This window comes from Lepidochelys olivacea (genome assembly GCF_965140295.1).
Source record: "Lepidochelys olivacea isolate rLepOli2 genome assembly, chromosome: 13".
In the NCBI taxonomy this organism is placed as follows: Eukaryota; Metazoa; Chordata; order Testudines; family Cheloniidae; genus Lepidochelys; species Lepidochelys olivacea.
The window spans coordinates 12,172,802-12,294,687 of record NC_140423.1 but is presented as its reverse complement, the minus strand read 5'-3'; the positions used below and the strand labels follow the sequence as shown (position 1 = coordinate 12,294,687).

The following is a 121,886-nucleotide window of genomic DNA, read 5'->3' as shown; positions in this document are numbered from 1 at the left end:
CACATAGTTACTTAGTGGTTCATTCTTGGTTAAGGAAGTTCGGTCTCCCGTTAGCCCTGTCCAGCTTTTTTTGTAGGGGTAGGTCCACACTTCTCTGGCAAAATTAAGGAGCCTATCCCTTCCCACACAGATCTAAAAACAAGTCGAATTAGCATCAGCTGACCTCCTTGAACATGTTAAATATGCGCAGACAATCAGGGATCATTAGGAAATAACATGGGGCTTCAGCTATCTGACTAAACGCAACCAACCAACTCAACACTCAAAAAGGCAACCCCAGAAAAGCTACTCAGATTTTTTTTGATGGCGGTGGGATAGCAGAGGAAAAATGTGACCCAACTTGGTGGGGGTGAGGGCTAGAGGAAGCTCTCATGATGAAAATATCCCCCACACCCTTTGGTTTCATAGTAGTGCTCGGGATTTGAAAAGGGCTACATTTCAGCTGTTTTCACATTTCGCTACAGCTGTTTTGCATGGGCCGGTTGGCAGTGCTGGGTCAGTTTAGACTCTTTGAAGGGTATTGCAGTCTGACAGTTCTCAGACTTAACTGGGCAGGTTAATTGCTTGCAAGAGTCAAGAGATTTGTCATTTCTCTGACAGAGTGTGTGGTTTTTTAACTTGCAGGTTGGGTGGCTCTTCTAAAAGGAGGTCAAGAGTTACACGTATCCCAATGGCTTTGGAGCTGCAATCCATGGTCTTGCAGTAACACACCAAAGGGAAATAAAGCACTGTAATCATGTAAACATGGGAGGGGAAGATGCTGCCTGGCAATGGAGCACCTGTCAGAGTAAGGAAGCAGATAATAGCACCAACTCCTAGCGTATGTTCTACCCTGTCATGCCCAAGGGGCATTTGGCTGGGAGGGAACTCTAGTTATCCTTGCTTTGACCCGATAAAATTGTGGCTTTGGATCTGGTCTTACATCCTACCCCTTTAGGATTCCCATCATTACACCTGAAGGCACCAGGCAATTGCATTTTAGCTGTGGAACTCATTCACTCCTGAAACCTCTACTTTATTCCCTCACTCTTTTAAAATATTATTGTTTATGTTAAAGTTGATCCTAGATGCTAAGTGAAGCTTCTTTTCCAACCTCCTCCTCAAAGGTGCCTAGTACCTGGCTATTACCAGGTTGCTAACACCTTCCTTTCCAGTTGCTTATATTAAAATTGTCCTCGCCCATTCGTTATCTGCCAGTACTCTAGGCAGGCAGTACTTTACCATGTGCCCTCCATACTCTGTTTTTTTACCTGGACTCCTTGGCAGTGGATGATGTGTAAATAAAATTATTGGTTTTGATCTGAGAAATAATTTGTAAACAATTCTTTGATAAGCATACACAACTCCACAGTTGTGGCTAAGAAGAAACATTGCAAAGGGGATGTGCAACAAGAGACATATGCCATAGTAAGTGCACAGTTGATATCCGTATATTCACGTTATTGTAGTGCATGAACCAGGACCCCATTACACTAGGTACTGTACGAACACACAAACAAGAAATTCCTCCACACAGCACTGTAAACATTAGTAGCAGCTCAGGAATAGTGACCCCCATTTGTAGCACTGCTTAGGTACATTACTGGATTCTGGCTTTTGCTGAAGCTTCTGATAACCTTATTTCAGCATTGGCTAGTACCTGAGTTAATGATCAATACTCGGGCGTTCTGCAAAAGCTACCATACTCCATTCTTGCACCATTATAGCTGAGCAACTAATTCAATCAGTGCTTTTTCAGCCTTGTTGGTTTTTTTTTTTTTTTTAAAACTAGGGCCCTGATCCTGCAGAAACTTACTCACAGGCTTAACTTTACACACTGTGTTTAATCCAGCTGACATTGTCTGTGAGCGCACAATAGCGGAGATATGAACGGGGTTGGTTAATTTCACAGAAGGTGATGTGGTGATGTTTTCATTTCCTGTTTGCAAATGCGTAAATCTCAGACCCACTGGTGTTTTAAATGCGCTTCCTAAGATTATCCCCTAACATACACTTAAAATTTCCTGTTTCCACAATTTGCCTACTAGTAAAATGGGTTAGCTAGACTACTTGGCATAAGCAAAGAGGGGAAAAAACCCAAGACTGCCCAGTTTCTGAAAGTGATTACTTTGTTCCAGTAAGAAGCCACCAATCTGATTTAAAAAAAAGTGTTAAAGTCTGCTAAATCAAGTTCTGCAAGGAGTGCCTGACCAACAGCTGCTCTAAATACGTGATAGACACAAAGACTTTGTGCCTGTTTGATGGCTGAGTAAAATATTGGGCACATTCACACACCAATGTTCCATGATCCTCAGGGGTTTAGTATTGTTTGAATAAAGAAAGGATTTCACATTCTTGAGGACCATGCTTTCAAAACTTTGCACATACACACCCAGCTCTGAGCTCACACTCCCCAGGGTAGTGTTTTGTACACCCAAAAACTGAAAGGAAAACAATTTAATAGACACAGTACTTACAAGTGCTGTCTACACAACAGCTCTGGCTCCCACAGGTATTTAACTCTTTAAAACATCAACTCTTTACCTGATCTGCCTGTGATGGGATGTAAGATGGGATGGGTCTGAGTTACTACAGAGAATTCTTTCCGGGGTGTCTGGCTGGTGAGTCTTGCCCACATGCTCAGGGTTCAGCTGATCGCCATATTTGGGGCCGGGAAGGAATTTTCCTCCAGGGCAGATTGGAAGAGGCCCTGGGGGATTTTCACCTTCCTGTGCAGCGTGGGGCACGGGTCACTTGCTGGAGGATTCTCTGCACCTTGAAGTCTTTAAACCATGATTTGAGGACTTCAATAGCTCAGACATAGGTGAGAGGTTTATCGCAGGAGTGGGTGGGTGAGATTCTGTGGCCTGCGTTGTGCAAGAGGTCAGACTAGATGATCATGATGGTCCCTTCTGACCTTAATATCTATGAATAAGAATGCATCAGGTGGAAATGACTGGTCAGGTCTCAACTTTCAAACACACATTTTCAGACACTTTATGATGGGCTGGATGCATTTGCTGAAATGTAGTTTTATTCTAGAGTTAGGCCAATTTATGGCATCTGGTATTCAGGTATTTTGAATGGAGGTCTATAGGAGGTTCAAATAGCTCAAAGGGATAGCAGTGTAATACCTCAATCCACCAGATCCTACTATTAGATCCTTGGAAGGGGTGGCGTGGCAGGAGGTTTACTAGCATAGCAACTTCCCTCCATGTTTATATTCCCCAGCAGGAAAGACTACTGAATGATAAAAACACTAAGCGGATGATAAACAATGTAGTTGAGGGGGTTGGAGTTGGGAATCTTGGGTTCTCTTCCCAGTCCTGCCATGAATCTGTTTCAAGCCATCTACGCTAATGTCTTCAAAAGCGGTCAGTGATTTTGTGTGCCCACCTTCGACAATTTGATTTGAAGTGTGCAACAACCAGAACTTCCGTTGAAGTTCTGCAAGTTCTCAGCACCTCTGAAGAGTAGAGTCACGTTGCCCCAAGTTGGGCACCCAAAAACCTGAGGTGCTTGTGACCAGTGGCCACTTTTGAAATGCTGCTCTTACCGTCTGTGGTGCAGCTTAGCCATCTAGAACACCATGTCAATATCACCACCAACAGAGCAGGGCTGATGGGAGGCTTAATTAAATATTTGTAAAGCCCTTGAGGCACTCAGAGGAGTGGTGCTATGGAAGTGCAGTGTTACTAAAGGCTTCACACTTTTAAGAGGAAAAACAGACTCAGACTTTAAGACTAGTAGACTTTCAGGTCAGAAGGGAGCATTATGATCGTCTAGTCTGATCTCCTGCACAACGCAGGCACCTCCTGCAAAGCTGAACCCAGCTGTTAGAACACCCTTAAGAAAGTGAAAGTGGAAACCCTGCAAACAGTTAGGTTTTTAATCTGTGATTGCTGCAAGCTGACCACAGCCTCCAAGGAAACAAGTCACAGGAGTTATCTGCGCTTAAGACTTAAGCTAATCTAGACAGTTCTCTGCTGATTGATGGTTACTCAAGTTAAGAACTTCTCACCATCAACCATGCTCTTGTTGCAAAGGCAGGATCACAAGGGTGGTATATATTGGTGTCATGATGCAAAACTGGAATGCTTCTTCTGCAATAAAGGTGCACATTCGAAAAAGTGAACAGTATCAAGCTGTGCACACAGACACACACATGCACACGCAAACACACAAAACAAAAATATTTAGCATGCAAATACACTAGGAGCAAACTACAGCTTTATTTGAAAACCACAGTGTCTACACATACGCTGGCTTGTCATTTTAGCCCGTTAAGAATGTTAGTGATTAACTCCCCTACACGCAAACGCAGAACTGAGGATATAGTTTTTCCAGTGTTTTCAAAAATTAGGGAAGTGCATTTAAAAATACGTTGTGTTGGCAAACTCTGAATTTGGCTAAGAAAGCAAAAGGAGAAAACAAACATTCCAAAGTATTGTAAAATTTATTGTATAAGTATTGCAGCTTTTAGAATGACATATAATTGCCACTATCGGTTACTGTTACACAATAAGCGTTTACAACAGATTCTTGTAACTTGGCATCAGAGTACATATTCATACTAAACCAGCAAAATATAGATAAGTACTGCATTGCATGTGCTGTCAATAGTTTACATAAGTTTAAACTTGAACAGAATTCAGGATACAGGACTGCCTATAACAAACTTCAAAGCCAAAGCAATGCAACTGGAAGTTTAAGAAAATATCAATACAATGAAATGTGACTATAAGGCAGGCAAATTAGGACTTTAATGTCGTCCTTCATGAGCTTCTATAGTACAGCAAAAATTTGAAGCACAGTTTCTGGAAAACTCTCTCTTTTTTTTTTTTTGTAGCTTTGTGTTGTACATAGAAAATCGGAGCGGACAGAAGAGAATAAAAATTCATTCTGTTCTTGACTAACATTGTTTATGCCACACATCTGGATTCAGTCGTTTTTCAACCCTTAATAAAAACGTTGGGCTTTTATTTTTTTTCAGTATAGCAGTTAGTGCAATTTTATTGATTCATATGCATACAAAAGGGGTCATTTCCCAAGAAAGCAATCAGTTCTCCTTACTCCCCCACTTAAGATAGAATGAATTTTAAAATACTTAAGGAAACAATGCACTAGATTAGTAAAGCTGATATTCCAACTGTTGAAATCAAGGGTTGTGAAGGGAACTTAGTTTTACCAGTGTTAGAACCAAATAAAACCCATTCTTCCTTGCCATCCTTATTTAAAAATCCTTGTTCACATTGCAGTTCACTAAGTTTTGGTGGCACTTTATTGAAGAATGCTGTTTGCCCTACTAGAAGATACAAAGAAAAAAAAGTAACATGACTTTAAAGCTAACATGTCAAACTTCTAGCAAACAGGCAGATTGGGACAAGAGGTTGCGAAGCATAAGCAATGTCTTGTTTCTTCTGCTTTTGTTAAATTAAAAAACAAGTGAAAGGGTGCTCCTTAAAGGGCTTCAAACTCTTCCCCCTCCCATCCCCCGTAACACCAACAGCAAATCTCCCATTATGGTCCTACACTACAGGAGTCAATCAAGTTCAAGTACAGTTCTCTCATCTGCAGAAAGGCAGGGAGAAACCAAGGGCAAAGATACATCAGCTGTTGTGCGGCACAGCTGGTTTTCAGTAACTTGGTGGTAATATGGGATATCAGTGTTCAGTAGAAATGGACCCTGAGCCAAAAAAAGTTAGACCATGATTCCTAAAACCCTGTTAGGATCTTGGGGTTGGTTTGGGCCCCATCTTGAGTATTTGGGTAACAAATACATGGATTACACAAAGCAGAAAGAGGATTTAGGGGGAAAAATGACTGGGGGTAAATCCTGGCTCCAGTGAAGTCACCCAAAATTTTGTCATTGACTTCGGAAGAGCTCAGAATTCACCTGAAAGGGTTAAGTGCTGTTGGAAAACTAGATTGGTTGGGATCTGTGGTTTCCCTTTCCATATATGCCCATATCTAAATCCCTGTTGATGGACGTTAAGGACACCTTGTTGGAAGAAAGGATAGATCCTTTTTGTCTTTGTGCAATAGATGAGTTGAAAGAGGAATTCCTTTTCATTGAAAATTCAATGTTTTGAGCCTTCCTGCTTATACAGACATATCTTCTGCATACAAGAAAAACAAATGAAAATACTCTTCCTGGGAAATAGTTGGGATGGGGGAGGGGAAAAAAAGTGAAAAGTGAAAATTAGACTCTGTATGTTGATCAGCTCTATTTTCACTATTCTTTTTAGAATCCTCTCCTGCCAACCCCCATTAGACAGTGCTTTCAGGAGAGCCAGATATCTTTCTGATTGATTTTACAGGTTTTTGGGGCGTGTTAATCCCCTCTTTCCCCCTCCCAATGACAAGACAGTTCAGTTACTTAACAACCTCCAGTCCGGATAACGCTTCCATATTTACTATACAGTTTTAGATGTGATGCACACTCCACCCAAAACCTGCTGAGGTAACCATTTTTGTAGCAAACAAACTAGTCAGACTACAGAACAAACAAACAAACAAAAAAGAAAACCCAACACTATTCACGCATTTTGGCTCAAGAGGGCAGTAGATATTATGTTTCAGTTTGTCTTTTGGTTGGTATCTCATTTACAATATCCACCACAGTTTCCTACCCCTAAAGTAGGATATGTGCATAAATGTATTCAAGTTACCTTACAAACAGTCCATGAAAACAAATGGCAGAAAGGGAGCACCTTACATGGCTAGGCACATCAAACTGGGTCTAGTGGGTCAAAGGGAGCATTTAAAGAAGCAGTACCCCTTTTAAATACATAATGGGAAAATTTAATGCAAGGATCTAAAGGTCAGGAGACCAGACCCTGGTAACTCACAACACTAGCAAAGATTTGTTTCTCCCTCTTTAAGGGGAGGGTTACTGTTTCTTTAATAAGGCACTAATTAGACATGTTACATAAAGGAAAGATAAATTTTAAAAACTTGTATAAATTCATCAGTTTTGTACCTTTCATGACAAACTAGATTTATTCCTTTGCATGACTTTTTTTTGTTTTGTTTTTTTGTTTTCTTGTTTTGAAGGCCAACAAAATTTAGGTGACATGACTTGTACAGTTTATGAAGATTTCAAGAAGCTGTGGAAAAGCAGGCAGTGATACTGTGAAGGTACTGGACTACTACCAGGCAAAAACAAACAAACAAAAAACCAAAACAAAAAAAACCCAAACAAAACAAAAAGCCCACAAGCAAAAACAAAGTAATGATCAAACTTCAAGTTAATCTATTCATTATCTCCTTTAAAATATATATAAATATTGTTCAAATGGTCAAAACTTCAAAACTGTTCTCATGGTTTGTTTGTTTTCAAGTAATAGGAAAAGTTGCTTAACAACAATAGTTTATAGTTATTGCCTTTATATCTTTCATTTATGTTACTCTACTAGTTAGCATCCTGCAGAAAAAGAAGTTACACCTCCTTGTAAAATCTTCACTCTTTGTGGTTCCCCCATCTGACCCTTCCTCACATTTGTAGATATCCTCTCCCAGCAAATGGAGAGGTGTAGCTCAGCTAATAACATCTGCACACAAGGTAGCGAGAACAATTATTCCCTTATGTGTGTTCTCTCTCTCTCTCATATTTCACACTATCACATACAAATTCACCACAAGGGTAAAACGTCTATCTGATATCCACACAATAGAAAAAATGTAAACAATAGCATAGTAAGACAAAATGCTTATGAAACAAAGATAAATTAAAAACACATCCAATGATTTTGAGGAGGTGCTTGGAGGGGGGGAGGTGGAACCTTGACATTGAGGGACAAGGGATGGTGCTTGTTTCGAATGAAGAAATATTCAGAAGAGGTAAAGGGTTTTGCTTCTAAAGCATTAAGCATGGTTTCGTTAGCCTTTATTTAATACATCACAGGAGCAGATTCATTTCCATCTATTGTTTTTTATGCCTCTTTCTCTAAAGTAATAAAAAAAACAGTTAAAAGCCAGAGGCGGCGTACAAGGATTGCAGACATTTATGCAAGACAATTGCACTGTTTTATTCCAAATAAAAGTTTTGCAGTTTGACATCGTATGAAAATGACATGAACAAACTGCAGACTGTTCAGCTTGTTTCCATGTCCCATTTAAAAACCTATCCAAAAAGCCAGACTTCCGTTACGTTCCCGTTTACTCACAGTCACCTCAGTAACCACCGCTTTCTCTCAAACCAGGGCCCTTCAGTTTAATATTTAAAGAAAAGCAAAAAAAAAAAAAAAAAATTCATTGTTTTCCTTCAGACCGAAGCTTATTCCCTCCCCCCACCCCGCCCCTCAAAAAAAAAATAGAAGTTGTCCCCCCCACCTCAAAAGTAATTTTTTTTTGCTTCTGTTGTTTTTAATTCACAGAAGTGTTGAGAGCTTTTTTTGTTTAACTCCAATAATCCTAACTGGCAACATACATGCAAACAAACAAACTCCTCTTGTTCTATAGGGAATGTATAAAGCAGTGACTATCATTAAACAACCCAGTAGCAGACTGTCCTGTATGGGTAACACTCGGGTGACTATGGAAATTGAAGATTTGCATAAGATGCCGTCTCTCTTGCAATGGTACTTCCAGGGTTGCCACTTCAACTTTAGGATTTTCCACCCCCTTCCAGCTAGTTTGTTCTTCACTTTGAAATGTATCCCTTAACAGTTTTGTGGTAGACATGATAGAGGCTTTGACCAACACAAGCACTGACATATTTATATTAAAAAATAGTGCAAAATTTCAACATTTATATAAATAACTCTAAACCCCTGCTTTTGATTTTTTCTGTTTTTTTTCTGCTTTTTTGTTTTGTTTTTTTTTGTTTTGTTTTTTTTTTACAATGTAATACATACTTTTTGAGTTGGCACTCAAAAAATTGCCATTTTTTTCCTCCTAGTTCAGAAAACAACAAAACATTTTTTTTTAACTAGGCCTCTTCTAATACAAAAATACTCCTGCTCCTCACACATACAGTTTCTCTTATTTTTTAATATATATTTATATATATATTGCAGATCTTTAAACAAAATGTTTTTGTGCAAATATTTTTTTTTAAAGTTAAGTGAAATAAAAAAAAGCATCCACACACACAGCTCAACTAGAAACAACACCAACCAACAACAACAACAAAAAATGAAGGACTACGGTTGATTCTTTTTTTTTTTTTTTCCTTTTTAAACTTCTAGATGCAGCTCAATAAAGAAACGGTTTTGCAAGCTTTCTTGGCTTGTGCATTCAGACCAGACATAACAAGTAAATATTATACACAGAGTGGTAGGGGAGGGCTTCTTATTTTTTGCTCGTCTTCCCCAACTCTCTCTTTTTTCTTTTAATGAGAAGTGCAGAGTGTTCTTACTTTCGTGTTGGATTTTATTTTATTTTAAAAGGGGTGCCCTTTTTGCTTCTCTTTATCTTTGTTCCATGCGGTTGTGCTCTCGAGGCCATTGATTTGTGAATGGTGGAGTCTATTGCCCTCCAGTATCGAGGGCATGCCATTGTTGTTCTGCTGGTGCTGGAAAAACGTAGATCCCGGATAGTGACCTATCACCTCACTGTAGGTCGGCGGCGGTCCTTCCATTCTACCATTGCTTCCATAGCAGGTCGCGCTGATGCCAGAGTTACTGCTGGGTGGGCAAGGCCCTCCAAACACTGAATTATCTATCAAGTCACTGTCGAAGATGGTTCTATTGGGAGGGGCCCGGACCGATTCTCTGTTTAGTTCCATTTGCTGCTCTGGATCTCGGAGTTGTAGTGTGCAGGGTCCCTGGTAAGGGGGCGGCTCCTCTCCATCTGATAGGGAGATGGTGGGTGGGAGATCAATCTCGTGTTGCATGTAGGGGTACGTTGGCTGGAATCTATTAAAACGGTCCCTCTGCAAAAAGGATGGAACTGATAGTCTGTCTGTGGGTCTTGGAGTGTAAATTTGCTGCTGAAGACAAAGGAGAGAGAGTGAGTTTTGGAACATTTCAGCCTGTATCATAGCCTGCATGCAAACAGATGAGGTTATTATGCAATACCAGCCTTGTCCTTACCTCTGTTACTCCATTTCCTGACACTGTGCTTTCTGAAGGCCACAGACTTCCTTCCTACATTGGAAAGAATAGGAGGAAAATTGAGAATCATTCCTGTCCGGCCAGAGTCTAAACTGCCAAATATTTTCTAAGGAATTCTACCAAGTTACATTCTGGACCAGAACATCAGCTGGTGTAAATCAATGTAGCTCCAGTCAGTGGAGCCACATAATTTAGAACAGTGAAGTATATAGTCTTAGGTCTTAAAAACAGTCACTATTCTTACCTGCATTATTAAGAGCGTTAGATTAACAACACTGAAAGAATTCTCAAAATCTAATTTTCAACATTTATGCTTTCTATTTTTTTATTTCACTTACAGCTTGAATTGGACGGTGAAAACACTACCAGTGTTACTCTCTCTTTCATTAGAGTTGTTTTTTTTGGTCAGTTTCACTTTTTGGTGCTCAGGCACGAGAAACCTTGTCTGCGTTCAAGCATTGGCCCCAGTCCTGCAATTAGATCCCACTGTCACCAACCGTAGGCATTCAAAAATCAGGAGCCAAGCCCCAAAACACCCAGTTTAGGGAGTCTCTCCTTGAAATGCTAAAGGTTAAGTATTAGGACAACCACATACTTTGGAGTTAAAGAAAAATGGATCTATAATTTTAGTTTCATACCACATATCTATGCAGCTGAAATGTCTGATAGTTGTGAACAAAGCCATTTTTTATAGGGAGTTTTGAGACTTTAATATTGCAACTGTCGACACGGGCACTGATTGTTTAGTCTATTTAATTGCATATGGCTTCCTTTGCCTACAGGAAGTGATGTTCTGTAAAGCTATTCTATGGTAAAATTCCCTCAACATCCAAAGTCACAAAGAGCACTTGCACCCATCACAGACTGAAATCCTGTCTGGAAACAAAACAAAACACAATTCCCCCATCCCCCCACAAAAGGGACTCAAAACAATTAATACCAAAGAACTTTTGAATCACTGGGAACATCTAATGTAAATCAATGGAATCAATGAAATCGAGGGAGCTATGCCAATTTACATCAGTTAAGACTCTGGCTCTTTGTAACCAAATGCATATCTCTCTAAAGGAGGCATGGGATTATGTTGTATGGCTAGGCAAGGAATGCAACAGAAGAGATACTACGAATATGAAGATGGCTGATGATGCACTCAGAAGTGAATACAGAGCCAACATATGGCTTTAAGACATTCACTGTGGCTGTACGCACGGATTAAAACTTTGCTGGCTTGGAGGTATATTTGATTACTGTTTGTTACTTCAATTAAAAGGAATCTGAACCAAAGGGCAGCAGAGGGAATCACTTTGAAACATTTAAGTGTTTACTTTGCAATGTCCTCATGGCAAACTTCCTGAGCAGCTAGTGCCTCACTGCCTTCTGCTAGATGTTTTATATTTAACTTAGCAGTGGGCAGTGCCATTACAATATCCCATCTGCTTTTCCATTTCCCCTGCAGTGATGTCAACCTGTTTCCACATGGGCAGCTGCTATGCAGCAGGAAGGACAGTGCTTTCCCCAAGGCAGAGGGAATAATGCCATGCCACTATATATGATTTTGGGTTTTGCACTGTATAAGGCAGCTCTCAAAAGGGGAGGTGAAATATTGTTAAGTGAATTAAGTTACTTTCAAAGCTCCCCTCCCCCTGGAATCCTCACCTCCCAACCCGCCTGCAGTATCCAGCAGTGAGCTCTTTGGGGCAGGGACTATCTTTTTGTTTGATGTTCTGTAGTAGTCACCATACAATGGGGTCCATGACCAGGGCTCCCAGGTGCTACCAAGATACAAAAAATAATAAATCACAAGTGGATGGTGCCCAAGAGGAACTAGAACAGCATTAAAATGGAACAACCAGAAACTTAAGCAGTGAATGAGCGGGAGGCTGTGAAGTTCAGATCTAGATCCAAAGTCTGAAGTGGTTTGATCTGGGATTTTCTATTTAGGCTTTTTTGGGGCCTGATCCTGCAAACAACTGAGTTACCCCAATTAAATTAAGGGTGTGCTACAGTGTTGCAGGACTGGGGCCTTTTACAGTACCCATCATTATGGTGCCTGAGAACAGCTTATGTCTTATCTCTAAATATAGAAAGGAAAATAAAAAACAGGCCAGAAAAGCAGCAGCCAGAGGTGTGCAAAGTTTGTAGGCTGAAATATTTAATCATGATTTTCTTTTCTTTTTTTTTTTAAAAAAAAGACCTCCATCTCCTGGCCATGGGAGCACTATAATGCCAATCCTAAACATTCCAAAATCACGAGGAAGGCCATCCCTCCACCCTCCCACCAAAATCAAAACCGAAACCACACCAACCATGAGATAACCAGATTTTCAAAGTATTACATTGGGAGTTATTATTATTTGGCTTTCTAACTTTTGAGCACTCAGGGTCATGAGTTTTCAAGCTTACCTCTGCATGTATGATGGCTAGAAACCTACTTTTTATTTCTTAAAAAGCTGAGATGGCAGTGTTTGTACATGACTCCATGGTCTAGGGCTTAAAGAAAAAAACTGCAAGACTCTCCATACAATTGTGTGAGATTATAACAATCTGAAATTTATTTATTTAAGAATTCTAACCATCTATTTACATGGCTGCCCATCACTGTAGTAGTATATGAGTACCTTCCATGTAAAATCAAATGGTAATAGCAACAGTGAAGCTTTTTGGGAGTTAACACTGTGCTTGGAGAAGGGTTTCTGATTTTGATTTCCTTTTCCAGGGAGTCAGTAGGGCTTTAGTAGTAGAAGGGGGTGTCAGTATCATTCTCAGGGTGGAAAAGACTGTGTCGAAAGGAAGGTTTTTCAGTGTTTCCTAGAGACAGTCAGACTCTGGAGAAATGAAGGTATCTGTGACAGGCAGAGAAGGCAACAGAGAAATATGGTGCCAACAGTGGTCACATTAAAAACATTTGGGGGGAATTGTAAGGCTCTCTTCTTTTAATTGCAAATGTTCAGAAGCAAAACCATGTGTGCTCTAATGCAGATCTAAAATAAAAGAAAAAATGTAACCCAAGCAATAGGCCACATGAGTACTTCAGTAGATGGAAAGTGCATGGCTCCAGTGGGCTTCTCTGGGCATGAAAAAGTTTGCCTTTAAAAAAAGAACTTCTCAGTGTGCTCTGTGGATTGGCAAACCACTATCTAGTTCAATATAGAGAATGCGCAGGGATGACAGGCAGCAATTGATGTTGGAACATTGTTTTCTAGAGGGAAAAAAAAATCATACTGGGCTGAATTTTAAATAGGCCACTTTTAAAATCTTTATTATGATTGATCCTTGTGTAATGAGTTTCCTGTTTAGCACACTAGGGGGCTTTTCTGTCCTTCCAGGAGTGCTCGCAGCATGCCAGTAACGAAAGTAATGTGTGGCTGTGAGTTAATTACACTGGATGGGGTGGGGATGAAGCTCTCCTCGGGGGGCTGGAGGTGGGGAGGAAGGAAACTAAGACATGATTCATAACTAAAAATAAAAGATAATGTGGCTTTTGATCTATGGAGCTAATCTGTGTTACAAAAGTATTCCTTCGGTGGTAAATTCAAACAGGCTCTGAAAGTATTGTACACAATGCAAGCGGCATTGAACTGGCATAATGTAAACCTGCCAGGAGATTATCTTGGTTTTGCACTGCTTCCCTCCTTCCCCAAGCCCATGAGGTTCCACTTCCAAAGAGCTCTCAAAGACCATAGAGAACTGCACCAACTTTCTGTCCTGTGGGAGGTTTTAGCAGCTTGCTTTAAGCATAACACAAGAATGAATCAGAACCTTGCACATATCAGCACATAAGCCTCTAAATGCAGGCTGGTCCATCAAGAGCAGGCACCTTAGATCAGAGACCAAATCTGAGGGCTCGCCACACCTATGGAGGTCTAGTTTATAATAAAGTGCATTGCAGGTGAGCTTTTTTTGCATAGATCTCTTAATTCCTGACATGTGAACATCAACCAACCCCTCACTGGGAGCAGAAAGATGCTTTCCTCATGCCAAGGTTATTTCCCAAGTGTCCATGATGGGGTGTCTTGCACACCTGAAGCATTTGGGGTGAGCCATTGTCAGAGAGCCATGATACCAGACCAGATGGAACGATGGTCTGATTTATTAATGAAATCTTTATGTAGCTTGCTGTGGGCTAGGAATCTTGCAAGAACAGATTCTCTCCTGAACTTTCAGCTCCTGTCGACTCTTGGCTGGATTGGAAGCATGACAAAAACAGCCTCTCTTCTGATATTTTGTTACTGGCAGAAACCAGGTGCATGAGAATTTAGGAAGAACGGCACCAAAGGTTTTTGACACTACCCACTGGGATCTGGATTCAGGTTAGAATTTCAGCTCTGATCCCCTCGCTTATTCACTCCAAACAGGGCAGATGCTTTTGTAAAATGCCTCATCTGCAAGTCACCGTAGTTAAAGAGAGTTCACATACACCCCCCCCCCCCACCCCTTGCAGTTCACTCCTCTTGCCTGGTTTAAACAACTTGTTCATTCCCTCACTCCTTAGAGACATATTCCACATCAGACTAAATGAAGGGTCCTTTAACTGAATTGAATGATTTCACAGTTGAGGCTGTCTCTCACTTTGGCAAGAAGCCCTTGTCCAAAGGCCTCCGCTACCTTGGATTATTTCATGCGAAAGTGAGAGGGCATCTGTGGGATGAGGATGGTTTGTGTTCTTTGGGACATTAAACGAATACTGGAAAGTGTAGGCAGGTTCCATGTTACTACATGCTTTGGGCACTTCAATAGGTGTCACAAGGAGGACTTACCAGAACTCACTCTTTTGAATGTCAAGTTTCCTGTTTTCAAAGGAATAGCTTCATTTGATTCTAGATTGTAGGAAACATTGGATACATGGGAATGGTGCACCATACATGACAAACTAAACATCTGTTGGTGCTTTAGATTTATAGTGGAAACCTGTGAATTGGGAAAAAGTAACTTTCATTTTGCATGGATTTGGGGACATTCATTTTTATTTTCTGCCTATGGAAACTCCTGAACAGTTTCAAACGGATGAAGTATTCTTCCTCACTTCCTGTCCCAAACCGCTGAGCAGGGCTGCTATGTACTGCCTTCTACATCAGTGGTAGTTTGAAAGATTCTTATTGTTAAAGAGCTTTGGTATCCTTCGGCATGCAATGCAATATATGAATGCAAGTTATTGCTGTACTAAATGGTAGATCAAACAAAGAGTAGTGGAAAATCACATGTGCAGCCGCCAAGAAAAATAAAGATTCTATTTCTTTTCTATGTAGGTTTTTATAATGTTCTCATCACCATAGTGTTTGAACATCTTCCAGTTGTGCATTAAGCAATGTGACTAATATCTGTCATGATATTGGAATGGATTTTGACTGAATTTGTGTCAACACTACAATTAAAATAATCTTATTTCCTCTTTGTTCGGAAGAAGCAGTAAGCTTAAATTGCACCATGAACTTTTCAGGCATTATTATTTCAGGAAGAATTCACTTTGTTAGACTGACCATGTTTTCTGTGTTCTGCACTACAATAATGGGACAAGAAAACCTCGACAACATTGCTCTTCTAGCGGTAATAATGCAGCTTTTGGACCACTTCTACAGAACACCCTAGTAAATTCTGTATGATATTTGCACCCTCATCTCTAATCAAGAGTATAGTTTAGGGACTCCCTGGCCAATGCAATACCCATAGGACTGCTGTATTTTGGGGTTATGTGAGTCAATAATGTGAATCCCATCCAGGTGTTTATAACTGGTGTTTTCAGATTCAGGGGGATACAGGAATAGCCCCCTCATGCCATGCTGTGGTACCCCCTTTGAGTTAACTTCAGGCCAGTTAGTTGGCATTGGCATATGCATTCACAGCTGCAGGTCTGGAGGTTGCAGAGCATAAAAAGGCTGCTGTCCTTGCCCTCATGCAAAGTGTCCCACTGTAGACATGTGGTGGTTTTGTTCTCAAGGCACAGAACGCTAACTTGAAGTTTCTACTCAAAATCCTGCATGACCCCAACCACCTGAAAGATTCAGCTGCTTGGAAGGTGCCTGTTCGTAGGGTTCTAAATGGCACAAGCACTTTACTATATGGGCAAAGGCAATCAAACTGGACTCCTTTCACCTTTAACATTTCACAAGCTTCTGATCATCTGGACAGCAATGCACACAGAGATGGGGGAGTTACTTACTGAAGATAGGTTCTCATCTCTCCGTCTTCCTTGACTGTGCCGGTTGATGAAGGATCGTGCAGAGAGTTTGTAGTGGTTCAGCAGACATGTGATAACGACCACCATCACCATCATCACCACCACGATTATGATTATCTGTACAAACTCCAACTCCGCTGCAAGAAACACAGACATGCATTTTGAGCCACCTTAGAAAGCAGCATGAAATACAGCACAAGAAATCCTAGACTGAGTTCCACCACACAGCTAGAGGAGTTGCACAGCTGAATTGCTTCCATGGATGTTTCAAGCTCTCAGACACAAAAGTTCTCTGCAAGCTTCCACTCAAGCAACACAGAAAAGGGAAATGACTAGCACCAAGGAATAACAGCCCTCATACATAATAGATGAGGGTCTGTCTTTAAACGTGATCTGCAAAGACAAAATTATTCTAAATCATACCTAGATGTTGGCTTTATCGGCTTGAGTTGCGAGGCTAGAGTCCAGAGACCAAGTTTCTCAAAATCTCCCAGGGGTTTGGGTTCAGGCCCATCTCTACCAGAAATGTTTGCTAGATGCCTCCACTAACCAGGCTGTCCAAGTTTTACTTCTGTGCTGAATGCCTCGTCACCCTATTTAATGAAGGCACGCCTCAAATACTTCCGGTCTTAATTAAACAATTTTAAAAAATGTTTGGTTTTGCAGTACACTTAACATTTACATGGCCTTATTCAGATGAGGATCTGTATTAAATTTAGGCCTTAACAGCCTTGTGAGTTGGGTGAGTATTATCCCTGTTTTACACGTTTATAAATAGAGACCTGCTCAAGGGGTCACAGCAAGCCTGCAACACTTTGGAATCGATTCCCAGTCCCATCCACACTACAAGTCTCTCTCTCTAGGTCCAGTTAATCTGCCAAAAAACACACACAGTGGATCAGACTTTGTGCTTTTCATGAGAGGACAGACATTGAATCTACACTGACTGCACCCCTCCCCACCACATCAATATACCAGATCTCCAGATGTCATTCAGTTCAGTGCTCAGCACAGCTAGCTGACAGTGGGGGCTTGAATGGTGTGAACTGGCACAAAGAGCCTCAACAGGTTACCAGTTAACTTCAGTGTGTCTACAAGAGACGGACACTAGACAGCAACTGGTGTGGAATGACTCCTAAAGTCAAAGGAAATTGTTCCTCACTTGGACTGTAGCATGCATTGGCTGGAACTAGAAGATATCGGAGATAGCATGTAACAGTTTGACCGATATGTCCATGCAATCCTAGTTCCGAGAAGATGTATTCAGCATCCAGGGAGAGCCTGGAAGCCACCCTGAGCAACTCAGCTCCCTGACAGCTGGCCAAGAAGTTACTCTAACTGTCAGCCGAACACAGATGCTCACCTGTTCTCTGGTGCTTTTCTATCTGGGCTACATTAGCAGAAGGAATCTCAGGAAAGTTGTTTTCCCCCCAGCAATATTTGTAAAGACTGGGGCCATTTCAAGGGAAAGAAGGGAGGAAAAGCAAAGCCAACAGTGCAGACAACTTAGATAGAACCTGTTCCTCCACAAGAAAAGCCAAAGAAACCACTTTTTCAAAAGCTGTGCCCTCCGCTATCACAGATACTGTAATTTGCATTAAAATGTAAGAGCGCCTAAACAGAACAGCATCACAGTAACATCTGTATCTGATGGGATGGCTTCTGCTGACTCAGGCAGATATTTTTAATGGAGCATTTTCCTTCTGGCAGCAGTGAAGTAAAAGCAAATAAAATGTCAAGCAAAACAGTCCAGGTGGCAATTCTGGCCAGTTACCTTGGAATTAACTCTGCTTAGCAGCAGCAGGGGTATCTGCCACCAAACCAGTCTTAATATTACATTTCCCATAGCACCTTTCATCCCAAAGCACCCCAAAACACTACTGACTGTGCTTACAACCTTCAAAGACTTTGGTATGTCTTGTGGTCATTGGGAATACTTGGGTGCTTAAATTTAAGCGTGAGAGCAGGTCTTTTCAGGATTGGAGCCCAGCTACCTACAGCACCACTGAAAGTACAACTGCCTCTGGGGTGGAAGGAGGCAACTGAGTGGAAAAATCAGTTCACAGTACCCTGCACAAACAGTGATGAATGGGAGTTTTAGCTAAGGCCCAGGGACAAACCCCACTCTCTTAAAAAGGGAGCCATGGGATCTTCAACAGTAAAGCAGACCAGGTGCCCACATGTCATCGTGAGGGGCACAGCATGCCAACTACCAAGAACCACTCTCTTTTAAGGTTTAATCTGAAAACCACACAGGCAGCATACTCTGTGGGAGAAGGAAGGGCTATTTGACCCCGCTGGGATTGAGATGTGTGGTTCTAGAGAGAGAAGGATGTTTAAAGCGAGTTAATCATCTCTTCCAGGCACAACCCCCACATGATTAATTCTAATAGATTTCCCGCCTCAAAAAAACTATTAAGAATTCTTATAAATCTTCTTATTTTTTGTAATGCAACTGCATAGGGAAAACTTCAGGTAAGGCTTCCCTGGAGAAAAATGTGTGCATTATATTGCTAGATTCCCCCCACCCCCAACACTCCCTTCTCAAACTTTTACAAAGCTATAACTTCCAAGCATGAGCTTCTTGGATATGGAAAAGGGCTGGAAAGGAGATGGCGGGAGAAATTTACCCAGCGACAGCAAAGAGTTCTCTCTCCCCTCCAGAGCCTTTCAAAGTCTCAAGAATCTAGATGTAATGCTCTCCACTGAATGGATAACATACAGTGCACATATTGTCCCCCAACACCCACGTTCACAGCTGCAGCCTGTCGCTGGGGCTTCTTTTGGGGCCCGTAATAAACAGAGGTCTTTAAATCCACTCCAGAGAAAAGGCAGCTCTGCACTTTCTACCTCAATGAGATACATGTCAAAAAGCCACACAATGCCATGAAGGGAAACAGTCACACAGGCCCTCCGCCTCATTTAAATATCTGCCATTAACATTCAAGGGCCCTTTGTAGAAAGTCTCCCTGCATGACCAAAAGGATGAGAGGCTTTAAACCAATACCCGGAGTCCTTTTGTTTCCTTCCAACCATGAGAGGTTAAAGGTAACAGGAACCCTGACAGGGAGACAATCCCCTTGTCCTTGTGTTAACTGCTATCGCCCTGGGCATGCTTGGTTGCTTCCTAGACAGCTCTAAGCACTTGGCAGACAGGCAGGCTGCCTTGAGGGTGGAGTTAGGGCAGACTGCATTTGGCAGTCCTATCACGCACTGCACAGGCCTCAGCCTCGCCTGACAAGGAGGAGGTTCATATAGGAGCAAGGGTTTTTTTTGTTTTGTTTTACTAACCAGATTTATGGCTGCCTGTCTGCAGGATAGAGGGGGTTGCCATCTATGTCTTCCGGGCAGCAGGAGACCTGCATTTTTGGGCTAGTCTGTGTTTCTTTAGAGAGACGAGAGTACCAGAATTGCAGAAGGCCAGACTGAACTGGGAGGAGAGATTCTGTTTCCTAATGGGGCTATTGTGGTCCTCTGCCCACTGGGAAACACCAAATGCCCTTTAAAAAAAGAAGGTTCCCTGGAGATGTTTATTCAGATCCAAAGGCCTGTTGTAAATGGCTGCTGTTTGGAGAGACAGACCTAACTGGGGAGGTGTCCCAGTTCACTTTCCTTTGGGTGGCCAGACTACAAGAGATGGCAGCATATTGCAACAACCCCTTTCAAACTCAGGTGCCTTTCTAAACTCCCATATTCCATCAGTTCTAATTAGAAACTCTCAACATCCAGCTACCGTGTAATATACTTTCCAGCAAATATCCTCATCACCCCCCCTACTTTCCCTATAAGATGACACCAATCATGTGAAATCTGGAGAAGGAACCTCATTCAATTATTCAGGACGAAAAATGGAGATCACATAAGATGACTGGGTACTGTAGCAATATGGTATTCAGAATGCACCTGTACCATGCTAGGGATTATACATGCACTTGGATTCACAAGAGTTTGCCATACACTCATTTCAAAAAATCTGCCAAAGTACAGATAGCAACTAAAACTGCAGTAGACACAAAGACTGTCTGCTACTCAGGCTGCAGTTCTGGTCTGCCTCTCCAATCTGAACTCTTTATGCTCTCTCTGAGCTATCCCAGCAAAAGTCCTGTGTGTTTTCTGTAACTAAGGCTTGGCACAAAGTCTAGACAGTGCACTTCTGAAGAACATTCCATTTCTAATGACCCTGCCCTTGTCAAAATGCCCAAGTTACTCAGTGACTCCATTTCAGCAGATGTATGACAGCTCTTTAAAGCAGAAGGGCACAGACAACAGCACACCTTTATAATGATGAGCCCTCTTTTTTCTCCTACATATTTGTAACAGAGAATATCAGCTCGATAAACCACCGTCCCACATTATGGAATGCTTTGCTTGCCGCATAATTTACACAAAGCTGGATTTTAAAGAGGCAAGTCAACTTTGCCAGTGATGAAGTGTGACACATGTTTTGGTGACTAGAAAGAAAGAGAAAGGAATGATATCAGTGACCAAATGGCTCATAAAACCTAAGAAAGGGATATGGTTCTACTCCAAAAGATTCTGAAGACTGTCTAAAGAAAAACAAGACTAGCTGGTTATAAAGAAAAAGTTCTCACACGATGGGTGCGAGACTCATCAATTAGCCAAGTCTTGCTAAACTGCTTAAGGAATTTTGTTGGTATAAGTAAAGCTAAAGCCATCTGGGAGTGTTTTTCATATCCCTCCCACCTGTAAAACTCTTAGTTACCATGAGTCCAACCTCAAGTTTTATAGTCCTCTAAAAGCTGCATAAAATAGCGTTTGCATACACAAAAGTATCGTGACTGGAGAGTCTGGAATTGAACAAAGGATGTTTTCCCCGTGGGGAAGGTTGGTGTAAGGGTCAGGAACATAGGTTGTTACTCTATCCCTGGTCCAGTTCCAAACGTTGCCTCGTCTGCCACTAATTTAATTGGCTGATTACAACGTAGGTGCCAAAAGCTATTATTCGAACATGGTATGATTATTAGATAAGAGGAAATATTTCTTTCTGGGAAGGTTTTTTCTTTTTCTTTTAAAGGCAGCTGTTCGGAATATTAGAAGTGAATACTCAAATGAGGTAGATTAGTGGGCAGAGTGCAGGTGACATGATGAAATGGATTGGTTCTACAGTGTATCGCATAGCACTCACTACTTTTGATTATGAATTAGGCTGTTTAAATTTATAATTTAGTTTAACAATATGTGCTGTGTGGGAAAGCTAACATTAGAAAAAAAATTAGAACTTTAAATTTCTTAATTGGGAGGGAAATTACTTTTGTAATCTCAACATCCTACAAGCAGATTTTTTGCAGTATCATAGGTCTCATTTCAGCTATTGTTTCTTCATATCCCATCGGTGCTCACTCTGTGGGTGTCCCGGGGCTGGAGCACCCACAGGAAAACACAAAGAAACAAAAAAAGCCCAAAACAAACAGTGGGTGCTCAGCCTCCCCCTCCTCCCCAGCACCTCCCGCCTGCTGTGGATCAGCTGTCCTGCGCCTATGTCTATGCCCATGTCCTTGATCATTTCTCTTCGCCTGCATGGGGGAGCAAATGGCTCCTAAGCACCTAAAAATCACTAAGAGTGACTCTAGATTTTTACTGGACTAGCAATCAGAATCTGAATTTAGAGACTTTTGTGCATCTCAGCCAGGTGCTATCTATGAGGGATCTGCTAAGTTTTATAAATAAAGATTTCTCACCGTTGCATTGCCATCAATGTGCCTCTCATGCGGGCAATGCATCAGCAACTTTCAGCGCAGGTCTAGATGACAGGGTGATAGAGACACCACCAGCCACAAGTGTCTGGACATTATTGCGCCCATCACAGCTGCTACCTATGGGGATTGCATCAGTGAGATGCCTGCAAGTCTCATTCTGCCCCCAAACTCTAGCCTGCAGTGAGCAGCACAGCATCTGAGCCTGTGGCTAAGTCAGATATTTTGAGATGTGCTGTATCACAATAGGAAGAACATTCATGCGCCCTTTTGAAAAACAAAACAAAACAAAAATATCCCACACAATTTGCTCTTTTCAAGCGTCAAAAGGGCCAGATCTACTTGAAGCATCGAAGTTTATACCAACCCCTTTTTCTGTTTTAACTTGTATTCATGTGCTTCATTTTCAAAACTAGTGAAAACTCCCTGGAAAGCAGGATCTATATAGTAAAATTTCATTCAAATAGCTAGAGTCAAACTAATTAATAAACCCTAAAATATCTAATAACCATGCAATTCAGCCACTGTGCAAATAAAAAGGGATGGGGTGGGGGGGAAGGTGACAGGACTGCAAAGAATATCATTTATAATTCTGCTGGTGTCCTAAAAAAAAAAAAAAAAAAAAAAAACCAAGAAAAAAACCCCACTCGTTTTGTATTTGGCTTCCTAATCATTGTCATTTTTCAATTAGAAGAGACCTCATTCCATTTCTGTCTGTAATTTCCCCCCAGGGAGGTGTTATGAATGCACCAGGCTTTATGAGATGGACAAATTTGGCTTCCAAATAGAAAGTAAGGTCACTTTAATTTAATTTAGCATAATTTTCACTCCTGAATACATTTCAAACTAACAGGTTCAGACACCACATTTAAGTGACAACCTGTTTCTCTATATTTTCTGTCTAGACAGACATTGCCGGTTTTGGGATCAGTGTGTGATCACTCTGCAACTATATAGATATATATTTACAGATTAACAAATTTCTGGAAATGGATTTTAGGGTCAAATGAAATCACTTATCAAGTAGTGCATTCAAGTTTCTATCACTAGTCTGCCCTCTTAAACCAGTTCTCTCCTTGAACAACAGTTTCATAATGGATCATAGTGTTACATTAAATCAAACACAGGAGCCCAAAGTGCCTCCCAAAGCTTGTGGACTACAAAAAAACACAGCCTATACAGTGTACCCCAGATGACAGAAGTGCACAGAGTTATAGCTTCACACACAGCTATTTTGACTTTTTGTCTAAATTTGTGAACAAATTTGGTGTAATACTTTGACAGTGTGCCAAGAGCGAATGGGACCCTTAGCATTGCCAAGTGTGGGTGCCACTATTGTAAAGAAATTGCCTACTTGCTAAGAGGAACAACTACTCCCTTCCTGGTTAAAAACAACCACGTGCAAATTTGGTCATGCCTGCAATTCTGTCTGCCCACGAAGGTGTTAGGAAGTGAAAGTGTCTGAAATGTATGAAAATCTAATCTGGTTAGTAACTGTTCCCTATGTGACAAGGCAGAAGATAGATAACTCATTGTCATTCTGACCAGCAGCTCCCCATTTGAGTGACTTTCAACTGGCAAGCCATTTCATTTATCTAGGCTCCAGGAGCACCAGAGCCAAGATTTAGTCCTCATTTGAATGAAGACCTGGTTCTTTAGAATTTAAAATCAAATTGAACCAGACATTGAAAGGAACAAACTTTCTGAAAGCTGCTAGGAGCATTTCAAATACTATGTCCATTGAGCATTTCATCCACAAAAGGTTTACATTTTGTTTAAAAAGAAGACAGTGATTTGGGTTAATATTCATACCGTTACCAATGATCATTACTCTTTCCAAGTATCAGGTGGCGCAAGTATTCAGCTTTTAAGCAGAACCAGCTTTGCCACATGATATTTGCGATGCATTTGAAATGTGACGATTTAAAATGCATTTCCTTATTTTACAATTATTGTTCCCATATACAGAATAGATACCAATAACTGTTCTTTTCTGCTATACCATTTATTTCTGATCGCCAATACTCCACCGCTGTAGGGAAACAAGGTAAGTATGGAAAATATACCTCTATTTTGCTGAACTAATTAAAAAAAACCCTAAATCTATAAGGTACAAAGGTACAGGGTGGTTTTCAGAAGAGTATTTTCCAGTAAGACCTTTGCTTTCAGTTGGATACAATCTGCAAGTCAGAACAATTCTATTACTATCCATAAGCTTTAGTCATTATGTGTATTACATACCATACAATAAAAGGGAGTGAGGGTGGGAGGGCTAAATTATTTAGAAGATAGTAATCCAACTACACTTTCTTGTTTTACAAATTGGTAAAGAATACACAGATCATACATGCTATGGTAAACTGGGCTGAAACTAAAAACGTTTTTAGTGAGACTTAAAGTTAAGCATATTAATTCAGAGTCAAAGGAAGTCTTGGTGAAATGGATTCCTCTAATGCTTTGTTTCTTTTACTTTGACTACCATTTCATCCAAATTCTCTTGATATTGTCATTTGAATTCCTTGTTTAAATCAGTTTCTGGGGCAGTTCAGATGATACAAAGAACTGATCTAGACCACAATCTAGATTCTGAACCATATCCCAAATGTGTGTTCTTGCTGAGTTTTAAAAACTTTTCTTCATAAATTTCATGCACTCTTAGGTATTTGCCAGGATTGGAGGTGGCTCAATCACAGTATCAGAAGAAAGGTGGTCCAAGCACCAGATCCAATCCAGAAATACAAGGCACCTTGTAAGAAAACCTCACTTTTTAAAGGTTCACAGCTCATTTTCCAACCCAGAAGGTTTGGGATGTGCACCTGAACTTTTGGATGTTACCTAGACTGGCATCAAAACCAGTGGAGGATCACTCATCACCTCTGGTTTTAATGAAACACTCTTTGAAGAGAGCATCTGAAACGATATTTTATGATTGCTCCGGAAGCAGCGAGATAATGAGGCAGCTGGCATCAGAGGCAGGCAAGCCCTTATGAACAGGATACATTGATTTAGGGCCAAGCTTTCAACCAGGCTCAGGTCAGCCTCCGATTGTGCAAGACCACTTTTATGTAAACAACTATGTGTGTCATTCTATACATACAAAATTCACATGTATGCAAAAGCTCTGGGTGAAATCCTGACCCCACTGAAGTCAATGAGAATTTTGTTATTGACTTAAATAAGGCCATACTTTCACCCTCATAAACATTTAAAATAGCTCCTTCCAAGGACAGCAGAGAGATTTAAAACTTTAATACATAGGCCTTATTTTCCTTCTAAGGCGGGTTAGTATTCTTATCCCCACTTTACAGACAGGGAAAGCAGAGGTGCAGAGAGGTTCAAGGGCTTGGACAAGACCATGCAGTGAGTCAGAAAGAAGATTCTTCTGTCCTTTGCTCTGACTTATCACTGTCATTTTCAAGACAAATATTTACACATTAGAGCAGCAGTAAAGATTATATAGAGATGTTACTCTTCAGAGAAGTTAATTCCTTGTGTTAATAAATTAAAGAAAAAAAGGGAGTAACGGTTTGATGAGTTTTGTTACTGAAAGAAAGAAAACGTCCATCCTATTTCCTGCTAAAACCACGTGGCTAATTCTCTCTCTTGGATCCGGTCACGGATGACGGAACAGGTTTCCATTTATAATAATCGTTTCAGGCAGTATTTGCCCACATACTCCACAGGTCTGCACTTCTTTTTCTCTGAACCCTAACAAATGCCAAAATAATAGCAGCTGCCTCACATCCTCTGTGCCCATGCACTGCGAGTTTGGCTGGACACTAGAGACCTCTGTGAAAGGAAGCATCAAAGCAGTGGCGTTCTGAATTATTTTAGCAAGTCACTGTCCATACATGATAAGTGCTGAACCAGGACTAAGAGAAGATTAGGGTGTGTATCTGTGTGTAATCCATTCCCTACCTACCTGTGCACCAGATTTAATGTAGGAGGGTCCAAGATGCTGCTTTGGGGAATAAATCTCCATTAGGCTCAACCCATATCATCCCATTGGGAAGGTTTTCCGTAGAGTTTGGGAGGGGTCGGAGTGGAAGGAGTGTCAAATATGTTTCAGCCTACTCCCAATCCCCCTCTCAGGAATCAGGGTGGACCCCTTTACAGCTGCACCCCCTTCCCCAGCACCTCCATGGTCTCCTGGTAGCACGGCTCCAGTGGTGCTGTCCTAACTGTTGAACCTCCTGGCCTGTGGAAGGTCCAAGGAGGGGGCTATGCAGAAGAGGGTCATTCTATTTTCCGCAGGTAAGTTCTATCAGGCTAGTATAGTATGAATCCCTCCCCACATTCTCCCCAGGCTCTCCACTCCTTACTTTCCTCTAGCACAGATCTCAGAAAAGGGGGCACCATCGGGGGGGGGGGCGCAGGGGGGGGAAGAAAGAGAGCCCTAGAGGGAACTGTACCCCTTGTCCAGGTGGAAATGGGGTGATCCACATACAGTGAGTCCCTCTAGGTACAGAGAGGGGGGCACAACCCGACCACTAAAAGGCTGGCTTGTTTCTATACAAAGTCAACTCTTTTCAACGTCTTTCTTTCACTGCGCCCTCAGTCAAGTTCCCGCCCTCTCTGACCCTCAGACACGTCCAGGCGACCAACATAAAAAGTGGTTGTTGAGTAATATGCAAAGGGGGTCGAAAGTCCTGGGTGATGAGGCGAATACAGGAAGAAGGTATAACAAGAAAAGCCCTGTCTATACCAGGGAAAGTTCTAAAAAATCCCCAGTGTTATTAACACCAGGTTATAGAGAGGTGGCCAAAGCTGCGTTTATAATGGAAACTCAGTCGCAGCTTTCATTCACTAGCATCTACTGCTAATCTATATCGCAAGGCTAATTAAATTAGTAGAAAAAAAGAAACAGGAAGTGAGTAAGAATTTCTGAAACTGTAAAGAAGAAAATAGACTGAAAGGAACACAGATTTTATTATATTACAAGTTTTAGAGTCCAGTGGAAACAACGTTTTTCTCTGAATCACAGCCACCCTCTTGCACTGCCAATGTCATTATCAGCACTGCTCAGGAGAAGTATTGAGTAGGTTTTCTTTCACTTAGCTTGGTTTTGCTTAAGGGGGAATTTGGTTTTATCTTGATTTGGTCATGTTCTACATAAGTGATAAGGGACTCTCCTGTTGAGTACTAAGGGGAAGAAAGAGTGTACAGACATGGAACTCGACTTAGAGTTACAGGAGGGATAAATTGGTAGGTGTTCCTGGACCGGTTTCTTTTCCAGTAAGATTGATAAAATGGCTGTTTGCAAATCAACACATGAAAGCTTTCACCTCTCAAAGAGGCCAGTTTCCTCTGAAAATAGGGTATTATTTTTTAATTAAGAAGTTCAAGAAATGGGACAAAATGTTCAGAGAAATGGGCCCCAAGAAATTAGTGGAATGGCTAAAGAACTATTTCCGGCATTGTACATTTATTTGCCTTGGATTCTGAATTTGTCTAAGGTATTTCAAATAACTGTTGTAGCTAGCTACACTGGGATACTGAAGCTACACTGGGATACTGAACAGGATATCTTTTGTGCAAAAAGATTCCTGTTGCCTGACTACCAGTGCTCAGTAAATGCTATAGGAAGATTAACAGATTTAAAATGTGCCTCTTGAAAATGAACTAAGGGGCAATTTGAGTAACATCCTCCTGAGCATCAGAATAGTTTTCAGAAGACAGGGGACTGAGGACTTTTTTTCACAGTGGGTAGTTTGAGGATGTTCATATTTAAAGATGTTGATAGAATTTAATTCCAGTCAGTTTCAACATCCTTTTCCCTTAGCCACAGCACTGCTGGAGATAATGCAGGCGGACGGCTGTGACTGCAGACGGTCATTGTAAACAAACTGCCTCGCGGCCTGTCCCGCCAGCGGATTACCCTGGCGGGCCTCGTGTGGTCTGTGGGCCACAAGTTGCCCACCACTGGTCTAAGAGGTATAAGAAGGGTTATGTGAATTCATGAAACAGACATGGTTGACAGTGGGAGGGGAGAGAGGAGCTAACAATCTTTTAGGGACTTAATTGACTCTAAACTAGGTTAGCAGCTAGAGTGTAACCTGTCATGGGAGACACCGCTGTCAGCCACACTGGAATGACTCCCTGTGATTGAGGTGAGAAGCCTTTGGAGCCCTCTTAAAAATCTCACCCAGTGGCTCAAAAAAACAGAATCCTGCTCAAAGATGCAAGCATACCGCAGAAATACTGAATGGAGAAGTTTTACTTCTGTGCACTGAAGACCTTTATGCAACGTTTTTCCCTTGCATAGTGCATTGCATACAAGGGTCTTGTTGCACTTTGAATACCAATCCAACTTTGTAGACACTTTTTGGCAGAACTGGGAAAATGAGGCACAGAGAAGTTAAGGGACTTGCCCATGGTCACATAATGAGACAGTAGCAGATCTGGGAATAGAATCTAGGTGTCCTGTGTTACTCCTTCATAAACCATTTGCAACTATTTGTGAAGTCTCACTTTATGAATGTGACTTTGCTCAGTGAAGTAAGAGAATAGGGTAGGACTTCTAGCAGAATTTAGGCAAGTTGGTGTGAAATGCCATCTCACATCAGGAGGAGAATTCACTTAAAACAATAATACTCTGATTGTGTAATATCTTTTCAATTCAACAAAAATACACTGTCCTCTCCTACATCTAAAATAGGTTTGAGGAAACACAATGAGGTTGAGGAGTGTGTTCTGAAGCTTATACAATCTGAAGTGAATTGCTGACTACAATAAAGCTGCAATCTACCATTATTTTCTAAAAGTGGCGGCACTGTGATACATTTGGCCACACACTTCAACTTCCTCTACAATCTCTGGAAACTAAACGTCAACTTATATGGGTTTAAAGGTCCCACTCTCCCAAATGGAGTTTTAAAAATATTTTCTTGGTCTCGGAACAGGGAGTGTGTGTGCACGCACGCACACACACACACACTTTCCAAGCAAGACAGAAGTAGCTGGAAGAATTAATAAAAAGAGGTTCAGTAATCCATGGTGGGTACTTTTGATCATGTGTTGTTTTCCGATTTTCCATTAACACCTCCAACAGCCAAACGGCTGCCCGAACAATGTGACTCACAAAGAAAATGTAACGGTTATGTGCACAATCCTAATTTCTATTTTCATCCTGGTTTTCTAATCCTTTCATGCTTCCCCCCGCCCGGGGCATCTTTTGCTTGAACAGATTCCTTGTAGTCCCTGATGGCAGTGCCAGTTTGTAGAACCAGCTGTAAAGGAAATACAAAGACAATGCAAGGTTTTGACTTTACGACAGGTTCGGGTGTTAACGATATAAGAAAAGTAGTGGGAAGGAGAGAGAGAAGATGCCTACATTAGATGGTGTTCACCATATAGCGTTGTGCACCCCCATTTTGGATTTTGCGCCAATAGGTCTCCATGCACTCCTCCCCCATTTCTAGCTTCCATAATTCTGTACCTGATAGGCTTGATGGGGAAAGGGAAGGAGACACAGTAGGATGCTGGACATACAGAACACTGGGCCGCCATCAATAACAGGAGAGTCAACTCAAGCCTGTGTGGTGACTTGCAGGACTTTTGAACAAGATGCCCCACAGAACCTGCGAGAGAAAATGAAAAGCAGCTCTTGGAAAGAGGGAAGAGCACGAGCCCTGTGTATCCCGGTTTCAGTAGGAAATGCTTTTCACTATTCAAGCCTTTGGATTGCTTTAATAATATTGTAGCTTTCTGTAACGTAGCCTACTTTTGGGCCAGCTGCCTGGAGGACCCACCCATCTCCTGCACTTGAAGGGAGACACTGCTGCATGTGCAGTTTCCCAAAGAACAAGCCAATTAAAGGTTTGGCATTGAAGCCTCAGGCCCACAATCTATCGCTGCAGGGCAGCCAGAGATGCTGCCTTTCACCAGAACTTACGGACCTGATCTTCAGCAGGGCTCAGCACCCAAACTCCAGTGGGAGCCAGAAGGAGATATGGGTGCTCAGAAGCCATGAAAATCAAGTGCTGGTTATTGAAAAGGAGAACGGGAAGGGGAGAAAGAAGATACCCCATCATGTCTGTCTGTCAGCTGTTGACGCGCATGGCCAGATACAGTCAGACAACTTCCTTCCTCTGTCATTGAGTTTCAAAGCATGCCTGTTATTTGTACTGAAGTAGTGCCCAGAGGCCTCAGTTTGGACCACAGCACCGTTTTGCTAGGTGTTGTACAAAGATAAACAGGAGTTCAGTTCTTGCCACGAAGAGCTGACAGCCTCCCAGCACTTGGCATGCCCTGAAAAATCAGGATCTGCCCAAATAGAGACTTAATCACTTCAGTAGAAAACAATCAAACAAAATAAAGCCTGCCCTCCCTGTACCTCATGCTCTAAAGCCAGACACACACGGGGTGAGTGAACAGTAAGGTTTATGTTGGCCAAAGTCTTGTTGGCAACATCAGAAGATGCCCTATTGCTGTTTGAGGCAGCAGTGCCTAAATCATGGAAAGACTAGAGCTCCTGGGAGATTTAGGAACAAGCAGCACCTCTTTGAAGGCAAGACTCAAACAGACAATCTTCTTGAGTAAGAAGAGCTGAGACAAGCTGCAGGGCCACAGATACATGAGTATCTGGCGTAATGCTGTAGTGTTACACGAGTCAAGCAACATGGCCAGACCTTGGACACCTGTTTTTCCAGACAGAGCAGAGAGTTTGAATACACGTCCCTAGGAGTTTTGTTGGTGATCCAAAAAAAGATTTACAAAAAAGTCTAATATTAACAGTTAGGAATACAGCTTTTAACTTGTGTGTAACAACTGCCTTTTGGACTACCTGCGATGCCTTGATTATCCAAAGGAGAACGTAGGGGCCAATTCCTGCTCCTCCACCCACATAGGAACACAAGAAGAGGGGAGAATTCCCCTGGCAGAGGGGCAGCATTGGGTTGACATGAACAGCCTTGCACTTTCCCCAGTGTAAGAGGCCTGCTGTCCTTGAAGCTGCTCTAACTTATGCTGGGAGCTGTTTCAGCCCTTACAAGAGCCAGAACTCAGCGGTTGCCCAAAGGTGGCACAGCACAGAATCCAGCTCCTGGTTTATAGATACTGCACTCACCAGATCCCAAACACCACATTTTAGGGAGACTCTAATGTTCTTGCTACCAAAGCTGGAGAGGATGGGAAGAAAGGGCAAACACTAAGATGGTACATTTCTCTAGTTTATCACTTGCACATCAGGAGGATGGTCATTGTGAGAAAATATGGACCGTCAAACATGGCATCTGGTTGTTACTGCACAGATTTGTCTGTTTACCTTCCAAATAACATCAGCTCAGTACATCTGTCAACAATGCATGATAGAAAATAGTGAAAAAAAGAATAAAGGACCCCATCCTGCTCTCACATACATTGCAGGAGTTACTATCTCAATTTCAACAGAGTTATACTGGCAAAAAACATGGACATAAATGAGACTGAAATCACGCCCATAATAGCCAGCACTGTAGAACTAGGTACATAACTATGGAAGAGTGAGTTTGATTCAGTTCTGCTTCATGCATCCCCAGCACACTTAATAGCTACATTATATTTCCCAGGTCAACATGGTCAACTGTGTTGTACAAAGCGGAAATAACGCCGCACGACATACTGATTCCAGCTTGAGAACTGTAGCACTGGGGGTAAGGAGTAACAAATCACACTGACTCAGAAAGGGAGCTAGCTTGCAACAGAAATCGTTGCTCAAGAAAGATGAAGCACCAAGATGTCACCCTCCGCGTCAATTCTCAGACCATAACTGCACTTTAATACAGCTCAGTTTTTCATTTATCAGACTGGATAAGGAAGCGTCATCGGTTACCTGAGTCACAGACAAAGTATGGCCGTGAGTTCTTAGGACCTAGCCTTTTTGGAGAAAATCACCCTCATTTCATGATTGCCAGTGACAGCAACAGTGGCAACATCAGTGTAGATGGGCCTTAGGCATTTTTGCCACAGCATCATCTAGACCTGCTCTGACTATTGCCCTAATACACAACTGTGTCGCACTTCTGCTAGTTATAGTGCTAAGATGGGAGTTTACCCAAGCTAGCACAGACACAGCCTTAAGGAATAAGAGTCCGTCAAGTTCAAAGCCAAAGCTCCCAGGAACTGAGAAGGATTGATTTGACAATCCTTACCACTTACTTGAAGCTTTATGATCATTAATGTTAAAAAATCAGCAAATTTTTCAGTTGGGTCACCTTTTGTTTTAAAGTAATTGTAAAAAAAGAAAAAAAGAAAGAAAGAAAGTTGGCAACAAGTAATTCCAGCACTGTGTTGGGAGAGGTTCATTACATGGGGTTGGGGGGACGGGGGGAAGGAGGAAGCAATGGAGACAGGGAAGAGACTAACCAGTGTTATAGGAGTTGTGGAGAGAGTATATGAACTAAATGGCAATCCCTTAGGACAGTGAGACACTTTTAAAGATTAACTCCCTTTTTTGCCCAGTTTCCCCCCATGAAGTCTTTTGAACCAACATATTTTATGCACAGAGAGACTCCTCCAAAGCCCATTGGAGTTTATGGAAGAACCAGAGTTTGTGTACCACATTTTGGAAGCTATTTCCAAGAGCAGAGATGGTCATTTTACTTTTTAAATTCAGAATCTGATTTTATACTTATAGACCGACTACACTTTATCCAAACTTTCAACCCCCTCCTCTAGCCATTACTGGCCAAAGAGTAAGCAAAAACCATCCCTTGTCAACTCTACAAGCTACCACAGCTAGATGGCTGCTCAAGTACCAGAAACAAAGCCCACTGAGTTGCTGAATTCCCCCTTTTATTCTCCTTAGCAACAGCAATAATTAACAGCTGAAGCTTTATGGCATGATCTCTCAGCACCCACCCACCTCTCCTGTCCAAAGAGAGAAAAGTCAGACCCCAACTCCACCCTTGACCAAAAGACAACAATAACCCCCAGGCTTCCAGTTTTGCATGAGGCCCTGTACAGAGGGTCAAGAAAGTCAGAGAGACTGTGCCAATCACACTGGCATCAATCAGGAGCAACTCCACACAAACCAATGGCTTTACATTGGTGTAAATATCAGAAATCAAGCCCTGTATATATACACTCTGAAAGACAAAAAAGATGCTTTGGTTAGCCAGGAGTGCTTTAAACTTCTATTAAAACAAGACAGAATAGTCCCATGTACACTGGAAACACTCTGGATCAATATGTGGTTTGTTGCTGGACAGGTTTTTCCCCCCAGCCATCAGAAACTCATGACAAAAGAGCACATCTCATTTACGAACTTAGCTATAAATATTTTTGCTAACTGCCGTTTAGGAATTTCATTTCCTGCTTGAGCAAGTCCTGTTGAAAGAGGCAATTACCAAATTTGTTTCTAGTTATAGAAATAGATGTTTGTTGCTGCCCACATCTGTTTCACCAAATTGTCAGCTAGGGACTCTCTGAGGAGAGTGAACCTCTTCCAGAGAGAGCTTTGCCACCTCCCCAGAAAACTAACAGCAATTAGATGGAATAGGTTTCCACTCCCATCTTCTTTTAAGCTCTGTCTGTCACCGTACTGGAGAGCTGGCTGGTGTTCACAGGACTTTTCGCATGCAGTTCCACACTTACTTGTGAAAGTCTACATCCCCTCTGGTAGGGGCACTATAGATTGTTTTCTGTAGGATAGTAACTGGCTCTGTTTCCTGCTGCTATTGAAAAGCTACTGCAGAATATACATTTGAGCCATTGTCAGAAATATCACACCAAAGCAGGTTAAGTTATGTATGTTCTGAAGTTTTGAATATGGAGAAGGAATAATGAAATAAAGGGAAAATTACGTGTGTATTCTATATACCTACATACACCCCCCTACCCCAAGGAATGAGTGTCTTGTGGGTCAGGCTGTGACCTGGGCATCCGAAGAACTGGGTTCAGTTTCTGGCTTTCTGTGTGACCCCTGACAAATCAATTAATCCTTTTTTGCCTCAGCTTCTCCATAATATTGCCTCTCCCCCAGCACTTTGTTTGACTTGTCTACTTAGGATTTGTGGACTATTCAGGATCTTACCTGTACTAGTCAGTAGTTACTGTACATGGGGCACAGTGAGACTACTTGCATGAGTAACTTCACCAATATGCATAGGAGAGTCACAATCTGTCTCAGGCCTTGTCTACACTACACAGGTGTTTTCGACAAAAGTCAGCTTTTGTCAATAAAACAGTAGAGGTGTACACACTGAAATGCTCCTTCGCCGATGTAACCTCCCTGCTATGCCGACATAATAAAACCACCTCAATGAGAGGTGGAGGGCTTATGTCAGTGTAGTTAAGGCAACACAGTGTCTGCATAGACATTGCATTCCTTACTTGTTGGCTGTCATTCTTGTCAATTTCACAGTTTGGCTGCAGCCGTGAAATTGACAAGAAAGCTGGCTCCCCCTTCGGGAGCCAGGCTGCTGCCCGTTCTCTGCTCCAAGTAGGCCTGCCACCCAGGCTCCCATCTTGGGCTCCCTCTGCTGCCTCCCGGGGAGGCCACTGGGAGCATGGCAACAACTGTACTCTGGATGCGGATCTCCCTGTCGGAGGCGAGAAGCCCCAGGTGACTGCCCTCTCTGCTCCCAGCTGGGAGCAGGGAAGCGAGAAGCCCCAGGGGGGCAGCTGAGTGGAGCTGTGAGCCCTGGCTCTCAGTCCCCCACACTGCCCTCCTCAGTCAGTGAAAGCACTCCTTGTGAGGACACATATCACCGACAGAAAGAGGGTAGTGTGGACATCAGCCACCCCAGTACTTAATGCAGTGGCTGTACATCAACCTAACATAGGTCGATTTATCCCACCTTAATTATGCACATTGTAGGGAGAATGGTCACTTTGGATGAGCTATTACCAGCAGGATAGTGAGTTTGTGTGTGTGGTTTTTGGGAGGGGGGTGAGAGAACCTGGATTTGTGCAGGAAATGGCCCAACTTTATTATCATGCACATTGTGTAAAGAGTTGTCACTTTGGATGGGCTATCACCAGCAGGAGAGTGAATTTGTGTGGGGGGGTGGAGGGTGAGAAAACCTGGATTTGTGCTGGAAATGGCCCACCTGATGATCACTTTAGATAAGCTATTACCAGCAGGACAGTGGGGTGGGAGGAGGTATTTTTTCATATTCTCTGTGTATAAATAAAGTCTGCTGCAGTTTCCACGGCATGCATCCGATGAAGTGAGCTGTAGCTCACGAAAGCTCATGCTCAAATAAATTGGTTAGTCTCTAAGGTGCCACAAGTACTCCTTTTCTTTTTGCGAATACAGACTAACACGGCTGTTACTCTGAAACTTATCTTTGTAGGGTAGACATAGTGTTAGGTTACAAACTCTTTGGGGCAGGGATGATCTCTCACTATGTGCAGGTACACCACTAAGCACAATGGGACCCTAGTCTCAGCTGGGCTCTGTGATACAAATAAATAATGATCCCTGTACATATACACACAGTTACACTGCTAGCCTAAGACAATAATATTTGATAACATCTCACTCTCACTGGTGCTTTGCTTCATTACCTGACAGCTCAGAACTTGGCACGGGATGCACTACAAAGCCAGTTTTGCAACATTGTATCTGCTGTGACCAAGGAAGAGGTTCTTCATGCGACAGTCTGCTGATCATGCCTTTCCCTATCCCATTTTCATTATTTAGACAACAGTCCCATTACAGCCCAGGGTTATATTATTATTGTATTACAGAAGCCCTGACTGAAATCTGAGTCCCAATTATGCTAGGTATCGCAAACACACCAAAAATACAGTCCCTGCCTTGAAGATATTACAGGTGAACGTCCCAGTCCTGCAAACACTTAGGCACATGTGTAACCTTTTTTTACACATGTTAATTTGTTAGTCTCTAAGGTGCCAAAAGGATTCCTCGTTTTTTTTGTGCTACCACTGAAACCTTACTCAGGCTGGTCATCTTACTGATTCTAATAGTTCATTAGGTTCTATGGACTCTAATGGGACTCCTTGGGAAGCAAAGTATTTGCAGGACAGGGAACTATGTAGGCAAGTCAAAGCATGAGAGAGAGGAAATGCTATTACTCCATTTTACACATGGGGAAGCAAGGCACAGAGAGACAAAGTGACTTGCCCAAAGTCATGCATAGGGACGTGGTTGGATTTGAAGCCAGATCTCCTCCTAGTCCAATGCAGTAACCAAAAGAACATCTTTACATTTTCTTATTTCCTCTACTTTTGTGCCCCTTGCCTGGTTTGGTCACTTTTGTTTATAAGCCAGAGACACATCACAAGGCAGTTGCTTCTGTCAAGTAAGGCAAATGTCAACTGAAGCCATAAAATTTACTAGAAAAAAAATCCCAAACACACACAAAAATCTGAAATTGATCTGAATTTCGCCATTTCAGTATTATAGTTCTAGTCTCAAATTGGCTTGAGTGCCTGAGGCGGGGGAGTAGACGAGGAGGAATATCATGGGCCTGGTAAAATTAGGGAGGAGAGGGTAATAAACTTATTTCCATTACAATTATGGCCACTGCCTGAGGGCTAACTAACTTCTGGAGCAAGCGCTGGTGTTTATGTATTTTTTTTAAAAAGAAGAAATCTGTTTTTCACTAATCCAAAGACCATTCCCCTGTTCCTTTTCCAGCCACAAAGATGATTTGAAACAATCAGAAATCTATTTCTATTTAGTATATGCTTTGGTCACTACAGCAGAAGCGGGATTAGTTTGAAATCCTCATGAGACATCTGCTCCCCGCCCCCTTCCAGCGGAGACCTCTCCCACCCTGCACGTAGGAACCAGAAGGTAGATGGACGACGGGGTTGCAGTGGAAAATTTACAGCTATTCAGTGAGGTCAACACCAACAATAGGTTTTCACAAGGACAAGGGGATGGGGAAAGAGACCCTCTTTCATTCTCTGCTCTTGCCTATCCCCCCACCCCCCTTCCCACTCTTCCCAGATGTGATTTTAGCTTGGCTTCTAATCAGCTTTGTAGGGACCTAAATATCCTGATGTGCTTTTGGCTCTCGTGGTTTTTTAAGTCTGGTTGCAGCAGTGGATGGCTAGCTCTGCTCCCTCCCCTTCCACAGTGGGCATGCCTGTGGTATAGGTAAACACAGTGACCCTGAGAATTTCAGGGGAGTGCAGGGAATAGCAGTTTACATTGCAGTTTGGCTCTGGTGTAAGAGTTTGATGGGGGTGGGCAGAGGGGAGGATTATCCATGGACACAGCTTGTCCCTTTTCCACTGTTTAACAATAAAGTAGTAGCTATAGCAACGGGTTAATTAATGCACCTAATTTGCATAACTAAAACCACAAACCCATTCAAACTGTGCTGATATTTTCATTCTTAAACCTGGCCTACCGAGCTGTATTCTTCTTACCGCAATGTGAACGCACACAAATAATATATATCAAATATAATCATGGCTTTTGTAATGTGATCTGCCTATGCAACTCCGAGAGATACTCGTCCTACCTACCTGTATTCTCCCAGAAAAATGTTAGCACTTGCAAGAAAACATATAATAAAGGCAGAAAACAAAAAGGAGAGTGAAGTGCCCCTTAAAAAAGAAAAAAAGAAAGTAAAATAATTTGTGGGAAAACCATACATTCCAGGATTGGGGAGTAAAAAGATAGCGAATGTAAAGGTTTCAGACTATCATATAACCAGAGGGGGAAATGTCTTCTCACCACAAACATGCATCTGCATGATGTCTAGACAGTCATAAAAAGGGCAATTAAAGTACTGCATGCTGCAGTAAGCTAACGTCTCCTCTCTGAGTCTAAGCAGTTTAACGTACTGCACTAACTTCTCAAAAAAAAAAAAAAATAAAACGAAAAAAAGACGACTGTTTGCAGGGGGAAATATTTTGAAATTCAGTTTTAAATAAGCTGGTAAATTAGTTCAACCTTGTCAAATCTTTGCCTTATAAGTTATAACATATCAAATATTCTGCCTGCATCCTGTCTAGACTGTGACAACAAAGGGCATTTAAAGTCCTGTGAGATGCACAGACAGAGTAGCCATTTAAAGATGCAGTATTGCTTTCTGCATCTGAAACCATTTATCAGATGGAATTAAAATGAAAATAGTTAGTAATCACTTGAGTTCATAACCAACATTTAAAAAGCAAAAAAAACCCCCAAACAAACAAAAAAACCCCACCTACAGCTCTTCGATCTATAGCCCATCAAAACCATTCCAATAGATCTTTCCAATGGAATTTGGCTGGCATTTGTTTTTATTAACTAGAGATGTATACATCTTTGTTTGGCAAAAGAATCTTTAATACGGATGTTAATGTACTTAAAGCCCAGCTCCAAGTGTTAGGTGATCCACAAGAACATGAAAGAGTGATTTAGAATGGGAAGTCTTTCTATATAAAGGGTTAACTACGAAATGCATCAACATATATAAATAAAAAAGAAAACCTGAACGTTGCCTTGAAAGCTGCAGGCTTAAAAATACATAAATTACACTTCATGTAATAGCAACTGGTCTACCTTCCCTGAGATGCAACATGAATGGACATCATCCTCTCCTCTTAAGGGCAAAAGGCAACTTAATGCAAATCGAATGGGTGTCTAAACCATTTTTACTGACAAAGGACAATTTTCTGGGAGAAGCACAGAAAGTTAAAAGCTCAGCCAATACAAGAACCATCTCCCCCTTCCACCCCAGTTTTATCATCTGTTTGAGAGCCGAAATATTTATAAAGAATATGCAAAATATCTGATCTGGCTTAACTGAATTAGATTTACAACGCCTATGATGCAGTAGAGATTAATGAATGTTCTTGACAGATAATGCTACTGGGCAACAATTTCAGCAAAACCCAAGTGTAAGGCTATGACTTTTAAAGATCTGATTTTATTATAAGATAGGGTAAAACTGGCCAGACATTACAAAGGGCATCAAAAACATGTTTTGAAGAGGAGGCAGTTATGCACACACAGTTTCTATTCTAGCTGCTTCATATGGCAGTTATGAGTGGAGTGTAGGATTGAAGGGGGCGGGGGTTGTCTTTTAAGTTCAAAATCGGATTATCTGTTTATTGCACCATAACATTCCCCTCTACCCCCATTTGTGTCCCCCCCACTACTCATTGCTTAATTATTATTTTAATAAGACTGTTCCCAACTTCACAGCTTATTCTGCAATAGCCCAAGGGCTACAACTGTTCATTAGACAGAATTTCTGTTTTAATTGCACTGACACAGATGTGTTGGTTATCTGGAAGAAATTACTAAACTGAGCAGTAAAGAATGGAGCTGGATGCTTTTCTTCCCTTATGAAAAGTTTAATATTTTCCCCTATAAGAATAGCAGTGTTAAATGCATTGCAGGTTTTGCTGTCCAAAGATGCAATTAGCCCGTAATTGCTTCCTGTGCCCTATTTGGTCAGGTGTTACAGAATCCTTACCAGACAAAAGTATCGCATTTATTGTAGCGTATGCACCTTAGAAGCCATTTATAAGGATGTTTTAGCACTGGTCAACATGCATCTCAAAAATTATCCATCTATATCTGTGCTAAGCTTTCGCTGGTTGGAATTGAACCCACGGCCAAAAGGGTGTTTTATTTTACTCAAAATGAGATGATTTCTACAAGGGTTAAAGTGCCATTTTTAACTTGAAGCAGTTTTAAATTTGGTGTGTGTGCTTAGAAATCACCTCTATCTTCAGCGGAGCTACTCTTTTAAAGTGAAAAGTCACAAAGATTTTTGGTGCCGCTCTGATGATGAGCCAATATATATTTGCAGGGGGCCCAATCAGACTCACATTACACTCAGTTACCTCTTTCCATTGACGTTAATGGGACTGGGCCCAGTGTATGTATGCATGACGTGTGTGCTCTAGCCAGCAGGAACTGTAGAGAGTATCAAGATGCCAAATCCTGCTTGCATTCCAAAGTCAATTGGTTAATTTTTAGTGCAAGGTAAGCCAGACTGGGGTTATGGGGTACAGCTTTTGGGAAGGATCGCAAGTCGCTTCACTAAGCTAATGCAATCACTGGCTGGGGTTGCTAACTTTCTAATGGCACAAAACCAAACACCCTTGCCCTGCCCTGCCTCTTCCTCAAGGCCCTGACCCTTCTCCGAGGCCCAGTTCCTCACTCACTCCATCCCTTCTTCCCCTCCCCCACCCTCACTCACTTTCACTGGACTGGGTGAGGGGGTTGGGGTGTGGGAGGGGGTGAGGGCTCTGGCTCGGGGTGTGGGTTCTGGGGTGGGGCCAGAAATGAGGGGTTCAGGGTGCGTGAGGGGGCTCCAGGCTGGAGATGAGGGGTTTGGAGTGCAGGAGTGGGCTCAGGGCTGGGGCAGTGGGTTGGGGTGCGGGAGGGTCAGCGGGGTGCAGGTTTCAGAAGGAAGTTTGGGTTCAGGAGGGGGTGTGTGCGTGGGCTCCAGGATGGAGTTTGGTTGTGGGAGGGAGCTCAGGGCTGGGGGTTAGGATGTGGGAGGGGGGTGCGGGCTCCAGAAGGGGGCTCAGGGCTGAGGCAGGGGATTGGGATGTCGGCTCTGGGAGGGAGTTAGGGTGCGGGAGGGGGTTCCAACCTGGGGCCGGGGGTTGAGGTGCAGGAGGGGGTTTGGGGTGCTGGGGTTCAGGGTGCAGGGTCCAGCCAGGTGGAGCTTATCTCAGGCGGCTCTCGGTTGGCAGCACAGCGGGGCTAAGGCAGGCTCCCTGCCTGCCCTGGCTCCGCAAGGCTCCCAGAAGAGGCCGGCATGTCCGGCTCTTAGGTGCAGGGGCAGCCAGGTGGCACTGTGCCTGCAGGCACCGGCTTCGCAGCTCCCACTGGCCACAGTTCCCGGCCAACAGGAGCTGTGGAGCCGGTGCTCAGGGCAGGAGCAGTGTGCGGAGCTTCCCTAATTGCCCTTGCACCTAAGGGCCGCAGGGACATGCCAGCCACTTCTGGGAGCCGCAGGGAGCCTGCTTTAGCCCCACTGCACCGCCGACCGGACTTTTAATGCCACAGTCAGCAGTGCTGACCAGACCTGTCAGGTTCCCTTTTCGACCAGGTGTTCTGGTCAAAAACCGGATGCCTGGCAACCCTACCACTGGCTCAAGATATCTGACCTAATCATAAAAGACTTCCTCTGGCAAAAGCTCCATTTTGAATGATTATGTGTGTTTGTGTCTTTGTGGGTAATTGGTGGCACATGGGCTCAAACAGTTGCCAAACTGGAATGGAGAAATTCAGAGAGTCACTCTTTGGCAAGACATTGAAAAAACAAATGTTTGAAGGGAACCCCCCAATACCTCTGTTTTTTTAAAATGGCTCTCCCCAATTCCAAAACCAGCTTTGCAGAACCGAGGCTTCTAATTCCAGCCTAGTTAAAGTACCTGGGTTTTAGGGCTAGGGTGGGGAGTAGGTTTATTGGATTTTGTTCCCCCTCTAACCTCTCCCAAGATGTAAATTACCAGACAGATGTGCTCTGTAAAAATTACATCTCTTCTGCTTAACAATCAGGCTTCAAACCTGCCACAATTCTGCAGCTGTCAAATCAACCATGGAGTTTATATAGAATTCTTCCTAGACTCATTTCGGCAAAAGACGGAGATAATAGCCTTAGATATCTGGAGAAATAGCTATCGGTTGTATTCTTTTTAAAACCACCATATTTGACATGACAAACTCCATGAGAGGGAAAAAAAACCCCAACCCTCCCACCCAAAATGTTCATAATTTCATTGTCCCCAGAATCCTGAAGAAGTTTCTTGTATATATTATCCTACATATGCGCACTCTACACATCTGATATGCACACACACATATAAACACAAAAGTGGGGCAAATCTTGAATCATTTTACTTCACGTAGACTTTTGCCTGAATAAGCACTTCAGGATTTGAAAGCCCACTGTTACTATTAAATGGTTTTTAATTAAATGAAAAGAAGCACTAACCTGCCAGGTTTTTTTGTCCTCTTTCCACGGGACTGTGATAAATGTGCTTCCAACATATTTATCTAACAATTTCAGTTATCAGGCAAATGGGCCAAACACAGACTTTAGTAGCAGGGGCACAACTGGACCCAAACTGTCCAATGAAAGGTAAAGCTAGGGATGATCTAAGTTTAGGGGAAGCTGGATGGTAGGGGGCAGGGGAGGAGAGACACAGGAAAGACATGCACTGAATAAAGCTAAAATTGCAGATTAACAATTCTCCTTCAAACAAAAACCATCTGTGATTTAAAGAAATAAAAATTAACAAATATTTCATCACAAATCTGCATAAAAGAATCCACGACTTTGTTGCTGGGAGTTTATTTGCTTTGTATCTGCTGAAAACCTTTGCAATTCCACTATCACATTCAATAAAGCCCTAAAGACTGAACCATCTTGTATGCGGTCTTCAAGAGACAGAGGCAGGTCAGCTGCATCCTTTATATATAAAGTCCTCTGCCGAGACCTGACTTTGTTTTGTATCTTGGTCCTAGATGCTTTTTGGCAGTTTGCTCTAGACTTATTGGCATAGGCTAAAAGGTTTTTATTTAGACGGTGTCAGCTGAGCATCTGTGCATGTAAGAACTGGAGTGGGAGTAATCTTGACTGTATTTCAAAAGCACATTTCTCTCTGGGAGCTGCCTTGATAATTATAAATCTGAGCATGTTTAAATAGCGGGGTTACTCCCACTGGCGGAGTCCCCGTTTCCTTTCCCAAGCATAGCTCCGTATTCTGGGATGCATTCCCTGATCAGTCGAGAGAAGACTGGCTGGGAACACTCCCTAACCTCTGACCCCCACTAACAAAAGGTAGAGAAAGCGTCTAGACCTTCAGTCTGAATGTGAGAGAAGGCAAGTATTGTATTGCGGAGATACAGGCTTTGCCTTAGAGAACAGAGGCTGCTATAGACATTGAAGGAGCCGGACTAGACAGGAAGGGAAGGAGAAAGCCAAAAGTAATGGAAGCTCCAGCCCTAATATTTGGTAAATAAAACCCAGAACTACATCCCACCACAGTGAAAGAGCCAAACTACATTTGTCCCTTTTTAGCCAATCGATGCTTTGGGATAGGCTTCCACAACACAGGGTCCCTCTGGTCAGTGTTGCTACTCTCTAGGGAGTCTAGGCAAACAGCATCGTATCAAGTCTGCTAAACCCCTGGGGGCTGGAATTTGCTTATCTGACTTAATATGTTCAGTTTAAATGGGCTTGGAGTCCCCTTAGCATCTTTGTATTCTGCAGAACTCTGACAGCTCCACTAATGCAACGAATTCATGTTCAATTCAGTGCAGACTGTTACAGGAGCGAGAGCATACACCATGATCTCTTTCACCGAGTCTCTACTTTTGTCTTGCTGTTAGTCTAAAATAAAACAATTTGGGGAAATCCATTCTGATCCTGTGATTAGAATGCTGGCTTAGGAGTCAGGACACCTGTGTTCAAGTCCAAGCTCTACCCTAGATTTCTTGTGTAACCTTGCATAAGTCACTAAGTCTGTGCCTCCATTCCCCATCTGTAAACAAAGATAATAGTACTTTTCTACCTCACAGGGGTGTTGTGAAACACTCAGATACTACAATAATGGGAAATGTACAAGTACTGTACAAGTAGAAACAGAGACCCACCAAACACCCCCAAAAGTTCTTCCCCCAGTCTTAAGGAAATTGGGTTGTTACTAAATACCTAGAGTGTATTTTAGTATTCTTTTTAAAAGTATTTGAAAATATTACAGATGAGCAACATTTGGAATTTCCATCTTGTGGGAAGTTCTGACATTTCAACAGTTTTTTGACCTGAATAGGGAAGATAGGTTGAAATTTCAAAATTTTTCATGGAATGGACATTCCAAAACATTTTGATTCAGATATGTCAAACCAAACCATTTCATTTCACCACTTTTGATCAATACAAAACGTTTTGACATTCCCAAACTGAAATGTTTTATTTCAGTTTCTTGAAAGAACCTGAAATGCTTTGTTTTAAATCAAAAAGGAGTACTTGTGGCACCTTAGAGACTAACCAATTTATTTGAGCATAAGTACTCCTTTTCTTTTTGCGAATACAGACTAACACGGCTGTTACTCTGAAACCTGTTTCAAACAAGAAATTGCAAGCCCATTAGCAAGAATTTTTAATGAATCTGTAAACTCAGGGGTTGTACCGTATGATTGGAGAATTGCTAACATAGTTCCTATTTTTAAGAAAGGGAAAAAAAGTGATCCAAGTAATTATAGGCCTGTTAGTTTGACATCTGTAGTATGCAAGGTCTTGGAAAAAATTTTGAAGGAGAAGGTAGTTAAGGACATTGAAGTCAATGGTAAATGGGACAAAATACAACATGGTTTTACAAAAGGTAGATTGTGCCAAACCAACCTGATCTCCTTCTTTGAGAGAGTAACAGATTTTTTAGATAAAGGAAACGCAGTGGATCTAATTTACTTAGATTTTAGTAAGGCGTTTGATACTGTGCCACATGGGGAATTATTAGTTAAATTGGATAAGATGGGCATCAATAGGAAAATTGAAAGGTGGATAGGGAATTGGTTAAAGGGGAGACTACAACGGGTCCTACTGAAAGGTGAACTGTCAAGTTGGAGGGAGGTTACCAGTGGAGTTCCTCAAGGATCAGTTTTGGGACCAATCTTATTTAATCTTTTTATTACTGACCTGGGCACAAAAAGTGGGAGTGTGCTAATAAAGTTTGCAGATGATACAAAGCTGGGAGGTATTGCTAATTTAGAGAAGGACAGGGATACCCTACAGGAGGATCTGGATGACCTTGTAAACTGGAGTAATAGGAATAGGATGAAATTTAATAGTGAGAAGTGTAAGGTCATGCATTTAGGGATTAATAACAAGAATTTTAGTTATAAGCTAGGGACGCATCAACTAGAAGTAACGGAGGAGGAAAAGGACCTTGGAGTATTGGTTGATCATAGGATGACTATGAGCTGCCAATGTGATATGGCTGTGAAAAAAGCTAATGTCGTCTTGGGATGCATCAGGAGAGGTATTTCCAGTAGGGATAAGGAGGTTTTAGTACCGTTATATAAGGCACTGGTGAGACCTCACCTGGAATACTGTGTGCAGTTCTGGTCTCCCATGTTTAAGAAGGATGAATTCAAACTGGAACAGGTACAGAGAAGGGCTACTAGGATGATCCAAGGAATGGAAAACTTGTCTTATGAAAGGAGACTCAGGGAGCTTGGCTTGTTTAGCCTAACTAAAAGAAGGTTGAGGGGAGATATGATTGCTCTCTATAAATATATCAGAGGGATAAATACCAGAGAGGGAGAGGAATTATTTAAACTCAGTACCAATGTGGACACAAGAACAAATGGATATAAACTGGCCACTAGGAAATTTAGATTAGAAATTAGACGAAGGTTTCTAACCATCAGAGGAGTGAAGTTTTGGAATAGCCTTCCGAGGGAAGTAGTGGGGGGAAAAGATCTATCTTGCTTTAAGATTAAACTCGATAAGTTTATGGAGGAGATGGTATGATGGGATAACATGGTTTTGGTAATTAAATATTCATGGTAAATAGGCCCAATGGCCTGTGATGGGTTTTTAGATGGGGTAAGATCCAAGTTACCCGGGAAAGAATTTTCTGTAGTATCTGGCTGATGAATCTTGCCCATATGCTCAGGGTTTAGCTGATCGCCATATTTGGGGTCGGGAAGGAATTTTCCTCCAGGGCAGATTGGAAGGCCCTGGAGGTTTTTCGCCTTCCTCTGTAGCATGGGGCACGGGTCACTTGCTGGAGGATTCTCTGCTCCTTGAGGTCTTCAAACTACAATTTGAGGACTTCAATAGCACAGATATAGGTGTGAGGTCTTTTTTAGGAGTGGTGGGTGAAATTCTGTGGCCTGCATTGTGCAGGAGGTCAGACTAGATGATCATAATGGTCCCTTCTGGCCTAAATATCTATGAATCTATGAATCTATGAAATCAGTTTAACATTAAAACTGCATTTTCCATCTGGGATATGTTGCCTCTTGGGAACTATAGTATGGAAGCCTGATGTCCCTATTCTCCCCTATGGGCCAGGCTTCCTGGTCAGACTACATTTCCCATGACATACTTTGGGTCATGTGCCTCCCATGATGCACCACAAAAAGCTTTTTCAGAAAGAAATCTGCACAGCATTATAGAAGCTCGTCCCATAGGAGAGAATGGAGGCCGAAACGTCAACTCCTCTAAGGCAATGTGCCATAGGGAAATGCAGATTAATGTTTCATTTCAAATCAGTCCAGTAAAACTTTCTGGGTCAGTTCAACGAAATGAAATAGTCTGATTCAGCCCAAACCAGCATGAAACAAAAATATTTTATTTAGATTTTCCTGATGAAAAATTAATACTTTGTGAAAACTGCATTTTCCGTCTGAAAATCATTCTGATGGAAGATTCCCAATTGCCTCAAATAAATAAATAAATAAATAAAAACAATTTATGCATGGGGAGCCAGTGCTGTTTTCTGTGATATCACCTGGGGAAATTACTGCTGTATCCAAATGTAAGTGGTATTTTCTGGATCACGAAAGTCAGTCAGCATGGCAGTGAAAGAAGAAGAGGATTTACACCAACTTATCCAAAAGTTTCCTTTCTTTCAGCACAGTGAAATCCACAGAATTTATAACGGGTCTTCGGAGCCCACTTGCAGCCCAGTCACTAAACTCACAGATATGCCTAACAAAGACAAATAAGCCAGCTTCCACAGCTGCAACAGAAATAGAGCCCTTGTAACCGAATATATTCGGATAAATAAAACATTAATTACTGACTATGCATATGTTTAGTGCAGCGCATAAGAGCTTTGTTATTCACTTAGCTACCAAATGGTCAACCTTTATCTATAAGTCCTACTATGTGAAGAAAAGAAATTTTGGGGTAATTGCATGTACATTTTTCTGTACTTCAGCACAGACAAATCCATAGATCCTACAAAGAGGTTTTAGCCATAGTGTGTAGCTATGGAGAGGAAAAAGTGTAGACTAATATAACCAAATATTGAAAGAACAGAGTGAAATAAAGAAATATGGACATAGGCCATTTACCAACTGACTGAGGCATTACAGGATTCAATTCCAGTCTTTTGAGAACAGTGACAGATGAGGCTTGGATTTCAAGCATTTTGATCCAAAGCCCAAAGAAGTCAATGGAAAGCGCATTTTTGCCTCGATTTATATTTAGCATTGTGCAAACACCAATGTGGTTTCTAGCTTTTACGAGAGATGGTAGAGACTAGGAGGAGGAAAACTGTAATTCTGTCTCATTTGATGAACGGGATATGGACTTGACTGTGGAGCAGAATGAACCACTTTGTCAGAATGAGCAATGCAGTTCCAGTGTCCACTTGGACAAAGCTTCCAATTAAGATACTCGTCTGGTGGGTAGTTTTGTTGTAATGTTTACTAAGTCCAGTAATCACCAACTCTATGCACCATATGGAGCCACCAGAATCATAACCCATGTCTGACACATCCATTAATGCCAGCCAGACCACTCTTGAAATATTACCAGGAAATTGCAGGTGAAATATGCAAATACCTAAACTGAGTAACCAAGCAATCTTACCGCTCTAAGGTTTGTCCCCTCACCCCACTCCTTTCCCTTCCATTTTATTGTGTATACTGACTGTACCTCAACCAAAATAGCTCTTTGGGGAAGGAATCATCTGAAGTTCTCATGTTATAAAATAAACATTTTGTGGGAGGCCACTGTGAAGACAGTAAGAGCTGCTTAGTTTTTCGTTGCCATATATTTTGATGGAAGGAATTCCCAAGTGCCTCAGTTTAGCATTCAGCTTCCTGGTTCTCTTTTGGAAGCAGAAGTTCTTTAGCTCTATATCCATTGTCCCACATCCTTTAAAAGGATAAAAAGTCAGAGATTCAAACATCAACTGAATTTTTGAGAAAGAGCCCTGCAACCAAACTAGAAGATTGTACTAGATATTCAGGAGTCTGCAGGCAAAAGTGGGAAAGGGGAAAAAAAAGCAGTTAACTATAAAATCTCTCAGATCAGTCTTACTTGAAATAGTATTCCCTGCCTGGTGCTTGTGTTTTGACCCCTTGCATGAAGAGTTTTAAGAGATTTATCTCAACATCCAAAGAGAGATGTAGTTAGGGATTATCCAGCGAAGCCAGCACAGATCTTGGCTAATGCTGCCACTGATGCTATTGTGGTTGTGCAAACTAACAAGTGTTTTAATGCCAGGTTGTCACAGCTAAAGGGCAAGTCATTAAATGCAAAGAAGGTTCCATTAAAAAAAATTCCCCTTTATTTGAGTGCAACACGGGGCTTGCATAGAAGAGAGAGACGCTTCTCCCTCTTACCCCCGCTCAGTCAAGTGTAGTTTTTAGTGCATCCTCCCTTAGAAGTGAAAGCTTGTCATTCCCTAAAAATGCAGCTCCAGATGCCCAAGAATGCCAAAAGAGGCTTGCATCTCTGTGTGGATTCTCAGGGGAGGTTTTTCTGTGCAAGCTACAGAATAAATCATTTTTTGGATTTGCAGGTTTTTGCAATATAGGCACAATCTGTAGCTGCAGTCAGGGTCCCAGACAAAGCCTCTGAGAATAACCATCTGACAGAGGGATTTTGTGTTGCAGACTGGAGCTTTTAAGTGCCTTACAAGTCTTCTCTTGTTTTTTTCCTGTGTTCTGCAGTCTCCCCTTTTTGTGTAACATTTAAGTAAAAGGTTCTTGGATGGGGTTTAAAAAAACGAAACAAAAACCCTGGGCAGCCATTGGTTTGAATTTGAGTGAAATTAGGTTCATGGTAAGATTATTAGAATGCCTTATGTTGTATTCCAAACAACCTTTTTTTGGATAACTCAAGGAAATGTTAGGCAAAGGAGCCAAGACGTAGTGAATCCAGAAAATAATTAATTTTCATTAGAAAGATTCAGATTTAATCCTCTTCTACCCCACTACAGAAAGACAAATTCTCAGCAGAATCTTTTCTCAAACAAACGAACAAACAAAAAACGGGGAGTTGGGGGGGAGTGATGCCAATAATGAAAATTAAAAAACCACAAAAAAACAACTTGAACTAGAACAAGGCTTTGCTCACATGCTACAGGAGCAAGATAACTGGTGCAAGTTTGACAAAATTAAAACCACAGTTGAACACTTGGGCTTTCTGGGCTGGTCCAACATATTTACAGAAAGCTTCTAAACAGCAGACAATTTGGAAGTATTTGGTGCTACATTAAAAAAAAATTTTTTTTAAACAAAACAAATCCCTATCAGATTTTAGTAAGTCTTTTCCTCACCTGACACATTGGCTACATCTGTTCTTGACACTGCTCCACACACCAGCTATTCCCAACCTGGGGCTCCATTCTCTGTAGCCCTGCTCCTTGAGTCATTATTTCCACCAATGCAAAGTGAGTGCAAAGCCTTATTAAGAATGGTGGCATTTCACAGCCACTTGGCACTGGTGAAAGTGATTACTTTGCCCTGAACCTTGTAGAATCTGGACTTCTTTTAAATAGAATCATGCATAAAGCTTTTTGGTCACAGCTTTTGATTGAGGATTCATTTTAAATGGTTTATAAAGGGCTAACAAGAGATTTATAGGGTTTAAAAGCATGTTACAAACATGAGTAGAGTGTGTTATAGACGTTTGATAATAAGCCAAGGTTATAAACAACCTACTGACTTGTCAGGCTCTACACCAATTGATTCATAGATGTTTTAATAAATAAATTTCCTAACACTCTGTAAACTCTTTATAAATGGAACCTCAATAGAAAGGATTAACTTTTAAATATACGGATTTCTGCAAGTTATGTTTTAATCAAAGAAAAAAAGATGTTTTATATTTAGGGTGAATTAAGGTAAAACCAATGCCCAAATTTAGTCCGTGAACCCCATAAATGTAATTACAACATATTCTTAAGAAAGCAAAGAGCATTTTGCAAGCAGCTTCAGATCGTATCAGAAAGTCTGGTCTACTAGCTATTTGGGACCAAATTTTCATGGGTGCTAAATAAATACTTACAGCTCCTACCAACTTCAACTGGAGTTGTGGCTTCCCAGTACTTATGAAAAATCAGGTCACTGAAGTGCACACACGTCTGCCTTCACAGAATGCACAGAAGTGTTTCCTCATTAACCAAAGTCTAAGTTTAGAACAGGAGCAACAAATAGAAGAGTGATCAAGACTTTAAGGAGAACAGGAAAATTAGCACTTTAACAGCTGTTTCCATACTAGACAACAGTGGAAGTTGCAGGTTACACATGACAGCTCCTAGGTCTGTCAAACAATGGAAGGAAAAAACCCCCAAACTATGCAGATTTGTAGAATTAAATAGATCAGCTGGTACAGATGGTTCCTCATAATATTGCAGCCCTCTTGCCACACCCAATATGTCAAATATCTACTGTCATACGCATACTATTTCATTAATAGCATGACAATGGGATTTACACCCCATTTCCATTGAGTGAACTATGAAAGCTGTTTGTAATCCAGCAACATACAGATAAGCTTCATAATTAGATCTTGTCGCTCTTGAAATATTTAACTTGCCCAGTTTACCTGGAAAGGTGAGACCAGGATTTGGTGCCAGGATACATTTGAAAGAAAAACAGAACACAAAGCACCATAGAAACGTAGGGCTGGAATGGACCTTGAGAAGTCATCAGGTCCATCCCCCTGCACTGAGGCAGGACCAAATAAACGTAGACCGGGGGTCGGCAACCTTTCAGAAGTGGTGTGCCGAGTCTTCATTTATTCACTCTAATTTAAGGTTTCACATGCCAGTAATACATTTTAATGTTTTTAAAAGGTCTCTTTCTATAAGTCTATAATATACAACTAAACTATTGTTGTATGTAAAGTAAATAAGGTTTTTAAAATGTTTAAGAAGCTTCATTTAAAATTAAATTAAAACTCAGAGCCCTCCGGACCAGTGGCCAGGACCCGGGCAGTGTGAGTGCCACTGAAAATCTGCTCATGTGCCGCCTTTGGCTTGCGTACCATAGGTTGCCTACCCCTGACCGAGACCATCCCTGACAAGTGTTTATCCAACCTGTTCTTAAATATCTCCATCTTCCACAACCTCCCTTTGAAGCCTAGTTCAGAGCTTAACAACCCTTATAGTTAGAGAGCTTTTCCTAACATCTAAACTAAATTTCCCTTGCTGCAGATCAAGCCCATTTCTTCTTATCCCACCTTTAGTGGACTCTGCATACAAGGTGTCAACATATTTAAAGACCATTACTAGGGCACACTTCAGCCATCTTCTCGCAAGATTAAACATGCCCAGCTTTTTTAACATTTCCTGAAAGGTCAGGTTTTCTAAACCTTATATCATTTTTGTTGCTCTCCTGTGGACTCACAAATTTCCTAAAGTGCGGCACCCAAAACTGGACACAATACTCCAGTTGAGTCCACACTAGTGCTGAGTAGAGCAGGACAATTGCCTCCCATGTATATATATAAATGTATATGTATATATATAAATAAATAAAATACACCTGTAAATACACCCCAGAATATTAGCCTTTTTTGCAACTACACCATACTGTTGACTCATTCAATTTATGATCCACAATAATGTCCAGATCCTTTTAAGCAGTTCTACCACCTACCCCATTTACTCACCATTTTGTAGTTGTGCTTTTGCACTTTAATCTTGCCGATTTCAGACCAATTCTCCAATTTGTCAAGGTTGTTGTGAATTCTAATCCTGTCCTCCAAAGCACTTGCAAAAACACTAGTGCCATCTGCAAATTTTACATACTCACCACTCCATTATTCAGGAATGAAATATTGATTAGTACCGGATTCAGGATGGACCCCTGTGGAAAACCACTAGATATGCCCTCCCAGTTTGACAGTGAACCACTGATAACTACTCTAGAAGTCTGGTCTTTTAACCAGTTGTGCACCCACCTTATAATAACGTATCTGTACTCCTACCACCTTAGCAGCCTCACCTTTGTAACTCCCATACAAGTAGCTATTTGCTACGTTTTGAGGCTTGATTTTCAAAAGACCTCAGGACATTTGAGAACTTGAAATATCTCTGACCCTTAGTGCCATTACCCCTGCAAACTTCAGTGATACTAATTTTTTTTTACAAGTTAGTTTGTTCCATTCCTGTTAAAAAAAAAAGTACTGAAAAAACCCTCTTTCCAAATGAGCTGAAGTTATAATGAATGAATTCCCCTTTTAATTCACTGTTATACCAGTACAACTGCTTACCCAGTAGCACTTACATCCAACACCAAGTCAGGACTTAACCTTGGAAGGCCTAGATAAAAATATACCAACTTTTCGGGCCTTATCTAACACCTTGGCGGTCACAGTCACCCTTCTTCTTCGCTCCCAGCCTATCAGAGCCTTCCCTGTCATCTCCAGGAACAGCAACCCTCTTTTACCTTTTACATTGTGTCATACAACATTGGTGGCCTCAGGTGGGAGACTCTCATGGGCTGTCTGCCTATCTTGGAGTATCATGTTTTCTGTACAAAGGCCTACACGGCACCTGTTCTAACCCTGGGAGAAACCCCAGGAATCTTCACATACTAGATTTTGAGACAGCTAGCATTTCAGAAAAGGCAAAGGCCTCCTAAGATACTCAAGTAGTGGTGGATACTTACAACGATCTGAAGAAGACTTTAGTGTTGGGCGGAACACAAAAATTTGCACTAATGATTTGTAATAACAATAACTGAATGTTGTAACTGAAAACACGTGACCTTTAGCTGGGCCAAGAATAATCTAGGCACTAGATCAAAGACCAAAACTTCAGCAGGTCACGCAATCCTGTCATGAATTCAACTGAAGGTAATGCTACAAATATCCATTTCTAGGCTGACCAATTGATTAAACAGCTAAATGGTCTCAGATACCTGATCTAGAGCTCAGGTGAGGTGCATCATTTAGATGATCATCCTTGGACGCAGGCTTACTTTGATCAAGGCCATGATACAGCACTTGGATATAATGGGTAGGGAGCTGCTATATAATGTCCTCTTAAATATAATGTAGCATATTATGTGAGATAGAGTTGTGGAGTTCTCCTATATACGATGCTGCAGATTCGTAAATCTGTGTTTGACACAGCCTAGAACACTACTTGGACTTCCATTAGAAATTAGCACTTTGTTAAACCCTGCCTCACACCAAGCAGGAAGAAATCTTAGAACACCAATAAATACAAAATACAAGTTTTTTGTATACAAGCTTTTTGAAACGAAAAACAAAACTTGTATTTGTATAGCACTCACCAATGACTCAAATGGAGGTTTCCCTAGAAAGGTGTTTAATAGTGATCAATACAAACCTGCTAGATTATAGATAAAAGGCTTTGAATTGCTTATTTTCTTTATATATTTTAATGCAGTATTATTTAGTCTCAACTCTTAATTAATGTAACCATAACCAGTTTGAGCATCTGCTTCCAATTAGTAGCACAGGTAAACAATTTAGGCACCATTGTGATATACATTGAGCTCTTTCACTCACGTAGCCACAATTCACAGAGAGGGGAAAGAAAAGAGTAGTAATGTCCCGCTAGTGAGTTTTATTTGGCATCTACAGATAAAGACTACCAGCCTTGCATAGTAGGAGATTTTCTGTATTAGTCAAAATTTGACACATAAACAGGAGGGCAACATGTGCCATAGACATCAAACACACTAAGGCAAGGAGAGTCAACACCAAAACTAGCGAATCAAAGGCTGCATTGCACCTCTCTCTCCTCCCAGCCTTCCCATTGCAAGATGGCAAGTGAGAACTGCAGGAAAGCAGTCTAGGAAGCAATTTAAAAGGTTATGTTAACACAGCCTTTCTCCGAAAGAGACCTTTAAAATTACTTCCAATGTTCCTGAGAGGACAGAGATAGGCAACTTTTTCACCCTAGAAAGAGATTAAGGGTCAGAGTGTCAGTGTAAATTACCACAGTAGCTAAACAACTTGGGATTTCTAGCTTCAGAGTCTATTCACTGCTTTTAAGTCGCTCTGTTTTACAGGAGCAAGTTCAGATACACTGCAAATCAATTCCTTGTTCACAGAAGGAATTAGGAAGTTATCTTGTAAAATGTAAACTGTACCCTCCATTTCCTTTGGGCAGATGGGACTTCACTGGGCAGTGTGCAATAGTGGCACATGTGTATGCAATAAAGTTTTGATTGGAAGCAGCATCTCATAAATATATCATGAACGGAGAGAAAAAGAAAAGAAATCTACCAAGCTCAACACCCACTTGTGGTGACAAGTTCTATCTGCCTCCTTGATCTTTCTCAGCCTTTTTGGTAAAGTGAAGATACCCAACTGCTTTCAATTTCTAAAATCTACAAAAATAGCTACATATAGGATGAGTCCCACTTGGGATAGGTGATATGGGGTCAGAAAGCAGTCACTGGTCACTTCCCTCCCACACCACTTCAAATTCAGCTACAGGTGCATATGTAGCCCACTGCTGAGTGTGTTACCAGTCCCCTACCCGCTCCATGCCCATCCACAGAGGATGAGTTATTACAACTGGTAGCTACAGAGGCTGGTTCTTTAGCTCAAGCTGTAGCAGCTCATGCTTTTAGCTCTTGAGGTTCCTGGTTCAATCGCTGATGTGTCAGCCAAGAGGGAGGCCATCACTCATATGCCACACAGTGTACACACACATTATCTGCCCATATGACTTATCCACGATGTTTTGGGACTGGCCGTGGTTGTGTGGGAGATGTTAGTCTGGAGTTTGTGTCATCATGCGGGGTTTTAGGAAGTTACGTCCTGCCTTTCTCCCTGGCCTTGTCTGGCTATACTATGTTCATATTTGTCCATTAATTTGTATAACCCATTTTACATAGTGTTAAATATAAGTGGGGCTATCAAGCAACAATGTTCAAAGTGAATTCTTGCAAACGACTTAAGCCACCACCCCTTTCCTCTCCTTTCATCCCTTCTAGACTACTCCTCATTGTTAGAGGAAAGACCTGAGCACTGCAGAACATTCAGTGAATTGTCACCATGGACCAGTGCCCAATCACTTCTGTGGCTGCACTACTACTGAACGACCCTCTAGACCAGTGGCCCAATCAGTACCCAGCCCATGTGACATCCTCAGGGCCATACAGGTAGTATGTATATTGGATGGCTGCAACCCACATAACACACAGACAGCTGCATATGCAGCCCACAATGGTAATTAGGTTGAGAACCACTGTCCTAAATGATGGCCCACAAACTCCATCTATAAGCAGGAACAAAGAACAGGTAGTTCTACTGGCTTGGCCAACACCTGCTGCTGCTAGTGATTTCATCTTATACGGTTTGTACAACTAAGCGGACTGCCAACAAAACAGAGGTGTGCACATCTTAGGTGGATCTAAAAAAAAAGAAGTCTATGTAGGGGGCAGCCATGTTTCAAGGTCCAAAATACATTTGGCACAAGATACATCCGTTTAACCTCTGCCTGGATAAGCTCTTTTGTTTTAGTCAATAAGCAAAACAAGCAAACCCTTGATATTCAAAGGGCTATGAAGTGACAACCTCAGCAGTGAGACTGTGGTGGGGAGGGGTCTCTCCTCTTACACTTCCACTGGAGCCCAACTCCAGGAACTGGCACCGTTGAAAGCAGTTTCCCAATAGTTTCTTATAGAGGGCAGGGAAATGCAGTGAATAAACCTCGACTCAGATTTAGTTTGGAACAGCCCTTCCCCATTCTCCCTGCAAGGGCTACCAGAAGGCTCTAAGCAGCACAATCTCATATCCCTGTGGCTAGCGAGGAACTCCGGGTCAATCATCACCTGGTTCTTATGCCCTAGAAGCAGCAGCCTTCTTCCTTCTAGAGGGCTGGCTCACTTCTTCCCTGCTTTGTAAAGGCACAGTCACCTATTGATGTAGAGAAGTTCCTTACAGAGAAGCTCGTTGGTTTAACAGCAATGAGTATTCTCACATCTCAAGATTAAGAGCCTTTAAGAAATCTCTCTCTTTCTCATAAGGTAGAGTGTAGATTTAATGCAGGATAGCTATTCCAGAATAACTCCATGCATAGACATGCCCTAAGATGGATAATGATTAGATGAGAAAAGAATTGCCAATAAGCACATAGCAGGTCATTGGCCAAGCTGGGAACCAGGGCTTCATGCTGTCTTCAAGGTGGATGGCCATCCTAAAAACTGTATTAGATTTCAAGAAGAGCGCTTTTCAGAAATAAGCTAAAATCCAGAGATTTCAGTGACAAGGTTGGGGGGAGACTATGCTATCTATGGATTGCTCATACGAGCATCAGTCTTTAGCTTTCATCAGTGTTTGTAACCAGCACAGCCTTTGGCAGGCAAAGCCAATATGCACTGATCTACTGCAATAGATTCCCTGCCTTGCCATATCTCCTCATGATAGCCAACAGAAGCTGGGTCAGCAAATGACTTATAATATCACTGGAAATGCAAGGGCAGCTTCTAAATTGTACAAACCAACACCCCAAGTGTGCTCATTCATTTGCAGTTGGAACTTTTAATTTATTTTTAAATGAATCTTCATGTACTAAAGCAACGCCAGCCATACCTTTTGCAGCATATTCCACTGAAGCAACTGAATGTTAGGTGGAGGGTTTTCTCCAGTAATATGATGAACCCATCCTTCCTCTCCTAAATAATCATATCCTTCCTTCATAAGTAAGTATAAGTGATTGAAGAATATATATACATATATATTCCTCTCCTGTTGGGAGTGGGAGAACACTTTGAAACCCTGTTTGAGAGATTAAATGGACAAATGCTGAATAGTGATCAAGTCTCCTCTTATACCTCAACTTCCTTTTTTCCCCTTCCTAGAAGTCACTATTGCTGCATTTCTTGTATTGGTTAAGATGCTGCTCAGAAAAGAAACATGGTTTTCCCCCTTCAGAGGCCTGTGCATCTGAGGAAGATGATCGGTCATTGTCTCACCCAGCTACTCCTTAGCCAAAGTTGAAGACAGGCCAAACAGACTCCCAGGACAGAGAAAAACTGTTAAACAATGGGTTGAATAAAGGGAAGGAGTGCTCATCCCACATAACATCATAGTTATGTGCTCATCATAACAGCTGTGCGGATGTAGGTTTTGCCCTGAAGGCCTAGTGCCTAGTTTCATGGGCAACACCTGGTAAGCAAGCCCAGTTAAAGAAAAAGAAAAAAAAAGAGGATACTTTGCATGAAGGGCCAATGTTATGCCCCTCCAGAAAGGAGAGTGAAAGGCTTTATATGGCAACAGGAAAGAGTGTCTAGCTGAATGTGAGGCTGCAAGGTCAAAGCATCATATCCACAGTTTCCTTTGTCCCTCAATTCCAAAAGGGTTGGGTACCGGTCACAGAAAGTGTCAACTGACAGTTATTTGAGGCAGGGGAAACCTTGTATTCAAAGGGAAGTCCCCTCCTCTCCTTCCCAAGATGGGCAAACAAAGCAATCCAGGCTCACGCTAGTCAGACAAGAGTGCCTACAGCTACTAAATTATCCAACTACTTAAACTAACAACATTGATCAAGCTAGAAGACTGAGCTTCAGCTCTTGGCATCAGTACAATTAGAGAGTACAGCTGCAAGAGAGTTTGCATTTTTCACCTTCCAGTAGTTACAACAATTAACAAAAAAAGTCTTTACACTCCGCCTACTGCCAAATACTGAGAGAATGAACATTACAGATATAGTCTGGCTTGCAAATACAGCGAAGAGTAATGTCATCTCCCAGCCTTCTTGAAAAACAAAAAAGCTAAACAAAATATAACAGATGTGTTTAGTTTGGAAAACAACAGGAAATGTTTTTCCGAGAACTTTATTCTTATTATCTTAGGTTTTTTGTCCCCCCTGCCCCCTTATGATGCTCCTCATATTTTCAGTTCAACTAGAGTGATCAGGATACAGGATATTATGCCATTAACATTAGAAGCCATAAAAACCATTGTGCAACAGACCTACTTACCTATTTTTGTAACAGCTAATTTCAAATTTTGCTTAGATTTGTTGTTGGTTTTTTTTTTTTTTTTTTTTTTTTAATTTAAGTGGGCCTGTGCCTTGCACCTGAGATCTTTTTTTGGAAGAGACTGTGGCTTGGTTTAATGTAAAATTAAAACAAAGCTGCAGTAAAAAAATTCCTTGACATGAAGTCAGGGAAGACTCACACACAGAGCACATTCTGATCCTACCTATGCCAAGTGAAAAAAAAAAAAAAAAGAATATAGGATGACGCAAGATTTCTTCAAAGCCATAGGCTCTTTGAGACTGAAGTGCACTTGTCATCTGGAGTGCAACAAAGCTCGATGGTCAAGTGAATAAAGAAGTTCCTTAATGTTCGGGTACAACTGCTACTCTTATTCAAGAGCAGCTAGTTCTTTACTCATTACTCCTACTTCGGGGCCCATTCCCCTCTCGCTCCATAACTGAATAAATTAGACCCATTCAAGCAGGTTTCCTTCAAATTTGAAATACCTTCTTTCAAAACTTACATATCAATGAATGCAGCTTCTATTAAAAAAATACTAATAAAAGGACATAGTGAATTTATCCAACTCATTTTGTCCATTATGTTCATTTTTCCTCACAACTCAGTCCTGTGGCAATGACCGACACGTCCAATGAGAACCGTATTTTCAGTGACACTGCCCTAGAATTCTGCATGATTAAAGTCCTGGGCAAGATATGATGGCAAAAGCTGCGGCAAGAGCAATCTGTATACACTGCAAAGGATCAGTCATTCCAGGGTTGGAGAATGAGTCTTCACCACTTCATACAACCAACTAAAATCATTAAAAATATTAAACTACTTGTGAGGGTGGGGCACGAGGGGGAGACAAAACAAGAATATTTTAGTCTTTGAAATTACTATATACCAACAAGGTATATAGTACCACATAGGAAAGGTATTTTCCCTTAAAAAGTCTCCACTATAGGCCTAAGACAAGAACAAAGGAGATACTGTATCCTAAATTAGAAACAATTAAAACCTAAGCTAATTTTCATTCAGGTACGAGTAAAACAGAACAATGTGACGTATGGTTAAGTATTCTACAGTATAACTTTACTGGACAATGCTGAGCTCAGTTTTGAAGGGACCAATGTTATACATGCTGGGGTCTGTTATTGGAGCCAGTGGAGCACACAGGCCAATTGAGACACTAAGTAGCGGTGGAGGGAGGCTGTTCGCTTCCTCTCAGATGTGGGGAGGAGGCAAGGGGGAACCGCAGCACTTCCTACACCTGTACAAAAGGTTTAGGATTTGGTTTTCAGAGGGGCCGAGCCCGTGCAGCTCCCACTGACTTCCCTGGAGTGGCAGGTTGTTGGTACCTCTGAAAATTGGGCCTATAATGCACGTTTCACATCACTGCCTTCTCAAAGTACGAGCAGGTGTAAAGTGGCATCAAGCCTGCCATGCGCCAACAGACCAGAGCAAGCACAGAGACATCAGAAAACTTGGACCTACTGAAGCCAATGGCAAAACTCCCAGTTACTTAAGAGGGCCAGGATTTCACTCCAAGTGCTTTACCGAGAACTAGAAAACATTCTCCTGCTCAGAAATCCTTCCTCCCACAATGTGGAAACTGCAGGGCCAAGACCTCGCTGAATTCATCTCAGCTCCACAAGGCCCTTGATCAAACCCCTTCCCACCCAGCCACCCCCTTTGTGCATGTGATTAAGAGAGAGCACAGCTGCTGTATTGTGGGTGCTTCTGCACACATGTGATGGCAGCAAGGGCCTTTGTATTTTAAACCACTAACTCCATTCAGGGGACCCCACCCTTGGCCACACACACCAAAGGAATGTTCAGATTAGCCAAGTCTGTGTGAGTAACTCCACTAGACATTAGTGTGTGTCTAGGATCAGCAACAGCAGCATGTGGAATGCAGAACAGGTGAGGTGTGTGGAGAGCAGGAGAGGTTTGGGACATGACTTCACTATGTTTTCCATTTGAAGGTTTAAAACCAAACAAAAAAAACCCCAGCCCAATACATTAAAGGTTGGATTTTCAAACTTTCTCAACACACAGTTAGGCCAAAGCTGAGCATTTAGAAAAAATATCTCACTTTAAGAACATTATCCCTAGCCCTGGGATTGAGAACAGTCAAGTATTTTCAGAGCTTCCAAGAACCCGCAGCTCCCACTCAAGTCAGTGGAAGCCACAGGTGTTCAGCACATCCGAGAATCGGGCTACACTTACTTAGGATCCTAATTATGGATTTAGAAGCCTTAATTTAGGTATTCAGGTTTGAAAATTTGGCCCCAATGTTCAATGGCTAGACGTCTCATGGGACTTGATCCAAATGGCATTGTTCCCTCCCTCCCTCCCCACACCCTGCAGGTAAATCTAGCACGTGACTTACCCAGTCTGTTAGTTTAAATAAAGTGGGAGAAGAATGCAATTCAGACATCAGAAGAGATTCACCAGTGTTTGAGCAAAAGTCCAGGTCAGTTCTCCTCCTGGAGTATATTTCCTGTTTGGGCCCTTTGTGGGTGCACACACAGCAAGTATACAAAAGAGCCAAGATGGTCAGGGACACAACCCTATGCTCTGCGTGGCCCTAAACCTCTGACTGCCAGAAGCTGGGACTGGATGAGAGGGGATGCATCACTCGATAATTGCCCTGTTCTGTTCATTCCCTCTGAAGCATCTGGCACTGGCCACTGCTGGAAGACAGGCTACTGGGCTAGATGGACCATTGGTCTGACCCAGTAAGACTGTTCTTATGTCCAGCTAGTCAAAGTGTTTAAAATTTTCAATTTCAAAAATTGATGAAATTTGTGCCACATTATTCCCACTTCTCTGCCAGCCCTAGTGTACATGTTCAACTTACTGAGTAATCAAGCCACTGATCTCTGGGCTTCAATGTACTCTTCTGTAAGCTAGGTGCACCACAGATGTGACCAAACCAACCCCTCCTGGAAAGGGGTACCCTTGAACTTGGGCATGTTGCAAATTTCATGAACTACATTCAATGTTGCCAATCAAGCCCATCTCCAATGTAATGCTTATCCATGTCCCTGTGAAAGGTATTTATAAAGCACTTTGAGATCTGTACACTGCAGTGACGTCTTGTATAACAATACACTTACTTCATGCATGAAGCATTTCAGTTTAAGACAAAAGAGCTATATACGACCCTACACCTGCAGCAGAACTCATTGGCTTCATGGGTGCATGAAGATTAAAGAGGATTCTGTGGCCCAAAACCTGCCTCTTAGTCCTTTCTACATTGCGAAGCTGGTCGTAGTCGATAGACAGCAAGAGGAAGGATGGTCCAGTGGCTAGGGCACTAGTTTAGGATTTAGAAGATCTGGGCTCAATTCCCTGCTCCACTCTGCGTGACCTGGGCAAGTCACTTAGCCTCTCTGTGCCTCAGTTTCCCAATCAGTAAAAGTGGTAATGATACTAGAACCTCACAGGGCTCTTGTGAGAGTAAATACATTTAAGCTTGTGAAAAGCACTTTGAGATCTACTGAAGGGAAGCACTATAAGAGCTAGGTATTATTATTACTACAGCATCTGTCCCTTGATACTCTTATTAGGACTTTCCCGTCTCTCCCACTTGCCGCAAACCCCCTTCTTCCTTCTGGCAGCACAGACAACAAGTGCCATGGCAGTGCCTATGTCTGGCTTTACTACATGTCTAAGCAATGCTGAAGCAACTCTGAATCCCCCAAACAGAAGACGAATGAAGGAGTTTCTATCTGAGCACAGCACAGTTTGAATATTTGGTGCACTTAGCACTGATGCATTCATTCGAGCGCAGAGTGAAATCAATTCTCACCACTAGTCAAATGCAAAGGAGAAAAAGTCACTCCAGAATAGATGTCCTGACTAGAACCAGCTCTCCACTCAAACAGGAGAACACCAAGGAAGCCAATGGAGCTGCATCCGAGAGGAGAACCAACCCACTTGCCCAATGTGTTTACTTTTCTAAGCTGTTCCATGGAAGTTTTGCTAGATATGTAAAAATGGAATGCTATCCCTGCTCATGAACAGGCAAGTATTGGCCCAAATTCTGAGTACAATGGAATAATGGCATATACCAGTGGAACCCTGGACAACAGAAAGCAAGGGTTAAGCCATTATCTACAAAGACAATTAACGTCAGCCTCTAGATTTTGAGGTAGGTTGAAGGGAATTATCACTATAGTTATGTTTGTTTAAAAAAAAATCACGATCTCAGTGCACTTAGGTCAGATACACTAAGTGGAAATGATAGCATTTAAATGCAATCTATTGTAATTAGCCCTAGCAACAAGCAGAAAGTGGTTTTTAAGTAATGGTTAGTGTTGTTTAACTGGTTACATTCACCAGTGTAATTGACACCTATTCCATCATCCTTAATACACCCACTTCTTTCTCCGATACCATAAATAGATTAGAAAAGTTTCTGCAGATGGCCATGACCCCATTTGTTTGTGCACTTAGCCATGTATGAATCACTCTTGGCTTCTAGCACTACTCTGGAATTACTGAAAGATAACTAGTCAGCATAGACACCAATAAATGAATCATGCTTTCCACAAGACCAAACCTTTGGGCTTTTACAGACACCAATTACAAAGTAAAAAGAAAAGAACAAAGAAATTACTCAGTCTGTTTGCACAGTGTCATGCAAAGCTGATTAATAGTTTTACAGAATTATTACTGACAATGTTTGCAGGAGCTTACAATAACAAACTGTCTACTTGACATTTTGGACAGAATGTGAATAAAAGTGATACAAGACCAAAAAAACCCCCCAAAACAAACAATTCCTGCATATATCCTTACAAATTTATATAAATTTTTGTAATTAAATATTTTCACTTTTAGTAACTTTAAAACTGTTGGTTAATAAACAGCTTGCATGTGCGTATTTAATCATCAAGCTAAATTCTACTTGTTGGATTGCATGAGTCAAGTTTGCAAATGTGGGCAATTAAGTTGCACCTGCTGAAGGGCAATTCCATATTACATGCCCAAATTTTCAAGCTGCAGATGCAAACAAACAGTACTAATAGCCTGGCATCAGCAAATATGTTTGCACATGTAAATGCTTTTGTGCATGTATTTTAAGTGCTAAATTACCCATATATAATTGAGAATCATGGTCAATTTTGTTAAGTGATTTGTGTAGTATTGTACGTATATTGTGCATGCATGCACACACACACACACAATTTGAAGGCATTACAGAAATACACCAATACACACAGAATAACTTCAACAAGCATCTTGAGAAGTTAAAAATTCTGTGCTAGATCTCAGTGTTAAAATCTATAGTCCAACTGTCATTACAATTCATCTCAAAAAAGAAAACTAACTCTTCTAAATACAGCATAAATGCACCCCCTTATCAGATACAAATTCTAAAGTTCCAGGGTACTGTTCTACTGTTTAAATTATACATGACTCTCTCAAAAATTTTTCTACACATACTGCAAAATTACTATCAGGTCATAAAACAGAAATAAGGTTTAGGAGGACTCAGTGCTAATATCAGGCATGTGAGCACGCATCACTTGTAAATTCAGCTATCATGCTTGCAGGTTTTACAAGATACATGGCCATGTGCGACCATAAGTCCAATATCAGTGTCCAGTCTCAAGTACACGCACAACATAATAAAGTCAAATTGAAGGAAGACATTTTAGTTCTAGAGAAGGGTGCAGAAAGATACAAGTTAAATAGACACAAGACCTTGTTTGTCCTAAGGCATTCCTATGGGACTAAGTATTACATGGTTCTGGTGAGCTGGGTTCACATGCTAGTTTAGATTACAAATGGAATGGAGCCGGTCTCTTCCGAAAATGACCTGACCAGTGCCCACAAGCAGAAAGCTACCAGTCTGGGGCAGTAGTACATCTCTGCCCTAGAAAGTCCTGTGACTGGCGCAGTAGAAAAGCAACCAGTCAATACTAGAAGGCACTGGTGAAGCTATTTGCAAAACCCTGCTTTCTAGGCCCTCATCCTTAAGGACATCAGCTTCCCAACCAAAAAATAAATCTTGCACAGATCAGCTTCAAGAAGTAAATTAAATTAAACTTTTTTAAATGTCTTCTGTGTTTCTATCCATCTTTCTTCTAGATGGACCTAGATCCACATTACATCCATCAAACACAACAGCCACCATTTCTCATGTGTGAGAGATTATGTGTGTAACAAGCACCCTAGACTTTTTCTGTGGACCAATTGTTAATTTGGTCAGGAAGATGAGGTGGAGGACGTAGAAAAGATTCTGAACAGCTAGACAAAACCAAGCAAATTATTTGCACAAAGTGCCTTACATGTACATTTAAGTCACTATCTTCTAATATGTAAGATACAAGACTAAGCAGATTTAAGTGTCCTATTTAGGGAGAAAAATCTAAATCAGAGACCCCCAGCATTAGGTAGAAGGGAGACAGTCAAGATAAGTCCTGTATAATATACAGTGTTCAAAATGCTAGTGCCAGTTTAGGTTTCTCACTGGAGAAAGTTAGTGTATTCAAAAGAAACTCAAAGCTTTGATAATAGATTAACAGCTCTACTAATTTCCTGTTTGCCGTAATCATGCCGTTAGGAGGTATACCACTACATGTGAAGAGCTAGAATTTTTAGCTGGCTCCAAGGTAGATAATAAATAATAATTCCTAGCACTTATATAGCACTTTTCATCAGGAGATCTCGAAATCCTGTATTTTACAGATAACGAACTAATAATAAATGTCTGGTAATATGTTTTTGCTATTCCTTTTAATAAAAAACAAACCTCAGCATTACAGACTTAGAAAGAAAATTATGAAAAATTTTCATTACAAAGAAACATTTAAAATGCAGATCAAAGTGCTGCCTTCCAAGCTATATTCCTTGGCAAACCATCAAACCCCTGTTTATCTGGAATAGTTACCCAAATCCTCTGAATACAGATGACAAACTGATACAGCTGAAATTTATCTGAAAAGAGATACTGCCTCCTCAAATTATCCAATAGCCTTCAGAAAGTCCATTGAGTTTATTTTAAGTCATTTTTGGCAGTGTTAAGCAAATTACCCTTTACCAAAAAAATAAAAATAAAATCAATCCATAGTCCTTGGGAATTGTTGAAAACACTTAAGAAATAACAGGTATACAAATTATCTCTGTCCCACCCTGTAAATGACTATGCTAGCCTTTCAAATACTAACAATATTTGTCCAAACACACATACAACACCGTACAATGTAATATTCTGCACTTATACCTTGACCACTCTTCAAGGAATTCAATCAAAGACCACTAACTGTTGCGACAGTGAAGTAGGGAAGAAGCTACAGATGGAAACGTAGGCACAGTGAGATGAAGGATCAAATCCTGGTCTCACTGAAGTTCAATGGAGTCTTGAGATGAAATCCTGGCTCCACTCAACTCAGTGGCAAGACTCCCATTGACTTCAGTTGAGCCAGGATTTCACCTTTCATTGACATCAATGAGACAGAGATTTGATTCTAAGGAACAGATCCTCGGCTGGTGTAAACGATCATAGCTCCATTCATCTCAGTGGAGCTATCACCATTTACACCAGAGGAGGATCTGCCCCAAATGACTCGACCAAGATCACCCAGCAATTTAGTCACAGAGCCATTCCCCCTAACCCCTGACTCTAATGGACAAACTGGCACATTCCCTCTCTGGATCTTGGTCTTAGTGCTTGCATACAACTCCCATTAACATCAATGGCCCCTGTCCTGCATGTTTGTTTAGGAATATACCCATGTGAACAGAGAATATACATAATGCATCAGAGGGCCCCTTGTATCTCTCTACTTGTATGCCTTCCATGCCAGGAGTTGCTAGTAACAAGGCAAAATAAATACTGCTGATAACAGACATATTGTAACCATCTAAACCAAAGAACTTAAAGTACTGGATTAGAAATGGCCACACATGCCATTTCTTTATAAAAAGCAAATGTTCTTCATTGAACGATGGTTTTTATTTAAAGACCATTACAAGTAAATAGCCCATTAGCTGATTAGAGTTACTAAATTATAACTGGTAATATTAAACTGAAACAAGACCAACACCTGCGACTGTACAACTGTTTACCGCACAGGAAAAAATCTAGATCATCACAGTTACTGTGAGAGTCACTATATATTTACGTGGTTCCCTGGGAAAGGCCTTTTCTATCCATTTATAATTTGGGTTTTCAAATTCATTCAGGGATTCCATTGAGCCTGCCAGCTCTCTGACCAAGAGATTTTTGAATTTTAGCATGTTTGGAGAGCAACAGCAAAAGAAAAACAATAATAATTTAAAAGGAGAACTTTCTTCTTTAAGGCACCTACTCCTTACATTTTCAAAGAAATCAGGAGAGTCAGGCTAAATTCTTTTTTACAATATTGAAAAATGTGGAGAAAACCTCAGTCCCTACTTAATCTAGCTATTTATCAAATGCATGTCTACAACATCCATCAGGCACCCCAATTATTTGTATTCGAGAACCTGATATAATTTCAGTACCCCTAAAAACAATTTTAAAAAGTCTTATTCGGTGAGTAACACACACCTCCATGACACAGAGTAACAAAACTTATCATGTCAAATATTCTCCTAAGTCTACCACGATATCGACCAAAAAGAAGAGTTAGCTGTATCATGTCAGTGCTTTGCATTATACATGAATTCAGGTGCCCCCCTTTCAATGCATGCCACCTGACTTTGACCCACCTTGTGGTATCAGGACATGGAGTACAGCACAGAAGAAAAAAGTCTGACTCTCTTTCTTTTAAATGTACTTGATACTTGTTCTTCCTCCATTTCTTTTATAATCAACACTGAATGAAGGGAATAAAGCACAAAGATTGAAGTCATTGTCCTGGGGCACATAATAAATCATCATTTTAAGACCCCTGTGATATCTAGGCACAGTAGGGAGAGAAAAGTAAATTATATTTATATCTTCACTGAAAAAAAAAGAAGTTTTAACACAGAGCTAGCTCGAAACACCTATGTAAAATCCCAGTGGAGACAAAGCACTGGTAGTTCTTTCCTTAAAGTAGCTACAACCTGTTCCTTGCCGGCTCTTGGATTTTACAGGAGATGGCTATCTTTGTAAAAACACCCTTCCCCCCACCCCCTAATGAAGACACAACCAAAGAGAGGCAGAACTCTCCTGACTTGGGTTTGTACATATCAAATTGAGATTTCAGCGACAAAGTAGGCTTTGTGTAAAGAGACAACAGCTTTTTAAAAAGCTGGTAGTGGACCTGTGCTGTTTATGGGTCATTCGCTGACATGTACTGGTCTTGTTTATGAAAACTTTAGTCAAAAACTATATTGTGTGACAGAAAAAGTCAATATTTTAGTAACTCAGATTCTTTCAGTCAACAGAGGGCAACGGGTCAAGTGCTGCCATTGACATGGGATGTCAATGATGACACACACTTGAAAAGAAATAGTTTGGGGGCGGAAAGGAGACATGATACTAGGGTGAGCCATCTGTATTTGGTTATTGAACTCAAGAATGCAAAGATTTAAAAGTTCTACCTTCAGAAAGAAATCCACTCAGATGGTCAACTCAGAATGGTTTAAAACCAGCAATCTAAGCCGCTTTTAAATTTGTGTATAATGTCTACTTTCCAGCTGTAAGGATGTCAGGAGAATGTTCTCATTTCCTTAAAAAATATTTTAACTACTTTAATAAATAATAATAATAATAAATCTCCAGAATATTTTGGTTAACATCAGTAAAAGAAAACCGACCAGCTCCTTACTCACTGTGAATAATAATAGCACCTTACCCCTTAAGCATTCCCTCTGAAGTCATTAGTGTTTTTCACCTGCATCACATTAACATGTTGAAGTTCTAGGAAAGCGCAGAAGCATTCTTTGGTCATGGCCGCCTAACTTCCTCAGGCCGCCTTTTTGGTCTAAAATAATCCTGCAGAATTCATCTTGGCATCCACAAGGAACCCATTACCAGTGCAAATGACTCTAGTGCTGAACAGGGCAGTCACGAGACTCGTCCATGGAGAACACTGAACTGAATAAAAACAGTTTTGCTGTTTTTAGCAAGCAGGAAAGCAAGCTATTCAATGAAGGGCGCAGCACTGATTTGTTTAGTCAGCTGAATAATTAGTTATTTACAGACTCAGCCAACACTTAAATCACCCCTGACCTCCTTCACCCAGCCTGATTGATCAGGGCCATAGAGAAGACGTCTGTCTGGTTTAACGTGGCACAGAGGACTGGCACTACAGCAAGTCAGGTTGTGTCTACACTGCTACTTTCAACGTCTGCCCTTCAGGGGTATGAAAAAAGCACACCCCTGAGCGACAAGCGTTTTAGTGCTGAAAAGCAGCACTATAGACATGGCTTCCATCAATAAAGCTACCACCACTTGTTCAGGATGGGATTTTTTTTTTTTTTAATCGCCAGGAGAGCTCTCCCCTGGCGATAAAGCGTGTCTACACTGCCCATGTCACAGCACTGCCGCAGCTGAGCTGTAACTGGGTTGTGTAGACATACCCTCAGAGGACTCTCTTTAGTCACTACAGTAGTCAAGACTTTGAACTTGGCATTAAAAAAAAAAAAAAAAAGGCAAAAGAAAACCAAAAAAACCCCTTTGCAATCCTAATCCCAGAGTGCCACCAACAGATGCCACCTGCTTTAATCTGTCTAAATACTCATGCTTGTCATATGGACTAAAGACTGCACCGAAACATTGTTGAGTCAATTTCACAGCTTACCTACTTATAGGGAGAGGGTTAAATTAAAAAGAGTTTGCAGTTATGCTACTTTCCTGCTGCATTCCTACACTATATTTACAGCTACAAAGTTGACTGCTTTTAGGGCCAATTAAAATAGTTATTTTAAAAAGATAAGTCAAATAGCCAGTGAAAAACTTTGCTAATAATCAGTCCGGTGGAGGCACAACTCTGTCTTTTCTATTAAATTCAGACCAGGAGCAGCGTTCGTGTGGCTAGTTCCGTTTTACACGGCAAGGTAACAACTCTGGCCTCACAGAAATTAGCTATTCGCCAGTAATTTAAAGTAACCTACTGCAAAATAAACTTTTATGGGTCTGATCCAAAGCCCAGTGAAGTCGGTGAAAAGGCTTCCATCCACTTCAGTGGATTCTGGATCAGGATCACAGTGCTGATTGACTGACAGCACAGGAAAAGGGTGCAGTGTTAGAAAGACACTGTTTGGTAAAGGAGCTAAGCAGTGTAACAGTCTGACATACAAGCTTCTAGCAAAACTGGTTCCATCTTAATGAAAGCGATTGTGCAAAAAACAGTTACATTTTCTTAATTCTTCCTGGGGTTGCGCACAGGCAGTAGCAACATCAGTGACTGGCATCTGTCATGTTGCTGAGTCTTTCAGAACCTGGAAAAAAATCTGAAAATGGACAGTATCTCTAAAAAAAATAATAATCAAGGAATAAGGTTCAAAAACAGCCCAAATGGTTCCAAAAAGAAACTCATGCCATGAGTCAGACTGTAGGAAAGACTTTTTCTTCAAAAGACAAACCGTGCAGATGCTATTCCTTTTAATATGCTACTTTTTACATCACCACTGCCTTGACCTGACCTAGTTTTAAAAAAAAAATAAAAAGTTCCTCAGATTCATTATGCTGTGGGATAGAGAAATAATTTACATTCATTCACTGGTTGGCATAAAAGAGAGCCATATCTTTATTATGTATTTATATAGTATCATTGGTATGCATACCTAACATGGTCTGTTAAAGTCAAAAAAGAATAATGGTCTATTCAGTACTGGTAGTGTTAATAAAATCAGGCAAATCCAGCTTAGTTTTGTCTGAACACGAATGAGATTAAATCAAGATTAAAGGTGCATACCGTACAAAGGGCATGGTTTATTTTAAAATTCAAGATGAACACGTTTTAGTGCCCAGCATATGAATGCCAATAGATTTTTTCAAAATTCAAACAACCCGAGTCAGCCCAAGATGTGCAGGGAATGCAGGAATCTGACCATCCAAAAGCCTAAGGGCCCAATGCTGTCCTGTCTGATGCTCAGTCTTTCAGAAACTGGAGAAAAATCTGAAAATGGACAGTACCACAACCCCAATGAAGACAATGGGCAAAATTCCCTGCTGGCATCGATGGGCACAGCTCAATTTACTTTCACCTCCTTACACCAGGAACTAGTTTGGCTCAATAGGGTTGCCTGAGCGTAAGTGAGGGCAAGTCTGTGCCCCAAATTTCTATTTTTCACTCAATGCAGCAACACACCCAGGTTCAGATTCTGCCCTAACTCGAATAGCGTTGCACAGGGTGTAAATCAGATCAGAATCTGGCCTTCTAGATGTAGAAAAACCACACAGGCTGAGATACTGTGACAAGATTCAGTTTCCAGACAATACATTTAAAAATAATAGCTAGAAAAGCCAATCAACTTCTCAAACAACAAAAAACTACAAAAACACCCCCGTCCCCGAAACTAAAACCCCTCACACCAAAACATAGCTCGCTTTCTATCTCAGCTCCATACGCTCTATTTTCAAAAGGCAGATTGGCAAACACAAAACTGGAGATATTTGGTCCGACAAAACTCTCACTGCTACTCCATTTTTATGGATTTAAAAACAAAAAACTAGTTTTCCAAATATTTGCTCCATTTCTGTGTGTAGCCCTTTAACCTTCAAATAACTACATGCATACATATAATTTTAATGTAGTGGCTAATTAAGACACCTAAAAGCAAGATTTATCTGTTAAAGTGTTGACAACACTAACCTTATGGGTCAAAATCTCCTGAGCATCACTTCATCAGAAGGGAGAGAAATGTTGTCTATTTGGAAGAGCAGACAACTAAATTATCCAAACCTCCTCAGTGTCAGCCAAAATATCATTACATTTATGTTTATATTCTCAGCTGAGGGGAAGGACCTAAATAAAAAATGATGAATTTGAAAAGAATTTATTTCATATATATATGCTGAGTGGGGGAAGATGGATGATCATAATTGTCCATTGTACAAACTACTCAAAATTATATATGGAGGTAGCATTAAATGCAGTTTTGTCCTCCTAATCAAGTAAATTCTTTGCATAGCTTTATAACAAAACCGCATTAATATGGCTAGGTTTTATTAATGTGAGGATGCTTTGTCTCATAAATATTCTAAATCCTAAACAGCAACAGATGAAAGATCAGGGCTCGCATGGAAAAGCCATTAAAATATCAACAATTATTTTTAAATGAAGGAGCTATTCTATCATTTCAATGGACTTACTTATCTTTAATTAGGAAAGGTTTTGACAGGCAGAACCTGACATTGCTCTCCCAGCAAAAACTTTACATCATGCGGGGGGGGAGGGCGGGAGAGGAGAGGAGTGCTGTGTCTAGGAGGTTTGTATTCTGCTCACCAAAGCCAAGACACCAAGACTGCTTGACAGCACCCAGAATGGAGAAGGCCATGGTCTTTTGTTATTTTTACCTTTTGTATAGTACTTGTGATGTTTAAATACCAGACAGAGTCTTCCTGGAGAAAGCACTCAGCCCAATGTGTGGCAACAGCATATGTTAAACTGGCTAATGAGTCAAGTGTGATCATGATCATACATGGGTGTCTACACATCAACGCATTCATGTTAAATAGTTTATTTAGGATGTGACACATATTTAGAAATGTCTGCAGATCAAAAAAAAAAAATTGGAGCAGAAAGACCAAGAAAAGGGTTGAATTCTATCGCCTGATGGTTTTTACTTCACTCTGTCCCTTCAGTAATATCTCTACAAGTTGTTTAGCCCCTGCAGTTACCCCTTGGGTATTCAGACCTTTGTGAACAGATCCAAGCTTTTTTGTATTTGGTTTCACAGTCTGTCTAACAATACAGCTTATTAGCCAGGCCCTCTTCCCCTTCAGACAGGCAGGAAAACTTTGACTTATTTAACCACCCTGCAGGCTAGACACTGTCTTAATCTACTTCTCAGACCTAGCGATTACTATTTATAGTCACAAATTCTAGATCGCTGGATGTACATGTGTATCTCCCCCACCCCCAGCACACACACACACACACACACACACAAATTGATGAGACCACTTAATGCTACTACTACACCATTGTTACTGTCTTGGGTAGAGGGAGAGAAAAGAAAGGAGAAAAACACAGACATCTTTCTGCAACTTCACTGATTCATCATCCTAAAATCAAGACATATAATAACAGCTGACTGTACACTTCAAAGCTGGAATTAGTACAGAAGGTTAGTGGGACCCGCACAATCTCCCTATCACAGCCACATGATCTCAAATGCACCCTTTGGGAACAGACAACGGAACAACCAAGAATGGAGCTAATACTGCACTCCCCCAAATCCTGCTCTTTGCAAAATCTGAATGGAGGGGGGAGACTATTGAGAATACAATAGCTCCATGGGGTGGGGGAAAGCGCAGGAAAAGAGAGAACCACAGTGAGGGATACCTGGGGTGTCAGGGGAATTACAGGGGTGAAGCGTTGTAATAAAACAAGAGGGATGGTCTGGCGGAGGAAAGGACGCCTGGAGCTGCCGGATCCGCCAGCCTAACGCTGGGACTCTGCCTGGGCTTTAAATAGCCCTCGCAGTCTGTTTCCCCGTCTGCCTTGGGGGCGCAGGCAGAGACAAAGCTAAGAGAAGCAGCCAGCTGAAACGGACTAGAACTCACCCTTTCCCAGATACAGACCTTTCCTCTCCCGCGGCCACCCCAGGAACACTGACCTGGCAGCAAACCCTCCCTGTTAGTACCACGCACAGAATGCACAGAAGTCTGCTCGGTCTCCCATACAGCGACTCCACGTACAACTGAAAGGCCCCCACAAAGTGCCCTGGGGAGAGGAGCGAGTTCGTTCCTTACAGACATGCAGATCTTTCCAAATGTAACTGATTCCCACATATACACAAGGTGACCAGACAGCAAGTGTAAAAAAATCGGGACAGGGCGTGTGTGTGTGTGGGGAGGGGAGGTAATAGGTGCCTATATAAGAAAAAGCCCCCAAAGTCGGGACTGTCCCTATAAAATCGGGACAGCTGATCATCCTGTATATACAACAGCAACTTTTGAGGGTGGAGGAGAAGGAAGTAAGAGAATTGGGGGAGGGGGAAAGGCAGGAGAGGGCTGAAATCGGATTAAAACACACAAGTCACACACGCAGAGCCAAGAGGTCATCACCGCGACTCGCTCCTTTGCGGTGCGTTACGAGACAAGGTGTACCGGGCGGGGCGGGGAAAGAGAGAATTAAACAATGTGTTTATTTTTAAAAGAAATTAAAAAAAAAAAAACCCCAACAACTTTTCCCCTCTCCGAGAGGCAGCGGGGGAAAGACTCCGGAGCTCAGAGCCTGCCAGCCAGGACCGGGGAGCAGCAAACACGCTTAACATTTTTGTATTTCTAACCATACAAAGCGATCCGTCCGGGCTGGGAGTGGAGGGGTGGGGTGGGGGGGACGGGACGGGACGGACAAATACATATATACACACACATCTGTGAAAGTTGAGCGGGCGGGGAGACAGCGGTGAGCGAGAAGGAGCAAGTACTTACTGATCTCCATAGTCTGGAACAAAGACCGCTTGCAGTTGCATGTGCAGGAGACATTGGGCTGTGTGGCTGCGGCTGTGCTGTTCACACCCATCAAGTGATACATTTAAAAAAAGGGGCGAGCGAAGAACGGGAAGGCAGCCGAGCTCGCCGGGCAGCACCACATCAAGCCGGGCTCCTCCTGGGGGCTGGGGAGGGAAGGAGGGAGGAAGGGAGGGAGGGGGGAGGGAGAGGGCACGGCGAACGACTACGGCGGCAGCCCCCCGACGGAAAGAGAAGGAGACCCGAGCCGGGCTCGGCTCAGCTCGCGTCCCTTCCCTCCCCTCCCCCCGCCGGCCCGGGAAGTTTGCTCAGGGCTGAGTGAAACAGACTCGCGACTTTGTTTCGCTCTCGCTCCTGCCCAGGCAGGCTCCGAGCGGCTTCCCCCCCCCCCTCTCTCCCCCCCTCGCTCCTCCTCATTCAAGTCCAAGGAGATTCAAGTTTCCTATGGAAAGGGGCGTCTGAGGCAGGCAGACAGGGTGACGTCAGCGCTAGACTAGCACTGCCCTCGCCATCGCCCCGCCGGGCGGGGAGGAAATAGACGCGGGATGGGGACCGAGGAGAGAGGGCGAGAGAGAAGGGGGCAGGCGAGTGACGGCTCCGCGAGCCAATCCCAGCTCCGACGCCCCGCCCACCGCGGGAGGGAGGAGCGCTCCGGCCCCTCCCGCCGCAGCTGTCGGGACCCGCGCAGTGTGGGGTGAGCGCGCGGCGAGGTCGGTTGGGGCGGCTGGCCGGGGCGTCGCGTCGCGTCGCGTCGCGTTGCGTTGCGTTGTTCCCCGGTGGGACGCTGCCGTGCCCGGCCGGAGCCGCTGAGCGGGCCCGGTCCAAAGCCCCAAGGCTCCTGCTGGCCCCGGCGGGCTTAGGAGCGAGCCCCGGCCGTGCAGCGGGCTCTCCGGTGGCGGCGCAGGTCGTTCCCGGCGACGTGGGTAATAATGGACCGTCCCTGGTAGTGGGGCTGCGGGGAGCCCCCTGCCCTCCGATGCACCCGAATTGAAAGGGGGGGGGAGCTAGCCACCTGCACACGGGGACACCCACACCGGACCCCCGAGGAGGCAGCTGCTGCTGGGGCTGCAAGCCAGGGGACAGCGAGGGGTGGTGACACGTCACCCCCCCTCCTTCCCGCCACCCCCCTCCTGTGGGGTCTAGCGCAGATTATTAAAAAAAAAAGAAAAAAAAGCGAGACTGCTGCCCCAGACTCACGCAGCAAGTCGGTGACGGTCGGGCATCGACCCCTGGGGCCAAATTCTGACCTAAACGATGCCAGTGTAAATCCAGAGGAGCTCCACTGGGGCTAGTCCAGCTCCACAGTGGTGTAATGGAAATCAAGTGTGTTGGCTCCCAGCGCCAGGTCAGTTCCCTAGGAGACCATCCTTACCCTCCTTATACTGGGGTAGAGGGCAGCACGATTTATAGCGAAGGGGATTGTCATAAGAATCAGGCTGTTGCGAAGGACTGCTGTGTGCAAAATGTACTTCCCAATTATTATACCTATCCTTTGATTACTGTGAAACTATTCTGAAAAATAAAATCACTGGAACAGTTTCCACCACATATGTTTTAAAAATAAAAATAAAAAATTATTTACATAAATTTCATGATCATACAGGAACGTTGCAGTTCAGGGTGTTACTAGAAGGTTTTCCTTTCTTTGTAAGGAAGTCCACCCCGTGCAGGTTTGCTGTGCGAGTCAGTGGCCTGCTTTTCAGAGCACCACAGCTCCCCTTGACTTCAGCAGAAGTTACGCTTCTCAGCACTTCTGCAAATGAGGCCCCAGAAATATTGTATTCTTGGTTAATGCTGTTGTGACCCACTGTTATGTACAGATGTGTTTAGAAAATCTGTAATGTACATTAAAATGCACATTCCAGAGATCACCCTTATGGTAATTCTGATTTTTAACATTCCCTGAATTAGGGGTTCTGAGCCTTTTTCTTTCTGCCCCCCCCCCCAACATGCTATAAAAACTCCATGGCCCATCTGTGCCACAACAACTATTTTTCTGCATGTAAAAGCCAGGGCTGGCATTAGGGGGTAGCAAGTAAGGCAGTTGTGTGGGGCTGCATGCCATGGGAGCTTTGCGACACTAAGTTGCTCAGGCTTCTCCTTTAGCCTTAGGGGGCAGGACTTAGGGCCCTGGGCTTCGGATTTCTACCCTGGGCTCCAGCAAGTCTAACACTGGCCCTGCTTGGTGGCCCTCCTGAAACCTTCTTGTGGCCCCCCAGGGGGCCCTGGACCCCTGGTTGAGAACCACTGCCCTGAATAATTTCTAACCACTTGAAGCATGCAAAATCAGTGCCCTCATTTGAAAATTTTAGCCTTGGACTATACAGGATATACAGGGCTTTATCATGGTTCTGTAATATGGCTAGGTCCCTTCAGCAGAAACAGACTAACACGGCTGTTACTCAGAAACAAAATAGGGCATTATAGTATAGCAACATCCCTGTGGCCTTGCAAATTTGGTTATGTAGACAGATCCTAAGTGAAAAGTTGGGGGAGCTTTCCAGGGAAGGGAATGTGGAGGTGTGGAAAATAAAAGCTTTGAGGAAAACAGAGAGTACCTGATTCTGCTGTCATTGAAGTCAGTGGGAGTTTAGCCATTGATTCAGGCTCTGAAGTTATAAATCCTGAAATATACATCTGTGGTCTTTCTGCAGGAAAATTTCAGTACAAACTTTGTGTGTATGTGGAGTAGTTACAAGATTGGGCTTAATGTAAGGTCACTTTGGGGCTTGCCAAAGCATGATGGTGCCGCTGGTAATCCATATGAACAGGAGTTTTAATGACTTCAGAAATTCCATGTCACTTTTTTTTTTTTTGGTAAAGGCACCAAAAGCAATTAGACATTGTATGGCTTGATCGTTTGGATCACTTGTCAGCTGAACCAGCATTTGCCTTATAGGTGCAAACCTCAACAAATAGTCCAAAGAGATACATTTCTATTGACATTTAATTTAAAAATGTCCAGCCCAGTTTAATTTTTAGACAGATATAAGCGGAGAGGGAGGAATCATCCCCACAATGAGAGTTTGTGTGCCAAGTTTTAATCAGGAGTGATTTTTTTCAGTTGAGAAATAGACCTGTGAAAATTGGGGTTTATAATGAAAATGCTGATACATGCTTTACTATAGTGGTGTGAACAAGGTCCCATAATACTCAAATAAATTTGTTAGTCTCTAAGGTGCCACAAGTACTCCTTTTGGGGGAGGGTAAATCCTGTTACTGAGAGAGAAAGTCAGCTTCAATTATCTTCCAAGAAGGCATATTTTCCCATAATTCTTGATAACTATGATTTACTGCTTGGAAGTAGTTAAAGGGTCTTCATTTGAGCCTATGCTCCCTAAACATGCTATCATGAATATTGTGCTAAAGAAAAAGCATACAAACTATGAATACCACATTAAAAACCAAAATCTCTTGCAAAGCCGTAGAAATCATGGAGGATGGAGGGAGAATGTCTTGGAGTCAAGCATGATTTACTTACTGGCAAGTTTGAACTTTTATTTTCACACACAAAAAATAGGATTTTTTTCACGATTATTTACAATGTGATTTTAAATAATCCTTTATACTCCTCGGAGATGGCTATGGTTCCATCTACCCCTCAGGAAAATGCCTGATGGAAAAGGACATGTTATTGAAAGATTGGGTAGGCTTTACACTTTGCCGTCTGACAGTAGGTATCTCCAACAATAACTAGTCCAATATGAACAGGGGGAAGAAGTCTTGCATCACAGATAGCAAATGAGCCTTAAGAAGCTAGATTGTGGTTCCTAACAGTGTAGTGCTAAAAGGATATGAATTTTTGTAGAACTACAGATGGCAAAGAAAACCTATTAGGTCACTTTGCCAATTCAACAGATTTTTCTTTCCCTAGTAAAAGGCATATATGAGTGCATGGAATACAACTTTGAGTTAAGGAACTAGAAGGAGAGGGTACTGTCTGTGGTTAAGGCACAGAACTGGGAGGCAGTAGGGCAAGAGTTATTTTTTTGGCTGTGGTGCAGATTTCCTGTAGTCAAGCTATGCTTTTCAAACCTGGGTGGCTCCCTAAATTAGGCATGTTTGTAGGTACCTAAAATTGTGGTCTGCTTTTTCAGACACATAGAGAACCCTGACGTCAGTGGGAGCTGGGAGGGTTCAACAACTCTGAAAATCACAACAATTTTTAGGTGTCTAAATATGGATTTAAGTGTTTAAATGTGAGTACCCCAATTTGAAAGTTTTAGCCTAAATCACTTGCTCAGGGTTACATGAGAAGTCTGTGGTAGTACTGGGGAAAAAAAAACAGTAATTCTCTGGTTTCCAGCTCTGTGCTTTAGCCAAACCACTGTCTTCTTCCAGCTCTTTGAGGTATGCCTCAGTTTCCCTTCTGTAATCCTTATCTCCCTTATGGGCTCAATTCATTAATAGCTGCAAAGTGTGCCAAGATCCTCTTTAAGTGCTATGAAAACACAAAAATTGGTTTTGTTACTGACATGGAAATGCAAATAGAGAATTTAAATGTTGGTTTTGATATCTAAGAAAAGCCAGTTTAACCTGAAGCTCAACTAAACTAACTTGGGTCTTGATTCAGCAGTCCAACTCTATTCAGCAGAGTATTAAGCATGTGCTTAAAGTTAAGCACATGCTTAAGTGCTTTGCTGAATTGAAACCTTAAAGAGGAATGCTCTGTTTTGCCTCCGTAGCCTTAAATGACTTAAATGGGGCTTGGATAACTGCTCTTTTCTTCCAGAAATGCTTTTGATGCAAGCTGAATAGCAAAGACCCTATTTCAATGGACCCTGCTTGCTTGCCCAAAAGCTCTGTAAGCATGTGAGGTGAGGCTAGGTCATACTACTTGCAACTAACATATGGCTTCACACTTACAGTGTGTAGCATAGTCATAAATAAGTCAATGTTAACAATACAACCTTACTCACATTTCATGGGAAACCATTGACCTACTCGGACTAATCTTGCAATTAACCATTCAACCCTCTGTGTTCTGTCTTCTAATATGCATCCATGTTCCTGTACAAGAATAAGTGACATTCTGCATCATGTTTGATAAATAATTACTCCATTTCAGGATATAGACTTTGTCATTTAGGCCTCTGCACTCTTCGCACAGCCAAAATTCCTACTGAGGCTAGGATTAGTTAGTTATCAAGTGGAGTCAATGGAATTTGGGGTGAGTAGGATCAGGCCCAGACTTAGCTAAATGGGAGTTTTGTGACTGACTTAATTGGGGGCAGGAGCAAGCTGTAGGTGAGTAAGAAAGAGCAGGCACAGGAGATGAAAGGATACCTTTCTTTGTAGCTGGGAAAAGGAGGGGGCAAGAGTTTATTCTGTTCCTGTGAATCATCTTTCTTGTTTTAAGGGGAGATTTTACAAGTTTTATACAGCTTTGGCAGATATACGCTCCAGTTTCAGATGCAGGCTTCTGCAAAATCACACATTTTCTCAACCTTTCATCCAAGATAAATAAATAAATAGATAGATCACTGTTTGCAAGTTGAAAAGGAGTACTTGTGGCACCTTAGAGACTAACCAATTTATTTGAGCATGAGCTTTCGTGAGCTACAGCTCACTTCATCGGATGCATACCGTGGAAACTGCAGCAGACTTTATATATACACCTATATATATACTGCTGCAGTTTCCACGGTATGCATCCGATGAAGTGAGCTGTAGCTCACGAAAGCTCATGCTCAAATAAATTGGTTAGTCTCTAAGGTGCCACAAGTACTCCTTTTCTTTTTGCGAATACAGACTAACACGGCTGTTACTCTGAAACCTGTTTGCAAGTTGACGCTGGATTAAAAATGCAACGTTTACTACCCAATTTAATCGGAAGAGCTACATGTGGCCTTAAGAACAACCAGCATTTTTCTATCGTGATGTAAGAATGAATAATTAAAGTCATTCTAAATGGGGCTTGTAAAAATTAAAGTACATCAGATGACCTTTACTGATTTATTCCGAATTCTGTACTAATTTTACTAATCCCCTAGTAATGTGGTGATTAGGGCATTGGTCTTGCAGTCAGGAAGTCTAGGTTCTCTTGGTTCTTCCACAAACCTAGTGTGAACCTAGGCATGTCACTTAACCTCTCTGTGCTTCAGTTTTCCCATCTATGAAATGGGGTTAATTTTACCTCCCAGGGTTTTGTGAAGCTTCATGAGTCTTCACAGTGTTTTGAAACCCTTGGATGAACTGAGTTGCATAAATTCATCATTCTGTTCTGGCTGTGTTTTGATTATAAGATAATATTACTCCATTTAAAGAACAGAAATTCAGTATCTGCCTTCAGCATCTATACAGTCACATGTTTAAATCTTTGCTTTTAGGCCTTACTACAAACACTTTAGATTTCGTTAAGCATTTGAGCTATCCCATGTAATTATTATACTGAGTATAAGTTCATATAAAGTACTGTGAAGAAGAGATCCATAATAGAAATAATTAAACCTGGGAGTCCATTCATTTTCTTAAGAAAATAGGTCAAGGCAGTTTGGGGGAAAAAAAACAAAAGAAAAAACACAAAAACCCAACAGCCGTCCCCAAAGATTTGTTAACTAAATAGGTGTCCATTAAAGAGACCAAATATTTCACAGCATTAGTCCCAGGATAAATGTTAAATCAATATTCAGTAACGCAATAGGGCAATAGTTACCATGGTGAATAATTCTATATTTATTTTCAAGCAAGCCTTATTTCTAACAATTCCAGACATGGTTTTCACTTTCTGGTGACTACCTCTTAATCCACTTTTCTTTTCTTTTCTTTTTAACTGTGTGGTGCTAGGGACTCCAATCTGCTCCATGCCAGTTATAGCAAGTTCCGTGGCATGGTAAAGCAGAACCGTGCTGTGCAGAGACACAGGTGCATGTCAGTTTCAACTGAGTTTTGCACTTGTAAAGCACCTTCCTTCTGAGCATCTCAGAATGGTTGACAAGAGTTATTCACCCTACACCACATTCCTATGAGCAGCGTGGGGGAACAATCTTCATGTTCCACTCAACTCTCCCAGTGGTTCTCTACCTAATTTACATGTCCACCCACCCCAGGCATTTTTACTCTACTCATCAGCATAGCTCATCCTTGGTAGCTGTTGAATTGTCCTCCTTCCCACTCCTTTGGGTGGATGCACCTCTGTTTCTTTCCTTTTATTGGGGGATTCCCCCCTCAGCCAGGTTCCTCCTTCCCTCCCACCCCCGGTGGATACTGCGCCATCTCTCACCTGGTTGTTCATGTTCCATCATTCCTGGTGACTTAATTCCAACCCTGTGTATGGTGGGATTAAAAGAAAAAAAGAAAAATCATCTAGAAAATAGTCATCATTAGGGTTCAGTGTAAACCCTCAATTTAGATGAAAGAAGACACTTCACAGCTGCCTTGTAGCTAATGCTTTATTCTGTCTCTGCAAACTTACAGTATTTGCCTGGGTCATGTATGGAAAGTTTTCTTCATAACCAGGAGGGCTAGACAGTCCACTTGTTTTTGTTTGTAATGACAGATTGTACTGAAACCCTTGGAATGTTACTTTAGTCTGTTCCGCCTGATTTTGGTCCCAGTACAACTCCCACTGAAATCAATGGAAAGACTCCAACCTAACTTATATTTCGCTGGAAGCAGTGGTAAGAAATATAGCATACCACTAACAAAAAATAAACATCCTCAGAATTCATGATTTCCAAGTTGAAAACATTTTACTTTCTTGCTCTGAAAAGCAAGAATAGCAATGACAGTATGTAAAATAAAACAGCGCTAGAGAAAGCGCTTTAAAATACAGAAGCATAAACTTCGGCTGATTTTTCTTGATGGAAAGACAGTCGCTTTGGACAGAGAAATGGTACTTTGGAAGGCAAACAAAAGTGACACTTTGAAATTCTGAAATTGCAGCCAGCATATCAAAGTTAAGTCTTCTAGCTCTTCTGGTGGAGCAGTTCAGACATTCTGAAAGCAGAGCTTTGTGCACAGCTTTCAGACAGGGTTTGCTTTGAGGGCGCTTTTTTGTGGAGCAGTCCAGATGGCCAATGTCTGTGTGCATTTCATATGTTAAGCCGTCCAAATTTTATATATATAATATGATCTTATATTAACTGTATAAAATATCTTATAGTCAAAACCTAGCCAGAACAGAATGATGCATTTATATATCTATATCGACCATAATGGATATCTCTCCATGCCTCATGACCCCTTGATGCTTGTAGAAAAGCAAGCTCAGAGAAATCCAGATTCTGCTGTTCTTCTTGCTGATGAGACATGTTCACAAATATATTTTTGTGTTTTAAAAGGAGAAGCAGAACTACTTATTGGGGTGCAGGTAGCTCTCCTCCTGTTACCTCTGTTCTGCACTTTTAGATGCAAAGGGGCAGATTTTCCCCTGGGGTGAGTTATCAGTGCTCCATGGAACTTCATTTCGGAGCTCTGACAATTTTCACCAGCTGAGGATCTGCCTCAAGAAGTCTATAGCTGTCTGCCTGGTGAGGGGCAAGGCTATGAGTGGATTTTAGATGGAGTCTCTTACAAAATGAAAGGCACACTCTCGTCTCGCTCCTGGAGACCTTATTCTTTCGTTGTTTCTTTGCTCTCAAAGGAAACCCCAGTCCAAACTTTAAGAAAGGGCTTCTACATTTGGGTAAGTTGCATGGGGTCAGTCCAAATCTACATTGCTGCAGTACCTCTACCCTGTGGGTACATCTTCACTGCAGAGTTATCCAGGCTCTTACCCAGCTGTTGCCCCGAACCCCTCTCCTGTCCACACACAAAACCCTCTGACCCAAATTCAGTTGTGGTTTCAACCTGAGCTAGCTGGGGGTATGGGTTAGAGCCCAGGTGACTTTCACCTATTTTGCAGTGAGGATGAAGGCTAAATCATCCAGTGCTGCCAGTTCTGCAGTGCCTTCCCACAATTCCCGGACAGACAGCTTCTCCTACTATTCACTGTGAAAGACTCATAGAGCTTACTACAGCACAAAGAGCCATGGGATACACCCCTAGAAGTCCTAGCGACACACACAAGGGAGCACACCACGGAGGACACAGTAATTGAGGCAGGGCTTTGCAATAGGGTAGCTGCTCACACCTGTGGACAAGCTAAATGGAATGCTCAGACCTGGTTGCCGATCACATGAGTTAACTCTGCAATGAAGACGTACCCTAGGGGGAGCGAACACTGTTTTAGCTACCTCAGTTACTACCACCCACAAATGCTCTGTGGTTTGCTCTTTATTTATGGAAACATTTAGCTTTCATTTAATTCACAGAACACAGGCTCAAGGCAGTTATCGTGGTCCTAACAGCATCTCAGCTTTCAACAGGCTTCAGCTCACTTTCAGTGGCAAAGCAGATAAGTCGTAGTGACAACGGTGTTTTCAGCATGGCTCTGTTAGCAGCACTTGCCTGCTTCTCATTTGGCTATGACAAGGGAGGGGGATCGGGTCTTGGCAACATGACCAAAGGACATCACTGCAGCTCTTTCCCACTTTCACTGCTTCCCATCTCTGGAATAGCCCTGAGCCTCCAGCAAGCACTTATACACCCACAGGTGCTGGAAGAAGGGGTGCAGCGGTTGCTACTGCCCCCTGGCTTGAAGTGGTTTCCATTATATACAGGGGTCACAGTTTGGTTCAGTGGCTCTCAGCACCCCCCACTATCCAAATTGTTCCAGCACAGCAGCACCCATGTATGCACCTTTGTACTCCCGCATGTGTTTCTATGCACCCTCCACAGAATGAAGTTGACTTTTCTTCAGGTTCAGGATGATGCATGATGAGGCAATGCAGCACTTGAGGTTAGATCCAAAAACACAAAGGAGAACTCTCCCCAGGCTGCTGGCTCACACAGAGCTCTTAAACCCAGGAGTTGACTCAGAGGCAATGGAGTGCCCACAGTTCAATTCTTCAGTGACCCGAGCAGATGACTATCTGATTTAGTGTAATTCTGTCCATGGATTCTGTCACATTGCCACTCAAGCATTTGAACTATCTACAGTGTATAGCTGCCTAAATTAAAAAACAAAAGAAAAAAAATAGGGACATTATATTGATTTCCCTATCTATTGCTGGGAGACAGATATGTGTGTGCGTGCATCCCTCCTCTCAAATAAGGAGAATTACAGGGGTACAAGTTTTGTGTAGAGCCTTGCTTTGCCCACAGGCAAAAAATAAATAAATTAGAGCAAATGCAGTTTATTTCTATTTCGGTTGCTAGAGGATGATCAAATATTTCAAGACTCTCCAAGAAACTCCGAAGGGAGTTAATGCTACCACTGAAAAGAACAGTGAGATTTGATGGTTTTGAATATGTATTGTGTGTTCTCCATCTATTTCAATATACATACTCTTTTCACTCTATCCATGAAAAAACAGCTTGATTTTGTGGTCAGGAATATGCAGTTTTTCCTCTATCTACCTATATACCCAAGGAAATATACAAAATATTTAAAAATATAATGGTGTACAATCATAACTATCTACTGCAGCTTAGAGGAGAAGCACTGATCAAAGTGTTCTGCTGCTTTAAATCTCTTCAGACCCCCAAGAAGTGGGTGTCAGACATGGTTTCTGTGTCTCCACATGTAAATGACACCATCGCTCAGCCAATCAAAAGTTGAGTTCCTTCAAGTGGAAGTTTCCACTGGTTGCAAGGGAGCTAATCAGCAAAGAGGAGGAAGGACCCAGCTGTCCATGTGGGGTTTTAAATCCACGTGTTGCAGGGAGGGAGGAGGAGGTGTCTGTGCACAGAGACACAATTCATTACCCTTGCAATCAGAGGCTGTTGTAAAAAGGGGCTGCTAACCTCAGTTTGACCCACTGCTATCACAAAGGAATAAACAGCTTCTTCTCCCTGAGCTAGACGCATTAAAGAGACAGGCTCCCCACTTGTTCTGCCTCCTGCAAAAGTAGCACCAATGTCTCTGTCTACGAAGCGATGGAGACACGTTCCTAAAAGCCATAATTGTTTCTTGCCACGGATGAAGTTCAGTTTAGACATAGATCTGTCTTCTTGGTTATTTTTAAAAAAAAAATAATTAATTCCTCCTGTTATTTGGTAGCTTCAGTGTATTCAAAATATACACACCCGTGTTCCAATAAGAAAGGGAGAAGTAAACATGCTGCACTCACAAAGAAAGGAAAAATGCAATTTTCAAGATAAATTCATCACAAAGGCTAGACAAAGGGTTTGTAATATGTTGGATTTCTGTGCCTGATTCTATTAGGATCTGATCCTGAGTCATGAGTGATCAGCACCTGCTAGAATAAAGCCCATAATGTTTAATTATATGGTATCATTTTAATATTATCAATAAATAAAAATAGGGGATAATGCCAGAAGTAAGGAGCTTTTTAGGTCACCTGATCCTGCAAGACTTATGCAGGGGAGGACCTTTACAGATGTGAATGGAGCTGGTTTAATAGCACTATTCACCTGTGTCAAGTTACTCACACATCTGTGTGTGCACACGCATCAGCTTCCCCAAGAAATCTACACACAAGCAAACAGCCTGATACAGAAGCACATCCAGGCTTATATATTTTCTATGCCACATGGGACCCAATCTCACAAGTGCTTCCCATCAAGGGCAGTGCTTATTCGTAGTTGTAACAATGGTCATTTTGAAGGATAAGGGCCCTTGTGGGTCATAAAATGCTAAACCTTAAATCAAATACAGCACTGTTTATCTGTGAAGTCTCAGCGCCAGGTCCTCACATGGGCAGATTGGCAAATCTGTTGTCTTCAATGGTGCTGAACTGATTTACACCTGCTGAGGATATGGCCCTTATTTTTTAAAAACAAAGTTTCAGACATTCTCTGCACTGATTATTGACACTTCACACATACACAGCACTTTACAGAGATTACAAAATAACAGCAGCTCTTAGTGACTACTGAATTGTTATTTACCGTGTTATTAAACCAGAAAAGCTTTCGGTGACACATGCTTGTGTATGCCCCTAGTTTAAACACAACTCACTGTTGGCACCTCTGTGTAACTGGGTGCAGAAGGTGTGTACTAACCCCCCCAGTAAATTCAAAAGAACCCTTTTCACATTTGTCACATGGATTCTGCTCCCAAAAAATCAATGGCTTCAATTGGAACAAGATTATACTCTTGAACCGTTTTTCTTTAGTCTCCTATTATTTCATACCCTCCTCAATTCCACCTTCCTGATGCTTTTAACTGTATGCCTTAGGAATCTCATTCTATGAAAGATCTGATCTGATTACTGCTCACTAGGGAAAAGTGCAATGGAAGTGATCTGGTTGCAGCTGACAGAAATCACTAAAGAGCACAAGGAAAAGTCTTCTTGGGGATTGTGTGTGTGTGTGTGTGTGTGTTGCAGACTCTTGGACTGTGCTTGACTGGTCACAGCTTTTGGTGGCAATCAGCCAGGCACATAGTTGAATAGACCTATTGCTTTAGAAAGGCCTATTGTTTGGGGATGAGCTGCTGAACTTGCACTCAATTTGCTCAACTTATATGTATATGTTACAGTCTAGAGGCTTTGTTGATTGCATAGTCGCACATTTGACATCGTCATCATTACCTAATAAACCTGTTAACTTGGAAGCTTCAACACAAAAGGGGAAGGAAAAAAGGAAGCAGGGCATTGGGAGTGGGAATCCCAAAATACAAACTCATCCATATAGATGTTCTCTGTAAATGTATTTACTCAGCAGCTGCTAAAATGATTTTAACGGAGTTATTAGTCTTACACGTTAAAACCCAGCCATCTACTCTGTACGCTGATATTTAAAATCATACATTTGGTAATTTATCTGCAGTGTTTTTTTGCTTAATTTAAAAACAAGATTCTGCAGTATTTTGGTCCTTAGTTACTATATAACCTCACATTTTCTGCTCACAGTGAATCACACATATTAAAATATTGTAGATTGTTTCCCCATAAGTGGTGTTGTGCTGTGCTGATCAGGAATTCTGTCAAAATGTTTTTTCGATAGAAAAGGCTGTTTCCCATAAAATAGAACTTTTCCCACAGAAAATTTTGATTTTCCGGACATGTTCTGATTTTCCATCAGGAGAATTGAAACAAAATATTGCATTTTGGTTCAGATTGACACTGATATGTGTCCATTTGAGCTGCCACATTGCCTCATGGGAGTTGTGGTTCAGGCACCTCATGCTACCATTCTCCTCATTGTGCCACGCTCCGTGGCTGAACTACATCTCCCAAAACTTATGTCATGAAAACATATGGTGTTATATGCCTATGACTAATTTATGGAGCCACATCATGAGTTGGTGTAAATGAAGCGACACCAAGTTACACCAGCTGAGGTTCTGGCGTATAATACCATGTGTGTTAAATAATAAATAATAGTAATAAAATATATGTTAAAACACAAAGAGCCAGATTTCTGTAGCTCTTTCTGAAGTCATTGGGAGTTTTGCCTGAGCTCTGCAGTGCTTGCACCAGTGGTATTTGCAGTCACATTTAAATAAACCATATGAATCAGAAATATTGGGTTGGTAGAGGGTTTTTGTTTTCCATTTTAGATTCTTTTCCTAATGATTTTGGTCATTTGTAAACTGATTAATTTTAGGCTTAACAGAACACACCAAAATGACTCCTTCCCAGGGGCCACACATCAATCTGGTTTTTAAAATGAAAAGAGTTATAATATCAGTTAAGACCTAGAGGCTTTACTTTTGCAGATCTTTTATTGTAGATTTTATACAGCTAATACATCGCTAGTGTTTCCAAGGAAACTAATATGCCCTGTGTTCACTGAACTGAATCTCACTGTTAAAACAATTAGAAACTTAATCTTGGTTCAGATTTTTTTTGGAGGGGGAGGCATCATCTTAACACATTTTAATTAAAAATATGATTGTGATAATATTTTACACATATGTAGCCTGTGCCATAAATTACTCAGGATAAACTTCATTCCAACACATTATAATTGTGAATAAAATACATTTTTCAACATTTCAGTAAAAAAATATTAAAAAGAAGTCTTGATAATGGAATTATCCCCACTGTTCATCTCTGAAGACTCTTGGCCAGCTGATGGTAAGTAGTTTAAAACACAGCACTGAAAAATATATGTCTGGTTATGGCTTAGACAGGGTTCTAAACCTCAGCTGAAACACTGTTTGCTAGGCAGTTCTAGGGGGTATTAACAAGGATTAGTGTTAGCTATTCCCAGCCAAAGAACAGCGAAAGTCAGCTCTCCAATGAGGAACACGATGGTCCCACATAAGTACTAATCTATTACGAGGGTGATCTCATGCTTTGGTTCATTAAGTAGCCTAACAGTGGATAATGAGGATAAAATTTTCAAAGGATTGGCATCCTCTTTCTGGCCACCAATTCATCAAAGCATTTTAGCATGTACTTAAGTCCTAACGAAGGCAACATACATGTAACTGTATAAAAAATTGAAGACAAGAAAGATCAGGCTCCTGGGAAGTCAGTGAGACTTAAGCAGGGACTTAAAGCTGAGTACACGCTTAAATGTTTTTCTGAATTGAGGAGCAATTTGTGCCTTCAAAATTTGAGCCCGCCATTGAATTGCTGGGTCAAAGTTGGGTTCTAACACTTGATTGTGTATAGCTAGCGGCACAAGTTCCACAGTTTGCACCCACACATTTTAACACTGCAAACTGTGCCTACAGAAAGAAGGGCTGGGCCTCATCCCTTTTGAAAATTAAACCCCAAGGGTGCATCTGCACTTGAAATCCTGCTGGGTTTTGCAACTGGTGTCAAAAACAGCTTTTTTCCAAGCCCTTCCCTATGTGCTGGATTTGGGTGACTCACTGGTGTAGACAGGGTCAAACACATTTCCTTCTTCTGCCAGATTTCTAGCATGTTGAGCTGCAGTATTTGTTGATTTGACTGTCTCCATCCACACCCCTGAGAGAATTGTTTTCAACAGTGGCTAAGAGTTGCCAGGGAGGAACTTTCCTCAGTTCAGATCTAGGGTTCGAACTTCTATCTGAGCCCCTCTCTCTTTTAGGTGTGCCAGTTTTGGTTGGACGTATTCCTGGAGGCTTCATCACATGACATAATCTGTAATTAAAGATTAATCTTTAATTCCTGGAGACTCCAGGACAATCCAGGAGGGTTGGCAAACCCACTCTCTTGGTTTATTTATTACTCACTGAGTGCCACCGCTGTTCTTAAGCACTTTGAAAACATGAAGGCACAGTGGCTGCAAAGGAGCTTAAAGTAAAGACGCAGACACTCAGTTCAGACTCTTTGTGTCTGATGTGTTGTGCTGGTGTGAACAGAAGAGAGATAAGAATCCAGCAGTGGAGTTTTTTTTACAAGGCTTCATTGCAAGAGTGTTGGTTTGAGAAAGGACCTGAAGGTCAAGAGGCTCATGGGAAAACGGAGATCATTCTAAGCATGAGCTGTGGATGTCTTTGGCAAGACAACAAATAAAACCCTTTTGTTACCCACACTTAGGGCTCGCAGATCTGCCTGATAGATCTTGACTCTGGTATTCTGCTCTCCCATCTGTGTGACATCAGCAGGAGAAGTGAGCATGGAGGGAGAGCAGAGAGTCAATGTTGAGATCTTTCAAGTGGATCTGAGAGCTGAATTTTCCATTCCATTTCATTTTCTTGATTATACAGAGGAGTCAAGAGGGAAGTGCACTCGTGGCTACTTATTCTGTCATTATCTGAACATTTAGACCTGTGCAGGGTATCTCTTCTTCCATGGGGCCAGTATCTATGCAGTGTGGGAGGAGACATAAGGAACTTCTACTCCTTCTCTTGTTCTGTGCAAAGCTGGCTTGGACACCAATGGGAAGCACAGTCTCTGCTACCATCCAGGACCCTGGGGGGCATTTGGTGTCTGAAACAATTTGGGGCCATGGTTCCTGCATTCCTCACCACCTAACGTCTCTTTTACGGTAGTGCAGCGGGTATGCTGGTTGCTCACAGAAAAATTTTCAACTGGGACAGACAGAATTCTCCCTGGGGATGACTCTGGCTTGTGCATAACTTCACCTGACTCTCTACCCCAGTGTTTGCAAAACAAACAAAAAAAGTAGCCACACAACCATCACATTTCTAATGTGATTAGGGTGACCAGACGTCCCTATTTTATAGGGACAGTCCCAATATTTGGGGCTTTTTCTTATTGGTCACCCTAAATGTGATACATACACATCTATATACAGCCCTTCACATAATCCTGACATAAAATGTCTTATACCCAAAGGGATATAAAAATGTGAAACACATCAGCATTACGAGAGCTGATGCCTCTGGTTTTGGTGTTTTGTTTTTTTTTCCTTTTCCAAAGGAGTTTGCAACATTACTTTTAGCCATCTGCCCTGCCTGTGCTAGGAAATATTTGGAATACATTCCACTCCCCTAATGAACGTGCAGCAGCGGGGGTGCGGCAAATAAGAGAGAGAAAATCTTTCTAATGAACAACAAATTAATATGGAAATCAGATCTACACAGTGTCAGCTTATGTTTCCTATAGCTTTAGGGTGATTAATGTAGACAAAATCAATGATGTGCACTAGTCACAGGTCTAGCATGGCGCACATAAGCTTTACTATTACCCAAGCCATATTTGTTTAGAATACAATTATAGACTCTTGCTAGATTCCTTTTCTCTGTAACTGAAAAGAAAAAATTCTTAAGTACAGTAGCTACAACTTGCTAATGTTTCTCAAAATGTTGAATTTATGTGATGCCGTCAAATGCATATTAGTATTCATGACACAAATCACTTTGCTGCAGACTGATATATTGGGCTGTATCGTGCTCTTTTGTTAAAAAAATAATGTGCTCAGACTGAAAATTTTAATGGATCTTTATACAATAAAAAAGGGCTTAAGAACTTCAGTTGAATCTTGCCCTTCAAAAATTGTGGATTTGTGTTTGCAGGTCTGGCTATGAGTGAATTTTCAGATCCAGTCCAGTCTAGTGTCAGGCAACGTACACACCATTATGAAGATGCCATTATCTGTTCTTGGTTTAAAAGCTCTGGCTACTGCAAGCCATTCAGGTATAAGTGACTTTCCACTTCAGGACCTTTGTTGTCAGAAGCTTGGCCTTATCAACTGGGAACTGCATTCTCAGCCTCAGAAGAGCAAGTTTTACAAAACACTATGCAGTTCCAGCAACGAGTGGGAAAAATGTGAGAAGTGTAGCATACATGTGGATACACAACTCACCTTTATTAGCAAAATCTGTTCGGACAGTGTGATATTCCCTCATGGAGCAATCTGCATGGAACTTGTTGGGAGAAGCACAGGTTGCAGGAAGGATGAGTTTGGAGGAGGCACCAGGAAGTCAGTTAGTTTGCACATGGCTGAAATGCTAGCTGTAATTGCTGTATAAGTAGGGGCATAGCGAGCAGATCGAGGGACATGATCGTTCCCCTCTATTCGACATTGGTGAGGCCTCATCTGGAGTACTGTGTCCAGTTTTGGGCCCCACACTACAAGAAGGATGTGGATAAATTGGAGAGAGTCCAGCGAAGGGCAACAAAAATGATTAGGGGTCTGGAACACATGACTTATGAGGAGAGGCTGAGGGAGCTGGGATTGTTTAGCCTGCAGAAGAGAAGAATGAGGGGGGATTTGATAGCTGCTTTCAACTACCTGAAAGGGGGTTCCAAAGAGGATGGCTCTAGACTGTTCTCAATGGTAGCAGATGACAGAACGAGGAGTAATGGTCTCAAGTTGCAGTGGGGGAGGTTTAGATTGGATATTAGGAAAAACTTTTTCACTAAGAGGGTGGTGAAACACTGGAATGCGTTACCTAGGGAGGTGGTAGAATCTCCTTCCTTAGAGGTTTTTAAGGTCAGGCTTGACAAAGCCCTGGCTGGGATGATTTAACTGGGAATTGGTCCTGCTTCGAGCAGGGGGTTGGACTAGATGACTTTCTGGGGTCCCTTCCAACCCTGATATTCTATGATCTCTGTAAATAGTTCTGTTAATAGCCAGTTTAGTTTTAGAAACAGGGTGTCCTCTCATGTTATTACTCAGCACTTGGTTCATGGAACACTTCCCACTGCCATTATTTATGCATTTATTTCTTCTGCACTGATCAACAATCTCTAACCAAACATTACAAAAAGTCATCTCCCCGGACCCAGTGCAACTCTCAGCCCTTCGTCTGAAAACAACTGGTAGCAGAGATGAGCTTTGCAGCATGCATTGAAAATCCAGAAACCTGGGCTCTGGTGGGCCAAAGAAGGAATTCAGTTCCTGAGCCAAGTGGAGAGGTGGTCAGTGAAACAGGCAGGGCCTTAATCATATAATGTTTTATGAGATAAAGGTAACAGTTTAAATTTCATTCAGATATCATTGGGTTGACAGTGCAGATCATAGAGCTCCAGTGTAATTTGCTCCCTGCGGGAAACGTTGCTGGTAAGTAGACTGGGAAAGAACATTGCTTCAGAAGAGAGCCACCTCCTTCTGCACTAGCTGAAGGTTCCAAATGATCTTGAGTTATGGCAGCCATGTAGCAACCCACTATAATAATCCAGTCTGGAGGTGACAAAAGCATGGGTGACCCACTAGGGATCTCTAGGATACAGGGATGCCTGGCCGTACCCACTTTTTCCAGGCCAAGCTCACTGCACCATTAGCTGGAACGGAACAAGGTGTAGGAGCTATTCTGTTGGTTCTATGCCCCTGAAGGATTCCCCTTCACAAAAGGAATCTTCATGTGGGCTTTGTAGCACTGGAGGATCTGGTTCAATGCGTGCGTGCTGATCTTTTGTCATGAATACATCATTTTTTTGAGCCTGGTATTGTAATTCATACATTCACAGAACTCGCACAGAAATCCGTAGGAGTTCTCTTTGTGCGGATCGTGCATGATTGGGCCCCTGTATTTCAGAAAACTTTCTGAATGCAGACTGAATTTCTTCCTCCTGTATTCATTGTTGTATTACCTCACTTTAACAGGAACGACAATCAGCTTGATAAATGGATTAAAAGGTCACTGGTTTCCCTGTTGCTCCTAGACTTTCACACTGGAGCACACTTGTAAAAAGATAACATTTATACAAAAAGCAATTTCTTGGCTGGTTGTTTCCTGTATTCCCCTCAGTATCACTGAAGATATTTATGCCTTCAAATAATCCAGTTTCTCTTGCTTGATTCTGCACTGCAGTCACAGTGTTTATATCAGTCTGTTGCTGTGAAAATTAATGTGACAACACAAAATGCAGCATTGTGACTAAAGGTGTGTGACATACGCCCAGAGAAATGAAAAATGACTTGAAATTCATGGCACTATTCCCCACCACACACACACCTCCATCCTGTTCCAAATCTGATGGGACAATTTTCAAAAGGGTCTATATTTTCCAGGCAAAAAATGGGCACTATTTTTACTGGAAATTGCCAATTTCTTGAGCAGATCCAGTCTCATTTGCAAATGAAAGTAACTATACTTTCCACATTGGAAACACATAGAAATTTATGTTCTGAGAACTCTTGCAGAACAAAAATAGGCTCTGTCTCTGTTTTTGCACTAGTGTGGATACACCAGTGTAGATGTGATGCACTGATGCATGATGGGAACTCTATTAGTGTGACTTATCCTAGTGATTACTGGGGTAAATTAGACATTAGCCATGGTGTAACAGTTTTGATGTTGCTACATTACAAGTTGCCCTAGTCTCAGCAAGTCCATAGCCATGTTGTCAAAATTACAAATAAAGGTCAAACGGTGGGGACAAAATGCTGCAAACATTACAAAATTTCACACAAGGTCCCATGAAATTGGTGATAGCACACAGCACTAACTCTGGCTCCAGTGAAGGTTTCACCAGGAGACAATGGACTGAGAGGCAAAAAATCCTTTATTTAAATACAGATGTTGCAAGAAAAACAGGAAAAAATTATAGCCAGAGTTAAAGCTAAGTGATCTGGGGCCAGATTTCCAGAGAGGTGACTTGTCTTTTAGGGATGCCATTTGCCCTTGCTGGACTTATCCCTGCATTCTTGGACCTTCCATTGAATTGTGGATGCAAATCTAGTTGCATTTCTGCTGGCAGAAATCTGATTGAAGGTGCAAGTCAGTGGTGTAAGTACTCAGACTTGCTTGCAGAATTCCATATGCTGATGACAGTTTTGCAGGTGCATCTTCCATCTGCAGAGGGAGGGCAGGCCTCACCCATTTTGGAAATTTACTCCCTTTCAGCGTATGTCTGACAGGTTTCACATTTCCCCCCAGTTCTTGAAATGGATGGGGCAGATTCTTGAGCCTCTTACTGCCTTGCGTAAACCCATTGACTCCAATGGAGCTATTTGCAAAAGGAATGGTTGCAAGACCAGAGGTACAAATTTCAAAAGCAGCTACAATTCCATTGGTATAAGGGATTGAAGCACTTAGGCGCCTAAGTCCCAGGCCAGGTCTACTCTAGGTATACTTTGCCGGTATAGCCATTCTGGTATACTAGCACTCCTAGTGTGGACAAAGCTTATACCAGCAAAACTGCATGTTTGCCAGTACAGGTTATTTCATTCCCCATGAGCTAAATGAGTTATGCAGAAAAAGTCCAGTTTTGCTAGTATAGCTACACCTATCGCAGTGGCTTTTGCCAGCACAGTTGTGTCCATTGGGAATCTCACCTCTTCACACTCTTGACCAACATGGCTATAGACAGCAGAAGTCTGTAGTGGCCCCACTGACACTTCAGATTGCTTTTTCATGGCAAATTCTCTCATGGTCTTTCTGTGGGTTTGTGCCATGACATATCTTTTTACTCAAACATTTTAAGTCGATTTACACCTGTCCCTGCCACTAATTGACTTGATTTTCTGAGTGATGGCTTTAACACACCATTTGTTTTGTATCATGTTTTGACTCCTTTTAGAAGTCAGTGCTTTCTACAGCAGAGGTAGCATTATGGAAAAGAAAGAACCAACTTTCCAGATTCCAAATCCTCACAGGCATTGTATTCCTTAAGATAGGCAGCTAGAATATATTTTCTCATTACTGACAAAAAGATAGAGGTGTTCTTTTGTGAGCACAAGGCATCATATAATTTGTAGCAGGCATGAATTATTGCAGTGTCTCCATCCAAACAAGTGAACATCTGTATCCCATTTTCACTGGCACCACAAGATACCTGGCGTAGCCCCAGAACTGTATGTTTAGCTACAAGAGTTTAAAATATGCAGTAATTTGCTGTTGTGTTATCCTTTGGTATTCTCTGCTTTGGAAAAAATACTTTATTAATGGAGTCCTCCCACTGTCTATTGGCTTTGCTCTAGCCCAGAATAAAATGAATCAAGTTAGATGATTTCCAGAGCATAATTTAGTTTTCCTCTGAGGAGAAGTAGTTATGGGAATCAGTTGGTGCAGGATTCCATGGAGGGTGGGGCATGTCATGCATCCCTTTCTTAAGAGGCTATGTTATGCAGACAGGAGGAAATGCATATTCATTTGTGTGACAGGTTCCCCCCCGGGGTGCCACCTGGAACTGGGGTACCACTGAGCCCCCCTGACCCACTAGCCTGGGCTCCCTTTTACACTGTACTGCTGGGACAAGCTGCCAAGCCCTCTCCAAGCTTCAGCCTTTCCTTTCATCAGCATACGGACAGGTAGGGACACACCCAGGTGCAGCTATATGCAGATGCTCTGACCAGGAATCCAGCTAGGGTACTTCCCAGCAACTCAGACATGTACCCCGTCTGGAATGTATACCCAAATTATACTGTCTTGCACTGAACAGGGAACTGTACAGCATAAGCTCATGAAATTTGCCCCCTCCCTCAATGGGGAGACAAATATGCAACAGCTTTCTGCCCTGAGTTATGATTCCCACACACTCATTTTAGATAAAGCAAAAACAAGTTTATTAACCACAAAAGATAGATTTTAAGTGATAGCAAACTGATCAAAGCAGATTATCTAGCAAATTAACAAAAAATACAAACTAAGCTTAATATACTACATAGATCATCTATGAATAGAAAATTCTCACCCTAAGTGATGATACAAGCAGGCTGCAGATTCTTAAGGGGCAAGCTGCACCTGCTTACAGCTTGGAATCCCCAGGTGTTTCATTCACAGGCTAAAAATCCCTTCATCCTGGGTCCAGCACTTACCACAGTTCAGTCTTTGTTTCTCGCTATTTCCACAAGTCATCTTGGGCGGGGGAGTCAGCGAAAAACCACGATGATGTCACTCCCCTGCTTTATATAGCTTTTGCATATGGCGGGAACCTTTTGTTTCAAAGCTTGGTTCCCACACCAATCAGTGGAAAAATACTGACATCCCAAGATGGAGTCCAGCATCAGGTGACCTGGTCACATGTTCCTGCAGTATCACAGCAGCCATTACTCGGAGGCTCTCTGTAGGGTCCTCAGGAAGGCTCCCTAGGTGAGACATAAGCTTCTCCTAAGGCCAATTGTTCTCTCTAATGGCTCATTAACTTGACGGGGCCCTTCCCAGCCAGCCGTCTAGATTGAGAGCCTTTTGCTTAGTGGACATTGCCCAGGAATAGCTACACGTGAAATAGATACATAGTCAATATTCATAACTTCGGATACAAGAACGATACATGCATACCAATAGCATAATCATATTCAGCAAATTGTATCCTTTCCAATGACATCTCACATGACTTATAGTGCATAAAATACTTCATAACTATGTCATAATCATATCATAATATCACTGTGAAGAATATGTGATACAGTGTCACAATTTGAACTTACTAAAGACGGTGGCACTTGGAAAGTAGCATTCAGTGGTAGCAACAGTGGGAAATTTATGGAGGAGAAGGCTAGTGTAGGTGATCTATCTATTTATCTGGGGTTCTTGTATTGGCACCTATCACCATAATATCTGACACCCCTTTAGGTCGGGTCTTCAAATTAGGCCATGTTAAAATAAGACCTTGAGTTGTGGAGTCATGTGAACTAATAGGATGTTAAACATGACTTTGCTGGAAGTGTAGACTGAGATAAGCTGTATTTAACATCACGTCAACTGGTTGTAGTTAACGCTGTAATGTAAACCTTAGGGTTCACCCATGAGCAGCTGATCTGATGTTCAAGGTTTTATTATCACTGCAAAAAAAGTGTGTTTTTACAGCAAGATAGCCAATTTGAGTTAGCGCTCTTGATGCAAAATCCTAGTGGAGACGAAGCATAAGAACATAAGAATGGCCATACTGTGTCAAACCAAAGGTCCATCTAGCCCAGTATCCTTTCTTCTGACAGTTGCCAATGCCATGTGCCCCGGACGAAATGAACAGAACAGGTAATCATCAAGTGATTCTTTCCCTGTCACTCATTCCCAGCTTCTGGCAAACAGAGGCTAGGGACACCATCCCTGCCCATCCTGGCTAATAGCCATTGATGGACCTATCCTCCATGAATTTATCTAGTTCTTTTTTGAAGATGTTATAATCTTGGCCTTCACAACATCCTCTGGCAAAGAGTTCCACAAGTTGACTGTGTGAAGAAATACTTCCTTTTGTTTATATTAAACCTGCTGCCTATTAATTTCATTTAGAGACCCCTAGTTCTTGTGTTATGAGAAGGAGTAAATAACACTTCCTTATTTACTTTCTCCACACCAGTCATGATTTTATAGACCTCAATCATATCTCCCCTTAGTCATCTCTTTTCCAAACTGAAAAGTCCCAAGTCTTATTAATCTCTCCTCATATGGCAGCCGTTACATACCCCTAATCATTTTTGTTGCCCTTTTCTGCACCTTTTCCAATTCCAATATATCTTTTTTGACATGGGACGACCACATCTGCATGCAGTATTCAAGATGTGGGTGTACCATGGATTTATACAGAGGCAATATGATATTTTCTGTCTTATTAGCTATCCCTTTCTTAATGATTCCCAACATTCTTTTCGCTTTTTTGACTGCCGCTGCACATTGAGTGGATGTTTTCGAAGAACTATCCACAATGACTCTGAGATCTCTTTCTTAGTGGTAACAGTTAATTTAGATTCCATCATTTTATATGTCTAGTTGGGATTATGTTTTCAAATGTGCATTACTTTGCATTTATCAATTTTGAATTTCATCTGCCATTTTGTTGCCCAGTCACTCAGTTTTGAGAGATCCTTTTGTAGCTCTTTGCTGTCTGCCTGGGACTTAATTATCTTGAGTAGTTTTGTATCATCTGCAAATTTTGACACCTCGCTATTTACCCCTTTTTCTAGCTCATTTATGAATATGTTGAATAGGACTGGGCCCAGTACAGACCCCTGGGGGACACCACTATTTACCTCTCTCCATTCTGCAAACTGATTTATTCCTACCTTTTGTTTCCTATCTTTTAACTAGTTACCAATCCATGAGAGGACCTTCCCTTTTATCCCATGACTGCTTATTTTGCTTAAGAGCTTTTGGCAAGAGACCTTGTCAAAGCTTTCTGAAATGCTAAATACACTATATCCACTGGATCCCCCTTGTCCACATGCTTGTTGACCCCGTCAAAGAATTCTAGTAGATTGGTGAGGCATGATTTCCCTTTACAAAAACCATGTTGACTCTTCCCCAACAAATTATGTTCATCTATGTGTCTGACAATTTTGTTCTTTACTATAATTTCAACCAGTTTGCCCAGTTTGCCCGGAAGTCAGGCTTACCGGCCTGTAATTGCTGTGCTGACCTCTGGAGCCATTTTTAAAAATTGGCATTACATTAGCTATCCTCCAGTCATTTGGCACAGGTAGTTCTTACCTTGATGCAGTCAGTCAAGTTCAATTCTACAACCCTCAACTGGAACTGACTTCAGTGAATTACATGGAGGTAAAAATGACAGTGCTTTGTCTATGCTAGGGTTGCATATCAAGTAATCTCTCTTGATGTAAAAATTCCCCTTTCTTTGCAATGAAGACGTAGCCGGACATGATGGTCCATACCTACACGGGCTACACAGTGATAATTAACATGGTTTGAGTGAGGTGAAGTGCTAAAATGCCAGTATTTTCTAGTGAAAGCCAGCCCTTAAGGACCAGGGCATGACCTCGTCTCTCTACAAGTTCCAGTGGTATTAGGACTATATAAATTTTTATAGTCAGCTGGTGTTCACGTTAGAAGATGTAGTCAGCTGGCCATTTACTCAGTGAACTAATGCACTTAAATCACTGTCAGCTCAATTAACACCTTCCTGTGTTGTGAGCCAGTCTCCTTTAATTCCCTTCTTTACCAAGGATAGGTGAGGAGGGCAGATCAGGAGCTTGCTCTCCAGATTAAAACTGTCCTGGGTCACTTTTGGAACACACTGTGTTTAAAAAAAAAAAGTCTCGATCTCATGGGGTGAAATTCAGACCTGTACAGAGGGTCCCACACAAGTTCTCTGCACCACATTTGCCTTCCACAGGAGGTACAGGGTGGAGCAGCATTGTAGCAGGATCTCAGTACCCCCTGTGCATAAGGAGTGAGCTCTTCTGTTTGTTTAAACAGGCTGGTGTGGAAGGTGGTGCTGGGGGTAGTGGAGGGGACTCCTGGTTCCACAGTTACACATTGGCCCTCACTCCACACAAGTGCTCTGCAGTATCCTGAGCCCAGGTCAAGGGCTGGGTTTTTCCCACTGTACTATTGTTCTGGCTCTACGCTGGTGCTGTGAATTTCCCACTGGATGCATTAGGAAATGGAAAACATTGAAGTGATGCTTCAAATAATTATACAAAGTGGTGTGTCCGTTTGTTGGCCCACTGCTGCTCCTAATCCATGCCACCACTTTGTGCACGCCAGTAATAGCATTTAGCATTCACACAGCACTTTACTTCTTCATGGCACTTCTCAAATGTTAACATGTAGCTATTCCTCATTACCCCCTCTCTGCGCTATGCGAGCATTATTATTTTGCAGCTGGGAAACCAAGGCAGAAGAGTCAAGCTACTCATCCAAAACCACAGCTGGGCCATGGCAGAGCCAAGATTAGCATTCAAGAGTTGTTGGCTCCGAGGCCTGGGCCCAAACTCATTAGACCACACATCCTCTCTGAAGAATCCAGACATTATGCTTCTAAAGCAATGTTTCAAACTTTGTTCTGAAATAAGTAAAACCAGAGACAATTAAGACAGTAATAAAGTTCCTGATGGGACGTTTAATGTCCCTGGGGAAAACTGAGCATACAAAACAATAAACAAATTTAGAACTGTCACTAAACAGTATGTTCATTTGTTTAGAAAAGAATCAGACGGAGAAGTAAATAAGACCTTGTCTACATGGGAAAGTTTGCCAGTGGTATCAATATCATTACACAGACAGAACCCCCTCTAGATACTCTTACTGCAGTATGAGTGGCTTCTTCTCAAGTAATATAAACTAAACTGGAAAAGGGCATTCTTATGCCAGTGTGCATGTGAGGTGGGAGGTTAAATCATGAGAGCTAAACTGGCATAAACTTATACCTTAGTTATATCAAAAAACTTACCCACATAGACTCCAACCTTGCAATCCCTATTTATCTGGCACACATCCCCTTAGTGTTTGAGCACCTTGTAATCTTTAATGTGTTAATCCTCACAACACCCCTATTGTATTATCCCCATTGTACAGCTGGGAAGTGAGGCACAGGGAGGCTAAGTGACTTACCCCAGGTCACAAAGGAAGTTTGTGGGGAGTAGGGAACTGAACTCACCTCTCTCAACTCCTAAGCTACTCCCTAACACTGGACCAGCCTGCCTCACTCTGTGCAGCTGTATTCCCATTGGCTTCAGAGAGTTCTTCCTGCATGGGGCCAGCAGGATTGGACCCTGAGATATTGTATACCCTAATAGGTGCAGGATACTTTCTGTGATAGCATCAAAGGGAGAGAATGTCGCTTGCCCAAATGTGATGGACTATTGCTGCAAGCAGGAGTAACTTATGCTGTCAGTATTCAATTAGCACCACGTTAAATTAAATGTCTTGTGAATATTTCATAACGATCTGGCAGCATTATATCTGGCTTTTTGGCATTCCCTGGCTTTTACCAGGCCATTTCCGTTCCAACGTGACACAATGTGGAGTTAAAGTGGGATGGTGAGCCAATCTCACTTGTATGATTGCCTGTTCTAGAATCAAGTCTTATAATTAGAAACAAAACAACAATCTCAACTCACTTTTCAATTACAATAACCCATCTTCGACTAAGAATTGACCAAAATGGGACTTGCTATATGTCACCTCTTTTTTCTCCTACAGTGTACGTTTAATTGGGACGTTAGTAAAACACTTTGTCAGATGCAGGAGCTGAGATCCTGAAGGCCTTTACATTTTTGGTTTTGTTTTTTTGTAAGGATCTCTTGAATCAAGTGGTAGAAAATAGGCACGTCCTCAATCTGCTATTCCAGCATGTTAAAAAACAGTTTGAAAGCAAATTCAGTACTAGAATCGGCTGCCAGATGAATAGCAAAGTGACTGTCCAAATGAACTCTGTGTATGGAGAGTGAAATGCATTTCTCCCTGCTCAAAGCTAGAGTCAATGGGCCTCAGGTGGGAGGACAACTGAGCAGCAATTCGTACACAACCACCCACCCCTTGATTCTGCAGATTATGTGCAAGGCTGCAGCCAGACATCAGCCCAGACTGGTAGTCACATTTATCATCTGGGTGTATGATTGATTGGGTGATAGGAATTGTTTACCTTGGTCCATTACAAATGGTACCAGCTTATCATCTTATTGGTAACCGTGGAGAAAGGAATGGGTATGCACTATGAGATACCCTCTCACACACTTCTCAGAGTGGTATCCGTGTTAGTCTGTATCAGCAAAAAGAACGAGGAGTACTTGTGGCACCTTAGAGACTAACAAATTTATTTGAGCATAAGCTTTCGTGGGCTAAAACCCACTTCATCAGATGCATGCAGTAGAAAATACAGTAGGAAGATATATATATACTGAGAACATGAAAAAATGGAGGTTGCCATACCAACTGTAACGAGACTAATCGATTAAGGCGGGCTATTATCAGCAGGAGGAAAAAAACTTTTGTAGTGATGAGGTACTACAACTCCCATTTTCAGCACACATCCTTTGGTTTTGAGATTAACAAAAATTCAAAAATTTACCTGGAAAATTTAAAGATTTTGTTTTGTTTTTTTCATTTTTGTCAGAAAGTACTGCCGCAGAAAAAAATTGCAGACCAGCTTTACTGGTGACTATTCTTCACCAATTGGGGTTGTTGGGCTGAGGGCTACGTTAGAGCTTCCTTCTATAGCAGAGCTGTGTCTTCCATGGGCGAGAAATGCCCTTTTGGTTTTTTACTATTTTTTTATGAAAAACGGCATAAAAATTGCTGTTTGCATCTGAAAATGGGATGGGGGGGCAAATCCAGGAGACTTGTCTCCCATGGGGCTGTGAACTGTCACTGGATTTTAAGTAAAAAGCTACATTTCCTAGCAGAAAAGCAAAACTCTGCTCTGGCTCAAATGAATGAACCCTCGCACAACTACTCAGCATGTCGACAAGGCAAAGTTGTACTGGTATTAGCTAAGGTGTGAATTTAAATTGATAGACTTATACCACCATTATCACCTCTCTCCCTGCTGTGTGGACACTCTTATTCTGGTATAAGAGTGGCTTTTTTAAGTTTAATTATGTTGCCTGGGAAGGGGTTTAAGCGAAACCAAAAAAAGCCATTCGTACTGGAATACGAGTGTCCACAAGGAGGTTATACAGGTGTAACTATACTGCTATAACTGGTATAAAATTTTCCTGTGTAGACAAGGTCTAAGACTCTCACAGCTCTGTTCCCCATATTGCCTCATCCCTGTGCTTTTCTCTTTCTTTGGGCCCAATCCTGTCAGACATCTGATACAAAACTACCACTGACTTCAGTGACACAACCACTGACTCCTGTGTACAGAGAGGCTTCCCACAATGCAGTCGGTTGTGGGCGGCATCTGGATCCAGGCCCAAAGATTCAGGCAGTAATCCCGTTGCTTAGCTCTCCCCCACACCCCGCCGCTCCTGGGGTACTCAGCTAGACCACGAGAGCACATTCAGGCCAGTACGATGGAGCCACCCAGGCCCATCCTCTTCACCCGCCAAACAACACTGAGGGCAAATTTTTCAAATGTGCCTTGGCGACTTAGAAGCCTGCATCCCATTTTTAAAAGTGACTGAGGCATTTAGGAGCCTGAGTCCCAATAAGACTTAAATGCCTCAGGCACTTTTGAAAATGGGACTCAGGCTTCTGAGTCACTCAGGCACTTTTGAAAAATGTGCTCCATCTTCTAGAGAGCAGGGAAATGAAAAGAGGAGAGGGGACCATAAAGGGTTTTAAAATCGGAAGCAAGAAGGCATGGGTTGGGGAAGAAGGGACTAAAGAAGGGAAGCAGAGGGAGGGATGCAGAGGAAGGTTGAAGGTGGGGATTAGGATAGATCTAGGTAGGTCCCCAAAGCATTGCTATTAATCTCTCACTTTAATGAGTGGTAACACCCTCCCTTCCTCCTCCCCCCCCCCCCGCCCTTTTCAAATAATAAGTCAATCCAGCTTCTGTTCCAATGGTGGATTCACTAGTCAGAGCCCCTCTCAGTCTGCTGACATTAGACAGCTGAGTAATTTGGGACGCAGTGCTCTAGCCTGTCACGTGAGGTGTAGGATTCTCTGTCGAGGGGCTCCTGTCATACATGTAAGAGACACGGTGGTCTATCAACATTAAACTGCTGCAGATATGGATGTGGCACAAACAGCAAAACAAATCCAAGCCTTAATATATTCCGTCTGGGGCCTTGGAAATAGGCAAGAGCCAGTGATTAACATTAAACACTAGGAGTTTTGTTGTGGACAGACAGCACAATTAACAACAGAATGTCTTGACCTCTTTGCATTGGAATTGCTGACATTTACCCCAAATGGTTGAACTAATATCCTTGATAGCAGTGATGGCATCTTTCCAGCCGATGGTATCAGTATGTTTTGTACACAGATCTGATTTATTTTATACACAGTCACTTGTATGTGAGGGTTAGTGTCTGAAAGACAAGATAATGGGCTCCCTTTCATGGTTCAAACCTAAAGCTTTCTGGACTCTTCCTATTTCTCTGCTGGTTCTGGATAACCCTGTTGAAGAAAGGGAATCCTGTCGGACTCAGGGCAGGTGAGCCCAGCTTTAGGCTTCCTGTTCATGGATAGAGCCACGTATGGAACAAGTGTTGCCCTTCGCTTGTCTCACTGCATCCAGCTATGACCAGCCATCTCAAACCTTGGTGGACATTAAACGCCATCACATGATTCTTTTTTTTTCTGTGCCCAGGCCTGTATAGTCAAGTGCTATTCTCAGTATTGTCCACTGGTGGGTAACAGGCCCTAAATGGAGAGTGAGGGCATCCAATTACATTTGGGCACAAGAAAATGCTTCAATGGGGAAAGGCCTACGAAAGCCGCAGTGCCTTTGTGGCCCCTTTTGCCTCTCTGTAGCTATAACGCTATTAAAAACTCCTTTTTTCCAGAAGCATTATTACTCACCTGGAGCTTGCAGGTTTCTCCAAGATGTTTTATTACATGAGTGTTGTCAAATTGTGACATTTTGTGAGTGTAAGTCATAGGGTTGTTGTTAATGCCAATTTAATGGTGCTAAAATGATTAACTATGGCAGTCTTTTAAATAATGAGGTACATAAAAGGTGTTAATAACCTCTTAAGTGCTTTAATAATATTCTGTGCCATCATAAAATGTTCATAATTGGGCCTCTTAACTTTCATCTTCCATAAAGTAATGAAAGAAAAATCTCAGCAGAGCAGCTGAAGAGCTTAAAATTTTGCTTAAATAAGAGAAAAACTGAACAATGGTGAAACTGAGCCCTGTTTGTTAAAAAAAAAAATTAAACGGCAAGCCCCATGGAATTATGCATTTTAATATCATGCAAATTTTTCACATTTCTGAAAATAAAAGGCTCTAGTAGAAACTACTGCAAGAACAAAAGATACAGATTCATGTCATGAGGGCTCATTGAGACAGTGCTAAACCCTGTGTCAGACTGAATATTTAGGTCTTATCACATACAAGTAAGAGAAGGTTTTTCTTTCCAGTCAGTAACATATGGGTTGTCTCATCTATCTGGTTTGTCCTTTACTTTATTCTAAGCTGAACCTGGGTCACTTCTAGAGACTACACAGATGAGCAAAGCTTCTTATACAGGTTTAATTACAATGGGGCCGATCCTGCAATGGGAATATGCTCTGCGGAGTGGAGAGTTAGGCAATAATAATAACTACATTTTCCATGTTGAGAGCACTGTTTGTTACAAACTGAGAAAGGGATCATTTAAATACATCAATAAAATGCAGCCACCTCTGGGGCAAAACTTTGGTTGTTTAACAGCACACAGCTACAATACTTGCCAGTGTAGGGCAGGAATGAAAAATACCATGTACAACAAAAACTGCAAACAGGGAATTTAAGGAGGCAGAATATAAATGACTGCTTTGAAATTTGCTCAGGACACTGGTGTTAACACCCGAATGTTAGGGGAAAGGCCAAGTGTCATTTAATACAGATGATGACAGTGGGAACATTGGTTTTAAATCTCAACTAAAAAAATAACAGCACCAGCAGCTGAATGCCCCTGCAAACATACTGAGCCACTGACTGAGTACTGACTCCGAGAAAAGAGGGCTACCTACTGAATTACCAATCCCATTTCTGGCAGCAACAGGGGTGTTGTTTAGAAGTCTCCCATCCACATACTGAGTGTGACCACCCACAGACAGTTTGTAGGAGGTGTCAGGATCACCAGCACTAAGTGGAAGGTTTCTGGTGCAGCAGGTCTCTAGGGGGAATACTTAAAGCTATTACTTGCTGGCTGCCTTATGTACTTCACTTTTATTGATCTCTGACTTTCTTCCCCCAGCTTATTTAAAATAGAGGTGGGCTGAAATGACTCAGATAAGCAAATCTCTGAATATGGGGCATAACCTAACTGTGAGTGGTGAAACAAAGCTATTTTGCACGTCAATAGTGAGTTAGGTAGCTTGGGATAGTCATCTAAACCAACCTTAATGAAATCTAACACAGGAAGGAGTCTGTAAAGGCCCTTCATTGGTTGAGAAGCTGTGTCAGGTGATCTCTTTAAAACTTGTTTTCAGCCATTTCAGTTTGCCTCGGATAGAGAATAATGGACTAAATTCAGAGGTACTAAGCAAAGAGGTGTAAATTACACATCCGTGAGTGGGACTAAGTCTGTGTAATTTGGGCTGTAGCCCACAAAAGCTTATGCTCAAATAAATTTGTTAGTCTCTAAGGTGCCACAAGTACTCCTGTTCTTTTTGCTGATATAGACTAACATGGCTGCTACTCTGAAATAAAACAACTTAGAATCCCACACATATAACCTGTAAATTACACCTTATAATAATCATACCTAGCTCTTCTATAGTGCTTTTTATCTATAGATCTCAAAGCACTTTAACCGCCTTATATGCTGCTGACTTTGGCCCAAAAGCTAAACTAAAAATATAGTGTCCAAAACTTAAGAACTTTAAACAAACTATTTTTAGATATTTTGGTGCAACTTAATAAAACTTTGCACCCCCTTTTTGTTCACCTGTCTCCACAAATGTTTGGGGAATGACTGGCTTTTATGTAAAAGCCTATATTTGCACCCAAACTACAAATAGTTTACCTACATCTCTTTAGAATGTTCTTGGCTGCTGTGAATGCTGGTTCTTTCTGCTCTTTACCATTATTATTTTCTCATTATGGATCAAATGCTGTTCCTATTGAAAGTAGTGGCAAAACTCCCATTAACTTCAACGGGAGAAAGATTTGGCCCCATAAAATAATTCTTCATCCATAAATATAATGCTCCCTAGACCTTGTATTTAACACAGAGGCTGCTACCCACTCACTGGCATAGCTCTCCAGAACTGTTACAGCTTGTAAGACTCTCTCATTCCCAACTCCAAGGCCCCTGAACTGGATCATATATCCTCCAACTTAGCTGCTCTTTGGTTCATTTGACTCTCCCATTATTTTGAGAAACATCTTTACTATTGTCCATTAGGGAAATCCTGGATGAGATTATTATGCAGGTTTGGGCTAACAATCCCTCTGGATCTGTCATTATGCTTTCTAGGACTTTGGAAACCCAGTGTGAGTTGAGTTAAAGCACACAGGCTCATATCTCAGATGATCTATGCTGCTCATCACGTCATCCTCCAGTTCTGCAACACAGCTGCAGCCTATATGCTGGGAGCAGCTGCGTAGCCCATACAGAACACTCTACTGAGACATGTGCATGAGATTTGGGGGATCTTTGGCTACATTTATAGTGCTCCTTGGCCTGCAGACTGTTTAATTTATAGCTGGTTGATTTTTCTTCTTCTTCAAGTCCCCACTAAAACCGCACTTCTTTCAATCCTTTCCTGCCAGTGCCAAAAACACAAAATACATTTTAAATCAAGTCCCTGGAATAGCAAGAGATGTGCCAAGCCAAATATGACCTTCCCCTTTTCTTATTCCTTCTCCAGTTCTTTGCCTGTCCATTAGTTCAGACTGTAAACTCTTTGGGGGCAGAGCATTCTGGTGCTTATCTGCAAAGCCCCCCACTCATCTATAGAAAAACCACGACAAATAAGAATAATAATTTGATATTGTTGACCAGGAAAAAGTATATGGGTTAGGGCTGGTCTCACACTGGAGAAATGTCCCTTGTTTTTCTAGTGCTTCAGTATGGGCTCAATTATGGCTTTGCCACAAGCTCTGTATAAGGCTAACCATGCTGTTGCACTGCCCCAGGACCAGACTTGGGACCTGAGCCCTTTACCTGGCATAGATTACCTGCCCTGCTGCCCCAGCTGAGTTCTGCTGGCCAAGCCTCCACCCACCCTCACCCAAATACGTGGGACAGAGTGTAGCGTCTCTGTAGAGACTGCTCCAACTGCTTGCCTACCTATGCGAGCAGTGTGCAGTGCCGTACACTCTGTTACTTTTTTGTGTGGGTACATGAGGTGGCTCAGAACTGAGCCATATATAGCAATTTGGAATCTGTTTGTTCCAAGCGCTATGTCTACATTCCCTGTGCTATCCTATGGATAGATTCTGGTTTACGGCCATGTTGCTATTGCGGAGGGGTTGATTGAAAGAATTCTTCATAAAGACTTCCAGCATGCACATTTGATACTAGCAGCTCCGCCATCCTTGGGAGAACTGGCAATGTGCATTCCCCTCTGCAATGGACCACCCTGCCAACCAGTCCCCTCCCTTCCCACCTTCCCAACCCTTCCTGTCCCTTTTGGGAAACTCTAGCCAAGTCAGGAGACTTTCCTATCACAAAGTGCTGGGGTGTTAAGTTTAAGGGTCTGATCTTCTAGGCCCTCTTCATGTAGAGCAACCATTTGCTTCAATGGGAGTTCCACGCATGGAGCTCACGCCCTAAAGAATCGCAGAATCACATCCTAAAGCCAGTTTCACGGGAACCAGGCTTTGCTGCTAAGCAGCAGATGTCACAGGAAGGAGAGGTGCATTCTGGGCCATTGGCAGCTCCTCCCAAACCATCTCATGGCAGGAGAGAAGTTGCAGGCAGGTGATAGTTGGGGATCTGATGATTGATTTGCCCAGTGTGTATGGCACATACTGCTTGCTGTCTTGGGTGGGGCCACCCTTTTTGGAAGGGAAGCCAAATATTTGGTGGCTCCAATCTCAATACATCCTTCAACCACCTCTGGTGCCACATGAATTTTTTCAGGACTACGTAATGGTTAATGCACTATGCTTTGCATTATGGAAAAGAAGCAGATAAAAAAAATCAGTGGCATACTTGTAAAGTTGTTTTGCACTTAATTTCACGTGCATTTTTAGAAACCCACCCTTCTCTGCCTTTCACCCCCCCCCCATTCTATTCTTGGAGAGTAAAAATTGGGATGTACTTTGGAGCTGAAAGTAAAGTCATAAAGAAGTTTGCTCACGTTCCCCGACACATGAGATATAGAGTTAATTAAAAATTGTTCCCTGTACGACAGGTTTGTTTCACTGGAAAATGTCACTGATGTAAGGCTGTTCTATTCCTGTTGCCAACTACATTGCATTGACTCCATTATAAGCTCCCCCTGCCACGCACACACACACACACATTTTGTTACTTTTCTTTCTATAATAAACAAGACAGATCGTGGGTCCCAATGCTTTTTAGGAGATGGTGCATTAGGATTAGCTGAATTGGGGCAGCCATTTTTTCATCCCCAAATTCCCTGTTTATCTGTGGTTCTACAGAAGAAGTTAACACTTCGCCCATCAGATGCACTGTATACAGGAGATACTGGATCCTACGTACACAGTTGCTATTACAATATTTTTAATTAACTAAATAAATTTTAAGAAAACAGTTTTTGCAGAATAGTTGCCTCTAGCAACCGTAACCATCGAGAATAATCTTCATCTTCTAAAGGGAAGAAAACTCTTACACAGGGCTTGTCAAGGTTCCTCCCCCACTCTGAACGCTAGGGTACAGATGTGGGGACCTGCATGAAAACCTCCTAAGTTTATCTTTACCAGCTTAGGTCAAAACTTCCCCAAGGTACAAGATATTCCACCCTTTGTCCTTGGATTGGCCGCTACCACCACCAAACAAATACTGGTTACTGGGAAAGAACTGTTTGGAAACGTCTTTTCCCCCAAATACTTCCCAAAACCTTGCACCCCACTTCCTGGACAAGGTTTGGTAAAAAGCCTCACCAATTTGCCTAGGTGACTACAGACCCAGACCCTTGGATCTTAAGAACAATGAACAATCCTCCCAACACTTGCACCCCCCCTTTCCTGGGAAATGTTGGATAAAAAGCTTCACCAATTTGCATAGGTGATGACAGACCCAAACCCTTGGATCTGAGAACAATGAAAAAACATTCAGTTTTCTTACAAGAAGACTTTTAATAGAAATAGGAGTAAATAGAAGTAAAGAAATCCCCTCTGTAAAATCAGGATGGTAGATACCTTACAGGGTAATTAGATTCAAAACATAGAGAATCCCTCTAGGCAAAACCTTAAGTTACAAAACAGATACACAGACAGAAATAGTTATTCTATTCAGCACAATTCTTTTCTCAGCCATTTAAAGAAATCATAATCTAACGCATACCTAGCTAGATTACTTACTAAAAGTTCTAAGACTCCATTCCTGGTCTATCCCTGACAAAAGCAGCATATAGACAGACAGAGACCTTTTGTTTCTCTCCCTCCTCCCAGCTTTTGAAAGTATCTTGTCTCCTCATTGGTCATTTTGGTCAGGTGCCAGCGAGGTTACCTTTAGCTTCTTAACCCTTTACGGGTGAGAGGAGTTTTCCTCTGGCCAAGAGGGATTTTAAAGGGGTTTACCCTTCCCTTTATATTTACGACAGGGCTAACACCCTGTATAATACCCTGTTATTATATAACACCAAAAGACGCTATTGTAGAATTAATGGAATGTGGCCTGTGCTCCAAAGGAAATGGGCATTCATTTCATTATTGCCTTTAAGCAGTGTGCAGATCTGTGCCTTATTTTTTCCAGCCAGGTTACCAAGTTTCAGTCACAGGATAGAGGGAGACCTGGACCAGGCTGGAGGTAGATTCTGTGAGTTGCTTTCTTCCATCAGAGATGTGCTTCAGATTGTATCATGTAGACTTCACCTCCAAGGAAAGCACTTGGGCTCCATCTACACCATAAGGACTTCTGTGCTTTTTAACCAGACCTTGACACCTTCATCCGACCCCGTTGCAACAAACATGGGTGATATGTATCCACACAGTACTTTTCTTCACAGCATAACCACTGGTCGACTGAGCTTGTGCATCCACTCCTACCACCTGTCTAAGTGTAAATGTATCAATGCATTCTGGAAAAATCTGAGCAGCTATCCCATGCTGCTTAAGCAGGGAATTGTGCCCAAAGAACATGCACAAAGGGTTTCACCAGCATCATGTGGAACATGCATTCTGGGATGTCCTGCTGCACTAGGAGCTGGAAGGAGGGCCTTCCCAGCTACACAGTCACAGTTTGGCATCCCATATATTAACCATGTTATGTGTAGGCACAAGCCAGGTTCACTGGCATTGACAATGATAGGAGAGCTAGGTCTTGAGCAGCACTCAGTACAGATGAAGGGAGGCAGCAAAGGTGGCTTCACACCACTTTTACATACCCTGCCCCCCCAGTCCTGGAGCTGGCCATGGGCTAGTTTGACTTCCACACCCCACCGAGCTTCCCACAGGGCTAGGCCATTGTGAATATAATAATACCTTTCGTCTTCCTTTGGAGGATCTCAAAGCACTTTACAAATGTTAGTGACTTAATCGTCCCAACGTTCCTGTGAGGTAGGGAATCGTTATCCCTAGAGACTCTGCAGAGGCTAGGCACAGTGTAGGCAGCTTTAACGGGAACTTTTCCATCCTCACCCCCATACTCGGTATATTTAGCCCTGACCTAGAAAGACCATCCTTTCTAGGGCTGAGTTGTGATTCAGACAGTCTGCTTACTAGCTTAGATGTGAGCCACAGCTGAGTAGCGACTGCCAACTGTGCCGAATCAGATCTGATTAGAGGTGGGAGAAAGCTTGAAAAACAACATACTCAAGCAAATGTGGTGTGCTTGGAGCATGTCACGAAAATTATATTTAAGTTCATTGTGATGACTTAAAAAAATTCAAACAATCAGCTCTTCCCCACTCCACCCAAATAACCCCTCCCTGTCTTTGATGGGAAAGAACAGATAGCCAGAGTGTTGCTATTTTGAATTGCAAAAAAGTAGAATAGGGGAGAGCATATGTATATGTGCACCCTGCTACTACTGGAGATGTATATGTATATGACATATGTATATGGGGGAACGTCCTTTCTGCCCCATTCAAGGAAAGAAAGAAAGAAAGAAAGAAAGAAAGAAAGAAAGAAAGAAAGAAAGAAAGAAAGAAAGAAAGAAAGAAAGAGAAAAAGAAAGAAAGAGAAAAAGAAAGAAAGAAAGAAAAGGACTTTTTTTCAAGTTCCTTGAGATTTAGGGCAGACTCTAGCTTTCTATCATGGAAAAAAAATTCCAGTTTTACACCAAAAAATGGCAGCCCAAAATATGTTCAAGAAATTGTCCTAAGACATCTAAAAATGGATCAAAATATGACTGAGATCAAGTTGGATTTCAGCATGCATACTCCCATTCATTCTGTGTGAAAATCATAGAATTATAGAATCGTAGGACTGGAAGGCACCTCAAGAGATCATCTAGTCCAGTCCGTTGCAGTCATGGCAGGACTAAGTATTATCTAGACCATCCCTGACAGGTGTTTGTCTAACCCACTCTTATGACATTGCATAAAAACCTCCAATGATGAAGATTCTACAACCTGCCTAGGCAATTTATTCCATTGCTTAACCACTCTGAGAGGATGTTTTTCCTAATGTCTGACCTAAACCACCCTTGCTGCAATTTAAGCCCATTGCTTCTTGTCCTATCCTCGCAAGTTAAGGAGAACAATTTCTCTCTCTCCTCGTTGTAACAACCTTTTATGTACTTGAAAATTGTTATCATGTTTCCTCTCAATCTTCTCTTCTGCAGACTAAACAAACGCAGTGTTTTCAATCTTCCCTTCTAGGTCCTAGACCTTTAATCATTTTTGTTGCCCTTCTCTGGACATTCTTCAATTTGTCCATATCTTTTCTGAAATGTGGTGCCCAGAACTGGACACAATACTCCAGTTGAGGCCTAATCAGTGCGGAGTAGAGCGGAATAATTACTTCTCGTGTCTTGCTTACAATACTCCTGCTAATACATCCCAGAAGGATGTCTTCTTTTTTTGCAACAGTGTTACACCATTGACTCATATTTAGCTTGTGATCCACTATGACCCCAGATCCCTTTCTGCGGTACCCTTTCCTAGGCAGTCATTTCCCATTCTGTATGTGTGCAACTGATTGTTCCTTCCTAAGTGGAGTACTTTGCATTTGTCCTTATTGAATTTCATCCTGTTTTCTTCAGACCATTTCTCCACTTTGTCCAGAACATTTTGAATTTTAATCTTATCCTCCAAAGCACTTGCACCTCCCCTCCCAGCGTGGTATCATCCACAAACTTTATAAGTGTACTCTCTATCCCATTAGCTAAATCATTGATGAAGATACTGAACAGAACCAGGCCCAAAACTGTTACCTGCAGGACCTCACTTGATATGCCCTTCCAGCTTGACTGTGAACCACTGATAACTACTCTCTGGGAATGGTTTTCCAGCCAGTTACGGACCCACCTTAGAGTAGCTCCATCTAGGTTGTATTTTCCTAGTTTGTTTATGAGAAGGTAATGTGAGACAGTATCTAAAACCATTAAGGTCAAGATATACTACATCTACTGCTTCCCCCATCCACAAGGCTTGTTACCGTGTCAAAGAAAGCTATCAGGTTGGTTTGACATGGCTTGTTCTTGACAAATCCATACTGACTGTTACTTATCACCTTATTATCTTCTTCTAGGTGTTTGCAAATTGATTGCTTAATTATTTGCTCCATTATCTTTCTGGTACTGAAGTTAAACTGACTGTTCCGAAATTCCCTATGTTGTCCGTATTTCCCTTTTTATAGAATGGTCATATATTTGCCCTTTTCCAGTCCTCTGGAATCTCTCCCATCTTCCATGACTTCTCAAAGATAATTGCTAGTGGCTTGGATATCTCCTCACTTTAGCTTCTTGAGTATTCTAGGATGTATTTCATCAGGCCCTAGTGTCTTGAAGACATCTAACTTGTCTAAGTAATTTTTAATTTGTTCTTTCCCTATTTTAGCCTCCGTCCAATACTTCATTATGTTCACTGGCATTCTTTTTGTTAGATGTCCAATTGCTATTAACCTTTTTGGTGCAAACAGAAACAAAAAAGTCATTTAGCACTTCTGTCATTTCCACATTTTCTGTTATTGTTTTCCCCCACTATTGCATAATGGGCCTACCCTGTCTTTGGTCTTCCTCTTGAGTCTAATGTAGTTGTAGAATGTTTACTTGTTACTCTTTATGTCTCTAGCTAATTTAATCTCATTTTGTGCCTTGGCCTTTCTAATTTTGTCCCTACGTGCTAGTGTTATTTGTTTATATTCATCCTTTGTAATTTGACCTTGTTTCCACTTTTTGTAGGATTCTTTTTTGAGTTTCAGATCATTGAAGCTCTCCTGGTTAAGCCAGGGTGGTCCTTTGCCATACTTCCTATCTTTCCTATGCAGTGGCATAGTTTGCTCTTCAGCCCTTAATAATGTCTCTTTGAAAAACTGCCAACTCTCTTGAACTCTTTTTCCCCTTAGACTTGTTTCTTACCTATGAACTCCCTGAGTTTGCTAAAATCTGCCTTCTTGAAATCCATTATCTTTATTGTGCTGTTTTCCCTCCTACCATTCCTTAGAATCATGAACTCTACTTTCAAAATGAGGGTTGTATGCAACAGGCACTGAGCCACAACTACCAACCACATCCAGACTGCGAGTTGGACTCCAACCAGACATCCAAAGGTGAAATCTTTTCTTCATGCATATGAAAAAGCAGGAGGAGATCCAGATGGTCCCTCTAAACTGTTCTGGTAATACAGTCAAGAGAGTGAAGCAGGCAAATACAGCATATCCCAGACTGGAGAGAAGAGAACATGAGAGACTAAATGCAATGGTTTAGCAAATAATTATGGGTTCTTTATATGGACTAGGATTTGTAATCTACCTTCATCCACATTTCTTTTCACAGTTTAGAATTACAATGCAAAAGGGATCACAGGGAATCATAAAATAATGTCCTGCATTTGACTGCAGTGCAGACAGTCTCTGAGGGTTTTAGACCGTCCATTTGATACCCTTTTCATGAAACATTTACCATGTTGTACCAAAGTGTTCACTTCATTGTACGTTGGCGAACATAACACACAGGCTGTTACAGGCAGGATTTTTGCAGCCATTAAAAGCTATAAGTGAAACTGACCAGAATAGTTTCTCCTTTTTTAAAATTCAGTTAAGTGCGTTCCTTGAAAATTACCTCCATAATAGATTCGCCACACAATAAAGCATCAGAGGGAGTTGTGAAGTAATATCCTGCATTTCAGTGAACGACACAGGGTCTCTGAGGGTATGTCTACACTTCAATGAAAGACCTGCGGCTGACTGGGTCAGCTGACCTGACTGGCAGGCCTCAGGCTGCAGGGCTATAAAATTGCAATGTAGACGTTTGGTCTTGCTGAAGCCTGGGCTCTGACACTCTGCAGATGCTCAGAGCCCGGGCAAGCCCAAATGTCTATGCTGCTATTTTTAGCTCTGCAGCCTGATCTGAGCCAGCCTGAATCAGCTGACTCTGGGCTCAGTGCTCGGGGAGGGGTTATCGCAGTGCAGACATACGTTCACTTTGGGTGGATACATGTGCTTTTGTTTTCTAGGTTCTATACATTTTGCCTTAACTGGATGGAGGAGGATAGTGCTGTGATGAAGGCATGGAACTGAAGTTTGAGGAGCTGTGGTTCACCTCCCAGCTCTGCTACAGGCTCTCTGTGTGACCCCGGACAAGTCACTTAATTTCTCTGTGTTTCAGTTCCCCAGCTGGGAAGATAATACTTCCATTCTCCTACCCTTTGTCTGGCTCTCCCATTTACTTTGTAAGCACTTCAGCGCGGGCGCCATGTCTTATCATTTGTTTGCCCAGTGCTTGTCACAATAGGGTCCTGATCTCTGTGGAGCGCCTAAATGTTACTGTAATATACATAATTAATAATACCAATATGGAGCTTGTGCTTAGTTGAATTACAAAACAAAAACATATTTTTGGACTTTGGCCCTTATTACTCCTTTCAAAGGTATAACACCAACCTCAGCCACTTCTTTTGCCTTCAGATATCAGATCTTAACTTCCTCCTTTTCCTTGGAGAGCAATGTTGGGGCAGCTTTGGAGAATGTTACCGAGGGGAGCTGAGAACCTTAGCTGCACATGGCCCTGCCTGAGACTCAAGACCAAACATCTCCTCTCTCCTTTGAGGAGAGCTGCAGCTCATGTTGCAACATCCAGATGCAATGTCATAGTCCAGGTCCTCCAAAGTTTGCCAGAGTCCTCCACAAGGAAGAGGTAAGTTACAACGCAATAATGCAAACAAAATAAGTTCATATTTTATCCTGGGTTTTTGGCAGGAATAGAACCACTATGCGGCTGTCTTTGTACACTATAAAGCAGCAGGAAAATGCCCAAACACCATTTGTTGCCCCCATTTGTTCAGCTTCCTCATTTCTTTGCTGAGAAGCAGCATGGTTGAGTACAATGAGCATAGGGTTTGGCATCAGGAAATCTTGCCACTGCCACTGACCTCCTATATCACACCTCCATGTTTCAGATTTCCTGCAGGTAAAACAGGGATAATAATATGCATTTTCCTATTTGCAAGGGGTTGTGTGGGTTAACTGATTAGCTAATATTTTTACAGCATGTAGAGAGAGCCTGATTCTTTGACTATGTAGGGCCCACTTCTCCTCTTTCATGCCTGTAATTCCATTGGAGATACTCTTGATGTACACAGGTGTAAGTGAGAAGGGAATCAAACCCATAAAATGCTAGATAAAAATCAAAGTTCACTTTTAAATGCACATGATATCCCAGGTCCTACATAGGTCTTTAATACAACTATTAATTGTACAGATAAGGCAGGTCTTTAATATGATCATTCAGACTCTCACACTCCAAACTTCCCTTTCTAATGAAGTGCTCAGGATCTCCCTGTCCTGTTGACTCCCTTATTCACTACCCTTTATCCCAAGTCCTGATAGTATGAACAGCCTTGACGTCACTGAAGCAGGGTTCTACTGGGAGTGATTTGCACATTCTCTCCACCCAAACATACTGGGTCTCAATGTTTGTTTGTTCTGATCATATAACTTTCAATGAAAAATAAGTTCTGAAGAGTCAGATGCTGACCCAAAGCCTCTGGAATCTTCACAGAGTCCAGCTCCACTCAGCAAAGCACTCAAGAACATGTTTAACCATGTGCTTAAGTCCCTTTGATTTTGGTGGAACTTAAACATGAGCCTCTGCAATTTGTTGAACAGGGATGGAGTGCAGAATAAGTGCTTAAGATTAAAATATGTGCTTAATGGGGCTGCGGTTAAGTATTTGCTCAAAGGCTTTGCTGAATCAGGGCCCAGGAGCACAGGGTGAAAAGAAAAAAAATAAAGCATGTTCATGCAGAAATAATCAGAAAAAAGGCACAGGCACTTGGCGGCTTTTGAGCTTCATTGAGTACAGTATTGCCGAGATATGTTTTGTGTGTCTGAGAAACCATGCTATTCAGCAGCGCAGAATCTCTCTTCCCTCTTCAGCGCTGACGAATAGAAAAAACACAGCATGCAGTCCATTATTCTGAAGGAGCCTTAATCATTCCTCCTCACGAAACTGCTGCTCCATTTGACTGACAGGCTTAGAAGCAATCCGGATAGTGAAAGAAGAAGAACAAAACCAGCCCCATTTGGTTGTCAGGCTGTGGGTACATTCACAAAGCTTTTATCAAAAAAGAAAAAAGAAAAAACGTTGTTGCCTTCCTAAACCACATCTATATTAGTGAGATGAGTGACAAGCTTAAGGGGAAAATTATAAATCTTTCTTTCCAGCTTTTCTGTTATTGCCCCGCCATATACATCTATTATTGCCCCGCCATATATTGCCCAGCTTCCATGGAGCGGTGCCACTAAACACGCAGCAGACAGACACAAGCCCTGTAGTTAAGCTGTGCTTGTTGCCAGACGAGTCTGAGGTAACAATAAGTAAATTAGTAGTAGTTGCCCAGTGGGTTCTTTTGTTGCCCCTTCTGCATCTGGCAATATCATGGGAAGCTGTAAGTGACTTACATAGTGCTTTGCCTCCGCACATTCATAGATTCCAATGCCAGAAGGGATCATTGTGATGACCTAGTCTGATCTCCTATATAACACTGGCCAGAGAACTTCCCCAAAATAATTCTCAGAGCAGATCTTATAGAAAAACATCCCATCTTGATTTAAAAGGCATCAGTGATGGAGAAGCTGCCATGACCCTTGGTAAATTGTTCAAGTAGTTAATTACCCTCCCTGTGAAAAATGTCTGTCTTACATCTCCAAGCGCTTTACAAAGGGGGCGTAAGTGTGATTGTCCCTATTGACCAGCTGAGAAAGCTGCAGAGCAGGTTGGTGAAGTGACTTAGCCAAGGTTACACAGCGAATCAGGAATAGAACACAGGTATGTGGACTCCCTTCAGACTGGAGCATGCTGCCTCCCTTGGATCAGGTGTTTGGCACTCAGAAAATGTGACCCAGTTAAGTAGTTGTACAGACGAACCTTCATTTTACTTTGTTTTCTTTGCTGCCCATCCACCTGCCCAGGACACAAGAACTCTGGGGCCTGTGACTCCAAAGTCCCAACTTCAGGAGACTGCCTAGCTGCCCGTGCAGAACACGAGAAGACACCTGTCTGCAAGGCTTGAAGAGAACATGCCTAGCCACCTGATACAGGTGCTCTGGGGCCTCCGGCTGCAGAGCTGTGCTTCAGGAGATCACCTGCGAGCACAGACGCGCTGGAGTTCTTGACCTGTGGCTGGTCAGCACCAACAACAGAAGAAACCAGTGCTTCCCATCCCTTAAAGGGACCCATCTCTGCCTTCAGTGAAGCTAGCACATCTCCCTAGCAGAGCTGCTCCCCGCACATCCTTCCAGCTGGCTCCAAGGGAAAAAAAGAAAGGAAGATAATGAAACCATGTGTCTCTTGGGACCACAGAAGTAAAACGATTTATGTCAATTAAAAATAATTTCTTTAGTCCCAAGCTTTCCTGCCCCCGCAAGGCAGTATGTTACTGATATTGCCCTTGGAGACAATCTATGTTTGTAATGTATGTGTTTATACCTTACTCATTTTCACTGTGTGTCTCCTGCATAAGACTGAATGTAGACTATTGAATACCAAAGTCAAAGAGACACTGCAGAAAGAGATCCCTGCTCAGGTTTTACTATCTGTGACCACTGTACTTCTGTTGATAGTAGCCTAATTACAGACAATCCTCTTTACATGCTGACATGCAATGTTAAATTGTTCTGCAGGTGAATGAGTGGCTATAAAATTTCTCTGAGTTCTCTACAGTCATGTAGTCTTACTAACTGGATTTGTGAATGACAGGACACAGTCTAGAGACATAAATCTATTTAAAATCTGTCCCTGACTTCCCATCACCAGAACCACTAAGTACACAGTGTTAAGGGGTTCTTGGGAAGAGGGACCTAGGGTATGTTAAAAAATTAAAGAAATATATTTTAAGGATCCTGCCTGGGTTTTGAAAATTCACCTTCCAATGGTTTATCATTAATCAAAGACAATGATGCATCATTACAATTCAAAAGGGGAATGGGGAATAAGAACATAAGAATGGCCATACTGGGTCAGACCAAAGGTCCATCTAGCCCAGTATCCTGTCTTCTGACAGTGGCCAATGCCAGATGCCCCAGAGGGAATGAACAAAACAGGTAATCATCAAGTGATCCATCCTGTCGCTCATTCCCAGCTTCTGGCGAACAGAGACTAGGGACACCATCCCTGCCCATACTGGCTAATAGCCACTGATGGACCTATCCTCCATGAATTTATCTAGTTCTTTTTTGAACCCTGTAATAGTCTTGGCCTTCACAACATCCTCTGGCAAGAAGTTCCACAGGTTGACTCTGCGTTGTGTGAAAAAATACTTCCCTTTGTTTGTTTTAAACCTGCTGCCTATTAATTTCATTTAGTGGTCCCTAGTTTTTGTGTTATGAGAAGGAGTAAATAACACTCTTATTTACTTTCTCCACATCAGTCATGATTGTATAGTCATATCCCCCCTTAGTCATTTCTTTTCCAAGCTGAAAACTCCTAGTTTTATTAATCTCTCCTCATACAGCAGCTGTTCCATAGCCCCTAATCATTTTTTTGCCCTTTTCTGAACCTTTTCTAAGTCCAATATATCTTTTTTGAGATGGGGTGACCACAGTATTCAAGATGTGGGTGTACCCTGGATTTATATAGAGGCAATATTATATTTTCTGTCTTATTATCTAGCCCTTTCTTAATGATCCCAATAAGATTAATATCAAGATTAATAATCTAGGTGTTGCTGTGCTGTTTTGCAAGCAGGGTATATACAAGTAATATAGCCCCAAAAGGTGAAGCCCTCAGATCCTTTATACCATACACACATTAAGTAATAACAATGTTAATTTGGGGTTTTGTAGCTTCCTTCATCTTGAAAGATCCCAAAGAGCTACAAGCTGCTGACCAACCACAGCGCTGAAATGCACCTTCCCTGGGGTGGAGGAAGAGAAATATTTGAACAAAGATTCAGCAGAAAGAGGAAAACATCCTCTTAGTTATCTGGGATCTTTAATGTAGAAAATAGATAAAAGACACAAAGACACAGTACCCTGCACCCAGTTCATTTACCTCAAGATGATGAGAGGCTAAACTGGTTAAGATTTGAACCTGACAGTTCAATCCTAAGGGATTTGACTTTTCAGATTAGGGGCTATATTTTTTAGGAGGTTTTGAGCAAGCAGAACTCCAATGGAAGTCAGTGGGATCAGTGGATGCTCAAAATCTCTGAAAATCAGGCCCCTGTTGTCTAGGCATCCCTTCCAATCTCAGTTTGGTCTGTATTATAGAAAGATCTGCAAATATTTGCCTTTTCAGATCTCTTCTTCAAATGGAGCAGGATCTAGAATGTGCCACCATTACCTGGAGCTTTGATTGACTCCAGTGATAAGTACAGTATTAATAACTTCTGGTAGATGACTAATTGGTCATGGATGTGTGTTCTCCCCATTCCCATGGTAGGCAGAGCAATATCTGTTGTGAATCACTGAGCAGTATGACTATTAGAATTTAGCAATAACAGTGAAATAACAGATCGCCCACTAAGAAGCAGGCACTGCCAGAAGTTACAGTGATGCTAGACAGACTTTTTCAATCCAGCCCCCAAAGTCCCCTTTGAGATGAGCGTAAAGATTAGGCTTATCTTCCACAAAATATGGACCAATACACACTAAGGTTTTTCTGGCACCTAGAATATTTTAACGTGTCAGAAAGAAATGACTGTAGCTTAGTGCGCAATGTTTAATTCCCATCAGCGACTTTGCTACCCTGTTGGCTCAATTTACCTGAGAAAACCAGCATTGCTTGTACAAGCCAATGCACAGATACTGGAGAAGATTAAAATAGGTGCTTACCCTGTGCTCTACCTGGTATCCAAAACTCAGTCTACCTTCTTCCTACTTCTTTCATCGCTCTGCCAGGGGATGGGCTAGCTCACTTTGCCTTATTTCAAACCTGCTCAGAGAGTGTTGCCTCACCTCATACTTTGAAACGTGTTGGGTTCACCTTCTCTTTTGGAGAGGGGCTGTGAAAATGAGAGTGGAGATAGGGGAAGAGAGAAAAAGAGGGTGAACAGACAGCAGGTGGAGTGAAAAACTAGCACGAAGAGACCAAGGAAAAGAGCGGAGAAGGAAAGAGAGAAATACTAGCGGACAAAGCATATGCCGTATGTTTGTCTCAGGTTAGCATTTGGAGGAGGGGAGACGAGGCAGAGAGATTGCAGCACTAGCATGTGCCTCTAGGGTCCCTGTATTGGTGTGGTCTTCAGGATTGCTCTCTCCCCAACTTTTGCAGCCAAGCATTGTTAGCCACGTATGCCACAGGAGGCTGCGGCCTTCTACTGTTAGGGTTAGATTGTGTCACATAGGGAGACCCCGGAATAGGGCATGGTGCAGAGCTATACTGCCACAGGACTGAAATAAGGATTGTACCTCAGGGAATTCATCATGGTTCAGCTTTTGGGCCAGGGGGGCACATGGTCTTGCTTCCTCCCCAGCCAGTTGGGGGTATTTTTTGCCCCTGAGGATGCATGGAAGGAGCAGTCCCTGTACTTACCCTAGGAGCTGTGTGCCTGTGGCTGGCAACGTGGAGTGTGCCTCAGACTCCGCAAGCTTGGCCCAGCCCAGTCATCAGCTATCCTCAGCCACAATAAAAAGTCTGGAATCAAAGCTTAGCTGGCAATTTGCTGAAGATGCCTGGGGCAGAAAAGAAACCAGTTCACTCCCTTTGGGGGGGGGGGGGAGCATTGGCGCTGCACGGCTGACAGCAATAGACATTTGGGATGGGGTCCTTCTCCCACAGAAGTCAATAGGGAGTTTTGCCATTGGCGTCACTGGGAGCAACGTTAGGCCTCTGTATCTGTCAGCAGAGTTTGCCCAGCTGTTGGGGGAAAAGAAAATTGCTGGGTTGTAATGGGGGGTCATTTTTCCCATCCCCTTCAAGTCCATTTTCAGACCATCACCACATTTTAATGAATAAAAAATTGTGATTTTTAAATCCATGCAGATCTGCTGTCCCTGCCAAGCCTGTTTTTCTTCTCGAAAGACAGATGGACGTACTCACATTATGGTGGTTGTTTTTTGTGTGCCGTATATTTTCAGTGATGTTCATGAAACTAGAATTAGTGACACTAATAATGACAAATCAGAGGGCTAATGTTGTTTAACCCTGTTAAAGTGTGTTATTACATTTACATGTTCCCACAGAGTAAATGCTGTTTGGCTCAGACATATGTCTTGCTATCTGTTTATTTTTATGAATCAGAAATGAATCAGCAGTCAGCCTAAGAGAGTCCTGTAGATTTATTTGTCTCATATACCATTTTGGAAGGGGGAAAAGGGCTTTAG

General features: G+C 42.0%; 1 protein-coding gene and 1 long non-coding RNA gene across 6 annotated transcripts; one reads left to right on the top strand and one right to left on the bottom strand.

Annotated features, from left to right (window-relative positions):
• Positions 1-9,128: 9,128 nt before the first annotated feature.
• Positions 9,129-73,635, bottom strand: PMEPA1 (prostate transmembrane protein, androgen induced 1). 4 transcript variants are annotated; one of them, XM_084646380.1, is made up of 4 exons: positions 73,265-73,635; positions 16,195-16,349; positions 10,017-10,070; positions 9,129-9,910 (listed from the first exon to the last, which is right to left on the bottom strand). In XM_084646380.1, exons 1-4 carry the CDS (start codon positions 73,365-73,367, stop codon positions 9,365-9,367), a joined length of 858 nt encoding a protein of 285 aa, XP_084502506.1. In that variant the 5' UTR covers positions 73,368-73,635; the 3' UTR covers positions 9,129-9,364. The 4 variants fall into 4 exon arrangements, with proteins under 4 accessions (XP_084502506.1, XP_084502505.1, XP_084502507.1 ...); XM_084646379.1 differs by having other exon boundaries at positions 9,129-9,913; positions 73,265-73,632; XM_084646381.1 differs by lacking the exon at positions 73,265-73,635 and adding an exon at positions 66,439-66,530 and having other exon boundaries at positions 9,129-9,913.
• A 226-nt stretch (positions 73,636-73,861) lies between these two features.
• Positions 73,862-119,009, top strand: LOC311529718. 2 transcript variants are annotated; one of them, XR_014713866.1, is made up of 4 exons: positions 73,862-73,997; positions 87,256-87,333; positions 115,029-115,257; positions 117,534-119,009. It is a non-coding gene; the product is annotated as an uncharacterized lncRNA (long non-coding RNA). The 2 variants fall into 2 exon arrangements; XR_014713865.1 differs by lacking the exon at positions 87,256-87,333.
• The last annotated feature ends 2,877 nt before the right edge of the window (positions 119,010-121,886 follow it).

Bases quoted from the DNA above. Each gene is read 5' to 3' on its own strand.
- PMEPA1 (XM_084646379.1), bottom strand. From the start codon at position 73,367: ATGTATCACTTGATGGGTGTGAACAGCACAGCCGCAGCCACACAGCCC. The intron at 16,350-73,264 runs GTAAGTACTTGC...TGTTTCTTGCAG, and splicing joins GTTCCAGACTATGGAGATCA to CGGAGTTGGAGTTTGTACAG. The intron at 10,071-16,194 runs GTAAGTAACTCC...TTTCCAATGTAG, and splicing joins GAGATGAGAACCTATCTTCA to GAAGGAAGTCTGTGGCCTTC.